The sequence below is a fragment of the Jaculus jaculus genome, chromosome 15 (assembly GCF_020740685.1).
Source record: "Jaculus jaculus isolate mJacJac1 chromosome 15, mJacJac1.mat.Y.cur, whole genome shotgun sequence".
In the NCBI taxonomy this organism is placed as follows: Eukaryota; Metazoa; Chordata; class Mammalia; order Rodentia; family Dipodidae; genus Jaculus; species Jaculus jaculus.
The window spans coordinates 73,040,155-73,163,604 of record NC_059116.1 but is presented as its reverse complement, the minus strand read 5'-3'; the positions used below and the strand labels follow the sequence as shown (position 1 = coordinate 73,163,604).

The 123,450-nt window shown below is 46.0% G+C and overlaps 1 protein-coding gene across 1 annotated transcript; it reads right to left on the bottom strand.

The window, feature by feature from the left end:
* Nucleotides 1–11,874: 11,874 nt before the first annotated feature.
* On the bottom strand, nt 11,875–90,757 carry Itih5 (inter-alpha-trypsin inhibitor heavy chain 5). Its single transcript, XM_045134959.1, has 11 exons — nt 90,742–90,757; nt 89,162–89,263; nt 67,046–67,215; nt 65,543–65,659; nt 29,555–29,723; nt 26,548–26,857; nt 22,721–23,229; nt 18,608–18,661; nt 16,637–16,753; nt 14,907–15,284; nt 11,875–12,975 (listed from the first exon to the last, which is right to left on the bottom strand). Exons 2-11 carry the CDS (start codon nt 89,205–89,207, stop codon nt 12,650–12,652), a joined length of 2,196 nt encoding a protein of 731 aa, XP_044990894.1. The 5' UTR covers nt 89,208–89,263; nt 90,742–90,757; the 3' UTR covers nt 11,875–12,649.
* Nucleotides 90,758–123,450: the final 32,693 nt, after the last annotated feature.

Sequence of the window (123,450 nt, the reverse complement as noted above, 5' to 3'; positions counted from 1 at the left end):
AGTGAAGGTTACTTGAGGACCCATGCTGGATAATTTAGGCTTAAATCACAACACAGAGACACGTGCTTTGTTTTTATTTGTTTTTTGTATGTACACGTGTGTGAGATATTTGCAAAAATGCATGTTCATCTGTGGGTGCATATGTGTGTGAGTGTGTGCACATGCGGAGGCCAGAGATCAGCATCTGGTGTCTTCCTCAATCATGCTCCACCTTCTTTTCCGAGACAGGCTCTCGGAGTGAGGCCAGAGCTCACTAATTTGGCTAGACTAGCTGGCCAGTCAGCTCTGGGGTTCTTTCTGTCTTAATCTCACCAGTGCTGGGATTACAGGTGTGCACCATCACACCTTGCATTTTTTTTATTATTACTTATTTTGAGAGAGAGGGGTGGGGGGCAGAGAGGCAGAAAGACAAAGAGAATGGGCACACCAGGGCCTTCAGCCACTGAGAACAAATTGCAGATGCATGCGCCCCCTTGTGTGCACATGTGACATTACATCTGAACTCGAGTCCTCATGTTTTTTACCCACACAGCCGTCTCCCAGCCCAGGATTTAGGTCTGACAGTGAACTTGTGCTGCCCCAGAATAAGGCAGCAAAGGACCATCTACCATGGACAGCCTCAGCAGGGGACTGAATGGTTACTGCCCTCCACTTGAAGGCCAGCCTGCGAGGAGGAAGGACACAGAGTCCTCAGACCCCACGTTTCACCAGATTCTCCGAGTGTCCAGCCCCAAAGGGAGTCAGGCCTTACGTGGTGATCTCAGTCTCCTTCAGCCCTTTGAGCCCTTCTTCCCTGGCGATGGATCAGAAGCTACATACTCCCCCATGGCTCTTCCCTTTCCACTCCAAACAGCAGGACCAAACACCCAGAGTGTCGGACTTGAACCAGGCATTGGATAGAACTCCTCTTCCAGCTAGAAGCATGGAAGAGGAGAGGACAAGTGTTCATACCTGACACCCACAGCCAAAGTCACACATGCCCTGAAGATTCTCAGATCTTGCCCAGATAGGGTGAATCCTAATGCTCTTTTGTAGGGGTCACCTGAATGGGGTCTGGTAACCCAGCGTGAACAAGGGAGACTGGGAAATAGCAAAGAGACTATTTCTTTGTGACGATTTTGCCTTGGGTTCTGTAGCACCCTCTCTAGCTCCCTCCTTCCCAGTCATTAGCAACATATTCTCATCTGTAGAGGACCCCTTCTCAAGTGCATGTTCACCTCTTTCCTTTCTGGCTCACTGAAAAACTCTGGGAGACTTTCTTATCTCCCCACGGAAACTAGGGCACACTGCGCAGCCCAGCAGAAGGGCATCTGACAGAGAGAAGGAAAGGTCCTCTTGCTTCCAGAGCTCAGCCTGGGCCCTCTCTGCCAGGTGCCGCCCAGTGCTCTCATTAATTATGTCAATAGCTGCATTGTCTAGGTCTCTCCCAAGCTGACAAGTGACATTTAAGGAGCCACTCTATAAGCTTATGATTCCGTGTCTCTGTTTCTGTGCAGCCCGCCCCCCAGCTGGCAGCTCCTGGCTGGGTTTCTATGTCCTCTCTCACACAATAATTTGTTTCAGAAAGCTATGGATTGCAAGACATTTCTGAGGATGCCTCACTAAGGACGAGGGTGAAAGAAAATCGTAGAGCAAACCTGTGCTCTGTGGGATTCCTGGGGTCTAAGGAATTGAGGTGAGCAAGTGTCAAAGCCAAGAGGCCTGGTGGCCAGAACAAGGCACCTCAACCTCGGTTTCCACAGTTTCTAAGAAGAGCCTTGTCCAACAGCAAACACTTGGAAGATGGTAATGTGCTTCCCAAGGATGCCCTATTGTGTCCAAGCATCAGAATTCCCTGCCCCCTGGGCCCAACCAGTGGCAAAAGTAACACGACACCCAGGGCAGTGAGTGCCAGTTGTAGTGGAAAGGGAAGGAGCGCCTAAGCAGGCACTAGCTGCCATCCTTCTTTGTCTTGCCAGGCCTGTCTGTGTGCGCCTGGCAGATACAGGTGGCTGCTTGGTTCCAGGTCCAGCAACCCACTGACGTCTCAATGGCAGCTTCTCTTAATTTGTCCAAAGTGCTGCATCCAACAAAGAGGAGCCCACTGCGGCCAGGCTCTGTGGCAGCCTAGAGTCTGAAGCGGTTAACCTCCTTGCACGTTTACTACTTCTAAGTGAGTCATTCCTATTATTTATAGTGCTTTGTAGTGAATAAATAAATACTGCTTAAATGCTTCCAAATACCCCCTCAAAACGTTACCAGTGCTGAAAGGTCTAGATAAACTGCCAGCTCTTCTTTGGCTCCAGCCTGAAAACAAAACAAAACAAAACAAAACAAAAAAACCCTCTACATTTTCAACCTTCGATCTGACCCTGTATTTTCTTTGATGTCTGAAGGAGTGGGCGCTGTCTGGTGTATGGATTAGATCAGACCTTCTCTCCAGGACCGGGTGGGCAAAGCAATTTACATCCTCCACACACTTAGCACTCACTAAACATTGCTCTTGAACGAGTGAAAACTTGATGAGTATGTGGTGCAGTATTTCCCCTGCTTGGCGAATTGCATGAGCAGTATAGACTGCTGGAGTCATTCAGTAAGGCGCAGGGTTCTAGGCTGTTTCCTTCGTCGCAAGTTCTCACGCTGTTCTACTTCAGTTTCCCATGAAAACAGAGGAAGAAATTAAAATGATCTGTAATTGTCTACACATTCTAGAACAGCTGTGTTTGTGAGAGAGAAGACCCAATTTCTGACAGCTCCCTGGGAATTTCAGGTTAAATAAGTTGAAAATCACATGTCCTAGGTTTCAGCTTCTAGACTATTCCAGGGCAAATACACTTCCCCTTATTTTATTTTATTTATTATTTCTTTTTTCCTGCTACACTCTTAAGCTGAGTCTTAAATGTTTCTGTCTTCCTGTGGAAAGATTCATTTCCCCTGTAACCTTCCACATGGGCCTTCAAAACTGAAACTGGACTTGTGGGAGCTTGTATTTTTAAACATACTTTTGTAGACTTTATGTTAACTTCATGCCTGAAAGACCATAGAAACGAAAGGCATTTTTTTCCAGTTGGAAATTTAACAGAACAAATATGTGTCTACCATTCAGGACTCCACTGACAATAAGACTTTTGGCTTTTTAGAGCATTGTATTTCTTATATTGCTTTTATAAGTTTCAAATAAGATTTATTTTAAAAGTAACATTAAAATATATTTACAATGAATTTTGCACTCATTGTTATCATGAAGTTATTTAATGGGCATGTCAATAAACTTAGGACATGTGATTTTCAACTTATTGAACCTGAAATTTCCAGCGAGCTGTCAGAAATTGGGTCTTCTCTCTCACAAACACAGCTGTTATTCGGAGGAAATAATACGATTTAGCAATTTTTTTAGGAATATCACTGTCAATAAAAATTGATTCAAGCTGGGCATGGTGGCTCACACCTTTAATCCCAGGACTGGGGAAGCAGAGGTAGGAGGATTGCCATGAGATCGAGGGCACCCTGAGACTCCATAGTGAATTCCAGGTCAGCCTGGGCTAGAGCAAGACCCTACCTCAAAAAAACCAAAAAAAAAAAAAAAATTGATTCAAGGCTGGCTGTTTATGAAATATACCCAACATATAAAAATTTATTTTTACTGTTATTTTCAGCATCAAAAAATAGCAAAGGAGGGCTGGAGAAATGGCTTAGTGGGTAAGCACTTACCTGTGAAGCCTAAGGACCCCGGTTCAAGGCTCACGTTAGCCAGGACCCACGTTAGCCAGATGCACAAGGGGGCGCACACGTCTCGAGTTTGTTTGCAGAGGCTGGAGGCCCTGGCGCGCCCATTCTCTCTCTCTCTCTCTCTGTTTCTTTCTCTCTCTGTATGTTGCTCTCAAATAAATTAAAAATAAAAATAAAAAATTGCAAAGGAAAGTGTTGGAACTTTTTCTTTCTTTTCTCTTAGTTCCCCAATCCTAGATTCCCACACAAGGACTTACTCTGGACATTGAAAGTTTTTGCTTTAGTTTCTGAGTTTGAGGTGAGGGTGTCTATCTATATAGGGGTATCTGTAGAGCCATAATGTAGGCGAGATTTTTTTTAAATTTTTTTGGTTTATTTTTATTTATTTATTTATTTGAGAGTGACAGACAGAGAAAGAGGCAGAGAGAGAGAGAGAGAGAGAGAGAGAGAGAGAGAATGGGCGCACCAGGGCTTCCAGCCACTGCAAACGAATTCCAGATGTGTGCGTCCTCTTGTGCATCTGGCTAACGTGGGTCCTGGGGAATCCAGCCTCAAACCGGGGTCCTTAGGCTTCACAGGCAAGCGCTTAACCGCCAAGCCATCTCTCCAGCCCCTGTAGGCGAGATTTCTAAGGGAAGAGTGTAGGGACCAAAGAGGATCTCAAGATAAGTGTATGGGGTGCTAGGGAAGAAACCAGTCAAAGGAGACTAGGAAAAAGTTAACAATTACTTAGAACAAGCCAGTGGACCCAGCACTTCAGCAAGAAGAGACCGCAAGTGCAGACGCAGACTGGAGTCGGCTATGGGGACTGCAACGTGACATGGGGACCGGGTTCCAGACATGGTAAGGGTGGGCGTGGGACCCAAGACGTAAGCAGCCAAGTACGAGATGAGAAAAGGGAGGACTCCAGTCCCGGCCCCAGAACCTTCTGATGCTGAGGTGAGGAGAAGACAGCCCTCACAGGACAGAGTTTCAGCCAAAATGCAACGGTTCCATCACGCTATGGAATGAGCACTGGTGATGAGAAAACATGAAACTCTGGAGTACTGCTATGATGAGAAATCATCTCAAAATCAAAAGACACTGGAATCGACTTGTGGTCCTGAACTTTTCAGATAAGGGATGGCCGCCTGCCCAAGTTCAAAACCAAGAGGCAACATTTAGCAGAGAGTGTAAGGGTCTGCAGGCAGTAAATGAGCCACACGCGGGGAGGGAGCAGGGAAGGGGCCCCAAACCCGAGGGCAGCCACGCCCGGAGGGAGAAGGCAGAACACAGTGGTGTGGACATATGAGCAGGGACTGCCCTCCTCAGTCTCCTCAGCAAAACTGAGCAGAGCTGCTGTATGAAGTGACAGGGCTCAAGGCCTATACGGCCAAGCAGAACAGAGGAGACACTAAGACCAATGCGCCAAAGAAAAATAGAATATTGCACTTGTGACCAACGCCAGCAGGCACCCAGCAGACTGACTGGACCTACGGGAGAGCTCTGCCACTCCCCAGGGGTTCTCTATATCCCAGAAACAGGACACAGCAAGCAGGGTGAGGCGGAGGAACTTGTGGTCCACCAGACACAGGGTGAGGAATTTGGGTTCATCAGTCACATTCTCTTTGCTGGAGTGGAACGCTGGACCAGAACCAGCTTCTGGAAGGAGAGGGTTTGCTTCCTCCTCTCAGTGGGGAGGGGACGTCTCAAGGTGGCAGGAAAAGCATGGCAGAATGGTGACCCTGGGCATCACATCTTCACAGCAGCAAGCAGGAAGTAGCAGGAGGTGGCCAGCCGGGCTGGGCACTGCGTCTCAAGACCCACTCCCAGGGACACTGTCCTGCAGCAGGTCTTCACCTACCCAAAGGCTTCACAGACAGGGCCACCACCTGGAGACTCAGTGCTCAAGCACTGGGACTGGGGGACACTTTACATTCAAACCACATTGTGGGAGCCCACCAAGCATTGCACAGAGAGGGGTCTCAGAAACCGCAGGCCCGACATCAGTGGTCTTTACGCTGAGCGTGTGAGGAGATTGCTCTGGCAGATGGTGCTCCCAGCTCTCCAGCATCACAGAAGCTATGTTCTGGAATGCTCTGCTCTCTTCCTTGTAGCTTCGCTTAATTCTCCATTCTTGCACTGGGCTTCCCGACGTGCCTCGTACTCTCACAGCTATTCTTTGCCCCTGCTCAAACACCACCCTTCAACAACATTGTTTTTTATCCTTGACCACACCACTCTCCTCCAGCCTCCCCAATCTATGTGTGTTCTAAGCTGTAGAACTCTGAGGGTGGAAACTTGGTTCTCCTGTGATTCCCTGCACTGGGCACAATGCAAATTGAAAGATATGGGGGCCACTGAATAAAGACCTTCCTATGAACCAGTCAGCAGTGGTAGGAAGTTGGTTCACCTCAAGACAGAAGATGGGCTGAGGGCATAGGTGAGCCAGAAACAGCGCTTGCCTGAAACATGCAAGGCTCTGCGTTCAATTGCCAGCACTGCAAAGGGAGAGGAGGAGGAGGAAAAATTGGAGGTGGAAGAATGCAGCAATGAAAGTGAAGGCAGAAGCAAAGATGAGAGGACTTTAGAAGTTATTTCATCAACTCCCTTCATTTTATAGCTAAAAAAGCCAAAGCTCAGGGAGGTCGATGTGACATCGGTTATTACCTTGTTTTCTCCTTAACACAGCCTATGGACAATGCCGTCCCTGTGTTCTCTGTTTTGTATTTTTTTAAATATTTTATTAGCTGGGCATGGTGGCGCACGCCTTTTATCCCAGCACTCGGGAGGCAGAGGTAGGAGGATCACCGTGAGTTCGAGGCCACCCTGAAACTACATAGTTAATTCCAGGTCAGTCTGGACCAAAGTGAGACCCTACCTCAAAAAACCAAAAAAAAAAAAAAAAAATTTTACTTGCAAGGGGACAGAGAGAGAGAATGAGAATGGACACGCCAGGGCCTCCTGCTGCTGCAAACAAATTCCAGATGCATGTGCCACTTTGTGTATCTGGCTTTACGTGGGTGCTGGGTAGTGAAACCTGGGCCATCAGGCTGTACAAACAAGTACCTTTAACCCTTGAGCCATCTTTCCAGCCCCATCTCTGTCCATTTGTGTTTTGAATCAGAATTGAACACAGTGCAATGGGAATCTAAACTAGACCAGACAGAACCACTCAGCCCACAAGCTAGAAAATGAGCCAAATTAAAGAAGTGCTAAGTAAGATGATGGGTAAAATGGGGGCAAATGAGCAACCCAATATGCAGGTAATGAACATGTGGGATGTGAGTTTTCATATAGTAAAGACACTCAGGAGCATAAGACAGTCTCGAGTATCTGACAGTTTTGTAAAAGCTTGGGAACTGTTTCTATAAGTTCTCTGAACTTCACTATAATGTATGATACTTCAATATGATCCTTCCAATGTCCATGCACACAGCTGTGTGTGGCTTAACAGAGAGACACATTCCGAGACATGTATCAGAAAGTAGCTTTGACTGTTGGGCAAACATCAGAGAATAAACACACACAAACTTACATGGTATCATTTATTACACTCCAGGGCTATATGGCATATCCTATTGCTCCTGGTATAGAAACTTGCATAGCATGTGACTCCTGAGTCCCCCAGGCACTTATAATGCAGTGGTAAGAATCTGTGCATAAGACACATCTTAAACACTTTCAATGCATCAAAAATAGTAGGCAATGACAACGTTATATAACGCCATTAATATGAGGCCCCTTGTTTACACAGAAATAATTGTGCAGCTCGTGACTGTAATGAAGATATTTCTACAAATAAGCAGTGCAGATACAACCAAGTTTGGTTCTCAGTAGCCCTGATTCCATTTTCCCTCACAAAATAAACATAACATGTTGTTTGCTTTTAGACATAATTTTCTAACAATTTCTTGCTTTAAGAAAAAGGTTTCTTGAAATGTGAACTATCCGTACCCTACTTATTATTAAAAACAAGCTAAAATAAATATTTAGAGTTGTAATTCTAAGTGTTTGGTTAGCTGTGTTATTTTATTTGCTGTTTGTTTTTGCTGGGTCATGTTCTTATGGTGCCAGGAGACTTTCAAATCTAACAACACTGCTTTTGTACATGCTGGGTAGCTTGGATAAAGGAAAAGGAATTTGTATTTTGGATGATTTAATGCCTTAGTGAGCCTGGGTTGCTCTAAGATCATAGATTGGGTGGCCTAGACAAAAATCATTTATCACTCCTAGGTCTGGAAACAGGACAGTCTAAACTCAAGGTGGCAAAAGATGCGTTTCTTGGTGCCGTTCCTGGCACATGAATGATCATCTCCACTGCGTTCTCTCGTGGCTGAAAAGAGAGATCGTGTCTCTCAACCTCTTCCCACTTTGTCTGTTTGAGTGTGTGTCTGTACATGTGTGTGTACACAGCATATGGGCATACATGCACACATATGCTCATGCGTGCAGAGGCCGGTGGCTGATGGCAGGGGTCTCCCTCAGCCACTGTCTACATTATTCTTTGAGACAGGGTCTCTCTTGCTGAATCCAATTCGGCTAGACAGACTGCCCATTAAGCCCTAGCGATTTCCAGTCTCCCCTCCCAGCACTGAGAATATGGGCATGTACCTCCACACCTGGCATTTTAGGTGGGTGCTGGGGATTTGAACTCAGACATCCCACTTGATGCACCAAGCCATCTCCCTAGCTTCCCCCCATGTCTCTTCTTACAGGGGCCCCAACCCAACCCAACCCATGAGGGCTGTGTCTCAGGACAGCTGCCTTGCCCTGGTAGAAGGTCGTGATGCTTGTCAGCCTGACGCTAGCTCGAAGTGGCAGGTAGGCCATCAACAGGTAAGATAGAGGAAGATTAAGTCCATGGCATGGTTATGTAGGGGATGTTTGGGTCTTTGTATTTGGAGAATATAAAATTTTGATGAGGGATTGGTTCAGTGATGGAGGCATTTGTCTGCAAAGCCAAATGACTTGAGCTCAGTTCCCCAGTGCCCAAGATGACGCATGCATATAAAGTTTGCTTGCATTGGTTGGAGGCTGTGGCATGCCATTCTCTTTCCCTCTCTCTCTCTCTCCCTCTCTCTCTCTCTCTCTCGCCTTTAAGCCCAGCACTCGGCAGGCAGAGGTAGGAGGATCACTGTGAGTTCGAGGCCAGCCTGTGACTACTTAGTGAATTCCAGGTCAGCCTGGGCTAGAGTGAGATCATACCTCAAACAACAACAACAAAAAAAAAAAAAACCAACTTTGATTAGAAAACCCTTGAAAATGATACATTTTGATGCCTTTCTTCATTGAAGATACAAAAGGGGACTAGAACCCAGCTACATGGCCTTGCTCAACATACCAATTATCCATTGTGATTTATTTACATTAGCTACAGGGTAGCAATGAGACCTATCTCCTCCAGTTTTGACATATTTCTCAAGCCTATTTTATTACTCATTTAGTAACCCCTCACTTTACTTCATAAAAAGTTCAAGGAAACTAAATGAATAGATAATGAAAAAGAGTTGAGGCTAACAGATGAACTCTTCACATTGAGGTCTACCCTTACTCAGAAAAAAAAAAAATCACTCAACTACATTCTGCCTCAGTTTCCCCACTTGAGAGTTCTCTCTATTACAACACCTGTGGCCAGATAAAAAGTTTAGCATTGGTGTGGGGTTTAAGTTCATAGATAATGAGTTTCCAGCTACATCAAATGTTTTACAATATTTGTATTTATTTATTGGCAAGCAGAAAGAGAGGGGGAAAGAAGAGAAACGGAGAGCATGGATACACCAGGGCCTCTAGCCGCTGCAAACAAATTCCTGATGCACGCACCACTTTGCGCAACTGGCTTAGCGTGGGTACTGGGGACTCGAACCCCACTTGTTAGACTTCGCAGGCAGCGCCTTTACCGCTGAGTGCTCTCTCTCGGCCCTGTACCAGGTATTTTAAAAGTCTTTGTGTACGCATGGGCGGTGTGTGCGTGTGTGCCACAGGACGCGTGGGGGGGCAGAGGACAACTGCGGGTGATGACCCTCCCCCCAGCTTGTTTGAAGGAGGCGCTCCTCGCCTTTGCCGCTGTGAACGCCAGGCTGGCCGGCCTGTGGCGGACCCAGGGAATTTCCTTCCTGTGCCTCGCATCTTGGCACATCTAGGCACACAGGGACACAGACGCTGCTACAGCGCCTGGCTTTGCGTGTGTTCTGGGAATCCAGAGTGAGGTCCTCGTCCTTGTATGGCATTGCCCACAGAACCATCTCCTCAGCCGGCATTATTTAGTGATAAATATTTTTGCCAAAGGAGAGAGAGGAAGAGAAATATAACCATACAAGAAAAAGAAAACTAGTATCTGTTTAAAGTGAAAATGCAAGTTTTAAAATATATATAAACTTCTTTCTCTCTGATGCATTTTTAAAAACACTTTGTTAACAGGGCTTCTAGCCACTACAAACAAATTCCAGACGCATGTGCCACCTTGTTCACCTGGCTTATGTGGGTACTGGGGAATCGAACCTGCGTCCTTAGGCTTCACCGTGTCTCTATCCCTGACACCTTTTAAGCTGATGTTTTTCTCTAGGTAGGGGTGTGGATGAGGGTGTCTCATTAGAACTTGTTTCTCTGCTTTTCGGCAAGGTACAGGAGAAGCAGTAACGATGGGCTTTGTTAATGCTGCCCTCCTCTTGGCCGTCTGAGACCTAACCCAACAACACAGCTTTGCTCTGAGTGTGATCCAGTGGACCGGCCCTCCTGGCTCCAGGGTTGTCTGTCCAGCTGGACTTTATGTAATAGGAAGGTCTCTGAAGGCTGACATGGAACAGCAGTGGCCAGCCCTGGCTTAGGTCCACCCTTTTTCTCTCAAAGATGGAAACATCTGCCAGCCACATGGGCTGCTCATCTTCGCACTTTGGGCCTGGAAGCAGCAGCTGGCTTTGGGAAGACAGGGCTGAGACACACAGCCGTGGCCTGCAGAGAAAGGAGGCTTAAAAGGAAGGGGGCCGCCCGGCCACCCAGGCCAGACTGGCTCCTGAAGCCGCTGGGTCCCACACGAACATGCAGACGCCATTTCACTGTTCCAATATTTCCCACGGGAAGGTAAATATGATAAACAATTTTCTCAGCGTTGCTTTCTCTCCAAGTACTAAGCACGTTCTCTCTTTCCATCACAAGGGACTGCCCGGGCACGGTGCCCAGTGGAATAAACCTTGTGTGAGGACAGCTCGAGGCCTTTCTCTCTGACCCACATCAACACGCTCTCTTTCCCTGACCACATTGTTTCTCTGCTGCTTGGCTCTCTGGCCCCTGTGCCCATCTGCTGCCAAGCAGGCTCCTCACGCTCCGGCCCTGCCAAGCCCAGCGCTGTGGCGGGGAGGAGGGTGGGCTGGCGGGCTCAGCGTCTCCAGCAATCTCCTGTCCCTTGGAGAAGACGGCCACGTCCGACAGAACATTTGCCCAATAAGAAAGTCACACTTGCTGCCTTCCTGAAGCCCCCTCCCAATTTTAACCTTTCCCTTAGGGGGTGTGGCTTTTCCAGGTTGTGAAGCCAAAACTCTCGCTGATTTCCTAAGGTGTGGGCAGACTTTTTGGATTCTTTTCTATGTGTGTGTGACATGCATGCATGTGCACGTATGTTTATGCATGTGTGTGAGTTTGCATGTGCACGTGCATGCTGGAGGCTGATGTCACGTAGCCTTTTCTGTTCTCTCCATCTTCTTCTTATTATTATTGTTGAGACAGCCTCTCACGGATCCCAGAGCTCACTGCTTTGACTACAGCGGCTGCCAGCCTGTCTTGGGGACCTCCACCTCTGGCTCCTGAGTTCTTGAATTCCAGGTGCGTGCCACCATATCTGGTTTTTATGTGGTTGTTGGGGATCTGAACTCGGGTCCTTATGCTTGACATCGCCTTAGCCATGCCCCTCCCCACACCACCACATTTTGGACTTTCTGAGCATGCGCATCCCTTCTGCTAAGTGTGCTTCTTGACGCTTCCTACAGGCAGGCGGACGGTTCACCCTGGGCCGGGCCTACCTCCCCCGGCAGTGCAGTGCGCACAGGACTCATCAGTTTCTAGAGGGCTGAAGGCAAAAACAATTATTGGGGTGATGAAAAAGGCTGAAGGGCTCTAAGGAAAAATGGTGTCTTAACTAGACAGCTCCCCCATCACCAAGACAGGCCAAGAAAAACCATCCACACAGGGTTGTCAAAGTTATAAAGTCACTTGCTTATTGGAATAAAGTGATTATCTATCAGCAAAGCAGAGTGCTCTTTGAAGCCTATTAGAAAGATGCCGTATCTGGCATGTAGACTTATATTTTTAACCAATTTTTAAAAATGTAAACTATTTTTTTAAAATTTTTCATGGTAGGGTCTTGCTACAGCCCAAGCTGACTTGGAATTCACTGTGTAGTCTCAGGGGAGCCGGAACTCATGCTACCCGACCTCTCCCTCTCAAGTGATGGGATTAAAGAAGTATGCCACCAGGTCCGGCTTAAAACCAACTTTTGAAGGCAAGGTTACACAGTAGAATAAATCTGCTGAGAAAAGAGTTAATGATTTACACTGATCCAGTTTAAATTCTATTTGCATGAATGGTGGTCTGACTTCAGTGGGGGATCTTTGGAGAAGAGCTTGCCCGCACACCCAGGAAACATAACTAACAGGAGGGACTCCAAGCGTGAATCTAAACGGAGAGCAGAGCACCCAACTTGGCCGTTACTACCGAGCAAACACAGTATCATAGCAACCTCGCTTTACCAGGAAGAGTCACTTTATGGAAGGCTACGAGACGGACAGGCCCCGTGCTACAAGTTCTCCTTCAGCCAGCGCCTTTCTTCTCTTGGTGCTCCCATTTTTCCTCGAGCTTCCTGCCCCTGCCCCTCACTTCAGTAGACCATGGATCTCCACTCCACCAGGGGCCAGCACCAAGCACAGCTCGTTGCGAGAGCCACAGCACGGTGGTCCCAAGTCTCTGCCCTTCAGGCATTGTGATTACAAAGGCTGCCGGTTTTGGGTCGCCTGGACTTCCCCAGGGTTTTCTCTGTGTCAAACGGGTGTGATGCCAGGTAATCTTCATACCTGCCGTCGATCAGCGCGGCGGCGTTGTTTCTGGCGAACCAGCAGTCCACCTGCTCTTCTCCATTGTAGATCTTCCTTTGCTTCCAGACCACTGGGACTCGGCGCCCTTGCACCTTTAGGATGGTCTCAGGCAACCCTTCTTCCCGAGGCAACGGAGGACTAGTGAGATTTTGGCCGAACCCTGCCGGATCCTCACTGAGTTTGGCATCCTGGTTCAGGAACTGACCTGGGAGGACACAATAAAAGCCATGGATATAAATTAGCTGCACATACAATATCCATGGTATCAGGAGCATTAGGGTTTTTCATGGACCACTGTCACAGGTTGGGATCTCCCTGGAGGTATCACACTGTCCCGCCCAGAGACGGGGCGTGGGCTCTAGAGAAGGAAAGAAGTGAGCTTCTGTTCATAGCAACGTACTGCTTCTTGAAGCTCCGCAGCTGCTAATGCCAAGACAACGCACGGAGACAAATTCAGTCTCCTACTGAATAGGTGGGGACAATCGGGGCACGGATAAAGAGGGCATATGGTCATGTTTTCCCTTTTTCCAACATGATGGGGTGGCAGAAGTAGTGAGTGCGGCCTCAGGATCCTCCAGGTCAGGCAAGGGCATGTCTGAGGCCAAAGACGCACGGATTTGGATCTGCGAGACAGAGGTCTTGCTTGGCAACTGGGCACGGTGAAACACGCTCTGCCCAAGTGCTAGGAAGTCCTGCTTTCTAAATGGAGCCCTGGCAATGACTCACTCCTTCCTTTCAGGCACGTTGAAGGAAGGCAGCCAGAGGGGCCTGGCCTGGCCCTGCTGCTCACAGCAACGCAGCACCAAGAAAAGCATCTGCCTCTCACGCTGTGCCGGGCTGGTGCTGGCCTGTGCCCGCGTCTGCTTGCCGTGTGTCTAGAAACCAGGTCTTGGAAAGGCTACTCTATCTCTGTGCCTGTGTCCTCAGAAGATAACAAGAACTGGTGTGTAAGGTCCACCCCGACTCCAGGAAGTCACCGGGAGGTAAAGAAACTAATTTTCACGTTAGCCAGTCAGCCCTGTGTCCGTGGTTCTGCAGCTGTCAGTCAGTCAATTGTGGAGTGAAAACATGTGCAAGGCTGTGGGTAAGGTGCTTGCTGCCCAAGCATGGGGACCCAAAGTTGGATCCCCAGAGCCCATGTAAAACGTGGCTGCCACGGCGTGCACCTGCAGTCCCTTCGCTAGGGGGGCACAGATGGGACCGCGGGCTCCCCAGCTGGCCAGCCTGGCAGAATCAGTGAGCTCCGAGTTCGCCGAGGGACTGTCTCAACAAGCAAGGTGCAAAGTGATTGAGGAATTCACCTGACGTCAGCCTCTGGCCTCCACATGCATACACGCACCTATGCATGTGCACTTACACGTACATGTGCCCCCACACACATACAAATACGCACAGACATACATATGCACACCTCACACACAGGTAATACGTATTGGTGGAGGGCTGGAGAGATGGCTCAGCCATTAAAGGCACTTGCTTGCAAAGCCTGATATTCCGAGTTTGGTTTCCCAGTACCCACATAAAGCCAGATACACAAAATGGCACATGCACCTGGAGTTTGTTTGCAGTGGCAAGGGGTCCTGGCATGCTCATACCCTCTCTCTATGCCTGTTTCTCTCCATCTCTCTGTCTCTCCGTCAAATAAATAACTAAAAATAAATTTTAAAATATTGGGGTACATGCATCTGTACTGAATACACAAGTGTGCTTCCTTCCTTGTGACTATTCTGTAAGGAATAAACTCTAATTATCACTTACACAGAACTGTTAGGTATAGTACATAATTCAGACGTGGTTTGAAGCACAGTTGTGTTATGCTGTGTTGGTTTTATGTGAGACATTTGAGCATTGCTTTGAGGCATCCTGTAACCACAGCTCCAGCAGATGTTGAGGTATATATATACATATATATATATATATATACATACACACATATATACACATACATATATATATATCAATCATACATACGTATATATCATTCATACATACATATATATATATATGTTTGTATGTATGTATGTATATCACATTCCTTCTGAATTTCTCAATCAAGCAAATATTACTGGCTACATGGGCTTCACAGGAGACCTGGTTCTCTCCTCTACTCCAGCATGAGGGAGGAAAGCCACCTACCCAACAGTCCGTGGCAGTTGCTGGAAAGGCCTTTGCTGTCGGAGATGTAGAAACCCAGGTGGTTCCGCTGGAAGGACGCTGGCTTCTTGTAGAGGTGGATGAGGATGACAAAAGCAATGGTGCCCTGGATGGTGACGGTGACATTGGCATTGGCAGACACGGACACCTCCAGTCCTCGGCTTCCAACTACCGCACTCTGATTGCAGGGGAGCACCAGCCTGTCTCCACCGTCCAAGATGACCCTGCTGGGTGTGATCTCCAGGTAAGATCTCTCTGGCTTGTTGATGAGGATGGTGATGGTGCCAAAGTAAGTACGCTGTTTCTTGTGGCCGTTCGGAGGGGCGGGGGCCCCGATCAACAATCCGTTCACTGTCACTCCTCGAAGGTCCCGGGGGAAGAGAACATTGGTTAGAGAAACCTTCCCACTTTCTTGCTAAAGGCATCAATTACCATTTAGGTGTAAAGAATCTCCCCAGAAGGTGCATGTTGTGGATCAAATGCAAGATGTCCCCACATGCTCCTGTTGCGCTCTGCTTGTAAAATGCCTTCCCACCCCCAAAGGCTGGCAGATTTGGACACTTGATCCCCCATTGGCAGAGCTGTTGGGCAGGTGTGGGACTTGCTGGAGGAAAGGGGGCCTGGGGAGGGGCGCAGGCCTTGAGGTTTTATAGGCTGTTTCCACTTTGTGTCTGGCCTCTCTATCGGAATGTGGTTTCAATGTGGCCAGCAGCTTCTATTCATGCCGCCACGTCTTCTCCACCAGGATGGAATGTGTGCCCTCAAAACTCCAAGCCAAAGTGAACACTGTTCTTCCTTAGGCTGACCCAGTGAGTGAAGTAACTAACACAGCTTATATAAAGGGCACTGGTGAGGACTGGAGAGATGGCTTAGCAGTTAAGGCACTTGCCTGCAAAGCCAAAGGACCCAGGTTGATTCCCTGGGACCCACATAAGCCAGATGCACAAGGTGGCACATGCATCTAGAGTTCATTTGCAGTGGCTGGAGGTCCTGGCATGCCCTCTCTCTCAGCCTCTTTCTATCTCTCAAATAAATAAAAATAAATTTTAAAAAAAGAGGGCTGGTGATATGACTTTGAGAGCTGCTGGAAATTTTAGGAAATAGGGGGCTAACTGGAGGAAATAGGTCACTGGGGTGAGTATGGTAGGGGGGAATCTTATCCCAAGCCTCTTTCTTTCTCTCTCCCTTCTTCCTGCCAGCCATGAGGTGAGAAGCCTCAGCCCCAGGCTCCCACACCCATGGTGTTCTGCGTCACCACGGCCCCAGAGTCACAGGAGCCAAGACCTATGGACTGAAACCTCCAAAACCATGAGCCAAAAAAATCCTTCTCCCTTAAGTGGTTTACGTCTGGTCTTTTGTCACAGTGACAAAAAGCCCAAAATACCTTCTAATCAGAGGCAGCAAGGGTACAGGTGGGGAGGAGAGGAAAAATTTCAGCCTGAACAGAGCCCTCTACACGCCTCTTCCCTTTGTACCTCTAGCACCGAGACGTTGGTCAGAATGACCAAAAATGCACCGAGGTTGTGAAATGAGTGTCGGACTTCAAGTCCGGGAACACCACTCACTCCCTTTAACCATTCATTGTCAGTGCCTGCTGAGCATCTCACCTCGGATGTGTCCCTTCCAGAACTCTCCATTCATCTTCAAACCAAGCAAAGACATAACCCCTCCCTGGGTTGCACCCAGGTACCACAAAAGAAGGCAGAACTTACCAGAGTCCATGTGGTCAGAGACCAGCCGTAGGATGTCCCCAGGCTCTCCATCAATGTTAAAGCAGACAGTGAGCTTGCTCAGCGGGAAGTCCACAACAAAATGGGGATCACCATCCACTGCACATATGGGGGACAGGAGAGGAAAAGACACAGTGATGAGCTAAGGACTATTTTATCCTCGTGATGTGTAATGCGCTGTTTATTTCTTCCTAATTATAATGCTGGGAGAACAGCATAAGATCTCCTAAACTCAAATATAATGCTCCTTCCATCATACCTTGGCTGAACTAAGCTTTGAAGAGTCAGAGGGTGTGGAAAGGAAGAGGTAATCCACACACCTTTACTACGACTGAGTTCAGTTTCCTATGATAATTTGTGACACCATTTGCTTTGCCCTTTAACTGCCCCTATGAAGTATGAGGACCCTTCCTTGTCTGTTATGAGAATTTCCTGGACATACTTCTTTTCCTAGGAAACCAAAGATAATCTCACAAGTATTCACAGTGCCAGCTTCATGCACCCTTGGCACAAACAGCTAAGCCCCAGGTAGGGAAGTGACAAGTAGGTCACAAAAGTCACTAGAAGGCTGAGCAGTATCGTCAGTCAGAGGCGGTAGGGGAATGTCTCTCTGTTGGACCACACTGACCCCACTGATCTTGAATTTCTGTTTACAGTTTATGGACTTCAACTGACCCATGTTTGTTGTCTCCTCTCCCCATGTTCACCTCTGCAAAAGATGAACAGCTTTGCCTCTTAGTGGATAGACCAAACATTTCCTGAGAGCCGACATCCGTTCTCTTCTCCTGCCCAGTGGGAAATTTTTGCATAAACCACAACATTATTTTGGACTTCCTCTCTGCTTTTCATATCCATGTACACGCACAAGTGTGTGTCTGAGTGCAGTGGAAGTAGGTCTGGAGGAGTCCAGTTCTTTTGAGCAGCAAGGAACCTGATGCCCTCTGTGTAACTGCTAAGGTACCCCTCTCCCCCAGCAGCCCTCGGAAAAGACCGTGACGGGATCTGGCCACTACTTGCCCTGTGCAGTGTCTCAAGCACTGTGTGAATGGCAACATATAAAGAAATACCAAGCGTCTGTCTTGACGATAGAAAGAAAATGACACCCAGGAGAGACTTCTCACGCGGATCCTTAGCCACGCCATGCATGAATAGAGCTTATCTGACAGTTAGCTGAGGGTTTCTATGCGCACCGACATCAGCCTACTCAAGGCCTCCAAAGCCCTGTACAGGGCAAGGTTCTGCGCGTTCCAAACATGTGGGGCAGAGTCATTACTGCAGGCAGCCCCCAGGAGGACGGCTTCCTTGCATCCCAGGAAGCACATGCATTCAGAGGAACGGCGTGCTCTCCATGGGGGCCTGTGCACGTGTACCCCAGGGCCAATCTCTGGATGCCCTGGCTGTACGAACTTGCACCCCCAGTTCATCATCAGGGAGGCAATAATGACAGCTTAGGAGGGAGCTGTGGAGAGTCAAACTCAACCTCTGTGTTGCTCTTCATGTAGAGCTTTGCCAGGAAGAGGGAAATTTATGACATTTTTCATCTGCTTGTCCCTTCCAAATCCAAGGATGTGAGAACAACAATAAAATCTATCTGTGCCCCTAGACATTTTTACTTTTGTCACCACATTTTATATTTGCAACACCAGAAGTTGAAAGCATGCACACTGAAGATCCCTAACAGCCGTGTCTCCCAAGCCAATCATGATCCGAATGCGGCTCCGCCCGCCGTGTCTTCTCTCGTGGCTGCCACCAGGCTGTGCCACCTCTGCAGTGTTTGTGTGATGGCTTAATGACAGTTCTGCCTTAGTGCGTGCCTCACACTGCTGAAGACATATGGGTCGAGAGACCTTGTTCTACAAGCTAATGATCTGAGAGGCTTCAAACAATCCTAGTGGCCCAATTCCAGAGCATTCCTTGCTGTCAACTCACATACCATCACCCCATTTTCTGTACCTGATGTTTTGGAGATTTTAATTCTTGCGTCATATGGTTTCTTGAGCACAGGTCCTAAAATGGACCAGAAAGAGAACACTGATGTTATTCAGTGAAAGCACAGCCAGGGAGAGTCACACAGGAGGTAGAGACAAGCGACACACCACCGCTTTCAGATATATTCACAATAACTAGAAAAATCTAAAAGCTACTTAAGATTTCACCTCTCTTAAGGGGAGTTCAGCCTCAAAAGAGGCAAGCAAAATATAAAACATGGAGGATTATTTTATTCTTTAACCTATCAGATAATATTTTTCTCTTTTGTGATCTACATATATACATAACAGGGGGAAATATTCTAACACAATTAAGATACAGTTTGGGGAGTAGGCAGAATGAGGTGTTATTATTTAAGGAGTACAAAGATTCAGAGACATAAGATGAAAGTGTTCATCTCCTTCACAATAGCATAAATACAATGAATATGACTGGACTGTGCATTTCAAAAATGGTTGTGGTAAATTGTGTTGTATAGTTTTATCATAATAATAAAAAACATGGGCTGGAGAGATGGCTTAGCGGTTAAGCGCTTGCCTGTGAAGCCTAAGGACCCCGGTTCGAGGCTTGGTTCCCCAGGTCCCACGTTAGCCAGATGCACAAGGGGGCGCACGCGTCTGGAGTTCGTTTGCAGAGGCTGGAAGCCCTGGCGCGCCCATTCTCTCTCTCTCCCTCTATCTGTCTTTCTCTCTGTGTCTGTCGCTCTCAAATAAATGAATAAAAAATGAACAAAAAATATTTTTAATAAAGTGTTTAAAAAAATAATAAAAAACATATTAAAAACAAAAGATATGGTTATAGCCCAGTGTTCATAATTATGTGTGTAAGTTTAACTCATACAGCACTTTGAAACACAAAATAGTCCAATATATCTTGAGTAAATGTTCAATTAAAAAAATAACCTAGGAGCCAGGCGTGGTGGTGCACATCCTTAATCCCAGCACTCGGGAGGCAGAGATAGGAGGATTGCCATGAGTTCAAGGTCACCCTGAGACTCCATAGTGAATTCCAGGTCAGCCTCGGCTAGAGTGAGACCCTACCTCGAAAAACAAAACAAAACAAAAATAATAATAATAATAATAATAATAATAATGTAGGAGCTGGAGAGATGGCTTAGTGGTTAAGGCACTTGCCTGCAAAGCCAAAGGACTCAGGTTTGACTCCCCAGTGCCCACATAAGCCAGATGTACAAGGGGGCACATACATCTGGAGTTTGTTTGCAGTGGTATGCCCATTCTCTCACTCTCTCTCTACCTGCCTATTTCTATCTCTCTCTCTCTCTCTCTCTGAAATAAATAAAAAATATTTTAAAAATAGCCTACAAGCTGGGCATGGTGGCATATCCCTTTAATCCCAGCACTCTGGAGACAGAGATAGGAGGATTGCCATGAGTTCAAGGCCAGCCTGAGTCTACACAGTGAATTCCAGGTCAACCTGAGCTATAGTGAGACCCTACCTTGAAAAAACAAAAACAAAAAATAACCTACAGGCTAGAAAGATGGCTTATTGGTTAAGGCACTTGCCTGCTAAGCCAAAGGACCCAGGTTCAATTCCCCAGAACCCATGTAAACTAGATATACTAGGTGGCACATGCATTTGCAGTTTGTAGTGGCCAAAGTCCCTGGTGTGCCCATTCTCTCCCTTTTTCTATCTGCCTCCCCCCGTACTCTCTCTCTCATAAATAAAATAAGTTAACTTAAAATTTAAAAAAACAATAGAGATATTCTAGGTGGCTGGGCATGGTGCCATATGCCTTTAATCACAGTACTAGAGAAGCAGAGGTAGGAAGATCGCCTTGAATTCAAGGTCACCTGAGACTACAGAGTGCATTCCAGGTCATCCTGAGCTAGAGTAAGACCCTACCTCAAAAAACAAAATAATGAGCTAGGCATGGTGGCGCATGCCGTTAATCCCAGCACTTGGGAGGCAGAGGTAGGAGGACTGCTGTGAGTTCGAGGCCACCCTGAGACTACATAGCTAATTACGGGTTAGTCTGGGCCAGAGTGTGGCCCTGCCTTGAAAAACCAAAATCATCATCATCATCATCATCATCTAGGGTTAGAGATACAGCTCAGCATGAGAGCACTTGTCTAGCATAGCTGAGGCCCTAGGTTTAATTCACAGCACCATATACACAAAAGAAAAACCTGGAAGTAATTTCTATAAACAAAAGCAACATCTTACTGCAGCTTGGCATTAGCACGATTACACTCCACTAGTTTTGGCCTCTCATAAAAATTAAGGATATAACTATGTAAATGTTGTTATGAGTTATTCCATATTCAATTTTTGTCCTTGGTCCACATGACATGGACAAAATGCAGACAGGCCAGGAGGTAATAGGAAGTACTTGGATTTAATAACCATGTGAAGGAGACAGAGACACTCAAAAAATTACTATTAGCTAGGTATACTGGCACACACCTATAATCTCAGCACTCAAGAAGCTGAGGCAAGAAAATCACCATGAATTGGAGGCTACTCTGGGCTACATAGTGAGTTCCAGTCATATGAGGTACAGAGTAAGAGCTTGTCTCAAAAAAAAAAAAAAAAAAGAGATAATAAAATTACAATTAAAATATCACCAGAGCTTGAAGAAAAAGATATTTCCTCCTCTACGTTCCTAATCCTCCGCTCTTAAATCATTTGCACCTCATCCCTCCTGAAGCTAGACATTTAGTTGAAATGACATATCATAAAGTCCTTGTTCCTAGCCATGGCATAGATCTTGCAGGGTTGAGTAATAGCCTTATGAAGCTTGCTTTCAATCAGAACAAAATTTCCCTAGCTCCACTCTTTCTGAATGGCAAGAGATTGTTTTCCACCTCTCTATAAGGACCTGAAATTCTCAATAATTTTTCAGGATGACATATCTTGTGAGAGAGTGCATCCAATAATTGTAGAGAACTCCTTCTATGCCAGAGGCACGACACATATCCAATCCTTGCAACAGCCTTTCGTGGAAGTTATTGCTATCCCCATTTAATGGGCAAAGAAATGTATTCTTCTGGAGGTCCATAAACCTGCCCCAGGCCTCACAGCTGGTCAGGAGGGTCTGAGGATCCCATCTTCACGGTCTTTGCCGTGCTCAAGTGTTTGATCAGAGTTTAGTATGAGGAATAAATGAGCAAGTAATTGTCACATGCATCATAGGACCCGGTTGACTTCAATTGCATTTCTTGAAGGTGGAAGCTTGACAGAAACCTAATAAAAAACATCACTTATACAAAGCAGACTGCTTTCTGTGAGTGGGCGTTACAGAGAAGGCAGTCCTTTGCTTTGGTTTAACTCTTTCCTTTCTTTAGTTCCTGTTCCTAGGAATTCTCCCCTCAAATGGCACAAAGATACAGGTGTTTAAAGGGTGAATTCTCAAGAGTCTACACCTTGGTTCATTTTGTTTCGTATTTGTTTTTGGTTTTGTTTTGTAGCCCAGGCTGGCCTGGAACTAGCTTTGAAACAACCCTACAGTCTCAGTTTCCCAAGGGATAGAGTTATAGGTATTGCCATCTTGGCTCATCAGAAACTTTCTCAAGAGGATAAAAGTAAATGTGTGGAGTTGGGGAGATGGCTTAGCGGTTAAGGTGCTTGCCTGCAAAGCCAATGGGCTCATGCTCAATTTCCCAGGACCCACATAAGCCAGATGCACAAAAGGGCACTCACATCTGGAGATCATTTGCAGTGCCTGGAGGCCCTGGTGTGCCCATTCTTCTCACCCCTCCCCCACTTCTCTCTCTCTCTCTCTCTCTCTCTCTCTCTCAGATGAATAAGTAAATAATAAAATATTTTTTAAAAAGGCAAATACGCATCCAAGGACGTAACTCTAAGGTGCTTAAATTTATAGAAAGAAACTGCACGGGATAATATCTCCCAGCCTTATGCCACCGGTTTTATCACTGAGCTGGAGACATTCAGCATGTAACAAGTGCAACCACGTAAGATAATCTCTGAAGCCCGGGTGCTTCCCGAAGGCCGCAGGTTGTAACAGTTACACGATGAAAATGAATGGGGCTCGCGCCCAGCTTGCCCGGGCCTTGCAAGCCTGGCGCAGGGGAGGGAGGCCCGCTGCCCCGCGGCTACCTGGCTGCGCCTCTGCCGCGGGCGGGCCCGGGGGGTCCCCGGGGGCGCGCGCGCCCGGCCCGGGCTGCGGCAGCTCCATGGAGGTGAGGGGCGTGAGGAAGCGGTGGGCCAGGGCCAGCGCCTGGGCCTTGAGCCGCAGCCGCGCCTTCTCGGGCTCGCGGTCGCTCTGCAGCCAGGAGCTCAGCAGCTCGCGCACGGTCAGGTAGCTCCAGAGGCGCTGCACGTGGTTGCGGCCCCCCGCGGGCCCGGGGGTCTCCGCGACGCCGCTCCCTGGCCCCCGCGGCCCCACGGGGACGTCCTGCTTCAGGATGACAAACTTCTTGCTGTTGCTGGCGGTGACCTGCACGGGTAACCGATCCAGCTTGCTGTCGGCCAGCTTCCCGGCGACGACAATCTCGGAGCCGTTGAAGTAGTTGGGGAAGAGGGTTTTGGTGGCGTGCTCCACTAAGCCAGGGGGGTAATCGATCCGGATGTCGGAGAGAAGGGGCGTCCTGATTTCGTCGTAGAACCTGCCGGGGGAGGACACGGAGAATCAGGACCCGGCAGACCACGAAGGGCAGGTGATGCCCAGGCGTGGGGTCTCACGCTGTCAGGGAGCTGTCTCGGCTGGGCACTGAGCACGGCATTTGGATAGCTGGTCACCCAGCAGTAGCTTGAGCCCTTCTGACTGCTTCCGAACCCCCAGAGTTTTCAAGCTCGGGCAAGGAGGATGACCCCCTGTCGACTAGAATAACAACTTCCTTTCTGAAATTTCCATCTGGTTGTTCTGGCCTGGTTTCTAGGACAAATACAGAGCAAGCCTAAGCCACCTGTGCCGTGACAGCCACCCAGATGCTGACAAACACACCTGTGCGGTTCGTGAAATCCTGTTCATCAGCTCTCTAATCCACCCCTCGGTTCATGAAATAGTCTTCATGTGATACAACTTAAAACCCCACTAACTCTTGCTGTGCGAGTGTGTGCATGGGTGCATGCATGTTCATATGTGTATATGCATACATGCATGCACCCACGCCCACATGCACGGGCATATGGAAGCTAGAGGTCTATGTCAGGTGTCATCTTGGGTTTTAATTTTTTTACTTTACACACAGAAAGAGAGAATTGGCCCTCAAGGGCCAATGCAATTGAACTCCAGAGGCTTGCGCCACCTCGTAGCACGTGCGGCCTTGCACTTGCCTCCTTTGCGCATCTGGCTAACGTGGGATCTGGAGAGTCTAAAATGCGTCCTTAGGCTCCACAGGCAAGAGCCTTAACTGCTAAGCCATCTCTCCAGCCCCATCTTCTTCTTTTTTTTTTTTTTAGTATTTTTTTATTTGAGAGCAACAGACACAGAGAGAAAGACAGATAGAGGGAGAGAGAGAGAATGGGCGCGCCAGGGCTTCCAGCCTCTGCAAACGAACTCCAGACGCGTGCGCCCCCTTGTGCATCTGGCTAACGTGGGACCTGGGGAACCGAGCCTCGAACCGAGGGCCATAGGCTTCACAGGCGAGCGCTTAACCGCTAAGCCATCTCTCCAGCCCCCCATCTTCTTTTCTGAGACGAGGTCTCACCTAAACTGTCTCCCTATATCTATCCCCTCCTTAAAAAAAAAAACAAAAAAAACCACAGTTGAGTTCTAACTTCACATATGTCCATTCACCTACAAGAGATATGCTTAGCCCCCAACGTGGCAAATTATGGCCGCAAGTCCATGCTTTCTCCAAATGGAATAAAGTGGGTAATAGGTACATCTTGTGAGACACTTGCTTATAATAAAGTGGTCCGGGATAACAACTTTCCCTTTTTTCTTTGTTGAGGCCATAATATAGAAATAACTGAATTAACTTCAACTTTACAGATAAGAATAATCCCTAAGTGGAGGGAAATGGAAGAAATCTGGACCTCTGACTGACTTTATGGGCAAAATCTAGCTATTTCCTAGAAATCTTGTGAAGGTCACATGAAACAATAAATGTAAAATTCCTGGCATGTCTTAAGTTCTCAGTAAATGTCCGGTGTCAATGGCATTATTAGTGAATTTCATTAGTTTCAATGCAGTAGCTTTTGCCTGTGAACTCCTGATTGACTCTTAATTCTGTTACATGGTACATTAGTTTCACTCTTTGAATATAGCTTTGAGTAATTTTTATAATGTAGGAAGCAGATCTGTGTTTTCACTTAAATCTTTCATTTAAAAATGTTATTAGGGCTGAAGGGATGGCTTAGCAGTTAAGGTGCTTGCCTGCAAAGCCAAAGGACCCAGGTTCAATTCCCCAGTACCCACGTAAGCCAGATGCACAAGGTGGTGCATGTGTCTAGAGTTTGTTTGCTATGGCTGGAGGCCTTGGCATGCACGTTCGTTCCCTCTCTCTCTCTCTCTCCCCCCTTGTTCTATCTCTCTATCCTCCCTCAAATAAATAAAAATATTTTCAAAACTTTTTAAATGCTGTAAGAAAAATGGTGACCAGTCCCATACCAGCCACTTTTTTTAATTGCACATCTTCGATACTTTCAGAGACTTAATGTTAAATAAATTTGGCTATGACAAGTGAATATATATGAATCTTCATAAGTATGGTTTCCCATTATACTATACACCATCCCATATGTGTACAATGCCAGGCAAGGTCTACACCGCTGAGCCTGAAGCTAGCACCTCATTCAATCGACGGCAAAGTTGCATCATGACTGGCAACAGAATAGGAAGCAAGGTACTTCTTTCTCAGAAGACCCAATTTCTTCTTTTTAAAAATATTTTATTTTTATATATTTATTTGAAAGAGGCAGAGCGAGAGAGAGTGAGAATGGGCGTGCCACTGCAAATGAACTCCAGACGTGCGTGCCCCCTTGTGCATCTGGCTAACGTGGGTCCTGGAGAATCCAACCAGGGTCCTTTGGCTTTGCAGGCAAACACCCTAACTGCTAAGCCATCCCTTAGGCTCAGAAGACCCAATTTCTAATTTCTTCTCCACCTCAAAAAAATTCAATTGTTCATCAGTTTTATTTGTTTGTTTTTTGTGGCAGGGTCTCACTGTAGCCCAGGTTTACCTGGAACTCACTATATAGTCTCAGGGTGGCCTTGAACTCATGGCAATCTTCCTACCTCTGCCTCACAAGGGCTGGAATTAAGGGCCTGTGCCACCATGTCTGGCCTCTGTTCATCAGTTTTAACTGGTAATTTAATTAAAAATTATAACAAATATTCAAAGTATTAAGAAGACAACTATAACCCTACGAGCTCACTGAATACCTACGGTGTAATCATTCCTATGCTAATACTTCATGAAAATTTCCCATTAAACTGTCAGCCAGCCCGAGACTGAAGCATGGATGGTTTTAAAAGCTGCCTAAAGTCACAAAACAGTAATGGCATTGAAACTTTGGTTTATTTGGTTTCAAAATACACAGGGAAACAGACATGCTAGCATGCCTGTAATCTTAGCTACTCAGGAAGCGGAGGCAGGAGGATCACAAGTTCAAGGCCTGTGTGGTCTGCTCAGCAAGACAGTAACAAACCAAAATTAAAAAAAAAAAAGGGTGGGGGGTTTAAGCCAGGTGTGGTGGCACATGCCTTTAATCCTACAACTTGGGAGGCAGAGATAGGAGGATTGCCATGAGTTCAAGGCCACCCTGAGACTACGTAGTGAATTCCAGCTCAGCCTGAGTCAGAGTGAGACCCTACCTCGACAAACAAAAAAGCTTTCGCTGTAGCTGAGTGCTAAAGTGCTGACTTAGCACGCTTATCACCCTGGGGAAAAACTGAAACACACTGTGACAGCGCAATGAGCGATTGCCATTTCCAGCTGTGAGGACAGACAGACAGGACAGACAGACGGAGCACCGACCCGATGAGCTGGGCCCCAGCGTTCTCCTCCTCCCGCACGCGCCGTGTGAGGCCGCAGTTCTCCAGCGACAGTTTCTCCAGCAGCTTGAAGTCCACGTCGTTGCCAATGCCAATGGTGAAGATGCAGATCTGACCTTGGGTGGCCTCCTTGGTGTTCCTGAGGATCTTGAGGGCACTGGTCTCCCCAAAGGTAGGCTTCCCATCCGTGAGGAAGATGACGAGGGAGACGCTCCGGTCCTCGATGTCGTTCTGGGCCACGTAGCTGCTGAGCAGCTTGATGGCCGTCTGCAGGGCCCCGTTGATATCCGTGCCTGCGGAGCACAACACCGGGACCTCAGCAGTTTGCCCGCCTCCCGCTCCCCAGTGCACGGCCACAGCCGCAGACAGCCCCTCCCCATGCCGCCAGCGACGGCACGCGGTGAGCCAAGTCAACTGCACCTACGGGTGACTCCAGGTCACGTGGCTATCTTATTTATTTATTTGAGAGAGAGAAAGAGGCAGAGAGCAAATGAGAGAGAATGGGCGCACCAGGGCCTCCAGCCACTGCAAACAAACTCCAGGTGCATGTGCCACCTTGTGCATCTGGCTTATGTGGGTCCTGGGGAATCAAACTAAGGTCCTTTGGCTTTGCAGGCAAATACCTTAACTGCTAAGCCCTCACTCCAGACCCAAATGACCTATCTTAAAACGTGACAAGTGTTTGCTAACTGAATGTAGTTGACATGTGGAAATCTTCACCTGAAGGTATCCGGTGACAGTGTGGCTTAGAAACCATCCCCACTGGAGTCCTTTTTAAAAATTTTTTGTTTTATGTTTATTTATTTATTTGAAAGTGACAGAAAAGAAAGAAAGAGGCAGAGAGCGAGAGAGAGAATGGGCGCTACAGGGCCTCTAGCCACTGCAATCGAACTCCAGACATGTGCACCACCTTGTGCGCATGGGCAGTCTTACACAAGTGTGTGCTTGTGGCTTACGTGGGACCTGGAGAGGTGAGCATGTGCTTGGAAGCTCAGAACTGGGGAAACACGAGGGGGAGGATCCTTGAGGCTCAGGGGTCGGCGAGTCTAGACTAACTGGTCAAGAAGAGACCCTGTCTCAAAGGATGTGTGCAGCGTTCCTGAGAGTAACACCTGAATTTGTCCTCCAGCCTCTGCATGTGCATGTGCACACATGCACCATACACACACACACACACACACACACACACACACACACACACACAGGAATGAAGAGCCTATCTGATGCTTAAGGAAGGGCTAATAGGTGGTGATGTTGGATTCAAATGCAAATATTTGAGCTTCAGGGCCGAAGCTCCTGATCCTGAAGTTAAACTTCTGAGGGCATTTTGAGTCCCCTGCTATTCTCCAGCACGGGGTGGGGGTGGTGAAGAAACAATGAAGGAAGCAGAGCTTCTCAGGTTTCTATTCCAAAAGAGCATACTGCATGTCAGCTGTTTCCTAATGGCCTGTCTGCAACTCTGCACGCGCACACAGAGACCCCATTCCTGTAGTCAGCAATGCCATTAGCATGAGTTCAGTTGAACTGAGCATGCATTACACAGTAAGAACGTGAGGGTATTAGGGACTTCAAAGAAGGACTCTGGCCTTGTCAACTTATGTCATAGACAATGTGTTCAATCTAATGTCTTATTTCTCTTATCAAACAATGAGACAGATCTAGACCGCTGTTCCAGTGACTGAGAGGAACATAAGGATGGGCCAAGCTAGATCGAGTTCCAAGAGGAGCTCATGGGGAAACCAGCTGTGCCTTGGAAGGGGAGTGATGATGAGTGTGCAAATGGAAAGTCTCCGACGGGAGAGGATGAACTGGGTGATTTATATTTCTGGGTACCAAAGGTAGAATTTACAAAGATGATAGCGCCCCAAGACAGTGTCCATGCCTTTGAGAAGGGATGCGGGGGTCTGGGGAGATGGCTCAGTCAGTTAAGTCTTGCTCCAGCACCCCTGTGAAGAGGTGGCCAGGTGCCTGCAATCCCAGTGCCTGCGCCTGCACACATGTGCACCCACACACGTGTAACAACACACACACACACACACACCATATACACAAAGGCCAAAAGATGTGTGGTGGGGGTCAGAGATCAGGGTCAGCCTTAAGTAAACACTGCAACATGATACACCTCTTGTGTGTCCACTGTGCTGGTGACGTAAAAGGCCCAGGGCTTGGTTTGAAGGAACGACATGCTAGATGCCCTCTGATTCCTTTCTGATTCTCAGAAAGGGTTATGATCTGGATTTTATATTCTACACACAGATCTTGCACCATACTCAAGACAAGAGCCCAACCCCATCACCATTCATGGTGCCAGCGCCACCCAGGCCACCTCACCACTGACAGCCATTCTTTTATTTGTGTGTGTGTATGTGTGTGTGAGTGAATGTGTCAGAGGACAACCATGGCTGTTTGTCCTTCCCACCTCAGACTCATGCTTGTATTTGTGTGTGTGTCTATATGCATGTGTGCACGCACATGTGTGTATGTGTGTGCATGCGTGCAACAGTCTGCCTAGTCTTTGGGCTTCCGGATTCTCCTATTGAACACTGGGATCACAGGTGTGTGCCACTTTGCTTCCAGCTTTATGTGGGTGCTTGGGAACCAGCCCAGGCTGGCAGGCTTGCAAGCAAGCTCCTTAAACCACGGAGCTGTCTCCGCAGGCCCACCACTGCCTACAAAAGACTGTTCCATCTAAACACGGGATCACCACTCGGCTCTAATTCTCCACCTGAGGACAATTCCCCAAAACAGCTTCACTTCCTAAGACCCAGACACCTGTTGGGTATTTCCATCCATAATATGACCAGCTTAAGTCTGAAGGCCGAAGGATGCAAATTTGCACACTCGCTGTTCAGAGAAATAGAGGCCGCTGGGCTCTCCCCTACGACCCGCTTTCCCGTCATCAGACCCAGGACGGAAATCCCTGTTTCTTGGCAGATAATGACCCCAGTGACAACATCAAACCTGACGTAAACGGCAGGACTCATTCTTACCTCCTGTGGGTGACAGATGGTAGATGTAGATCTTGCCGTCCCGGACGTTGTCAGGTGTCGCTGGTAGTAAGTGGTCCTTCCACACTTTAATCCGGTTGGAAAACCCAATAATACTGAACCGATCCTGGGGTCGGAGGTCACGGAGAATCGTGACGAGGGCTTCCCTGGTCTAGGGCAAGACCAAAACCCCAATAAGTCACATCCTGACACATAGGGCCACACGTCTCCTAACTTGACATCCGCCCCCAAGAACAGCCTCAAGGTTCAGATTCAATGTTTGCTCTCTGAAGGACACTTGACTAAATGTCCAGGACTTGTCAGCAAGATGGAGCATGAAACAATAGCTTATCATACACAAGACACGCGTGACTGCTGTATCTACAATAAGTCACATGCTGTTACCAGCCAGTTTGTCAGGTCAACATATCTTCACAATGGCCAATGGCAGTGACATGAGGACATTCTATAAAGAAAGAGGAATTTGTGCCAGACGGCAAACATTTTAGGTTCTTCTGGTCATATGGTCTTAGTCACCACTACGTAACTCTTCACTGTAGCATGAAATCATGTCCACTGACTATTTGGAAAGAAACTGTTCGGAATGTCCTGAGAAGAAAGTGTATAAAAAGACAACCATGTGGACTAGAGTCATATCTAAGGGGCATAGTTTGCCAATCCTTGAACTGTAACATACATATAACTAAAGGTCCCAAATAAATTTCCCCTACATAATTAAAGGCCAGTTCCCAAACAGACGAGAAGGAATATGACTGAAGATGTTTTGTAACTCAACAATTCTTGACTATTACTAAAAAAAGAATCTCTATTCTTTTCTATATGCTGAGATAGCATGAAACATACTAAAGTTTAGATTAAGCTCACTTCTATTTACACAATTTACTCCACAAATTATATCACCTCACAAGTTATATTTCACAAGAACTCTGCGATCTAAATTTACACTTCATGATAAATGTGAGATTATTACATAGTTGTAAACTTTTAGGAATTCTGGGGAAAATAATTAAGCATATCAATGTCAGTGTAGAAAAATCAAATGAAATTACTTAATAATATAAAGTAAAACCCCAATAAAAAAAAAGAAAAAGGAATTTGAAACAAGTGATGGTAGGAGGCCAGAGGTCTGTGAGTTCAAGGCCAGCCTGAAGCACATGATGAGATAATGCCTCAAATTGAGAGAGAGAGAGAGAGAGAGAGAGAGAGAGAGAGAGAGGGAACTATGAGGCTTAAAGAAAGGCTTAACAGAATACGAAGGGCATTGTTGAAAGAAGCAAAGAATAAACACAGCTTAACAAAGCAAGGAAGTGATACAGGTGAGTTTGGGGGACGCTAGATGGATAAAAGCTACACATTTAAGTCCGACATGCCAAGTAGATAAAGGAAGAAACTGCAAGACCATGGAAAGAGAAAAAATGTAATCACACACAGATAATATAATGAAACACTGCTATCTCTAATGAGCACTGTTGTTAGACATTTAAAGAGATTCCATACATGAAATTAGAGACTTTCACTACGTAGTTGCCCTGGCAATAGTCTCGGGCCATCATCTAGTCTCTGTGTAGCCCGAGGCGGGAAACCCCATCATGTACCTCACTGGGCCTGAGTTGACACATCAGTAAAATTAGGGTAATGGAGCCTGCTCCATCCACTTGTCCTGCAGGTTGAGTCAGCAGGCAGTCCATCCTTTATTGTGACTGCTATCATTTGCCACCTAGTGACAAGGAGAGCTCAGAGAAGTGGCGACTGTGGACTGGCGAGTCTCACAGGGATGGGTGGAGAGGAACTGTATGTATGCTCACTCTGCAAAGGCCACACAGGCTTTTCCTGGGCTGTGTGGCTGCCTGGCTTCGCCCTCTGGATTCTGACAGTGTGACAACTTCTGTCTCTCCATCCACATAAAATGACCATCACTTTTTAACTTTTTTTTCCTTCTGGATTTTTCCCTCTTCCTCACTCCCCAATTTTCTTTCAATCCTGGATGCAGCATGATCACTCTAAAATATTACTGTTCACCTCTTGGATTTCACAGAAGCCTCAAAATCCACTTTAGAAAACTACCCTGGATTTGCTACTCTTAAAACTTTACATTACATTTTTTCTGCATAATTTAGTAAACTCAAAGCTTCCAGCCCCAACAAGCATTTTCCCAACTCCTCTTGGTAATCCTTGCTAATTTACTAGTTTTCAGCTTCCCTCAATTTCTTCATTCCCAAGGTTCAAAAGGCAGTGAGGTTGGGCTGGAGGGATGGCTTACTGGTTAAGGCATTTGCCGGCAAAGCCAAAGGACCGCAGTTCAATTACCCAGTAGTCACATAAGCCAGTTGCACAAGAGGGCACATGCATCTGCAGTTCATTTGCAGTGGCTGGAAGCTCTGATGCATCCATTTTCTCTCTCTCTCTCTGTCTGTCTCTTTCTCTGTCAAATACATAAATAAATAAAGATATTTTAAAAAAAAAAGCAATGAGAAGCCGGGCATGGTGGTGCATGCCTTTAATCCCACCACTCTGGAGGCAGAGGTAGGAGGATTGCCATGAGTTTGAGACCACCCTGAGACTACATAGTTAATTCCAGGTCAGCCTGAGCCAGAGTGAGACCCTACCTCAAAAAACAAACAAAAAAAAAAAAAAGTGAGGGGCTGGAGAGATGGCTTGGCAGTTAAGTTCTTGCCTATGAAGACTGAGGACCCCAGTTCCAGGCTGGATTCCCAGGACCCACGTTAGCCAGATGCACAAGGGGGTGCACGCGTCTGGAGTTCATTTGTAGTGGCTGGAGGCCCTGGTGTGCCCCCCCCCCCGCCTCTTTCTCTCTCTGTCACTCTTAAATAAATAAACAAAAATAAATTTTAAAAGACAGTAAGGTTTAACAATATCATCAGAAACACGAAGAAGAACAGGGAGAAGAAGAAATGAACAACTAGCATTTCTGCCCACTGGGTCGCAGGGTGAACTCCAACACCTTTTCTATGTCAAGCTGACAGGCTGAATCCTCACAGCCCGCCTGAGGGAAAGTGACTTGTCAGTATTCTCACTTTACATACAAGGCAACTGAGGCACAGAGGGAGGAAGCATCAGGTCCTCTCGGAGCCTGGATTAAATCAAGGAAAGGCAGCCTGACTCGGGAGCCTGGCCGCCGGGGCATGGGCAGCTCCGGGGCTGAGAGCGAAAACGCCCAGTCACGCGGGCCGGCGCCCTCGCGGGACCCCTCCAGCTCTGCTGCCGGGCGCTGATTCTTTGTTTGTTTCTTTTATGTCGGTTTTGGCAGCAATTAATGGACTCATCTCCTATAACGCCCCTGCAGAAAGTACTGCACAGATTCCATATCCACCCAGGAAGGGAACAATGGGTGTATTTCATTAAATTCATCTTCTCATCCTACCAATCGGGGCTTCCCAGCCCCAGTTCTTCCAGGGAAAAGGAAGGACGGAGACATTTATTCTCACGCACAGGGCTAGGAATCCACCTCCACCATCTCCCCCTCTTCTGGCACGAGGCCTTTCCTCTGAGGGCTTCTCAGTTTCCGGTCCCCTCCCAGCTCTGACTCTCATCCCCAGGAAATGTTCTGTGGCGTCCTGTGGCAATAAGCAGAGTTCATGTCCGAGGAGGCTAGCTGTCTGTGGAAGACACCGGGGTATGCGTAAGATGCTCAGCCAAGAAGGTAGATTGTTCCTTCAGACTCGCTCCTTGCCTTGGCTTCTCGGCTCTTCCACGCTGCCCTCTCACCACCTTGCTAGCAGGGTCGTGGGTGGCTTGCTCAGCCAGATCCCCAGGTTGCCTCACTCCATACTTCCCCGGGAAAGTGTATCCATACCCACAGAGCCAACCATGAGCCCTCACTCTGCTTGCCTCTAGACTTGCCTCTGGAGTGTGCCTTCCTCCTTAGATCCAGGCCAGCCACTTCTCCAGACAGGTCCCAGGGCAGCTCAGACTAAATCTGTGAAAAAGTGGAAGCTTCCTCTCCTTCCCCCAGCCCGCCAAGACTCTGCTCTTTGCCATCTCCCTCCTCCTACTGTGGAATGGCATTTTTAGCCACTTTGAGGGCCAACTTGGAAACGTGGACATCATAGCTAATGCAAGTCCTTCATTACACAACTAGAATCTTTTTCCTAAATATCCTAAGGACTATAATTTTTTTTCTTTAGTTTTAACATATTTTATTTTTTTAATATTTTATTTTTATGTATTTATTTGAGAGAGAGAGATACAGAAATAGGCAGGTAGAAAGAGAGAGAGAGAGAATTGGCATGTCAGGGCCTCCAGCCACTGCAAACGAACTCCAGATGCATGTGCCCCCTTGTGCATCTGGCTTACGTGGGTCCTGGGGAATTGAACCAGGGTCTTTTTGGCTTTGTAGGCAAGTACCTTAACCACTAAGCCATCTCTCCAGCCCCCCCTTTTAAAAAATATTTTATTTTTATTTGTTTTTACATTTTATTTGGCTTTCTTTTTTAAAGTATTCTTTTGTTCATTTTTATTTATTTACTTGAGAGTGACAGAAGAGAAAGAGGCAGATAGAGAGAGAGAATGGGCATGCCAGGGCTTCCAGCCTCTGCAAATGAACTCCAGACACGTGCGCCCCCTTGTGCATCTGGCTGACATGGGTCCTGGAGAATCGAGCCTCGAACCGGGGTCCTTAGGCTTCACAGGCAAGCGCTTAACCGCTAAGCCATCTCTCCAGCCCTTATTTGGCTTTCTATCTGTGATGAGTTATCTGTGGTTGTTAACTTGACAGGATTTAGAGTCAACTTGGAAACAAATTGGTCATGTCTATGAGAGATTCTCTTGATTAGCTGAAGTGGGAGGGTACACCCTAGCTGTGGGAGCTGCCATTCCCCGGGCTGGAGCAACATGTGTCGTTCTCTGCTTTCTCATGCTAATGTGACGGTGCAACGCCAGTTTCTGCTCCCACCATTCTTTCCCCACCACCAGGGACTCTGCCCTCTGGAGCTAGAAGCTGAAATCAACCTTTTCTTCCCCAAGCTGCTTCTGGTCAGGTATTTTGTCCTGGCTCTGAGAAAGCAGCTGTCAATCTCTCTTTCTTCCTATCATCAATCTGTTGTTTCCCATCTATTCACTTATTTGATATACAGTATCACCATGTAACCCAGGATAGCCTGGAACTTGCTTTGTGGCCCAAACTGGTGTCAAGTTTAATTCTCCTGCCTCACCGTCCTAGTGCCGAGATGAAAAGCATATGCCACCATATCCGGCTTATTTTTCATTTTGAAAAGAACAGAAGAAAAACATAAAACTCATATTAGCTCACTCACCTAGAAAAAAAAAAAAAACACTGATTTTTAAAAATCTTTGTATAGGGCTAGAGATGGCTTAGTGGTGAAGGCACTTGCCTTCAAAGCCAAAAGACCCAGGTTGGATTTCCCAGGCCCCACATAAGCCAGATGCACAAGGTGGTGCATGCATCTGGAGTTCATTTGCAGTGGCTGGAGGCCCTGGAGTGCCCACTTTCTCTCTCTCTCTCTCTCTCAAAATAAATAAATGTTAAAATATTTTTTAAAAATCCTTGTATAAAAATGTTCTTCTTCGGGGCTATATCAGGCCGTTTTGATGCAAGTCTATAGTGCGCTTTAGGCATATTCCCCTTACCCCATGCCTTTCCTTTCCTGCCCCTCCCATCGTGTCACTTCTGCTGCCGTGTCACCTGCCCATAAATGGCCTGGGGTACCTGTGCAAACGCTAGGGCCACAAGTGAGAGAAATAGGCAATGTTCGTCTTTCTTCAACTCTGTTTTAAGTGCAGAAACTTTTTCATTCATTTCTTTTCTACAATTTTCATTCTCCTTCTTTTTCTAATACGTAGCTACCTGGCATATACATGATTCTTGATGAATATACTCTGAATAAGCAGTAGTAAGTAAATTGCCTATCTGTTGTACCACATGGAGAACTCCTCAAAATAGCCTTCCCTGTACCTCCTTCACCCTCTTACCACAGTGTTTTGTGCACTGTAGACACACTGCATGTCTGTTGTCAATATTCTATAGTAGTAAAATCAACAAATATCTGCACAGTGGTAAACAAATGAGAGCGACAGAGAGACAGAAGAAGAGGAAATGAAATGGAGGGAGAAAAAAGGCAGAGATGTGGCTGGGAGACACAGGAGAGAGACTAAGAGACACAGAGGCGTGTTTTTATTAGCAGCTGCCGTGCAGAGAAGAGCTGCAGGCTTGACCTTGGAACAGAAGACAGACCACACTGAAGGATGATATGCAGAGTGGCCTGAGGGACAAGCTGCAATAATAACTGATAATCCAGACCTCTGTGTTCTGCAAAGGTTTTGGGGTGGGGGCAGCACCCCCAGCCAGGAAGTTTGCAATCCTGAGTTCCTTGTCCCTGCTTCCACCCTGCAGCCCACTCAGCAGGAGCATCCACACGTGTCACTCCCCCCCACCACACACACACCCCTGAATCCTGAGAGGGTCTGCACATGCCTGGAGGAGAGCAACCCGAGCCTGAGGCTTTGCTTCCTAGAGCTCAGATCCACTGCTCTGCTAAGACCCAAGGAAGGCTGCGGTTTAGGCACCTGTGTCAGAAATGCTTGTTCAGGGCTAGAGAGATGGCTTAGCTGTTAAGGCACTTGTCTGCTAGCCTAAGGGCCCAGGTTCGACTCCCCAGAACCCTCGTAAACCAGATGCACAAAGTGATGCATATGCACAAGGTGGCATACACCTCTGGTTCGTTTGCTGTGGCTAGAGGCCCTTGTGGGCCAATTCTTTCTCCGTCCCTCCCTCTCTCTCTCCCTCTCATAAGTTACAAAAATATGGTTGTGGGCTGGGGAGATGGCTTAGCGGTTAAACGCTTGCCTGTGAAGCCTGAGGACCCCGGTTTGAGGCTCGATTCCCCAGGACCCTTGTTAGCCAGATGCACAAGGGGGCTCACGCATCTGGAGTTCGTTTGCAGTGGCTGGAGGCCCTGGCGCGCCCATTCTCTCTCTCTGTCTCACTGCCTCTTTCTCTCTCTGTCTATCTGTTGCTCTCAAAAAAATAAACCAAAAAAATCAAAAAAATATGGTTGTTTAGCTGCCGTCATCTCCGGGGACTCTCAACCAGCGTGATAAAGACCTTGGGAGGGACAGGCCTGGCTCCTCGCTGGTGTTTTCCCATGGTGATGGATATTCTACTGCAGAAGCAACTGTCCAGCCCCTCACCCTCCTCCCCTCAGCCCAGCGGCTGCCATTCCTGTGACCTTATAAGGCCTGAGCTGTGACTTATCCTCACATGCACCAAGGGAAGGCGGGCCAGCGGCCCATGGGCCTCCATTTCCAGTTGCGCTAGAGCTGCCCGGAGGGTCTTTAACAGGCTCTGCAGGTATTGCGACTGCCTGCAGCCGCGGCCCGTCCTGCTTCCTTTGAAGGACGATCAGCCCCAGAGGTATCATCTGTCTTCCCTACAAGGCTCCAGAAGGAAATGGAAGGCGAGTGCTTACCATGTGCAGTTAACGCGAGCGGGCTCACACTGATCGCTGTCCACGCACTGTTTATATGCTAACGATTAACAGAAACCGAGCCAGGCTCTGTCCAAGAGTGCAGGGTCAGCACATTCCAGAAAGATCAGAGGAAGCCCAGAGAGGCTGAGGATGTGTAATCAGAGCCTGGCTAAGGGCTCATCTGCCCCGCTGGGGAAGACACCTCACACGAGGAATGGACTGTACCTCCTTCTGGGTCCCTGAGGGACCTGGTATCGCTGATCATAACTAAGAGCTGTAGACATTCGGAGACAGGAAATGGACAAGGTGGACTGTCACCCAGCTACACACCCTTTCAAACTAACTTGAAAGATCCTCGAAATCCCAGGATGCCACAACCCCTGGTCTCCTTCTATCTTCAAATTCCCTCTGGTGGCCTACAAATTGAAGAAAGGCTAAGGAACACCGGAACATGCCACGTGGAGAAATCTTCCCTCAATTAATTTACTCATAGGTGACCACAGAAGACAAGGGAAGGATCTGCCTTGGGGATCTTGTAAAACAGGCATACACCTTGATGATGAAAGCCTGGTGTGGTGGTGCATGCCAGAAATCCAAACACCTGGATGGCTAAGACAGGAGGGTCATGAGTTCAAGACCAGTCTGGGCTTTATAGTGAGACCCTACTTCCCTGACTCCCAAAATGTTGATAGAGGGAATAGTTTCCATGTAGATGAATGGGGACACAGGCCTGATTAGTGAAAGGGCCTGAATGTCTGGCACCTAAAAGTTGCTTTTGGGGGTCTGGAGAGATGGCTCAGCAGTTAAGATGCTTGCCTGCAAAGCCTAACAACAGAGGGTTCGATTCCCCTTTACCTGTGTAAAGCTACATGCAGAGTGGTGCACGTGTCTGAAGTTTGTTTACAGCAGCTGGAGGCCCTGGCACACCCATTCTCTCTCTCTCTCTCTTTCTCTTTCTTTGCAAATAAATAAATAAAATATTTTTAAGTTGCTTTTGATTACTGGGGCTGTGATGGTTAATATCTGCTATTTGATTTGATCACGAACCAAGTCACAGACACACCTCTTGGGCAGATCTGTGCGGGCATTTCCAGGAAGGGTTAATTGAGGGAGGAGGACATCCCTTCTAGTATCAGCCCATGTATGAAAAGGTCTCAGGAAAAAAAGCAGCATTTTCTACCTGGGCGTGGTGGCGTACACCTTTAATCCCAGCCCTTGAGAGGCAGAGATAGGAGGATTGCCATAAATTCGAGCCCACCCTGAGACTCCATAGTGAATTCCAGGTCAGCCTGGACCAGAGTAAGACCCTACCTCTATAAAACCACAAAGAGGAGGGTTTCCCATGCCAGTCCTTGCTCCTGCTGGACAGTCCATCCACCCTGTTGCTGCCATCTTTCACTGACTAACTTTTTCAGCTTTCCAAAGTGGCCTGAAGGTCAGCAGCTCCTCAAGAAGCCCCCAGGCCTTCAGCGCTGGCTTGGGGTTGCTGAGGCTTCTACCCTCATGGACTAAACTGCTACTGAGTTCCCAGCCTGTCCAGCCTGCACTCAGTCCTGTTGGACTACCTAGCCGCTGCAGTCAGGTCCTCATTGGTGGTAGAAATCATCTGACCAAGAGCAGCTTGTGGGGAAAAGAGGTTTCTTTTTATATAGGCTCGAGGGGAAGCTCCATGACGGCAGGGAAAACGATGGCATGAGCAGAGGGTGGACATCACCCCCTGGCCAACATAAGGTGGACAATAGCAACAAGGGACTGTGCCAACCACTGGCTATAACACCCATAAGCCCACCCCCAACAATACACTGCCTCCAGGAGGCATTAATTCCCAAATCTCCATCAGCTGGGAACCTAGCATTCCAAACACCTGAGTTTATGGGGGACACCTGAATCAAACCACCACACCAGCCCCTATTGCTTAAGCCAGACTAATAAATCCTGCTTGTAACCTACAATCATCCCATCAGTTCTGTTCCTCTGGAGACCCCTGGCTCACACAGGGGCTATCAAAATAGCTTCTCACCATCCTCATTCATTGTTATTTTCCTTGACAGAAGGTGCACACAGATGAGAGGGAAGTTCAAGTCACTGCATGGAAACTACAGGGAAGGGCTGGAGAGGTTGCTCAGTGATTATAGGCACTTACTTGCAAAGCCTGTCAATGCTGCTTTGATCCTCAGTGCCCATGTGAAGCCAGAGGCACAAAGTGGTGTGTCTCTCCTTTCTCTGTCTCTCTCTCTCTCTCCGTCTCTCACATAAATCAATCAATTAATTAATTTCAAAAGCAACTATAGGACAATGCCTCCATGGTAATGATGAGAAAAGCCTCCGGAGGAGAGTAAGCAATTGTGAAGTGGCAAGAATATCCACTGTGTGCCTCCAGAAAGGAAAATAAAAGAGTTGAGGGCTGGAGAGATGGCTTAGCAGTTAAGGCGTTTGCCTACAAAGCCAAAGGACCCAGGTTTGATTCCCCAGGACCCACGTAAGCCTGATGCACAAGGTGACACATGCATCTGGAGGATCTGGTACATCCATTCTCTCTTCTCTCTGTATGTGTGTCTCTCTCTCTGACTCTCTGCCTCTTTATCTCTCTCTCTCAAATAAACAATAAAATAAATAAAAAATTAAAGAGTACCCTTTGGATAAGAATTTAAAGATAAATAAAGAGTTAATAAGAGACGTGCTGAGAAGGAACGGGGTTCGCGTCCATGTGCTCCTGCTGAAAGGTGAGGACGTGCTGCAAACCCGCTCAGGTGAGGCTCCGACTTCCCGACTGTGTTTGGATGAAAGGGAGAGATCAAGGCGTACAAATACGTGAGTAGATATAAAGGGGTGGATGTGTGGATACATGGTCACGGATGTATTTCTTATGTGAGTCGTGAAGACAGCACTTGGCCGGGGTGCAGGCACGAGGCCAGAGTCCTCTTAATCCTAGCTATTTGGGATCTCAAAGGATAGGGTTACACTCTGCTTAAAACTATCTGATGGTTGATGAAGTCTTCATCTTGTGTGTACTTTCCTTGGATTAAAAGAAGAAAGAAGTATTTCCCTTAATAATAAAGTCTTAGAACTTCATTCCAGCTCTGCCTTGGGTTGACGATGAAGTAAGTCTTTTAATCGCCTGCCTTCTTCCGGACGCTAGCCAGGACATAGACGGACAGACTCACTCTCTCTGCTTCAGATCCCCATCCTTTCACTTGCAGAGCAAGTGGAAGGAGCCCTCGCTCTGGGCTGGAGGGAGGAAAGTCACCTCTTCTCCGGGGTGCCTAAGGGACGCACAGCCAGGCTGCGGGCCGCGCCGGCCCACTCTTCACTCCCGGGAAGGCTGCGCCCCGCACGCAGCCCTCGCCCGCGCTCCGAGAGCTCTGCACGCAGCGACGTCCAGCAACGGAAGGAACTTTCTCTCCTTTTCCGCTCTGCCCTCCCTGTAAAGCTGTGCCCGTGCAGCTGCAGGCTCTTGGCACAGCCCTCAAAGGCATGAACATTCCGCTGCGGCAACTGGCATATCATGAATGATGATAATAGTTCCCGAGTGAGGAAACATCATCTAATAAGACCGTCAAAGAAAGAAGTCAGTGGAGCCCGGGACAAGCCCAGCTGCTGCCCAGTGTCCTCTACCGCTTCCATCGGGGGTCCACGGCAGCGGTGTTCCTCTGATGTCTGCATTGAACCGTGCCTGGCAGGAGCTAGCTGACGCAGAGGGCCTTTGTACCACAGGCCCAGGGTTGTTGGCATAACACAAAGGGAACGCGTGAAGTCTCGGGTGAATTCAAGTTCCAGGAGTGAGTTATGAGCGCCGCCGTGTTTGTAGCACAATGACGCTGCTGTTCCCCACCTAGTCCATCACTCACGTCATTCTAAAACGTTTTCCAAGGAGTTCACGTCTTTCTCTTTCACTGGTACCCATAGTCCTTGTTATGAGCCCAAGAGGAAGATCTCTTAAGACACACGGCTTAGGGCTGGAGAGTGGGCTCAGTGGTCAAGGTCCTTGCCTGCAAAGCCAAAGGAGCCAGGTCCAATTCCTCAGTACCCATGTAACCCCACATGCATAAGATGGCACATGTGTCTAGAGTTTGTTTGCAATGGCTAGAGGACCTGCAGTATACATTCTCTCTCTCTCTCTCTCTCTTTCTCTCTCTCAAATACATCAATAATAAAATATTTTAAAAAGATACACAGAGTTGGAGAGATGGCTTAGCAGTTAAGGCACCTGTCTGTGAAGTCTAAGGATGCAGGCTCAATTCCCCAGTGCCCACGTAAGCCAGATGCACATGGTGGCACATGTGTGTGGAGTTCATCTGCAGTGGCTAGAGTCCCTGGCATGACCATTCTCTCTCTCTCTCTCCTTCTCTCTCCTCTCTCTCAAATAAATAAATAAAAATTAAAAAAATATTTTTTAAAAAAAGATACACAGCTCAGGGGCTGGAGGGATGGCTCAGCACTTAAATGCTTTCTTGCAAAGCTTAACAACATGGGTTTGATTTCCCAGTACTCACGTAAAGCCAGATGCATAAAGTGGCAAATGTATCTGGAGTTCATTTGCAATGGTTAAAGACCCTGGTGTTTTTCTCTCTCTCTGTCTCTCTCTCTCTCTGTCTTTCTCTCTCTCTCTCTCCCTGTGTGTGTGTGCTTGCAAATACATAAAAATATAAAAATATTTTAAAAAATTAAAAAGATACACAGCTTGGGCCAGGAAGATGGCTCACTTGGGTAAGTGCTTGCCTTGTAAGCACGAGGACTTAAGTCTCCTTCCAAGAACCCATGTAAAAAGCTGGGCATGGCTCAACAGCTAAGGCACTTGCCTGCAAAGCCTAATGACCTGAGTTTGATTCCCCAGTACCCATGTAAAGCCAGATGCACAAGGTGGCCATACATCTGGAGTTAATTTACAATGCAGAAAGCCCTGGCATACCCATACTCACTCTCTGTTTCTGTTTCTCTCTTTACCTCTCTCTCACACACACACGCAAAATAAATAAATATTTGAGAAAAAAAGAGCTGGGCATGGTGGTGCATGCCTTTAAAATAAAAATGCTCTTTCTGAGGGAACAACAGAAGCTTCTTTATCTATGGGAATAATTAGAAATAATCATATCCTCTTGTTTTAAAGCTGTTTATTTAAGAACTAAGCAATAAGTTACATTTTACCTAGAAGTAAATGTAGAAAGCATTGTTTTCTTTGGTCACAGCATGTTAATATTCACACAATTGTGAAAAAAAAGTTTCCTAAATCACTCAAAATCAAAGTGCTATTATATTTCAAAATATGTCACTTCAAGCTATTATGTTTTCATTTACTGCTGAATTCTAACTTAAAGTTCTTTTTCACGCATTTGTGTGACTCTGATTCAAGTCACCTATTTACATATGTTTTCATTTGATCTGTGTAAAAATACAGATGACTATGTAAGAGAAAAACACCCTTTAAGGGGCTGGAGAGATGGTTTAGCAGCTAAGGTGCTTTCCTGCAGAGCCAAAGAACCCAGGTTTGATTCCCCAGGACCCACATAAGTCAAATGCACAAGGGGATGCATGCGTCTACAGTTTGTTTGCAGTGGCCAAAGGCCCTGGCATGCCCATTCTCTGTCTCTCTTTATCTACCTGTCTATTTCTCTCTCTCAAATAAATAAAAAATATTTTAAAAATTAAAAAAAACACCCTTTAAAACAAAATTTGTGATCTAGATATCAACCTCATTACAGAGCTGGTTATAAACCAGAAGGATTGTTAAAGATGAAAGTCTGGCTAAACTCATCCTTAACTTCTTTTGAGGGGCTTGAGTATGCTTAGGTACTAGAATAATTTTGTAAGATAAACCTTTTCTCACATGTTGTGTGTGCATGAGTGTCTGTGTACATGCAAGGCAAGCAGTTTACTGAACCACCCGACCCTCACACATTCTTCTACTGAGAAACAAGTCTCAGCTTAACCTCCGGGCTCATGTGAAGACTAGCTTCCAGCTTTTTGACAAATGTGTCCTTTACCTAATAAGCTCAGTACATTTTTCTAAAAAGAGCTTTGCTAATAATAATAGATATTATTTCGTTAATAAGCTCATAGTACATTTTTCTAAGGAACTTTGCTAATGACAATAAATATGATTCCTTCACTTCATCACGACATATTGGACATCTCCATTTTGCATACTTGGTGTGCAAATGACCCAAGGCTTTCCCTGTGTGGAAGGCGAACTCCAAGGACAGTGTACGCTTTTGTCAGTCCCATGCTTCTCACGCCAGCCAGGAATGTAATCTTACCATATGGCCTTGGTTACCTACCGAGACTGCAGACGTGGCACGATATAAATATGAGACGTGTCCCCCAGGATCTTGTGCTACATGCTGCATCCCCAAGCGGTGGAACTATTCTGAGAGGTTAGGCAAACGTTAGGAGGTGGGGTCTACTGGAGGAAGCACGTCACGGGGCATGCATTCGGAGGTTAGACTGACTTCTCGTGATTCCTGTTTGGTTCCAATCCATCCTTTGACTCTTACTATAAATTCCCAGGATGTGTCATGACAAATATTAAGACCACAAACACAAGAATACAGAAAGGCTGAGAAAAAGCCTTTACATGATTTCACTGGAGAACAATCATGTAAGAAGTAAGTACAGTTTACCACTTTCGGCTCCTTGTCCACCAGAAGTGATCTGTCTCCTCCGCACGTCCCGAACTGCTGTGACATTCTGCTTTCCCATACAGACCCAGAATCAATGCAGCCAAGGACTACAACTAAAATCTCTAATCGTAACTTCAAGTAAGTTTTTCCTCCTTTACATTGTTCTCTGAGGAATTCTGATCACAGTTCTGTGCAAGTAAATAATACAGGACTCCAGAGGTCATCTCTGCATCGAGCTTCCTGCTTAACAGGAAGTAAGTAGGTAGGTAATGACCAAGAAAAAGTTCACCTTAGGTGGGGGTCTCCCTGGTGGCTCGGGTCATTCACCCAGTGTTCTGCAATGCCGCCTCCCTAAAATGACGGAATGCGCAGGGATGGTGCCTGGACTAATATCATATTGCACAAGTGCGTGTCTGAGTGCAAGAACTCTGTCCCTTTCATTCTAGAGAGTTCTGGTGTTTGACTCTCTGACTGCCTTTCACCCATTAGAATGGCATGTACCCCATTCAACTTTTTCTTAAATCTGAGTTCTCATGATTCTTGTTTGGTTCCCATCCATCCTTTGACTCTTACTATAAATTCCCAGGATGTGTCATGATATTAAACCACAAACACAAGAATATGAAAAGGCTGAGAAAAAGTCATGGTAAGTGGAACACTGGAGAACAATCATGTAAGAAGTAAATACAGTTTATCAGCCAATGTAGATGGTGTATTCAAGAAAATATTGAGAAGTGGAACCTTACTCCTACCATTTTCCCATACTTTATAGTTACTGCAAAGCTGGATAGAGAAATTTCTGTTCCAGAAAAGGAAGGATTAAAGCTGGCCATGGTGTGATATGTCTTTAATTCTGGCACTCAGGAGGCAGAGGTAGGAGGATCACTGTGAGTTCGAGGCCAACCTGGGTCTCCATAGTGAATTCTAAGTCAGCCTGGGCTAGAGCAAGACTCTACCTCAAAAAAGGGGGGATGCTTATAAAACTAGATAACGTTAGTTGTTGGGGACAGGTTACCCCTTCTCGTTTTCCTGCTGCAGCTGCCTGAGAAAGTATATCACTTACTTTCTCGTCACTGTCACAAAATCCCTGACAAAAGCAACGTAAGGAAATAAAGATTCATCTTGTTCCACAGTCTGATAGCCCAGCCCATCGTGATGTGGAAGGCAGGGCAGTGAGGGCAGCTCTAGCTGTTGGCAGCAGAGGCAGCTGGTCACATTGTGCCCACGGTCAGCAAACAGAGAGAAATGAGTGATGGTGCGTTTACTCTCTCCTTTTTATTCAACCCAAGACCCAAGTCTGTGGCGTGGGAGCTTTCCTGCTCTGCTTTCCCTCTTAACTCTTCCTAAAGTAAATCTCATAATTTAGCCTTCTCTGAACAAAAAAAAAAAAAAAGAGGGTGAATAATTCTTATCTCTAACTTAATCTGAACTCTAAAACTCCATTGTTATACTTGGCCCACCAAACCTCATTCTGATTTCTTCTAGGTATTTTCTTCTAGGCTAGCAACTTCCCTAAGCCACCCCAACTCTTCCACATGCAGGAATCCTCATTCCCTGTAGCTCCTGCTGCATCCACCACATAGACAGAGCCCAGCAAACGCAAGCCAGGTTCTGGTCTGAATCTCACGCTTTGGGTCCTTGCTTTCTACCTTGTCCCACTCTTCAGAAGGTTCTGAAGCCTCCAGGTGAGTGGAATTTGGGGGGCAGAAGTCAGTCATGAGGTATGGGCCTTTGAAGAGCTAGCCACGCCTTGTGCTGGCCTGCCTGTGAACAGTCCTTGACCACCCATTTTCCCGACCCTCATAAGCTCCACCATGCCCCCCTTCCTGTGACGGACTGAACGCTGTGAAACGGGAAGCCAAAATGAACCTTTCCTTCCTTATGTTGTCTGTTACAATGACACAGCCAGGCTCTCCTCTGGAGCTCTTGTCTGCTTCCTTTGGCCTTGCAGATGGCCTGTGGCTAGGAGAGGTGGGTGAGAGTCAGCAGATTTATATTTGGTTGTCAGATTACTGGTGTGAGCTAGGAATCTGGCAGAGCCTCGGGGTATGTGATGGACTGAAGATCTGGGTGACCCTGTCCCACATTCCTGCACTGTGATTACATCCAAGAAGAAGGTAGATTTCAGAAAATCCAAGCAGCAGTGCCTACATCAGTGATGATGCGAACTCCCTCTTTCTACCCAGTTCAGAGAGGGAGTTATTGGGAGCCAAGAATGCCAAATGCCAAATGTTTATCTCAGGAATGACAGATTTGTCATCACAGAAGCAGATCTGCCTGAGCCAGACTCCAGAAACATCTTCCCAGAAACTGTAAAATCGTGACCGCACTGCTCCTGGGACGGAGGGAAACCGTCAATAAGGTAGTTCAAGAGGCAGAGCGCCGTGGCTGAGCGTCAGCTTATGTAGCAGCAGGTTTTGCTATTGTGTTGAATTCCTTCTGATAAATCCCGTGTGTGTGCGTGTGTGTAGATCTGTGTCCCAGATGGATTCCACAGAGGGGCCTCACTGCTCTTCCACTTACTTCCCGGCAAAAGGGTCTCTAATTGAACCTCACTCTTTCCCAGCTAGACTGGCTGACGAGTGAGCAATCCTCCTGTCTCTGCCCCCCGCACCACTAGGTTGAAGGTGTAAGGAGCCACACCTTGCTTTTTTAGATGGGTGCTAGGGGTGGAACTCGGCTCCTCACGCTTGTGCAGTGAGTTCTCTTGCCCTCTCAGCCACCTCCAGCCCCCAAAGCCTCTCTTCCTCCACTGTAGAATTGTTTACTGATCGCACATCACCTCTTTCCTCCTGCCTACCTACATCTATTCCTGACCTCGACTCTTGCTTTCTCATCTCTTCTCTCTCATCCTTTCTCCTCTTGTAAGGCCCAGTCTCTCCTCCCTGAAGGCATCCCACATGTTCCTCAGCTGTCTCTTTTGTTCAGCGTTTCCCTGGTCCACTTGCATTCTCTTCCAAGATTTCTTCTGGGCACTTTTACTATCCATCATGATTTCCATCTCATTCTGCTGGAAACCAATCCGTGACATTCTTTTTTTTTTTTTAAGATTTTTATTTATTTATTTGATTATTTGAGAGTGACAAAGAGAGAAAGAGGCAGATAGAGAGTGAGAGAGAGAATGGGTGCGCCAGGGCTTCCGGCCACTGCAAACGAACTCCAGACGCGAGCACCCCCTTGTGCATCTGGCTAACGTGGGACCTGGGGAACCGAGCCTCGAACCGGGGTCCATAGGCTTCACAGGCAAGCGCTTTATAACCGCTATGCCATCTCTCCAGCCCCCGTGACATTCTTAATTGCAAAGAGTTCTACGCTTATGACCATGGTTCCTAAATCGTCTTTTGTATGTGTTGTGTGCATGCATGTAGTGATGGGCGTTTGCATGTGTCTGGGAGTATGTGTATATGTGTGTGTGCATATGCAGGTGGAGGTCAAAGGTTGATGTTGGGTATCTTCCTCTGTTGCTCTATAGCTGATGTATTGGGACAGGGTCTTTTATTGAACCATGAGTTCACTGACTCAGACAGACTTGCTGGCCAGCTTGTCCCACAAATCCATCTGTCTCTACCTCCCAAACACTGGGATCACAGGCATGCACCTTCATGACTGGCATGTGCCTGGGTTGCTGAGGATCCAAAAGAGGTGGCTCTTGCATGGCAAGCATTTCCCCCACCAAGCCACCTCCTCAACCCCAGTTCTAAACTCTAGAACATCCCTTCTCTTCTCCTGCTCCCCTGTATCCAGTTGCGAAGTGTGGCTCCAGGTTATGAGTTCCTTCTGAGAAGGCTTTACCTAGGAGGACACTGTGTAGCCAGAACATAGGCCGTGTCTCTCAAGGAACTCCTCCCAAGAGCCTCTGGCCCAGGAGGCCTTTCATGTGTAAGTTATCCAAGAGTTCCTTGATTACATGACTGTATAAACTCAATCACTAGCCCACATATCTTCTGGCCTATTTTTCTTGTGTCCTGTGGTTAGAAAGAGAGTCTCCTCCCTGCAAGCCCACAGGTGGATGGTGAAAGTCCCATGTGTGGTCCCACATTAGTAGGTAGACATCTTGCATCTGTTAGGTGGTTTGGTCCTTCAAAGGAATCAGCCTTGTACAAAGATCTTGGGCTCAACTCTCTATGTTAGAGGACTCCAGAGCTCATCTGCTGTTCTCATGGGGGCACTCGAGCCTCCAGCCAAGGCCCCAGAGACTGAGGTGCTCAGCCTTGGTCCTTAGTGGTGCTGAGTGCTCCTTCCTTCCTCTCTCCCTTCTCTCATTTGATGAGACAGGGTCTCACTCTGAAACTGGCCTGCCATTCATTGTGTAGCCCAAGCTGGCCCACAACTCATCATAATCCTCCTGCCTCAGCCTCCTGAGTGCTGGGATTACAGGTGGAAGCCTCCATGCCTGGCTTTCAGTGGCTTCTTTCGTGCTGGGCTCTGATGTTCTTTGCTTGCCTATCAGCTGTGCCCTTGAATGATACTAAAGGCCTTGAGAAAAGCGGCTTACAGTTGGGTATACTCTCTTTTTAAGAATTATACTTATTTATTACAGACAGAGAAAGAGGGGTAAAGAGAGAGAGAGCACACCAGGGCCTCCACCTACTGTAAATGAAATGCAGACGCATGCACCACCTTGTGCATCTGGCTTATGTGGGTCCTGGGGAATTGAACTTGGGTCCTTATGCTCTGAAGGCAAGTGTCTTAACCACTAAGCCATCTCTCCAGCTCTGGATATACTTTCTTGAATAAACTTTTACTCTGGACTCCAGGTTTTTGCTCATGCTATCCATCTGTGTCTGCATGGGGTCTCTTCCCCACTCTCATCTCATTCATCCAACTAACTTCTAAAAGACCTTCTAGGCTCACTCAGCTATGCCCGCCCCTGAGGAGCATCCATCAACCTCTTCACCTTTCCCCTCTCAGAACTGGCCACCACCCCCACGGGGCAGGATGGAACCTTTCACGTATCTTTCATTCCATGAACACTTTGCATGGCCTCTTTGTCTGACTTCTCCAGGCTTCCTGAGTGAAAAGGCTCTCAGTTCTTCTTTTCTTCTCCATGCCTCACACCTCTCTCACAGCACATAATCCATGTTTGTTTCAGTCTCGGGGAGTCTGAAGTCTAGAGTCAAAGCCAAGATGGGAACGTGGGGAGAGTCAGGTGTCCTGAGCTCTCTGGCATGTGCGGCTCTGAGGAATGTCACCCAGTTGGAATTTCAGTGGCCCAGCCAAGACAGCACAGTCCCCAGAGTGACAAAGTGTTCTGCCACTCCGATAAGCACTTCCAGCCTTGTTATCTCATTTAATTCTCTCTAACTTACAGTGTTTATCTCTCTGTTACTTGTAGCAGTTTCCTTCCAGCCTTTATCTGGTCCTCTACAGAAAACCCTTGCCAGTCCCCATTTGAGACATGAATGCAAAATTAGGGAAGCAGAAAGACAGAAACCAAGCCTTTCTATTACTTGCTGGTGCCATGATTTCAAAAACTGACAAGGAGCCTGCAACCTGAGTGCCTGGTCCGAGAGAACCCAACGCCCTGCCTGGCTAAGTCATTCTTTGCATAATAGTCAGAGTGTCTACCCTCGGAGATACTCAGTTGTTTTTTTAATATTGCCTTATTTTGGTAAATCTTCAACACCTCAACAAACAAAAAATTTAAACAGATGACTCCACATTATTTAAAGTGATCTGTGTTATCACTGTGAGGGAACAATATCGCTTGAAACTGAAAATCCATATTCTCACTGGTAGTACGTGAGAAAAGTAGAGAGATGGCTCACAAGGGAAGCATGAGGAGCTGAGATGACTCCCCAGCACCCATGAAAAGAAACCAGGCATGGCCAGGCAGGTCTGTAACCACAGCATTGAGGGGCGTGGAGACAGCAGGAACACGGGCTCGTAGGTCAGCTAGTCTAGCTGGAAAATGGTGTAAGATTCAGGTCCACTTAGAGACTTTGTCTCAAGAAAATAAGACAGAAAAACAGCAGAGGAGCATACCCAACATCCTCCTCTGGCCTCTGCACATGTGAACTAAGCACGTGCTCCTACATATAAACCACACACACACACACACACACACACACACACACACACACACACACACACACCACTGCTCATGCTACCCACCCACAAAATATTTTATACTCTGTTCACCATTTATTACTTCATGTTTTGGACCACAGGCAAAAAAAATACCGATTTTCTCATCGTGCGCCCCATGTCCTAGATCTCGATCCTGTGATATGGTTTTGAGCCATACATCTATTCCTGGCAAGGGCAGCTTGCAGACCAGCAAACTGAAGTGCCCACTAGTCACATGTGAGTCAACCGCTGCTCTAGATAAGGGGTCAGCAAGCAGTGGCCCAGGAGAAGAATCCAGATTGCTGCATGTGTTGAAAAAATAAAGATTTTATTTTATTTTTTGGAACACAGGCACACTTCCTCCTTGACATAGTGCCTTTGGCCACACCTGCACTAAAACAGCACAGTAAAGGGGCTGGATATCTAGCTTAGGGGAGCAGCACGTGGCCAGCGTGTGTGAGGTGCCAGGTTCGATCCCAAGACCACCCAAAACAAGAAGAAAAACAAGCAAAGACGGTGCAGTTAAGCAGCTCCAACAGAAACTGCCCTATGGGAGTGCTCACCATCTGTTCCTCGTTAGGAAGTCTTCCTACCCTACTCCAGAGCAACAAACAGAGGCTTCCTACCCTAATCCAGAACACAGAACAGAGGCTTCCTACCCTACTCCAGAACACAGAACAGAGGCTTCCTACCCTACTCCAGAGCAACAAACAGAGGCTTCCTACCCTACTCCAGAACACAGAACAGAAGCTTCCTACCCTACTCCAGAGCAACAAACAGAGGCTTCCTACCCTAATCCAGAACACAGAACAAAGGCTTCCTACCCTACTCCAGAACACAGAACAGAAGCTTCCTACCCTACTCTAGAACACAGAACAGAGGCTTCCTACCCTACTCCAGAACACAGAACAGAGGCTTCCTACCCTATTCCAGAACACAGAACAGAGGCTTCCTACCCTACTCCAGAATACCAAACAGAGGCTTCCTACCCTACTCCAGAACACAGAACAGAGGCTTCCTACCCTATTCCAGAACAACAAACAGAGGCTTCCTACCCTACTCCAGAACACAGAGCAGAGGCTTCGTACCCTGTTCCAGAACACAGAGCAGAGGCTTCCTACCCTACTCCAGAACACAGAGCAGAGGCTTCCTACCCTAATCCAGAACACAGAACAGAGGCTTCCTACCCTACTCCAGAACACAGAGCAGAGGCTTCCTACCCTACTCCAGAACACAGAACAGAGGCTTCCTACCCTACTCCAGAACACAGAACAGAGGCTTCCTACCCTACTCCAGAACACAGAACAGAGGCTTCCTACCCTGCTCCAGAACACAGAACAGAGGCTTTCTACCCTGCTCCAGAACACAGACAGAGGCAGCTGGGATCTTTTGTTATTTCCTGGTGCCACGCTGACAGCTGCTTGTGCTACCGCCCAAGGTGCAGACAAGCATAGCAGGTGTGCCCAGTGCTTTATCTGGTGCATGTGTGTGAGACAGCTATTCGGTACAGGGCTTACCATCCATATTTTATGCATGTATGTGCATATGTGCGTGCTCATGTATGTGCACATGTGCAATGGGGTGCCCGTGTGTGTGTGTGCGTGAAACCTCGAGTGTCAATCCCCAAGAACCTCACCCACCTTTCTTTGAAATGGGGCCTCTCACTGGCTGGAGCTCACTGAATTTTTCTGGGACCTGAACTCAGATCATCATGCTTGCAAGGCAAGCAACTGGCTGTCTCCCTGGCCCCTCCCCATTGTTTTAGACATGATTTCATTTGTACGATGATGTCCTTCCACCTCTTCTGCGAGCCTGCACTCACTCTGGAGACTCTAGTCTCTTGAGCAGATTACAAGTCTTGCAAGGCTCTCTGGATTTGGAACCCATGTCCACCACTCTTCCCAGCTGTCCAGCGCACTTCAGAAGCCTTCCCTTCATCCCCATCACCTTAAATCTACTTCCTCCATATCCTTGTGTCATCTCGAACCTTCCTGTTCAAGACGCAGTAAGAAGACCCCCGTGCCAACACACCAGGATGTCACGAGACATCACAGTCACACTCACCACCTCACTCAGAACCTCGGCTCCTCGCCCTCAGCCTGTGCACCGGCCCATGGCAGGGGAAAAGCCTGCAGCCCTACTGATGCTTGTGTTAAATGCCAGAAAGTTGCTCAGCCACTCTGCATGGACGAGCAGAACAGTTCCAGTAACTTCTCACCCCACCCAGCCGCTCGCTGGAGCCCCGGGGCAGGGGACTTCGCTGCTCACTCACCTGAAATGCGCCACATTCTTTCTCACATCATGCGGCAACAAGAGCAGGAGGTGAAGAATCAAAGTCTGGGACAGAGTCTGAAGTGCTGGTCCATGACTAACGCTACAGCGAGGAGCGTTAAAGTGGGTCAGCCTAGGCTTGAACTCGACTTTTCCTTTCTTAACTGTGCACTTTCAGCATAGTTGTAACATATTCCTATTCATAACCCTTCCACAGATAAAAATCAAGATATCTGTAGCCTTTTTTGTTGGATGGCTAAAAGAATCGTTGAAAACAATGTATCTAAACCCCTCAGAGTGCTTGGTAAGTACTAATCATCAATTGCTATGTACTGCGTCTTTAAAATTACAAGATAAATGTATCGTTTGGGTACTGGTGGATCTTCCGCAAATATCATGCACGCAACGTGTCAGGTGTCACGTGAAGAGCTGGGAATACAAACTCCAACGAGTACAACCACGTTCGCCACCCTCCCCGCACATCTCAATCCATGGAGCTTATGGACCATTCTATTCACCTGTCAGGTTACTCAACACACCCAAGTGACCCCTGGAGGTGAGGCTTCATGGGAGTTTGATTTTAGACAGAAACGAAGAAACTGTTATGTGGGTGCCACGAAGCATGTCCACGAGCACCCGGAACGCTGTCCTCACATCTACGTACCCACCCCGTGACCTTGGCAGTGACACGTAAGAAACGTCACGCGTGTTCTGTGTCACTAGGTGTCACTGACCAGACCAACACAGCAAGGATGACCCCCTTCCAGTGCCCGCGGGGAAGGAGGCTCGGCACGGTGCGGAGAGCAGGAACCGACGGGAGAGCTCGAATACAGAACCCCTGGGAAGTGCGTCACTAGGCACTGCTTGGCAGGCAAAGAAATCCCTGAGGGTGAAAGGAGCAGGACTAATTATACAGGTGGTGGGGGAGAAAGAGACGGAAGTGCGGGTTTGGGTCACGAAAACGTGTATTTAATAGACGCGCATTATCCTTCATGTTAAGGACTTGCATGCTTACAAATGCTCTCGCCCAAGGGTGCAGCCCATCCCGTCCCCCACCTGTCTGCTGCTCTGTCAGTTCCCACTGGCAGGAGACTTACAAGTTTGCATTGAGAGACAGAAGGCTTGCCTGACCCAGCACCAGGGCCATCTCCCAACATACTTAGCTGCAAAAGAAAGCATACGGGAGAGAAATGGCCGGGCCACGTGCCAGCCACCAACGGAGGCCCTGCCACTGCTCCCGGGCTCTGAGGCCCTAGCTGCCAGGCACACGTTCCCACTAGCCTAGGACAGCAGCCAGCAACTCCAGGCGCACACAGCTTCAGGGGCGCTCTGGTCCCAATACACACCCTGAGAAAACACTCTGCGTGTATGTGTGCGCACACGTATGTGTGAGCTGCACAGAGTGAGTGTGTGGTGACAGTGTGAGCATGTGCGTGTGAAAGCCACAGGTATCCTTGGGGCGTTGTTCCTCAGGCACTGTCCTCCTTTCCTGAAACAGGGTCTCCCAGTTGGCCTGGAACTCACCAAGTAGGTTAGACTGACTGGCCAGCGAGCTCCAGAAATCTGCCTGTCTCTGTCTCCTTAACACGGGGATTACAGGCATATGCCAAGCGGCCGGATTTTTGAAGTTCTGATCTTTGAAGAACTCATGTTTGTAAGGCAGGCATTTGATGAAGTGAGCTAACTTCTCAGTCCCTGAGTACACATTTTTTTAAGGTTGAACAATCTTTACAATTCTTTGTAAAACAAGTGAGCAATTATTAAATACCAACTGCATGCCCAACCCTGTGATAAGTACAGTAAAGTCATTCAGGCCTGTCAAAGACAAGGGAAGCCAAAAGCAACCCGGATAGCAGTGAATGAGTCTTAACCGAATCCAAGTGGACCTGTGACAAATGCCACCTGTTGCCAAACCCGTTGACAAAATATGACAGCCCTGCACTTGGGGGCAATTGTCTTTTTCACCAGCAGACATAGTGTCATCTTTAAGGCTGTCCCGAGAGCTAGTTAAGCCTTTCATCCAGTGCTGTGGCCTCAGAGAAACTGAGAATCGCAAAAACTGCAGTTTTCAAAACTGTGCAAGGCAGCAAAGGGCTTTGCAAATTGCTCAGACATGTGTTTGGCTGGTCCAGGGTGGTTCTCCTGGAAACAGGCCATGCTGCCGCTTGGAAGCCAGCAGAGTGCACGCCAAGCTGTCAGTGCCTAGCAAGGAATGGGATTGTAATGTCCAGGAACGAAAGGAGGAGGCAAGACGAGCAGTGGTCCCTCATCTGTCATTGCACTGCTCTTGCATAAAGCAAGGGAGCTCGGTCTTCTGGAACGCAGCCTTCTCCATCAGGTCTCGGGTTGTGAGACCACACTGACCCTCGTCTACCTGCCCCTGTCTCGGATGCACGCCGTTGACTGTCCGGAGATGCCACTGCATAAAGCAGGCTTCAGAGGCAGGCCTGGAACTAAAGCTTGCCCTTCCATAAGCCGGCCGTGGTGTCTCATTACCCAGCTTACTTAGTTTCACCATCAGGGAACTAGGAGAGCCATGGAATGGCTGTGGAGATCAAATATCCCCCAGGGAATAATTTTTATAATATGCGTGGCATGATAAGTGGCATGTTGAAATGCCATTGTTAAGAAGTAATCAAGTTATCTTATGCTTAAAGGTAAATTTGGGATGGCGTGGTTTAGTTTATGTGTTTTCTCTGCATGATGTGGGACAGGACTTACCTTTCTGGGAATTACTTGATAAAAGATTCTTTACTTCTCCCATACTGCCCTTTTCTCTTCCTTTTTCTTTCTCCTTCTTTCCCCTTCTGCTTTTCCTTCCTTCCCTCCTCTCTTCCTTCAACAGTATCTTGCTATATAACCCCAGCTGGCCTCAAACTTAATCCTCCACCCCCACCCAGCCTTGCAGGCGGTGGACTTCCGTGAGCGCCACCATGCCCAGTGGTGAGAAGGTTCTTGATCACTGACCAGCAGAAGTGGAAGAAGACCCCTGTGCACTAGAACACACTGGGAGGAATGTCTGTCAAGCTTCTTCAGCCTTGGAGTAAAGGGCTGGTGACACACTAACCTGACCAAGCATTGCACAGCCTTGGTGTCTCCTAATACTCCATCGAGAAATAACGCAAATGCTATCATTGTGTAGGGTTCTACCAGTGCATATTATTGGATCTTCTTAAATAGTTCACAATACTTACAGTTTATAAGTATAAAGATAAAATAGTATTGTTTGCTGTGGCGGGGGGGTTGTTTTCTTTGGTTGAGACAGTCTCATGTATCGCAGCAGGCTGATCTGAAACTTACTACATAGCCAAGGTCGACCTTAAGCTTCTGATCCTCCTGTCTATAGACCTGGGTGCTGATGCTGAAGGTGTTCACCAGTATGCCCGGTGGATGCAGGCACCAAGGCTCTGTGCATGCCGGACAAGCACCCGTCTAGCTGAACCACATCCCCAGCCCCTCATTTACATGCATTTAACTGCTAATACACTTGACCTGCTGTTCATAACCTTAATGAATCTGACATTTCTTCCTTGTAAATAATGTCACATCCTTTGGTCATTTTCTTATGCAGGACTGATTTTTATTGATCTAGGATGGCTCACTGCATATTGATAATAGACACGACTTTCCTATGTGCAGCTTCCCAGTCATTTATGGTCTTTCTTTTTAATTGAAGTAGAAGTTTAAAATTTATTTTCACTAAAATAATTGGCAGTTTTTTTTTGTAATTACTTTCATCTCTATATACTTTAAAACTTTCCCTTCACTACAAAGCCTGTATTTTCGTATACATATTTGAGTGTGCAGTTACCTTTGTTTATCCCCTAGTCTAGTTTTAATGGCTTTAAATGGTCTAAATTGACACAGTCTTCATGGAAAATGGTTTGTTATATATACCACAGCCCACAAATGATCTAGTATTCTTTGACCCAGTGATTCCACCCCTAAGAATCTAACTTAAGAAAATGATTGCGCGTGTTTTCAAGAATTTCCACATGAAGATCATTGCAACAATGTTTGCAATAGCAAAGAAATGGGCATCACTTAAGCCTCTTCTGGGTGTGGCAAGTAAATGTTCTATAGCTATGCTGTCCCATGTGGTAACCTTTTGCTGTTCAGATTCAAATGTGTTAAAATAACATAAAATGTCTGGGGCCGGGGAGATGACTCAGGAAGTGAAGTGCTTGCTGCACAAGCATGGAAACCTGAGTTTGGGTTGCTAGCACTCTTAGCTAGGGGAATGGTGGTGAGCTTCCAGAATCCCAGCACTAGGAAGGGGGAGCCGGGAGGGTCTCAGGGGCTCTCTGGCTTGCTAGACTGGATGAATCATTGAGCTCTGGGGTCAGTGAGAGACCCTGTCTCAAAAAAGTAAGGTAAAGCCGGGTGTGGTGGCGCACTCCTTTAATCCCAGCACTCAGGAGGCCAAGGTAGGAGGAGCGCCGTGAGATCGAGGCCAGTCTGAGACTCCATAGTGAATTCCAGGTCAGCCTGGGCTAGAGTGAGACCCTGCCTCAAAAAAAAACACAAACAAGTACCTGGCATGGTGGTGCATGCCTTTAATCCTAGCGCTCAGAGGCAGAGGTAGGAGGATCATGGTGAGTTCCAGGCCACCCTGAGACTACACAGTAGATTCCAGGTCAGCCTGTACTAGAGTGAGAACCTACCACAAAATCAAATAAAATAAAATAGCCAAGCAGGGTGGCACAAGCCTCAGAACTCAGGAGGCAGAGGTAGGAGGATCACCATGAGTTCTAGGCCACCCTGAGACAACATAGTGAATGTCAGGTCAGCCTGGGCTAGAGTGAGACCCTATCTCAAAAAACAAAAAAATTTTAAATAAGGTAGAAAAGTGACTGAGGAACACACCCACCATTGACTTCTGCCTACGTGTATGCACTTACACACACCCAAGCATCCACATGCAGTCCCTCACACATGACCACATGCATACATACTATGTAAATATATAAGCCAAAAAAAAATCAAGTAAAATTTAAAACTTCAGCTCTTCAGTTGCAGTGGTCCCATTTCAAGAGCTCGTTAGTTATAATGTGACTATGATTGCCATATTGGCCAGCAAAAACAGAGAATGTCCCTCCTGTCCTGGAAACTTCTAGTCAGTAGTGGTGCTCTGTGACAAGTAAAATCAAGTTTTGAAGGAATACTTAATGACATAAGATAAATTCATCAACGAATAGGGAATAAACATATTATAATACAAAACATGTGGTGGAGACTTCTGGGTAAGACAGCAGCATGGCCATGTCAAAGCAGCCTGGGGAGAATGAGCAGAAAAACAGCAACATACGTTCTTCTACTGAAAAGTGAAGGGGTATAAGGAATTATCAACCATTGCAGAGAAACAGGAGAGACCCAGAACTTCCAAAAGTGGCTCTCGCTGCGGTGCTGATCTGTGCACCGCCAGCCTGGTGCAGCAGAGACGCAGGAGGAGCCGGCGGCGGGCATTCCCCGCTCGCAGCCACCTCCTCACCAGGTCAGGAGACTGAAGGGAAGACCCCGGGGCAGCCGAGCAGCTCCAGGACCACCCGAGGCGGCCTGCTCAGCCTCCCTTCTCCCGCCCGACAGGGCCACCTACTCCCGGAGAGCTCATCGCCCTCCAGCCACACAGCATCCAGCACAGCCGAGCAGAGCCCCAGATCCAGTGGCCCAGGCAGCCTAACGGAATCCACAGCACCAGAGAGGGACCGGGCGGCACTCAGCGCTGGGAGATTGGAGGCCATCCCAAAAGGTAACAGGGCTGCTCACACACAGCCAGGCACATAGCTATGCCTGCGTGGGAAGTACTAATCTCACCTTCCATGTCAGGGCAGGTGTGTGTTAGATTTGACTGATGTCTTCTTGGTGGACTTACCATGCTCAAATAAGCTGTAGTTTGGTAAGAACTATTGTTGCCTTTGGTGTTTCCTGATTTACAGGGCCTTTGTCTTTTTCTTCTGTCATTGGAGGTAGAATATCACTCTTCCCCAGGCTGACCTGGTACCCATTTCAGACCAGAAATCTCAGCCCCCGGTTGAAAGGATTAATGGTATGGGGAAATCTAAGGGACTTTGACATTATTAGATTATCTGTTAGTTTTAATCTTCACTCTTGCATAAATAGTCTGTGATGATTTTGATGGAATGTATATATTGCTCGGTTGAATTGTAGAATTTGCCAGGAATTTGCTCCACCCAGCCCACTAGAATACTTGGACAGCAGGCAAACTCAACACCTAGGCTCACCTCTGCTGGCACTCTGGGAGTACAAGAGCTACACCTGGCAACGTAAACGTCTACACTGAATATATATAAAGTCAGGTTTGCATGGCTAAGAATATTGAAGATAATTAGAAAACCCGAGCATTAAATTAACTAAAGATGCAAAAATCTCTACATTATAATACAAGATACTCAAATTATCAAGATAATACAACTCCCCCAGAAATTATAAATCATCATAAATAACTTCCAGTGAGACTGATTTAGCAGGTAAAGTGTGAGACAATGATTTAAAAAAATGATTATATCTATACTCAAAAAAAAAAGAAGAAGAAATTAAAGAAATCAAAGAAGAAAACAAACTCTTGAAGGAATCCCAAGAGAACACAGGAAATCAACTTAATGAAATAAGGAGGTCAATACAAGACATGAGTAAGGAAATAGAAATAATGAATACCAATCAGAAATGCTAGTAATGAAAATCGGAGTAAGCCAAATAGAAAACTCTGCAGAAAGCCTCACCAGTAGAATGGAGGAAGGAGAGGACAGAGTATCTAAGCTAGAAGACCAGGTGTCAGATCTAACACAGCCCAACAAAGAGCAAGACAAGCTAGTAGGAGGCATGAGTGGGAATTTCAAGACATTTGGGACACTATGAGAGATCAAACATAAGAATTCAGGGCATAGTAGGTAATTTCAACAAAATTGAAAATTTTGTGGAATTTAGAAGAAATCTAGAAGAAAATTTCTCCCAAAGAGGGAAAGTGATGCCAATACAGATACAGGAAGCCAGACAGACAAAATCAGGAAAGGACCTCTCCTCACCATATTATAATTAAACTACAAAACACACAAACAAAAGAAAATATATTAAAATCAGTTAGAGAGAAAAAGCAAGTCACAAAGGCAAGCCCATCAGGATCATAGCAGATTACTCAACACAAACCTTAAGAGCCGGAAGGGCTTGGAATGATGTATTCCAAGTTTTGAAAGTTAACAACTGTCAACCAAGATTATTTCATCCTGCAAAGCTATCCATCCAAATTGACAGAGAAATAAGGACATTCCACGAGGTGGCGCATGCATCTGGAGTTCATTTGCAGTGGCTGGAGGCCCTGGTGTGCCCATTCTCTCCCTCTCTATCTCTCTCTCTTAAATAAATAAATAAAAATTAACAAATTTTTTTTAAAAAAGGTCACTTTATATTGATTAAAATAATAATCCAACAGGAGGACATTACAATTCTAAACCTATATGCACCCAACATGGGGGCTCTCAATTTCATCCAACAAACATTATTACAATTAAGTTCACAGATAACAACAAACATAATTGTAGTGGGTGACTTTAACACCCACTCTCATCAATTTATGGGTCATCCCAGCAAAAAATAAACAGAAAAGCATCAGATTAAATGATCTCACAGAACAAATGGACCTAACAGATATCTACAGAACATTTCACCCAAATGCTGCAAAATACACGTTCTTTTCAGCAGCACATGAAACATTCTCTAAAGTAGACCATATATTAGGACACAAAGAAATCTTAACAAATAAAGGAAAATTGGAATAATCCCTTGCACTCCATCTGATCATAATGGGATTAAACTACAATCCAACAGCAAGAAAAGCTATAGAGCATACACAAAATCATGGAAACTAAACAATACACTATTTAATGATGAATGGGTCAATGAAGAAATTAAGAAGGAAATAAAAAGTTCATAAAATCAAATGATAATGAGAACATAACATAGTAAAACCTTTGGGAAACAATGAAGGCAGTTCTAAGAGGGAAATTTATAGCTTTACATGCCTGCATTAAGAAATTAGAGGGGCTGGAGAAATGGGTTAGCAGTTAAGGCATTGGCCTGCAAAGCCAAAGGATCCCAGTTCGATTCCTCAGGACCCACGTAAGCCAGATACACAAGGGGGCGCATGCATCTGGAGTTTGTTTGCAGTGGCTAGAGTCCCTGGTGTGCCCATTCTCTCTCTCTCCCTCTTTCTCTCTCTCAAATAAATAAGTAATAATAATGATAAAGAAATTAGAAAGGTTGCAAGTAAACAACTTAATGCTTCATGTTAAGGCCTTGGAAAAAGAAAAACAAGGCAAACCAAAAATCAGTAGACAGGAAGAAAATAATAAAGATTAGGGCAGAAATTAATAAAATAGAAACCAAGAGCCAGGCGTGGTGGCACACACCTTAAATCCCAGCACTTGGGAGGCAGAGGTAGGAGGATCATGGTGAGTTTGAGGCCACCTGGAAACTACATAGTGAATTCCAGGTCAGCCTGGACTAGAATGAAACCCTACCTCAAAAAAACAAAAATAAATTAATTAATTAAAGTAAAATAGAAACCAAAAACAATAGTACAAAGAATCAATAAAACAGAGTTGGCTCTTTGAAAGAATAACAATATTGATAAACCCTTAGCAAACATAACTAAGAGAAAGAGAGAAGAGACACAAATCAATAACATTAGAGGTGAAAAAGGCACTATTACAACAGATATCAAAGAAATCCAGAAAATCATAAGGACATAATTTAAGAACATACACCTCACTAAGTCTTAAAATCTGAAAAAAATGGATTATTTCCTAGATTTATATGACCTATCAAAATTAGACCAAGATGAGATAAGCCATTTAAATAGAACTATAACAAGTATGGCATTTATTTAAAAATTTATCTTAAAAATCTCCCAAGTAAAAAATGTCCAGGCCCAGATGGATTCACTGGTGAATTTTACCAGGCCTTCATGGAAGAACTAACACCAATGCTTCTCAAACTTTTCCATAAAATAGAAAAGGAAGGAATACTATCAAACTCCTTCTATGAAGTCAGCATTACCTTGATTCCAAAACCAGACAAAGACAGAACAAAAAGAAAAAAAAAAAAAAAAAGAAAATTTCAGACCAATCTCCCCCATGAATATAGATATAAAAATTCTCAACAAAATGTTGGCAAACAGAATACAAGAATATATCATAAAGATCATTCACGCCGACCAAGTAGGCTTTATCCCAGAGACGCAAGGATGGTTAACATATGCAAAACATGTGGTGGTGGGGTTGGAGAGACGGTTCAGTGGTTAAGCACTTGCCTGTGAAGCCTAACGACCCTGCCTGGTTCAAGGCTCGTATCACCAGGACCCATGTAAACCAGATGTACAAGGTGACTCATGCATCTGGAGTTTGTTTGCAGTGGCTAGAGGCCCTGGTGCAACCATTCTCTCTCTCTCTCTCTCTCTCTCTCTCTCTCTCTCTTTCTCTCTGTCTGTCTCTCTCAAATAAATAAATAAAAATAAACAAAAATTTAAGAAAAATACATGGGGGTGATAAGAATCCGGCCTGCTTGCAATAACTTTAACCACCAAGTCATGCTGTTCAGAAGAAAGTCTAAAGACACACAGGTAATAGGAACTAAATGAAAACTTGGGGAAACTTAACACCTGACACCACTCAGTAATTGGTCATTGGTTCAAAATCCAAATGAGGGTTGTGATGTTAGATTACATACATGACGTAGTTAACACGGGATTCTGTGGCCATCAGTAGTCACAAAAGAAGTCACGATTTTCCCTCTGCCAGCATCTGTTATACAGTCATGAGAGCAACTTGGCCAGCAAATAGCACTTAAGAACTAGTCGTGATAAACAAGAACTTTATAGCATACTTAAGCATGAAAAAGCTAGCAGCTTCTCAAACATGGGTAAATAACCAGCCACTATGACAGCAAACTTTACTTTGATGTGGTTAAAACTTTGGGAAAAACTTGAGAATCATAAAGGCAATTTGGATCCAACTTTCCCAGTGAGAATGACTAAAACATCCCCAAGTAAAATGCATTCTTTTAAGATATTCAAAGTTTCAAAGATCTAACAAAATAGTGATTAAAAAGGGATGTGGCATAGATGAAAACTGAGATCATGTTTTCCTAAAATAGATTTATAGTGGAGCACCTGTGAACTAACTTGAGGCTGGAATGAAGCACAGAAAAGCAGAGGCTAGGGCTGGAGCGATGGCTTAGTGATTGAGATGCTTGCCTGTGGAGCCTAAGGACCCAGGTTCCACTATCCAGGTCCCTCATAAGCCAGATACAGTGATTCAAGTACACAAAGGGGCACATGCATCTGGAATTCAATTGCAGTGGCTGGAGGTTCTAGAACTCTCTCTCTCTCTCTCTCTCTTTCTCATAAAAAAGGCCAGTTTATTGGGCTTCCCTCAAAAAAACAAAAATGAAAGAAAGGAAGAGGGAAAGGGAAGGAAAGGAAAGAAAAAGCAGGAAGTAGATGCTAGCCAGGCGTGGTGTAGTATGCCTTTAATCTCAGCACTCAGGAGGCAGAGGTAGAAGGAGTTCATATGACTACATAGTGAATTCCAAGTTAGCCTCAGCTAGAGTGAGACCCTATGTCAAACAATCAAAAAAGGGTCTAGCGAGATGGCTCACAGGTTAAGGCGCTTGCCTAAGGACCCAGACTTGAATACCTAGGACCCACAGAAAGCCAAATGCACAAGATGGTGCATGTCAGGAGTTCTCTTGCAGTGGCTAGAGGTCCTGGTGTATCCATTCTCCCTCTCTCTCTCTCTCTCTCTCTCTCTTTCTCTCTCTCTCTCTCTCTCTCTCCTTATAAATAAATTTTAAATTTTTTTAAAAGAAAAGCTGACATAAATGAAAGGAGTCTGGGGACCAGATAAAGAGGGTCCAACATCAGAATCAAATATGAAGAAATGAACTGAAGAAATTTCATAGATCATGGTAGAGAATTACCCATGCATGAAATCCATGGATCCATGAAATATGTACCTTTCAAGCAGATGAAATAAGAAGAAATCCACCCCTAAACCATCATGTTCAACTACAGCAAGCTGCAGGCACAAGGGAACATCTTCAGAACAGTCAATAATAATAATAAATCCCCTTAGAAGAACAACAGTTAAAAATGTTACTCACTTTCAACATCAACAATGGAAATCAGTAGACAATGAAAGCCTGCCTAGATGTTTACACCCAGCAAAAATATCCTCAAAGAAGGAAATAAAGCACATCACTTTTTCAACCAACTGGAAACTTCAATTCTTCTCAACACACTTGCACTTTGAAAGATCTTATCAGGAGCCAGGCATGGTGGTGCATGCCTTTAATCCCAGCGCTCAGGAAACAGAGGTAGAAGGATTGTTGTGAGACTGACCAAGGCCAGCCTGAGACTACAGAGTGAATTCCAGGTCAGCCTGGGCTACAGTGAGACCCTGCCTCAAAAAATCAATCAATAAATAAAAGAGCTTACCAGGGCTGGTCTGTAGCTCAGTATGTGTGAGTTCAATCCACAGCATTGCAAAATAAATAAATTATTATTTTTTAAATGTAACAGCATCAATTGTCGGAGTTGTGGAAAAGAAAAATAGTTGGGGCGTAGACTCAGTAGGTTAAGAGTGCTTGCTGTACAGGCACGAAGAGCTAACTTTGATCCCCACAACCACACACAAAGCTGACCATGGGTGAGCATGCCTGTAGCCTCGGTGCTTAGCATCTGTGACAGAAGGAGCACTGAGCTCACTGGAAAGCCAGTCTAACTGAAGAAAGGTGAGATCCAGGTTCAGAGAGAAAGACTGTTTAGAGAAGTAAGAAGGATGAACGGTAGGGGAGGACGCTGGGTGTCCACGTGTGCCCATAGCACATGGCACACACACACCTGCATACACATGTCATACATCTCACACACACGCACTCCTAAACACACCGCAATACACACACACACACCTCAAAAAAGTGAAGTTTAAAAAATGACTCGGTGTTGGAGAACTACCAGGATGATGATCTGCTTTCACTACTTAAAAATGACACCAGTACTTTGAAAGAAATAGCTAAGCTGTATCTTGATGTCACATTTTGAAAAACATTCCTACTATTTTGGGCTAGAAGAAACTTAAATACCATGAGGACTGCCATATTTTCCCACATCATTCCAAAATTCAAATGACCCTTTTGCAAGTGAGAATAAACACCTGCAATATTTCATTCGCGGGTACCAGGTTCAGCCCCATGTGGGGAAGACTCCCGCGTGGAGACAGGCTGGATGCAGGGCTCTACTGAGCTATGAAATACTTGTGTGCTCACTGAGCTGCCTACATGTTATTAATTGAACAGCTATCTAATAAACTTTAAAAGAAACATTAAGACACTTCAGTTTTGATGAATATAATGATACTAAGCAGCCAGTAATATCAGTTTATACTTTGTGAATATACTTAAATACTAAATTCTGACATTTTTGACACCATAATACAGGAATCACCTTTCAAATGATTTCTATGAAAAAAATGTAAACAGTTGCATTTTTAGGAATTTAGTTTCTCAGAACAGATTACATATTCCCTCATATCTCTCTAGTCTTGGGCTTTCATTTCATGGAAATTTCATTGCCCATTTGGTGAAAATATCACCCCCGCAAACGATTGAGAACTAAATTCTTTGCCCTAAGTATATATCAATTAGGGGATTATTGTTTTAAATTTGTGTGTGTATGATGTATGTATACACATGTTCGTGTGTGGGGACACAAGACTCCTGTATGCCACGGATGTGTGTGCAAAGGCCGGAGGACTCCCTCGCTTCGGTCCTCACCTTCCACCTTGGTTTGAGGCATAATCTTCTGCTCTTCACCACTGCATCTGTCAGGGTAGCTGGACCACAAGCTTCCAGGTATTCTCCTGACTCCCATCTCACCACAGATACACTGGGGTTACAGACACGCACCAGGGCTTATGTGGGTTCTGGAAACCCAGTATCTCATGCTTATGTGGCAAGTGTTACCCACTGAGCTATCTCTGCAGCCTATCAATGGGGTATTTCTAGTGATTCTGCTCCACTGGCCTCAAAGAAATCACTGATGAACAGAATTATCATTGATAATAGTACTCTTCTGTCTTATTTCATCTGTTTGGCACCAGGTCTTAAAATGCAGCCCAGGTTGGCCTAGAACTTGTCATATGACCCAGGCTGACCTTGAACTCATGGTCCTCCTGTCTCACCCTCTTGAGTATCTGAGGTGCGCACCACCATGCTCAATTGACAAGGACACTGTTGAGTGCCCTCCCAGTGCATTCCTCTCTCACTCCCATGGTCACTCTGCCAGTGCTATTTTTGCCAAGGGGTTTCTATGGCATATCCCTCTGCTCTGTTGAAAACATAGTTTCTATCAATGGTTTAAACAAATCGGCTCAAAGATGTCTCTCTGTAAGTAGGAATAACTGGGCATTAAAGTGGGCATTTGGCATCAACCAAATTTCATCCACAAGGCAGGTCATTATCCCAAGTAAAATTAGGAGGAAGCAGTGGGCACTCACCTGGCGGAGTTTGGTTCCCACCATAGAGGCACTTATGTCAAGCACAAAAACCACGTTCTTGGGTAGAGGTGGAAGGTCTTTAGGAGCAAAGTAGTGCACAAAATAACCATTTAGAACCTAGTGGAGGGAAAATAAAGTAGCCACTGTGAGACACAGAATAAAGAGAGAAGTTACCTGAAATGGATTCACTTTGGAACTTCTAGAACTCAAGACAGCATAAAACACCATAGTGCAGCATTTCAAACCCAGAGCAAAAGCATATGTAGTACTGAACTCTCGAAGAGGACTGGTTAGTACAACTAATGCAATTAGAGTAGAATCTTCTCTTTCAAATATGTTGATCTCTGGGGAATGTAACTAATGGCAGAGTGCAAATGTTTATCTCCCTTATCATCAAAAGATAATGAAAAATAATAATGACTTTACTTTTTAAGAATCCTGCTTCCTTCATTAATTAGTTTTATTTACATATTTTATTTATTTATTTGAAAGAAAGAAAGAAAGAAAGAGAGGGGCAGATAGAGCGAGAGAATGGGCACGTCAGGGCCTGCAGCCACGGCAAATAAACTCCAGATGTGTGCGCCGCCTTGTGTATCTGGCTTATGTGGGGACTGGTAATTAAACCTGGAGCCTTAGATTTCACAGGCAAGTGCCTTAACTGCTAAGCCATCTCTGAAGCCCCATTAACTAATTTTTAATCAAACAATTTTAAAAGAAGTCTTCTTAATTAGTTTATTTTGGCCTGTGTACGTGTAGAAAAATGCATGTGTGCCGACGTATTCCTATGTGTCTGGGTACACATGTGGGGAGATGGTTGTGCAGGTATATGTGGGGCAGAGATCAAATTGGGGCTCTCAGTCACTCTCCACCTCAGTCTTTGAGGCAGGGTCTCTCACTGAACCTAGAGCTCAAAGACTCAACTAGACTAGCTATCTAGTAAGCTCCAGACATCCGGTCTCCATCTCCCCGCCGTTAGGATCACAGGCGCAGGCCTCTATACCCAGCATTTATGTGAACTCCTGAGAGCTCAAGTCAGTTGCTTGCACCAATATGGCATGCATTCTGCTCCCTGAACCATCTCCCCAGCACTTATCCAGCATCTAACACATTGAGATATCAGGGTTGTCTGCATTCTGGATGCACATGAATTCATTTTAATATTCTTACCTTGTCTCGGGAACACTAAAACCTAAAGGGAAATAAGCTACAGCACAGTGTCTTTAATTAAAATTGGAGACAAGCTAAACTTCTAACCTGATCTAAAGCACCACAGGGGAAATTGCGCATTCCATTTGCCGCACAGGTTCCTGAAACAGGAAGCAGTGTCCTTGTCAACCTACAAGGAAGCATCACCAGCCTCTTTGAAGACATGCTTTTGGGTTTAACCAATTTTACTGAGAACCCGAAAAATCTTTTGCCCGTAGGTAATTACTGGAATCCACAATTCTGAATCTAACAGAAACTATCAAGCCAACAAAAGTTGAATACCACAGGACCTATTACCTGGATGTCTCCAATGCTCTGCTCCCTCTTGACATCATATCGGATGATGAAATCTCCCAAGATTCCATTCTGGGCGATCTTGGCTTGTTGAACCACACTAGGCTTAAAAACAACTTTGGCAAAAGTTTCATTTTGGTTGATAATAGTAGAAGGAGGAGGTCCAAAATCATCTACAAATAAGATATGAACATAATAAACAAATGACTTATATAAATATGTTCCTAAAAAGACAGCTTTTTGCATAGTCACAGGGCATTAGATGTGATCTTAATGCAGATTCATTGCAGATGTTCACAGAATCGTCTAAGAGCGTGCACTGTTAACACGTCACGACGTAAGAGATATGCTACCAGGTATTAGGCCTTTGTGCTCCCTTTCCACCTTTTCTTTTCTTATCCCCAGGGCTCACTGGCTAGTTAGTGTAGCTGAATTGATGATCTCTAGGTTCAGCAAGAGCAGCTGTCTCAAAGAGTAAGGTGGAGAATGACTAAGAAAGACCCCAACACAGACCTCTAGTGTCCACATATACACACGTGCATACACACACCAGCACACACATGCCTCCCCCCCCCACACGAGCATGCAAAAACTGAGTGAACACACAAAAGTACAAAAGGCAAACAAACCCTAACGTACCCATCATCTAACTTTAACCCGATCAACATTTTGAGATTGTTTGCATGTGTTTAATCTCACCTTTTTTTCTACATTATCTAAAACATGTCAGACATATTTCTTCCATAAATACTTTAGCATGTATCTCTACCTGTAAGATGTTTTTTTTCTCTCATAACCACAAAACCTTTATCACAAGCACCAAAATGACGGTACAGTGTTTTATGATCATCTAACAGTCTTTGCTCAATTTCCCTAAAAATGTCGTGGTGTGGTTAGTTGGTTTGAATCACGATGAAAACGAAGTTCCCACATCACATTTGATTGTATGTGTAAAGTCCTTCTCCACCTACGAGTGTCCCTTCTCTGTACCCTCTTTTCTAAGTGTGTGTGCGTGTGCGTGCATGCGTGTGTGTGTGTTCTAAAACACGGATTATCTGTTCAATGGGATTTTTCACATTTCACATTGTGTTCTTCAACTTCTGTCTCTCTTCTGCTCACTTCTAAGCTTGGCTGACATCGTAGCCCACAGAGGAGCCATTATGAAATCTGTAGGTACTGACGACCCAACACTCTTGTTATCAAGCTCCACCTGGTGATTTTGCCAGTTTTTGATGGGTGACATGCCCACTATTTCATTACACTTGCCAAGTGATTCCTTTGGTTTTTCATGTCTTCCATTTGTAATTATTGCATATAGAAAATCTTTCTGCATCCATCATTTAGTTCCTCTAACATACTGTTTGTCCATAGGCTTTATGACTCTTAAAAAAGACAAGTTCCCAAAGTTTTCTGCAACATTAATCTTAAAATACAAATTAGGATTGCAGAAAAGATGATCAGATAAGCAAATTGCATGTGATTGGTGAAAACCAGCACAAGGGTACATCCAGTGAACAGCGCCTCACTTTGAACTTCTTAACTTCGTTTCCTGCTATAACACAGGAAGTTATTTAGCAGGCTGCCCACCTTTAAAAATCTAAAGAACACCAATCTAGGTAGTTTGCAACAGAGATACAAAATTTTATACCTTCATCATGAAGAATACGCACACAAAAACAGTAACTCTTTTTTCAAAAAAGGTTTTACTTATTTTATTTATTTAAGAGAGACAGAGAATGAGCATGCCAGGGCTTCTAGTTGCTACAGACTCCAGATGCATGTTCCACCTTGTACATCTGGCTTATGTGGGTCCTGGAGAATCCAACCTGGGTCCTTTGGCTTTGCAGGCAAGCACCTTAACCGCTAAGCCATCTCTCCAGCCCAAGAACTCTTATCATAAGGAATAGGGAGATGGACCTGTTGGTAAAACTCTTATCGTGCAAGCATGAGGACCTGAGTTCAATCCCTGTCAGTCATGTAAAAACAATCCAGGCTTGGTAGCAGCATTCATTTGAGATACCAGCACTGAAGAGGCAGGGAAAGGAGGATCCCCAGGCCTCCCTGAGCAGCCAGGGTAGCCTAATGGGTGAATTTCAAGCCAATAAGAGATTCTGTCTCAAAAAAGGTAGACGGCAACACCTGAGGTTGTCCTCTGACTTTGACATGCACACACACACACACACACACACACGTATGCAATGCTCACATGACCTCATATACACCTGCGCATACACAGACATGCTCATGGAAACCCCAAGGAAGCCTTAGTCACAAGTATATGTGGAGGCTCTGTATCGCCATGCTGAAAATTGTTGTAAATCATCTATTTTAAATCTATTCACACAATACCATGAAGCAGGCTAATCAGTCATTGCCCATCTCTAACAGACTAAAAGGAAATGAGGCCAAACTATCTCAGTAATTTTCACTTAACAATAAGGTGCCTCGTGCTAAGAGTTTAATGGACACTGAAGTCAAAGGAAGTTTGTTTTCAAAGGCAGCAGGTGAGCTGGGCGAGGTGGCACGTGCCTTGAATCCTACTGAGACTACACAGTGAATTCCAAGTGAGCCTGAGTTAGAGTGAAACCCTACCTCAGAAAACAAACAAACATAAAAAAATAAAAAAGGCAACAGGTGACAACCAGAGCCAAGGCCTGAACGAATTATTCTGTTATTTGCAGTTAATAAGAACGAGCATCTTAGAAGTGGCAAAAAGGCTTGCAAAATTGAAAGTTTTATTTTTATTTTTTTTGTAGAAGGATGAATATAAAAAGAAAGGACATATTTCTAACAGATCTGCTCACCAAAAGAACTAGGAAAGTTGAGGTGATGTGTTGCTAAGTGGCACCATCCAGTTCACCAGCGCAGGTGAACCCTTGAAAACATTAGACAGAGCAGAAAAAGAGGGCCGGAAGTGGGCAGGTCCCTGAAGGGAGGAAACTGGCCTTCTCTGGAAACAACGAGTGCAAGTTGGTAGGGCACCGAGAGTAGCCAGGACCCAGGACCGTGAGCCATAAAGCCGCTTTTGACTGGCTGTGAGACCCGAAGCAACTCGCTCGGCCGTCTAGAAAATGGATTAACACTTGTATCAACGTCACGTTATTGAAAAGAACAGGTATGTAACGTACTTAGCACCATTCAGGCTCACAGTAAGCAGTCACGCCAAGTACTATTATTATATAACTTAGGCACACGAAGCAGAAAGGGTAATTCCATGCTGGCACTATAAAACTGCATGTACTGCATGTCAATAAAAATGAAAAGAATTAAGGCGGGCGTGGTGGCGCACGCCTTTAATCCCAGCACTCGGGAGGCAGAGGTAGGAGAATCGCTGTGAGTTCGAGGCCACCCTGAGACTAACTACATAGTGAATTCCAGGTCAGCCTGAGCTGAGCTAGAGTGAGACCCTACCTCAAAAAAGAAAGAAAGAAAAGGAAAGAATCACTATGACAACTTACAACACGGCTGAATCTCACTGTCACATTGAGTGAAAGCTTCAGATGCACGAGTAACTTTCTATCGTTCACGTAAGCACAACTGCAATGGTAACGGAAGTACAGCAATGCTCTCGGAGGTGGGGTCCCTTACCTAAGTGAATGCACTGTAACTCCTCACCAAGCTTCACGCCTAAGCTTTTCATGCTTGGTTCTATGTATACCCTATTCTTTTTATGCAAACAAGGGAGTTGCAGAGCAGAATGGACTGAACAGGCACTTGGTAGCTCGGGACAAAACAATCCCTCTCTGGCTTTTTCCTTGGGGAGAACGTGTTTGTGCAGCACTTACATGAGGTGGCCCCAGAGTGGCCAGAGCCGGGGTACGGAGGCGCTCTGCAGCGCTCTACCACAGCCTTGACCACTCACCTCCTCTGGGGCGACGGCTCAGTGGATGAGGACCCCAGCTCCGGTCCCCAGCCCCTGCGTAACCGCTGGGCGAGCAGGAGGCCCTACCTGTAGTCCAGGTGCTTGGCAGGTGGAGAAGCAGATCCGCAGGGTCATGCATGCAGACGTGCATTCACACACATCAGGACACCACACACACACACATGTTTGAGCAAACCCTGAACAGTAGCCTGTAGGGATGGTGTACGGTGAGTCTCACAGAGTAGCTTGAACCTGCAGCACCAGCAAGACCCGGGAGCTTTCTAGAAATGCCAGTTCTCAAGACTGCCCCAGAAACTCTGGGATGAGGACTTGACGGGGGACTTGACAATTTGAATTTTAACAAGTCCTGTAGGCAACTTTTTTTCTTCCCAGGGAAGAGAAGAGAGAGCCTTACACATAGTCCTTGTGCCTTGCGTACAGAAAATAGCCAAAACCATCTGCGGTCATCATTAGTACTTAGATTATTCCGAATATCCTTCAATAATTAGATTAGACTCTCTCTGAGCCGCCAGCATGTGCCTACTTTATCGTGCTTCAAATCTCTCATAAAAATGCTTTTTTTTATAATCGCCCTGAATTAATACATTCATGACTGAATGAAAGCCTTAGGGATTAAAAAGTATAATTTCTTTCTTCATAATTTATTTGACTAGGTTCTTTGATGCAGACCATGAGAGAGGATGTGCATTATTATTTTGCTCGCCTATTGACCTCGGGTGATGGTTCGGTCATGATGAAAATGCATGAGGTTTATTTAAATGGGTTATTTCATGTACCCAGAGAGTGGGTTGATTCTCAGTTTATTTCCTCACCAAGAACCCTAGCTCCCAATGCTGGCTTGTAACCCGTTAAGCATCAGAGAGCAAATGTGGCCCAGTGAATTTTCTACCACTTGCTCAAATCTAAGCTGAAGCCATGAGGCATGATTCCAGAAGAGTATCTCTAGAAACTAGCATCCTCTCTTTATTCAGAGAGGGGGCTGCTAGCTGTCTGTGTACAGCGTTTCCTAGCTACTCCCTGAAACCCCAAGGCGGGTACCACCGCTCGGTTTTCCCTCTGTGAACAAGGGCTCGCCCACTCCGCAGAGCACGTCCTAAACGCAGGGAGTCCGCAGCGGGGGACAGTGTCCACTGCCAGGAAGAGGGTGGCGGGGTGGCTGGAGACTGGAAGCAACTGACCCACAGTTCTTTTCCATCTTGTCCACTTGCTTGAGGGGAAGGGGACGGTGGCCGGTGCTCTGATCTGACTAGGAGAGGCTGAGTCTAGAAGCTTCCCCCTTCATTCACTGACTCCTGCTTCTCACGTCACCTGCCATCCTGGGAGGTTCTCTTCCTGTCTACAGCTCAGACTTCTCAAGCAAGAAACTAGGGGTGTTAGCTGTGGAAGGCACAAGAGGCAAAGAGAGTGGGCAGTAGAGTCTGACAGACCCAAAAATAAAAATACTAGTTCAGTGTTTCAGAGCTTTTGTTCTGTGTCTGTCAAGCCAGAGTAGTTCTCAGCCATAGTCAGGATAGAGCTCATAGGGAAGGTTCTGTTCAGGGTGACTAGCACATAATCATTATTATGTGCTCCATAGTATTAGTCCTTCTATTATTGTTTTGTTTTTTTGTTTTTTTTTTTTTTGGTTTTTTGAGGTAGGGTCTCACTCTGGTCCAGGCTGACCTGGAATTAACTCTGTAGTCTCAGGGTGGCCTTGAACTCATGGCGATTCTCCTACCTCTGCCTCCCAAGTGCTGGGATTAAAGGCATGCGCCACCACGCCCGGCTATTATTGTTATTATTATTTTGGGTTTTTGAGGTAGGGTCTTGCTCTAGCCCAGGCTGATCTGGAATTCACTATGTAGTCTCAGGGTGGCCTTAAACTCAGTGATTCTCCTACCTCTGCCTCCTGAGTGCTGGGATTAAAGGCGTGCGCCACCACACCCAGGTATATTATTACTTCTCCTGTAGCTATGACAAACTATTTGATAAATAACTAAAGGAAAGACGGGTTTATTTTATGTCACATTTGTAGTGCACAGTCCATCGTGATGGGGAGGCGTGGTGGCGGGGACAGAGACAGACAGCTGGTCACATTGCACCTGTCGTCAGGAAGCACAGAAAGATAAAACGCTGGTTCTCAGCTAATGTCCTTCTTTCCATTCAGTCCAGGATCCCAGCCCATAGCGCGGTGCCTTCCACAGTCAGGATGAGGCTCCCTCCTCCGCTAACCCTCCCTGGAAGCTCCTCACAGAGGTGTGACTCCTGGAGGATTCCAAATCTAGTCAGGTTGACAATGGAAATTCACCGAAGTTACTTCCTGTGCTGTATCCACTGTGAAAGATAACCCACCCACGGTGCTGGGCACGTGACTCGGGGGTAAGTGTGCTTGCGGCACAGCCATGAGGACCTAAGCTCGTCTCCAGCTTCCACGAAACAATTCGCGTGTGGCCGTGCACGTCTGTAACCCCACCGCCGAAGGGGGCGGAGACGAGGAGGTCTCTGGGGCTGACAGCCAGCCAGCCTGGCAACACACAAACAAATACAAAAGCTCCAGTTTCCTCCTTGAGGAGGTGAGGTTGAAGAATATTAGGGGAGGGTGCTGACGCCGTCCTCCGGCCCCCACACACGTGCTCATGGGCGTGCACACACGGTGCACACTCATACACACGACACATGCTACACACATACCAAGAAGGGCAATGCTTTTTTGGGGGAAAAAAGTCCTTTATAACCAGTTTTCATTTGTCATCACAGTTTTCTCTCTCCAACTGAGCTCTTCGTAGGGACAATGGTTGTAAAAGCTCAGCACATCCTGGTGAGCACTCGTCGCTGGGCGATCAGGAATGCACACAGAAACCACCAGCCTGGTAAAATACAGCGGGGTCAGGTTCTGCCCATGAGCTCCATGAAGAACTTCACATGTCAAGCATGTGTACACGTCTTCTTTTTCTAAATAGGGCATCCACAGCCTCCTCCAAGGAGCCTGAGGAAAAATAAGAACCTTGCCTATAAGTGGTTGATATTACGTGTTAATTGATCTCATTGTATCTTGTAATAACAAAATGTGTGAGAGAGAGACAGAGAGAGTTGGGCAAGAACTGTAGGAAGCAAGCTCATGTCCTCAGTTTTGTGCGCCAGCATGGATGTTACACACAAACAAGAATTCTCCTAGACAAGCCCACAGGCCGGGAAAGCAGCCAGTGGCTACGCAAGGTGTCTAACGGTGAAAACATATCAAGCAAAGGACCCTGCTCCAGGACACTGGCTGGAAGCTCCAGCCCTGTGGGCTGAAGGGCAGAAGGATTTCCTGGCCTTTTTCCTGTGAGCTTTTGGTTTGGCTAAAGTCCTCCCCAAAGCTGCCAGCACCTGGACTGTCACAAAAGGATTTCCAAACAAACGCTGCCTGCTCATTTCCCCATGGCAAAGAGGCTCAGTGCGCTGGGCTTGTTTATGTAACCGGATCAGCTGGGATCCAATGGCAAGCTTCGTTAAATTTAGGGCAGTCAAAAATACTGTGAATAATTGGGCAGCTACCCTATGGTGGTCCCAATAAAGACCAAGTTCAAGCAAATAAGCTAGTGAAAGACAGTCTAAAAAATCTGCAGCAATGAGGAGAGGGACTTTCACTTGCTTGCCTCTCAATGTATACAATTTTCTTATTGGGAAAGATTTCTGTCTCCTCTACTGATGTTAGATTTTTATTTTTATTATTATTTTATTCTATTTAGTTGAGAAAGAGAAGGAGAGAAAGGCGAGAGAGAATGACTGTGAGACAGTATGAGGCTCTTGCTTCTGCGGACAGACTCCAGACACATGTGCCCCTTTGTGCATCTGGCTTTATGTGGGACCTGGGGAATGGAACCCAGGCCATCAGGCTTCGCAAGCAATAGCCTTTAACAGCTGAGCCATCTTCCCAGCCCTCATGTTTAACTTCTAAATCTTTTTGGGTAAATGGCATCCTATTGTTATTGACAGCAACATACAGCTTAGAAGAATAATGAAAATTTATGACTGAAGAGGTTGTGATTCTACTCTACTATTTGATAAAGAATATTTACTCTAATTTCGTACCAAGTTGGCTTTCTTCCCTGCCTATTCAGTATTCTTTCTCAGTAAGATAATACTTTATTATCGGGGGTGGCTTGATACAGGTGTCCCCCATAAACTTAGGTGTTCTGCTGGGTTCCCAGCTGACGGAGACTTGGGAATTAACACTTTCTGGAGGTGGTGTATTGCTGGGGGCAGGCTTATCGGTGTTATAGCCAGTGTCCCCTTGCCAGTGTTTGGCACACTATCCTGTTCCTATTGTCCATCTGATGTTGACCAGGGGATGATGTCCACCCTCTGCTCATGCCATCGTTTTCCCTGCCATCATGGAGCTTCCCCCCCTCAAGCTTGTAAGCCAAAATAAACCTCGTCTTTTTCCCCTAGCTGCTCTTGGTTGGGTGATTTCTACCAGCCATGCGAACCTGGCGGCGACACTACCGGTACTCCATATTTGATGGCGTGTGGGGAGAGCGGATCGTCACAGTCACGAAGGAATGGGCCGGCAGATAAAGCAGTCTTAGGGTCTGCTTGGTGGTGCACACCCTTAAAACCAGCACATGGGAGGCAGAGGAAGGAGGACTGCTGTGAGGTCGAGGCCAGCCTCTGATTTCAGCCACAGGTATAGCAGACCGTGTCATACGCATGACAACAGCCACTTCATACACCAGATCAAGACAGCCGGAGGGGAGCGCTGTGGAAGGCTGTCTTCCTGAGGACACACAGGCATTGCGCCCATGAGTCATAGCTGTGGGTTCCTGCCTGACATCAACTTTCTATCATGGATGAGGGATCCCACTCTTCCCAGAGGAACTACTGGAAAGTAATAGTTGCTGGCGGGGGCAGGGGGGGCTGGAGAGATGGCCTAGCAGTTAGGGTGCTTGCCTGCAAAACCAAAGGATGGAGGTGCAATTGCCCAGGACCCACTTAAGCACAAGGGGGCGCAAGCATCTGGAGTTCATTTGCAGGGGCCAAAGAGCCTGGCACGTCCATTCTCTCTCTCTCTCTCATAAATAAAAATAAAATAATTTTTTAAAAAACTAGCTGCTGGGGGAGGTGGGTTCGTGTTCTCCAGTGGTGTAGTCAATAGTAAGTCACCTATACTCCAGTAAATAGCGCCACCTCACCCATGCTCACGCAAGCACCCTTATTTCAACTCAGTGGAGATAGTTCAGTAGTTAAAGGTGCTTGCTTCCAAAACCTGTTGACTCAGCTTTGATTCCGTAGTATCCACATAAAGCTAGATGCATAAAGGGGTGCATATGTCTAGAGTTTGTTTGCAGAAGCAGGGGTCCCTGGTGCAGGCCCTCTCTCTCTCTCTCTCTCTCTCTCTCTCTCTCTCTCTCTCTCTCTCTTAAAATAAATAAAATATTTTTAAAAGACATGAAAGAACAAGGATTGTTGGGAAGAAATGGGGCTTTTGGGAGTAGAAAGGGGGTGAGAGAGGCTAATGGGGGATGAGTATGGTCAAATACATTACATAGATGTGTGAAATTGTCAAAAGTAAAATAAAAGGGAGGAACAATGGGTGGTTCCCACCATCAGATTAAATAGAGAAGACTGGACTGCGTTAACGTTCTCACATCTCACCATCCTTTCCACTGTGGGCTGGACCCAGCTATAGTTGATGTCAGCAAGGTAGCACGGACACAGAAACCAACCAGTGTCCAGATGACTCACACATGAAACATTCCTGTGCCGACAATGTTGGAACCTCACGCAACAACAAGATTGTGTCCTGGCAAATGTCTTGAGGTTTCACCAAGCCAAGCAGGGCCGTGCCCTTCCAGCTGCTCAGAGGCCACCGGATCCGGGGAAAGAACACAGAACTTGGGGCTTAGTGATGAGTCACACTTTAAATAAAGGGCAGTTGCTAGATTTAAACAATCGGAATACAGGATGTCCAGTTATGCTTGGTTTTCAGATAAATAACAGAAGAATTTCAGATCTCCCAAAAGCTGCACAGCTCACATGGCTCATTCAAAAATGCTTATGCAACAGGACATGCTGAATTGCCCCCAGTAACTCTAGTAAAGTGGAATTTATCTAGACTTGGTTTTTGGAACCAAAGTCTTCTAGAACCTAAGAGGCATTATTAATTCTGCTTTGTAATCTCTCCATCATAATGAGAAACAGGCCCATGATTTGGTGAAAATTACGTGACAAAAGTGTTAAATGTGTTGAAAACCTAACAACATTTTGACTGCCAACAACTATTCTTTCTTCTTTAATCCACTGAATAAAACTTAATAAGGACCCATTCTAAGCACTACCCCAGGGGCCCAAGAATATGACCCAAGATCCTTCATAGCAAAAGGCAGAGGTTTTGAAGTTTAGGAATTAATGGGAAAAAAGCAGGTCAATTTTTAAATTAGTTTTAATCAAACCCTTATTAAGTGTCTACTAAAACATAAGACCAATTCAAAACTACTGGACCTTGTGTGGTGTGTGGCTGGTCACTAATCTCTCCTCGAGGCAGCTGTGGTGTCCATAGTCTTGTCGTCCAGGGGCTGGGGACATGGCTCATCAGATAAAGGTACTTGTGTGCAAAGCCTGATGACCCAGGTTCAATTCCCCAGTACCAACATCAAACCAGATACACAAATGATATATGTATAGGGAGTTCTTTTGCAGAGGCAAAAGGCCTGGAATGCCCATACTCACTCTCTTTGTCTGTCCTCTCCCTCTCTCTCTCTCTCAAATAAATGTAAATGTTTTTTAAAAGTCTAGTTTTCCAATGTGAAGGGGGAATAAAGCTGTATGTTGAAGGGTTCTCTTCTCTCGAATTAAGCTTCCTTGGTTCTTAAGATCATTTAAAAGACAAAACTTCGCGGGAAGCATTCATGGGGTGATATGGTTAAAACACAAGCCACATGTTGAGTTCCAACTACTCAGATACATCATCTCCCTTCGCCATCTCAAGTTGCTATGGTGATGAACCAAAACTGGAGATGCATGAGTGTGTACATGCGTGCATGCATGTCAGCACACGTTGGGTGGGTGCAGAGGCCAGGGGTTGATATCAGGTATCTTTCTTGATTGTTCTCTGCTTTAATTTACTGAGGTAACGTCTCTCACTTAAGCCCAAGTCTCACCAGCATGGCTACTCTATCCATCTAGCTTGCCTCAGGAATTCACTGTTTCTACCTCCCTCCTGCTGGAATTACAAGGGGTCACCACATCTCCTGAGATTTACATGGGCTCTCAGGATCCAAACTCTACTCCTTCCCCAAGTGCTTTATCCATTAAGCCATTTCTCTAGCCCTAGGAAGAAGTTTTTTTCTATGAGGTATGTGAATAATTCTATGCTACCCTGAATCCAATAGTGAAAAACTTACTGGTGAAAAACTACCAATAAGGATCTACAGTCAGAGTGTTTTAAAGGGTCCCATGAGAGTAATGAATGAATCCGTTTCATTTAAAAGGGGCTTCGCTTGGTTGAAATTCCGACACAGTTGAGGTTCCTACACTATGCTGGAAAGCCCAAAATAATCATTTGCTCACCTTTGCTGAGCGTGAGAAGGCTAGATAGGGTGCTTCTGATAAGATAGTTATCCAGTGTAAATGGCAGGGCGGGGACTCCTGGGTGCCTGGGGCTGGGGTGGTGTAGGAGGCAGCTACATGTTGCTTCCAGACCAGGCACAGTTATGGGAGGAAGGGATTCACTAACACAGGGGAGGTTCCATAATGGAAGGAGAAGCTGGCCCGTTTTCACAGGTCCAAGCAGAGAGGAAAACCACCACCAAAAAGCAACCAAGCACACTTCAGGAACTCCGGGCAAAGCTCTGACACCTTGCATTTCTTTCGACTGGAATTCCAAATCCACTTCATGCCTTAGGGCTGGACCCTAGGATCCACCCACAGCAACACCTCCTCCAGACTGGTGGCTGCAGAGCTAAATTACAAACTTTAATAAAAATCCTGAATATGAATATATTGGGGGATATCCATTAAATCTACGAGAGGTGATACTGGAGTAACATCATGTGAATACGAAGATCTTTCTGGAGTGACGTGAATATCTTAAAATTGGATTATGGTGATGGCTGTATCACTCCGCAAACATGAAAAAGCATTGAGTTTCACCCTTGAAATGGGTAAATTTTATCCATATACTATAAATTAAAATTCAACAAAAGAGTTTCTTAAGCAGGGCATGGTGATACACACCTATATTCGCAGCACTAGGGAAATTGACAAAGGAGAATAGTGATTGTCAAGAAAGCCTTGATTACACAAAGCAATCTCAAGAAAACAAAAACAGGAAAGGAGAAAATGAGGGAAGAATCGCAGTAAAAGCAATAATTTACATGCTATGAGTTGGACAGACGTGTCAATGATGTCTGGTTATGAGATACATTGTAAGCCTGGTGTATAAGTAACTTTCCCCACTGTTGTGGCAAAATGTTTGACAAAAGTAACTGAAGGAAAACTGACTCACAGTTGGACGGGATATCATTGGATGGGGGGTAAATGGGTGGCAGGAGAAACAACAGGCGGCTGGCTGCACCCACAGTCAGGAAGCAGAGAGACACGCACATGCTCAGCTTGCTGGCTTGGCTCTTTTTGGTTCCGTCCAGGACCCCAGCCCGTGGGATGATGCCTCTTACCTTCACGATGTGTCTTTCCCTCCTCTGTTAAAGCTTTCTGTACAAACTCTTATAGATATACCCGGAAGTGTCTTTCCATGGTGATTCTAAATTCAGCTAAGTTAACAATGAAGATTGATTATCACACATGGAGAAGGGAATAGACAGCTTTGAACCAATAGCTTATATGTGTGCTTCTGAAAATCACATGGCCCAGCGATGTCCTGGGAAAATTTTCATTTCAAACATAGTTATGCATTGCATAATAACATTCAGGCCAGTGATGGACCATAAAGATGACAAAAGAGCTCAAAATTCCTATTACCTAGTGATAACATTGTCATTCTAAGGTTCTAGTATGATTCTTACTCACGTGCTTGTGATGACGCTGAGAGACACACACCTACCACACTTCCAGGTGTACAAAGAAATCCTACAGGACATGCAATTATGTATAATAATAATTAACAACTTTGTTACTGGTTGACATATTTATTATTTGTCTATAATTTACTTAGAGTACTCTCCTACTTGTAAAAACTGTCCATGGCAAAACACTGTGTTATGTTACACTAACTGCAGCATTTTTTCTGAATGGTCTCTTCCTGGATCAAGATGCTATGTTGAGCGATTTACCTGCACCAATGCACTGGGGAAAGGACACTCAATAATGTTTGAATAATAACAAAACTGTCCGACCTACAGATCTCAAGATGTGTCCCAATAGTTAAATGACACCTATTCTGTTTTTCCAAGTTCACATAACATCAGAATATTTAAGGGAAGAACTGAGAGTGGACAGCGCAGATAGATGAGAATGTTGCTTTTACTGTATATCAGTATGCAAACCTTTAGAAACTGAAACGTGTGCATGTGCTATTTGAACAATCCGAAAATTACAATGCCATGAAGAAACCGTTACTTTGTGTGCTAACCTAAAAAACTTTTAAAAAAAGATAAGATAAAAGATGAAATGCAGCCAGTGGTCAGACATCTGGGTGCTTAGCCACAGCAAGATCTACCAGAAGACCGGATGGCCTTGGGCTGCTCCTCGGTTTCAGCTCTCGTTCTGGTACAAGCTCAAGTCTAGTTTGATTTCTATGTTGGATTTCTGTTGAAAACACACAGTTTGGTCTAGACCAAAACAACACAACCAAAAAAAAAAAAAAAATCACGACATCCTATGCTTGTCACTGCTGAGGCCACCATTTTGCAGGAACAATAACATCCGAGCTGGGAAAGGTGGGAAAGCCTGTCACCCGACTTGAGGAGATGGCGTAGAAGCTTCCCGCTCCGGAAGGCAGAGGCATGTCTGCACTGCCTCAAAGGGCTCGGAGAACAATCTGCTTGAAAACAAGCATGCCCAGAGAGACCAGGGGTCTGGAAAAAGTGCTCAGAGACACTAATCAGCCATGAATGGGAACATTTAGCGGCTCTTCGGCCAACGGTCATTATTCATACCCTGTCCAAGTGTATGCACAACACGCACGCTGCTCTGCTGGGAACTGCCGGGACCCACAGTGAGAAATTCGCAAACACCTGTCTCAGCTGCCCTCAGAAGTGCCAGGGGGCATTCACGGGCTCTGCGTGTTCCTCCAGATTCCCCGAGCAGACACTGCAGGAGCTCTCTGCTGCAAGTCATCGTCCACTGAGCACCGTTTTCACAGGTACACACTCAAAAATCCCCTCTAAAGTCTGAATACAGAGAAATTCAATTTGAAAATATTCTTCATGATTTGTATGTGTTTGGTCTTATTGTCTCATTTGAAGACACTGCTTAAAAGGCCAGGCTTGATGATGCAAGCCTTTAGTCCCAGCTCTCAGGAGGCTGTTGTAGAAGGATTGCCATGAGTTCAAGGCCAGCCTGGGACTACAGAGTGATTTCCAGGTTGAACTATGGTAGAGTGAGATCCTAACTCTAAATAAATAAATAAATAAATAAATAAATAAATGCTGTTGGATTATATCCCAAAGGTTAATCAGACACAGAGCCACTTTCATAGGCACTTAAGATTCCAGAGAAAATGCCATGAGACCTTGAGCTGGGATCCTCAGAATCCACATAAAATGCCAGGCGTGATGGCATGTGCTTACAATCCCAGAGCTGAGGAGGTACAGACAAAAGGATTGCCAGGGCCTGCTGGCGAGAAACCAAATGCTAACCGAATCAGTGAGTTCTGGGTTCAGTGAGAGACACTGCCTCAAAGAATAAAAGTGGAGAGCCATTGAAGAAGACACTCAGTGTCTACCTCTGGCTTTCACACACGTGCACACACCCCTGCACACACATCTAAATGCACATGCACACATGCAAAACAGAGTAAGTACATGGATATCCTAGTAACAATGACAACCACCAGTAAGCGTGTGGTAGTTTGAATGGATGTCCCCCGATATATTTTGGACTTTATTTGTAATTTAGACCCGCAGCCAGCTGGCTGAAGGAGGTGTCACTGTGCAGGGATCTTGGGGTCCAGCCCTAAGGTGAGGGGTGGGTTTGGAATTCCAGTCTAAAGATGTGCAGACAGCCTGAGCTTGGCCTGGATTTTGAGGTGTGTGCTTGCCTATGGTGGTGGCTTGTAGCTTTTTCTCTCTCTCTGCTTGGACCTGTTGGACTTCTTCTGCCATTACGGAACTTCTGTTGGATCTATCAGCTTCAATAAATTCCCTTCCTCCATAACTGTGTCTGGTCTGGAGGTTCCTCCCAGCGACTTGAGGCTGACTGCTACAAAACTCCTACTCTGAGCCAAGTATTTTCCATTCTACATACACTACTGTTTCATGATCACCCTATGAAGAAGGTAGCAACCCAGTTTTATAGACATAAAAACTAGCTTGCTGGTTTTCAATAGTTTTCTTCAAGGTTATAGCAATAATTGAACTAAAATCTATGAGTGACACAACTTCCACATACAAGACAGGAGAATGGCTTGTAGGATATCTGACGCCATTTCTGGGCGTCAGGCACTTTGAGAACCACTTTACTTTGGTTTACAAGAGTCAGACTCAGTTTGTGAGTTTGTAACAAAGGGCCCGAGTTTCTCCAAAGCCGGGGAGCACACAGTCGTTGAAGGTGACTGAGAACTTATGTACCATTCACTAACCTGTATGCTGCAGCGAGAAGAATGATTTCCACAGTGTTTGCTCGTCTGCATGCCAAGCCCAGGCCCTAAGTAGTTTAGCATCACGTTGCATACACACTTCTTATTCCAGTTGTCCAGTCACCTCCCTCCTCTCCCTCCTGCCCAAGAAACTATCCTGGCCTGTTCTGGACTCTCCTCGCGGCCCTGAGCCCTAAAGTCCCACGCAGCTCGCTGACCTGCTCACTTGTCATGACCATCTCCTGCGCCTGAGAGCACAACTCTCTGACACAGTGTCCCTGAGTTCGATTCTGGCCCCATGTTTGCATATGGCTGTCTTCCTCTCAGTGGAACATTCTGCCTTACTGCTATGTTAAATACGGGGAACAGCGCAAACATTGAATATAAACTAGAACAGAATTAACAGTGATTAAATTTGCATGAATCATTTTGATAAGTGGAATTCTGCTTTTCAAAAGGGAAGTAGAGAAAAACCTAAGCTGAAAGATTCTGCCAATGAACCAAAATGTCAGTATCTTACATCAAATTACAGAATAGAACACATTTTTATTCTTTTCTTTTCTTGTTTTTCAGTACTGAAGATTGATCTAGGGCCTCACTCAGGCAAGGAAAGGATTCGACCACTGAGCTATATTCCTAGCCTTATTTTCTTTAAAGTTTTCATTGAGACAGAGCCTCACTAAGGTGCTCAGGCTAGTCTTGAACTTCCTATCCCCCTGCCTCAGCTGTCCGAATAGCTGGGATTGCAGGCATGTACTATCAGGTCTGGCTCAGAACATATTTTTCATTATTTAATTTTAGAATATTTTTAAACAGATTTTTAGAGCTGGGGAAGTCTACCTCAATGGTAGGGTTCTTGACTAACATGCTGAAGGTTCTGGGCTCTAATCCCCATACTACAAAACAAAACACACACACAGAAAAAGTTTTAAAAACCAACCTCATAATGCTATATCCCTGATATAAAAGCATCATTTTATATAGCTCTCTAGTTTATGTCAATTCAACATTTAACTTAGTTAAAATATTTTGTGTTATCATGCACAATTTTGTTCTTTCCTTTTATCCCATGATAAATTATTTTTCTCATTTACTAATTACTTCCACTCCATTCAATATATATATATTATCATTAAATACTTTGCTACAATAAGTATTATAAGACAGCTTCCTGAATGTAATATTCTCAATATTTTAGATATTTTACCTGGGGAGGATTGCTATTCGAGGCCAGCCTGAGACTACATAGTGAATTCCAGATCAGCCTGGGCTAGAGTGAGACCTTACATTGAAAAAAAAAAAAACCCATACACACATACATAGATATTTTACCTGGAATCAATTCCTCAGAGTGAGATTATTATGTCAAAAACTGCTTTGTGTGGTGGGGAACGCCTTTAATCCCAGCACTTGGGAGGCAGAGGTAGGAGGATTGCCATGAGTTCAAGGCCACCCTGAGACTACAGAGTGAATTCCAGGTCAGCCTGAGCTAGAGTGAGACCCTACCTCGAAAACCCAAACAAACAAACAAGCAAAACCTCTATCTCCTGATAGAGCTTGCCCCTTTAAATATACAGATAGGTAAATCAGTATCTTGTGGCAATCTTCCAATTCACATAAAAATTCAAAGCCTTTGTGAAAGGGGTACCGTGTGTGTGTGTGTGTGTGTGTGTGTGTGTGTGTGTGTGTGTGTGTGTGTACATGTGGAAGGCAGAGAATAACCTTGAATGTTGTTTATCAGGAACTGTCCACATTTTTTTGACCCAGAGTCTCTTGCTGGCCCGGAGCCTGCCACACAGGCCAGTGAGCTTCAGGGATCCTCTTGTCTCCGCCTCCCACTCTGGGATTAGAGGCTCACGAGCACTCCCTGCATCTTTACGTGGCCTCTGGGGATGGAATCAGGCCTTTACGCATGCAAGGGAAGTATTTCATCCAACAGAGCTATTTGCCCGGACTTTGCGCGTCCTTCCCCCCACCCCCACCCCCACCCCAGATTTCTCCGAAGCCCAGAAGCAGCCCGAGCGCTCCCGCAGCTCACCGGGCAGGCGGTACTCACCCTCGGCCTTCCCGCTGCCCTTCTGCCGGCCGCGGCGAAGGGGCGGCACCTCGAGGGACGCGAGCCCCGACCTCTCCAGCACGCTCACGTCCACCGCCAGCCTCCCGGCCAGCTGCCGCGGCCGCACGCTGACCGCGTGCTCGTACTTGCCCCGCCGCCGCCGCAGGAGCTCCTCGTAGCTCAGGACGAAGTCGGCCTTGGCCCTGCCGGGCAGCACGGCGGCCGCGCGGAACGCGCCCGGGCCCTCCTCCCTGCCGGACACGACGGGCCGCGGCCAGCGCTCAGGGCGGAGGGGCTGCTGCCCGCGGGCGCTGGCCGTCTTGGGGTGTAAAGACGCCCGGAGGAGGGCGCTCGTCGCAGGCCTGCGCGGGCCGGGCCAGCGCCTGCTTCCAGCCACGCTCTCCCCACGCCCCGCCTGCTGCCGCCCAGGAGGACTGCGCAGCCCCCACCCAGGCCCTGCCCACCTTCTCCGGGACTGGCACCCGCTGAAACACCTGCCCAACAAGCCTCTCTTCCTCCCTCCAGTTGCCTCTGCCAGGTACGTTGGCACCATGATGGCAAATGTCACTAACACAGTAACCAAGGGCCAAAAGAAAAAAAAATATATACAAAAAGTGCTGGTCTCCCCACCTCCTCTTGAGACAGACCCGAGGGGACAGTGGGAAGGGCACATTGAAGGAGGTGAACTGGGCTGGAGAGATGGCTTAGCAGTTAAGCACTTGCCTGTGAAGCCTAAGGACCCTGGTTCGAGGCTCAGTTCCCCAGGACCCACGTTAGCCAGATGCACAAGTGGGCGCATGCGTCTGGAGTTCGTTTGCAGTGGCTGGAAGCCCTGGCGTGCCCATTCTCTCTCTCTCTCTCTCTCTCTCTCTCTCTCTCTCTCTCTCTCTCTGCCTCTTTCTCTGTCTGTCACTTTCAAATAAATAAACATAAAACAAAAAAAATTTTTTTTAAAGCAGGTGAACTGCTAGAAGCAAGAGCCTGGAAGTCAAGGTGTCAACTACATTCTCCCTATTACACAGATAACCACGGAAATGTTGGCATCATGTATATTCTAAAATTGTCCACACATGAAATGAGTTTTATACCATGGTAGATGTGTTTAGGAAGAAATAAATGGCCACAACAAGCTATTATGAATGCTTTCACTGTTTGGAGTGCGGGTTCTTTGACTTGGAATGGCAGAATGACCACCAACAATGTGTGTGACATTTCAGAACACTTCTAGAAGACAGAGTAATCCCCTAAGACAGGACAGCTATAGCTCAGAACATGCTAGAAAAATCTGCGGCAAGAAAAAAGCAAGCCAGCCAGAAGATCTGAGCTCAGGGTTCGGGAGGACAACACAGGACAGAGTAACAAAGGGAGCTAAATAAAGAGAAAATCATGCCGAGCCCACGTATAAATGAAGATTAAGCTTGCTGAACTCCTTCTTCCTAGAACTGGACAAAAACTCAAGTAACGAGATGGAAACCTTCACTGAGCACTGGACAGACAGCCTGGAAAAGGGCGGGCAGTAGGGCGTGGTGACACACCTTTAATCCCAGCGCTCAGGTGGTGGAGGTAGAAGGATCACTGGGAGTTCAAGGCCAGCCTAAGACTACATAGTGAATTCCAGATCAGCTTCGCCTAGAGTGAGGTCCTACCTTGGAAAAAAAAGGGGGGATGGGGAAGACTGACAGATCAACCTGTTAAGGCAAAACTTCAGAACATCAGATGAAGGAAATATGAAAAGAACAGAATGCACTAGATTCTTGTGACACTAGATGCTTGCTTCGTAATACTCAGGTGTAACAAGACACTAGAAGTATTGAGCTCAAATTTCAACAGGAAAATTATCTTGACCTTAAATTCCATACACAGCCAAAACATTAATTCAGTCTCAGCAAGTTTATCCCTCACCCACCTATTCCGGGGCAGTCACCTCCAGCAAAGTAAAGTGGAAAATCATGAAGAGAGAACTAGGGAATAAAATCAAGAGCAAAATCAAACGAAGAAAATGAGGAGAGATTCCAGGGTAAAAGTTTTACAGCAAAGCTACCAAGTACTGAGAATATGTTTCATGGACCTGGATGCATCCTCATTTTGATAGAATATTCCAACATATCTGAACTCAGAATGTATCCTGACCTTTCATTTCTATTTAATTTAATGTCGTCCAAGCAACAGGGCTAAGGGTGCTAGCAGAAACCTTGCTTATAGCTGTTCATTTTGTTGTCACTTCAAAATAATTATGTGGGCTGGAGAGATGGCTTAGTTATAGTGTTTGCCTGTGAAGCCTAAGGACCCTGGTTTGATTCCCTAGGACCCAAGTTAGCCAGATGCACAAGGTGGCACATGTGTCTGGAGTTCGTTTGCAGTGGCTGGAGGCCCTGGCACACCCATGTTCTCTCTTTCAAATAAATAAAAAATAAAAGTATGTAGGATTTATTCAAAAACAGAATTATGTGTCTAAGTACATATTAAAAGTGACAAAACTAAACTCTATCTCATAAAAAAGGCAATTAGAGGGCTGGAGAGATGGCTTAGCAGTTAAGGCACTGGCCTGCAAAGCCAAAGGATCCCAGTTCGATTCTGCAGGATGCACGTAAGCCAAATGCACAAGGGAGCACGTGCATCTGGAGTTCGTTTGCAGTGGCTGGAGGCCCTGGAGCGCCCATGGTCCAACTAAACGAATTGTGGCATAATCCTGGACAATTCTGATAAAGGCAATTTGGGACACGGCTGTAGTTCAACAAAGTGAAGTTTGAAGGACTTGCTGCACAAGAGAGACTATATACCAGAGGCACTTGCCAAACAGAGAGATGGGGAAGCAGGGTGGGCGAAGGGCAGAGTATAGGCAAAACTTCAATGAGGGTGGTGGTGCATGCCTTTAATCCCAGCACTCAAGAGGCAGAGGTAGAGGATCACTGTGAGTTCGAGGCCACCCTGAGAATACAGAGTGAATTCCAGGACAGCCTGGCCTAGAGTGAGACCGTACATCAAAAAACAAAACAAAACAAAAAACCACTTCAATGAAGCAGTATTTGAACAGCTCAAAGCTGTGTGCAAAGCCATCTACGCCAGCCTACACTGAGAAGACCCCAGGTTCAGCGTGCTTGGGAACTGTAGCGTTGAGATACATATGGATCCCTTATCTGAAACTCAGAACCCCACTTGCTTTTCTGTATCAAAGTGAACCTATGGCTCAGGTCTTCTAGACAAGAGTTAGATGTTCCAATGTCACTTAGAGGACTTCTGAGTGCAAAGTGTTTGACTATGAGTTACCAAAACTGGCTTTGCCAAAACTCTGAGGGTTTGGAGAAGAGGACAGAATCAGGTTTATAAGTTCATATTCTCTTGTCCGGAAACTAACATCACAGGTCTGCACAAGGAAAAGAAACTTTCATGTTGGGTTTGTACAGGGGAAGGAAGACTGCGTACTAGATCAATGTCCCTGTCCCCACAGCCAACAGCCATTCAAAAGCAAATGCTGTTTCCTGTTTTTCTATCTTTAGCTTATACGTAAAAGAAAAAATACAATTATCATTTCGGACAAGAGTCTTGTGTGGATGTATGTTCCTCTGTTCATTCTTGTGTGTTTGCGTGCATGTGTGTGCTGGTGCACATTCATGTGCAGACCAGAAGACAACCTTGGTGCCGTTCCTCAGGATACTGCCCACTTCTGTTCCAAGGCAGTCTCTCATTGGCCTGGTGCCCACTAAGTAGGTTAGACTGGCTGACCAGTGGTGCCCCACCTCTCCCCCAGGGCCATGTCATTAGTGTGCGGCACCATGGCTGGTACTTTTTAGGTGGGTTCTGGGGAAGTGACTCAGGGTACAAGATTTAACTGGGTACAAGATAAGGAAAGGTAGTGTGAAAGGTAGGAGAAGGAATATGACTATTTAAGATGGCAGAGATGACCATCTGCTAGCAGAAGAAGAAATGGTATTGCAAAGATGGAGCCAGGCGCGGCGGCGCATGCCTGTAGTCCCAGCACTTGGGAAATGGAAGCAGGAGGGGTCAGAAATTCATCAAGGCCATCTTTGGCCACATAGCAAGTTTGAGCCCAGCCTGACCTGCATAAGACTATGTCTCAAGAAAATGACACTGAAAAAAGTAATATTATTGCATATTTCCTAAATCTGTTTATCTTCACAGCAGAGATTCAACAGATGTCTTATTTTTCTTAAAATCAAAAAAAAAAAATCAACACTATCATATAACTTAGATTTAGCTAACTAACCACAAAGAAAATTGTGTATAGAAATTTTAGGAACAGATGTTTCTAGAAAGGACTGAGGAATGGGCATAAAACCTTTATGGTTATAAATGCTTGTCTGCTACATTTTTAATCATGTATATTTATTATTTTGCTCAAAAAGAAAAATGTTTGAAGATAGGGAAGAAATATGTGGGCAAAGGGTTAGAAAATGTGACACTTTGCCTAATTGGATCTCAGCTGCTTAATTAAATAATACTTACTCATGTTCTTCTGTGGTCTGGTTCCTTCTCCCTTTGACCCTGTCATTATTTTTCTTCTCTTTCCCTGTAATTTCACCCTGATACACTTTGTCTCCAATAAGCCTGAAACACAAGACACAGCTGTGTTACCAACTTGCAGTTCCAAGATATGTGCAAGCATGAATATCAGAACCATGACAACCCCAGAAAATATTTTTACTTGCCCCTTGGGTATGCAGATAGAGTGCATTCCAGACTAGGGCATCAGTTCTGAACCATTCACTGCATTCAAGTGCAATTTTCAACAGGTCCAAAGGGTGACACCCAGCCCAGAGGATCTCCATGATTCTCCAGGAGAAAAATCACAGGGTCTGCTCAAACAAATGAGAGCTTACCAGCTTAAAACCTGCCCAGACCAAAAAATTAAAACCCCTCTCTAACCCTGTTTGTACTTCTTCATATCTTGGGTCAGAAAAAATAAGAACTGAGGCTAGGGAGACAGACCAGTGGATAATGTGAGGACCTGAGTTCAGATCCCAGCCCCCAGCTACATGCTAGGCCAGCACGGTGGTCCACATGTAATCCCAGAATTCAGGAGTTGGAGATAGGGGATACCCAAGCAAGAAGCAAGCTAGCTTGCTAGACTAGCAGAATTCATGAGCTCTGGGTTCAAAGTGAGAGACACTGTCTCAATAAATAAGGTGGAGAACAATCCAGAATGACACCCAACCTCAACCTCTGTCCTCCACATGCACACACGTGCCCCCAGACATACAAACATGCAAAAACCATGTGCACACACACACACACATACTGGCTAAGAAAGAAAAAGAAAAATCTGTCTACTCTAATGTATCAGTAATTTCATGCAATGTGATTTTCCGGAGGCATGGACCCCTCTAAGCTACTTCCCTTAGATTCCTTCCTCAAGGAGTCCTCACCAGGCATGTAATGCACATGTGATGCACATGCCTGTAATCCCAGCGCCCCGAAGGCTGGGGCAGGAGGGATGGTGCGTTCAAGTCCACAGTGGACTACGGAGTAAGACTGTCCCAAAGGAGGAAACAGAAGCAAACCCCCTCAGCCCTACTTGGCACGTTTATACCACAGCACTCCCTACTGTCCACAGTGATTTAATTTACTAATGCATTTATTCAGGTATCGACTACTTCTTCCCAGCTGAATTTCTGGATCAGAGAAGTAATCTTTTTCTTGTAGAAATGTGCCAATCTCCTTGGACAGTGCCTGTCCTGTGATGGACCATGAAAGAAGGAGAGAAGGAAAGAGGAAAAGAAGAAGGAAGGAAGGAAGGGGAAAGAAGACTTGAATGGAGCAAAAGAAGTGAATAGGAGAGAGAGGGAGAGAGAGAGACGGGAATTGAGTGAGGGAAGAAGGCAAAGTAGAAGGAAGGAAGGGAGGGAGGGAGGGAGGGAGGAGGAAGGGAAAGAAAAAGAAAGGGAGGGAGGGAGGAAGGCAGTGGCTCATATAGTGTCTACAGGGTATAAATTCTTACAGTTATCGGCACATGGGCCCCACATCGTCTCAGGCTCACCCCGGTCACCCACATAGAAATCCCCGTCCCTGACAAGCACATCACCTACACAGTGAAGTTGGTGATAAAAGCTGCAGCTGGAATCTGCATCTGGAATTCAACATCCTGGTCCTCAGAAGCTCGGTTGAGCATTTTGCAGGAAACCGTAGTGAAGGCATAACGAGAAATGATGGTAGACTTCACCGAGAACTCTGTCATCAAAGGCTTGGTTTTCTGCAGGAATTAAAGTGCATGCTATTCTCTGGGGTGCCTGACAGCAAGACTCAAACATCTGGGGTAGGTATGAGTCATTTTCCCACATAGGAAATAATCCTCAACTTGAAAACGCTGGCATGTGCCTCCCATGCCCTTCTGGGTCTTATCCTTATTTATCATTTCCAATGAAAATTTGCAAGTCCATTTGTAAAAACAAACTTTATGAACAAACAATTCATGACATGGAAGCAACTTTTAAACTAAATTTAACAAGACAACATAGGGAAGGCTTCCAGATTACCCCAGAAGACACACTCATTTAATGGTCCTGTGCACTGCAGAGATTTCACAAGTAGAGTACATAACATATATAATCTTTTTGTTACCAACTTTTGGTTCACATGTACACGATCATTGAATTGATCACAACACCAGAACATTCCCAGAGAAATCCTCCCATGTTCAAATGTGCATCGACACAAGGACTTACCCTTCTGGAGTACAACACCATCATCACGAAGCAGAAAATAGAAATAGACTTAAAAAGCCGTGAGGAGAATTAGAACCCAGAACAAAGGCAAACCCAGCCTGTGTTAATCAAACCTACTGCAAAAGCTTCAGATAAAGGCTGTCACTGATGATGCCACTTTAAGAGCCCAGTAAAGCTGCCCAGTACAGCCTGTGATGACCACTGTGGCCCAAGCTAGAAGAAGGGAGGAGGCCTCACGGGCGAGGTAGTGCCAGCAACGATTCTCTAACCCACACTTGTGGCAATTTGAAGTTGTAACCCTGTTCATATGAGACTTGACAGTGTGATGAGAAGTGACTTCAATTTGCAGTAAAGCTAAAATTTCCTTGGTTCAGTTGACTTACTTTAAGATTTTTTTTAATTCTTTTTTTTTTTTTAATTTATTTATTTGAGAGTGACAGACACAGAGAGAAAGACAGATAGAGGGAGAGAGAGAATGGGCACGCCAGGGCTTCCAGCCTCTGCAAACAAACTCCAGACGCGTGCGCCCCCTTCTGCATCTGGCTAACGTGGGACCCGGGGAACCGAGCCTCGAACCAGGGTCCTTAGGCTTCACAGGCAAGCGCTTAACCGCTAAGCCATCTCTGTAGCCCTTTAAATTCTTTTTGTTGTTCATTTTTATTTATTTATTTGAGTGTGACAGAGAAAGAGACACAGAGAGAGAGAGAGAGAGAATGGGCGTGCCAGGGCCTCCAGCCACTGCTAACATACTCCAGATGCCTGCACCCCCTTGTGCATCTGGCTAACATGGGTCCTGGGGAATCAAGCCTTGAACCAGGGTCCTTAGGCTTCACAGGCAAGCACTTAACCGCTAAGCCATCTCTCCAGCCCTACTTTAAGCTTTGATTCCCACTTACTGTTCCGATTTCTGTAGAAACTAGAACAGAACTGTGTGCAATAGTAGTTTTTAGACTTCACAGATTCACAAGAGCAAGCTGTGAATCACTTTTTATACATTGGCTCAGATTTTGAGATAAAACCATATATTTAATCAGGTGTCATTTAGTAAGAAAACCTGTTTCCAGAAATAACATAGATCAAAGTCTCCACTTCTCAGTTCGTGGTTTAATTCACCTTTGGTTCTTGCTTTGAAAATGATGAAACTGAAATTTTACTTTTCAAAACCAGACAGGTTATTATGCCGTTAAGACCATTATCAACACCATCCCCTGACCTAATCATCATTGTCTTTACTGAAATGTATTAAATGTTTTCAATGAGATCATTTAACAAAAGTATGTGACTAAACTACATCTGGAATTTTTTTAAATACAAATCACTTCTGGGAAAGAAATAGACTTTGTCCTAAAGAAACCAAACTTTCATAAAAGAATATTGCACAATCCAATTACTTCTGAATTTGGAAGTAATTTCCTAACCCACAACATGGTATTCCTTACTTACTGTGGCTTTGTTCTGCAACTGTGGGCCTCAGAGGGACATGCAACGGTACTGTTTCATTCAAGCCCTCTTAATGTACAGATGAAAAAAGGATGCCTTGCTAAGCTACTTTAAAATAGTGGTTTCTGGGCTGGAGAGATGGCTTATCGGCTAAGGTGATTGCCTGTGAAGCCCAAGGACCCATGTTCAACTCCCCAGATCCCACATAAGCCAGACACACAAAGGCTTGAGGTACGCACAAGGTCACACATGCCCACCAGGTGGTGCAAGCATCTGGAGTTTAATTGCTGTGGCTGAGGGCCTGACATGCTAATTCTCTCTCCCCTTCTGTCTCTCTCCCTCTCCCTCACTTGTTCTCTCTAAAATAAATAAAATTTTAAAAATTAAAAAAATTAGTGGGTCTCAAACTTGAGCCTCTGTCAGAATCACTCAGACATCTTGGTGGAATGCGGATGGCTCCGACTTTCTGATGCTGCCGGGCAGGGATGAAGACTGGTAAGTTGCTTGTCTCGTGGTTCTAGGTGATGCTGGTGGCCCAAGGGCCACAGGCAGCTTTGGAACCGCTGTTGCAGAACAGCCTCCTCAGACCAGTGGAGGGTTCCTTTTCTACTTCCAGGTGGAAAACTTTCAAATGCCTTCATCTTCTTAATTGATTACCAAACTGAACTCCACATCACTGACGTTGATCTTTTCCACCTGACAGACACACATGCTATCTTTAAGTCGTTGCCCTTCTGTTTGTTTTTGAGCCTGCAGGCCTGGAAGTTCTGCCACAAACCATCCCAAAGACGGGTGCCGCTGCCACCTTTGCTCAGGGCACCGCCAGCTTCCTGCCCCTGCCCTTATGCCCGCCCTGGTCCTTGCGGCTCGCCTTCCTGCGGGTGTCTGAGTAGGCGTTAGGCTTTGAATTTTTATTCACTTCTCTAGCCCATCATGCAACACGTCTCCTGGATTTGCCATTCTTTGCTCTCATGAACACAATTTGAGTCAGTGGTTAAGAGTGTCTTAAACAGAAGAACCACCAAGAAAACCTTGGAAAGCAGGTTTGTAATCACCTTCTATGTCACAGGAGCCTTGGCATCAGTGGGTCATACCCCTACGTGTGTTTGGAAGACAAGCCTGAGCTCGTATATGAACGAAGCTGGGAGGGCTGAATTGCCCACGGACTGGTCAAGTCACACTGCAGCTGCGCTGCAAACGCAAACGCCACAGACACCGGGCAGATGTGCCTGTTTTCTACTGTTGCATACAAACTTTCTAAAAAGCACAGTGGCTTAAAGCCACGCATGTCTATTCTACGACCTGAGGGAGGGGCAGGAAGTTGGGCAGAGACCACGTCGTAATGTGGATGGAGGCCACTCAGCGGTATTCAGCCCACAGATGGACTGACCTGGAGATTCCAGAGCCATTCCCCACCCCATGCAGACTTGACAGGAATGATCGGGCTGCTACCGCGGGCTGCGATGCCTGTGTGTGGCCTGAGTGGAATTTCACCATATTTTACCAGTTACTTCAAACTCTACATCGTTTCCCACTTATAGGCATTTTATTTGTTATGTTTTATAAACTAGACATCTGCAGATCAAAACTGCCCTTGAAATCTTTCTGGAGGAGGTTAATGGTTCAAACTTGAAGACAAAGTATAAAGTATAAAGGGCAAGAGACTCTCAAGCAGGACGCCTCTCTTTGCTAATGCGACCAGTCATTTTCCTGTGGCTTTACCAGGCCACACAGATAGGAGGTAGTAACTCCAAGACCATAGGCAAATGCCCCTGATTTCCAACAATGCCTCAAGTTCCCTATAAAGATTCCAGGCCCCTCCTCTGCCCACGAATTTCACAATGACACTTGTTAGATGGGCAATAAAACACAGACGTCTGCATGATAAGCATGATAAGTATAAGTTGGTTTTTGTAGCTGACCCAAAAGTTGCTTGTTAGCTTTACTGGCCATCCATTGAGCTGTAAGCGTTGACAAGGCATTCAATGTACTCTGAACTTCCAACATTTGCTAAAAGTTCTCATCATCTTGTGTCTTAAGTCTGAGGGATATGCAGGGGAGGGCTTGTTAAACTGTTAAATTTACCTTTGAGATATGTGGAAATCTATAGCTCCCCAAATAAAATTTAGTTCCTCCAGCAGTACTTGCCCAGTACTGCTTTTTAAATTATTGAAAACATTCTTCTTTTATTACACTTATTTTGATAGCATGTTCATTAATTTTTTATGAGATAAGAAATATTTTGGTGGATTTAAAATGTAAACCTCAGAAGACACCTAATGAAGTATTAAGTTTATTTCAGGGTCATATACCTTAACTTAAAGTTATGGCTGCAAGCTGGGCATGTTGGCTCACGCCTTTAATCCCAGCATATGGAAGGCAGAGGTAGGAGGATCACCGTGAGTTCAAGGCCACCCTGAGAATTCCAGGTCAGCCTGGGCTAGAGTGAAACGCTACCACAAAACAAAAACAAAAACAAAAGTTGGGCTGGAGAGATGGCGTAGCGGTTAAGTGCTTGCCTGTGAAGCCTAAGGACCCCGGTTCGAGGCTCGGTTCCCCAGGTCCCACGTTAGCCAGATGCACAAGGGGGCGCACGCGTCTGGAGTTCGTTTGCAGAGGCTGGAAGCCCTGGCGCGCCCATTCTCTCTCTCTCCCTCTATGTGCCTTTCTCTCTGTGTCTGTCGCTCTCAAATAAATAAATAAAAATTAAAAAAAAAAGTTATGGTTGTGGGTTGGAGAAATGGCTTAGTAGTTAAGCGCTTGCCTGTGAAGCCTAAGGACCCTGGTTCGAGGCTCAATTCCCCAGGACCCACGTTAGCCAGATACCCAAGGAGGTGCACGCGTCTGGAGTTCCTTTGCAGTGGCTGGAGGCCCTGGCGCGCCCATTCTCTCTCTCTCCCTCTATCTGCCTTTCTCTCTGTGTCTGTCGCTCTCAAATAAATAAATAAAAATTAAAAAAAAAAAGTTATGGTTGTGGGTTGGAGAAATGGCTTAGTAGTTAAGCGCTTGCCTGTGAAGCCTAAGGACCCTGGTTCGAGGCTCAATTCCCCAGGACCCACGTTAGCCAGATACCCAAGGAGGTGCACGCGTCTGGAGTTCCTTTGCAGTGGCTGGAGGCCCTGGCGTGCCCATTCTCTCTATCTGCCTCTTTTTCTATCTGTCTGTCGCTCTTAAATAAATAAATAAAAATAAAAAAATTTAAAAACATTATGGTTGCAGTAGAATTTCCCACCATATTACATCAGGACTATGAACCACAGTTTATGGACCCAAGAGACAAGCTGGAGAGTTTCAAGAAACTATTTTGGTATTACAGCTTCTGCCCAGTTACTGTTTCCCCAGCAATCCTAGCAATTAATTACATGCCGCAGCCTTGCCCTCTTGCTACAGGGCTCTCTGTCTGTCTAGAAACTACGCCACTCAGCCGGCCACAAGCTTAACACCTCCACCTGCCAATCCTGACCCCTGCTCATGCTGTACCGTAAACAGAAAACAAGACCCCAACTACGATGACTCCCTTCCTTCTTTCCTCCTTTCTATCCTTTATTCCACAGGTCTCAGCATGGAAAACAATCAAAAAAACTATTTTTTGGAACTAAATGAATCTTGGGGATCTTGCCAATTAAAAGAAATATATACCCACCAAAAATAAAATGTAGTAAACTAACATATGTTAACCACTATTTTATGTTTTGTTTTGTTTTGGTTTGTTTGTGGCAGGGTCTCGTTCTATCTGAGGTTGACCTGGAACTCATGAAATTTAGTGTATAGAGTGCTTAAGAGAACCTAAATCCCACTACCTGGGAAGCAGAGGTAGGAGGATTGCTGTGAGTTCAAGGCCAGCCTGAGACTACATGCTGAATGCCAGGTCAGCCTAGGCTAGAGCAAGACTCTACCTCAAAAAAGAAAACAGGCTGCATCCTGAAATCCAGACTTTGGGATGCAGACCTGGTGCACCAGTTTCTGTCTTTTTCTTTTTCTTTTCTGTCTTTTTTACCCAATAAAACTTTGCCTCACATTCTGTGAGTCGATGGTCTTGCTTGTGTGACACTGGACCCCATAATGTCTTGGGGGCTCGCCCTGCATCCACAACTTAAGACCTCCATCCCTGACTCTGGGGTGACTGAACCTGGGAAGGACCCCTAATCCAGGCCTGAGAACCAGATCTCCATCCTTCTGCATGTGCCTGTTTCTGAAGTTGGTAGCAAGCCACTGATAGGACTTCTGCACCCGCCCCTCCCCCAGTTGGGTAAGAAACCTCTGGAGGTGCTTTTTCCACTCTTCTTTTTGTTTTTCTGTCTTTTCTGGTTTTGCATGCTTTTCTGGGCCCAAGAGAGAAGCTGGACGCAGCATTAATTCCCCTGGACGAGGGAGCAAGGGGCCACCCTTGGCCCTCCTTGGCTCCATTGGGAGATTTGGAATGGAGGTCTGTTCTGGTTCAGTTTTGGTTTGACAGGCAAGAGCCTATTGCCAGCATGTTTGTTTGGTGTTGTGTTCGTTTGTCTTGTCCTTGTTTTTAAAGATAAGGGTCAAAATCATTCTGCTGAAAAATCTCCTTTAAAACTGGTTAAAAAAACACTTAAAATATCTTCAGGGAAAAAAAAAAAAAAAAAACAAAGATAAACAGTAAAATGAGCCAGGCCTCTTATCCTAGCTAGTTGGGAAGCTGAGACAGGAGGATATTCAAGGCTCCAATGTAATAGCCCGACTCCACATATTAAGCCATGTGATTTTTAAGTTGCTTGATTAAAAATAAGTACATGATTTTAATTTGAACTGTGCCTGATGTTTCCTCTTTTGTTTGGGTTTTAAACAAATAAGACATTGTTTATAGATACCTTTTGGTTTCTTTATTAATCCAAATAGTCCAACAGGACTCTCCTAAGGTTTTTGTTGGCATTTGATTTATTTCAGGATTTTTTGGTTTTTGTCTTTAAAAGTCAGATTTAACTAAAGCCTATGGTAAGCTAAAATTTTATGTAAACAAAGCCATATTTCATTACATGGTCTCGTAAATATAATTACTGAGTTTATGTTCCAGGTCAACTTCAACTTACATAGACGATTATTAAAAACAACAAAGTTGGGCTGGAGAGATGGCTTAGTGGTTAAGCGCTTGCCTGTGAAGCCTAAGGACCCCAGTTCAAGACTCGGTTCCCCAGGTCCCACGTTAGCCAGATGCACAAGGGGGCGCACGCGTCTGGAGTTCGTTTGCAGAGGCTGGAAGCCCTGGCACGCCCATTCTCTCTCTTTCCCTCTGTGTCTGTCGCTCTCAAATAAATAAATAAATAATTAAAAAAAAAACAACAACAAAGTTCTCTCTGAGGGGGAGACTCATAATTTGCCAGGTATTTGAAAAGAATGTAATGTCCTGTTATTTAAAAGGAGGAGGCAACTGGCCTGACTTCTAGGCCAGCCTGCCTCAAAATAGAAACAAAAAGTTGCCTTAGTTACTCCTAATAAAAGCATTTCCAAATGTGTTAGAGGTATTGAGAAAGATTATCCCAAAGTGGCTGTCATGTTTTGCCTGTATTCATAGAAAGTATATTTCATGGAGTTTATTAATAGGAGGTATCTCAAATCAATGGGTTATATAAAATCTGCAGGTATGTATACTGGTATTATAAAGCAAATCTGGTTGTCAAGTAGAGATTTTTTTGGTGACCTAAATACTAAGGAAGGCTTTTTCCCTACAAATTTCCAATAGTAAAATGGCTAACTCTTTGAAACCAGACTACTTGCTTCTTTGTCAGTGGGTAATAAGATTAATCAATTTGGTGTAGTTTCTCGTAATAGTCTTATAATAAAAATGGTTAGTTATGCATTGAGGTGAGATGATTGAAGGAACTGGGAAGGTATTTTTCAATGCTGGACATGGAATGCTTTTAAAAATGCTTTTTTTGAGTGGAACTTAGATCAGAATGTTAAAGTATGTGGATGCAGATGTGCATATGTAGAAAGGATGTAAAAGGTCTGAAAAGACCAAATTTTGCCTTAAATTAGTTTCCTTTTAGAAAGAACAGAAAGCTAATTTTCAGGATAAACCTAAGCACCATGCCTAAAGTTAAAGATTTTCATCTGTTTGCAGACTATTAAGGATGTTCTAAGGTTTTATACAGGGACATAGACTTAATGTACATTCAGCTTACAGTAGACACAGGTGATGTCCTATGCTAGGTGGGTCCCAAAGTCATAAGCACAGACGTAATTCATATTCTTTGGAGGTCTAACCAGGTTATACATAGACAAGACCCAATCACCTTATTTATTACAAAAGGGTAAAATAAATTTCCTAGGTAAAAACAACTTCAGAGGAGACAAGGAACGTCAGGACGCTTAGCTCTCCGCTCTGTCATTTCCTCTTGCCCTTGTTACTGTTATATGCTATTTAAAGTCATAACAAGCTGGACTCTGGAAAAAGAAATAATGCCCCCTTTATCTCAGACCCCATGCAAGATTAAGCCAAGTGTCCTCCTGGCCCTGTCCAGACACAAAATGGCCAATTATCTCTGACAAGGAAAAGGGAATGACAAATGGCATCTAACTTTGTTTCTCTTCATAGTTTTCCTCTTCTGAACACCTAAAGTCACATCTGTTAGATGAAACTTCTCAGTAGAAAAAAGTTAAATAGGTAAACTGAGTCAAAGTACTTGATCAAGTTACAAACTCCTTACATAAGGCAAACATCAGACTTACCTAAAATGTCTATCAGGATATAAACAGATGATCTTATAAAAGGGGGGGGGAGGTCAGGCATGGTGGCACAGCCTTTTAATCCCAGCACTTAGGAGGCGGAGGTAGGAGGATTACCATGAGTTTGAGGCCACCCTGAGACTATAGAGTGAATCCCAGGTCAGCCTGAGCTAGAGTGAGATCCTACCTCAAAAAAAAAAAAAAGAGGCATCAAGTAAATGATGGCTTAACAGTTAAGGTACTTATCTGGAAAACCTAAAGACCTAGGTTTGATGCCCCAGCACCCCCATCTTATTGCTCAGCCTAAATCAGGTTCTCTGATATCTCTTCTTGAGACAGTCTTCTATACCCAACAGCCCGCATGGGAGGACTGTCAGCAGCCCAAGAAGGGAAGCCAAGAAACTAGTGTTGGGAGCCAATGGCTGCCTCACAGAGAACCCTAATGTTACTGACGAGGTCTTCCCTTCCACATGACAGGACTGGGATCCCCAAACCACTGAAGGTAGGGCATCCCTTAGCCTCTTTCGCTGGACTCTGACGGGTGGTCTCCAGGCAGCTGCTCGCTCGGCATGTGTCTGGGAATTATTTGCAGTGACTAGAGGCCCTGGTGTGCCTGTTTTCTCTCCCTCCCTCTCTCTCTCTCTCCCTCTCTCTCTCTCTCTCTCTCCCTCTCTCAAATAAATAAATAAATAAAATATTTAAAAAAGAAAGGCCCTGCCTTTAAATTAAAAAAGAAATGTGGGTTGGAGAGATGGCTTAGTGGTTAAGCACTTGCCTGTGAAGCCTAAGGACCGCGGTTCGAGGCTCGGTTCCCCAGGTCCCACGTTAGCCAGATGCACAAAGGGGTGCACGTGTCTGGAGTTCGTTTGCAGAGGCTGGAAGCCCTGGCGCGCCCATTCTCTCTCTCCCTCTATCTGTCTTTCTCTCTGTGTCTGTCGCTCTCAAATAAATAAATTTTAAAAAAAATTAAAAAAAAAGAAAAGAAAAGTATATTGGACAAGTAGAAGTCAGTACATGACACCAAAGCAAATATAACCTTTGAATGACAGATTTCATGAGTTTGTCACAGAAGGAAGGATGAAAGAGTTGATTCAAATTTTCCAGGTCCACAGTTCTTTGAAATTCAACATAACTTCCATATTTCTTTATAAGGAATTATTTTGTTTGGGGATGTCACCTATAAAATAAAGGCCAAAAATAATATTCCTGTGACATAACTTCTTCATTATATTTTCCTAAAAAAAGCAAAACAGATGGAAAAGTAGTTTGAGGCAGGGAGTGTCTTAATTAGCTGCCTAAGGGACCAAAGGTTTTGGTATGACTCATGTGAGCGATTTAAAATCAAGCCACCCAGAGGATGTCCTGAATTGTCCAAGTTGCCATCTGGAAATGTAACTGAGTAATGTTGGGGACAGCACTTGCCAAAATCTGGGCCCCCGTGCCTCTTCCTAGAAGATTAACCTTTTGTTGCTTGGTTTTGGCCTAACTATTCTTTAGAGTCCATTTAGAAATATTTGTTGGGAGGTTCTCAATCTCTCTAGAAATTAGTTCACGCCACTCCCTTGTGCAGAGAAAAAGGCTGGAGTGTGACAAGTGACTGACTGTGGCTCAAACATCGTTACAATAAGTCCTCTAGAGAAATGCAAACCATAAATCCTCTCATTTTAGAGAAAAACAATATAGTACATACTGTTACTATGGGAACCCTCAGATTCTGTATTTACCACCTAGGGAATATTATTTCATACTTCTGCACATGGAACATGGTGTCAGGTCTGAGATGTCTGCATGCATAAATACAGTCTACACATTTCCTTATTTTTAGAGAAGAGAAGAAACAGGAAATGTACTACCATCTCTGCACAGGGGCACTCCCTCTGTTCATCTGCAGAAAAGGGCAGAGTTGGCCGTAGAGTTGGGCACGGGAGAGGGACACAGATACAGGCCGTCACAAGGATGCCCGGCACCGTCCACCTGACTGTGTGGTTTTCAGGTTCCTCTGCGCGTGCGTGCATGCTTGTGCGGGACAACCCCAGGTGTCATTCCTAAGGCACTTTCCACCTTTTTTGAGACAGGGCCTCTCATTGGTCGGGGCGCACCAAGCAGGCTACACTGATTGGTCAGTGACCCCAGGGATCTATCTGCCTGTCTCTGCATCCCCAGCTCTGGCATTTCAAGAACACGCCTGTTTGTGTTTTTGGGGTTTTTTTTAACATAGGTTCTGGTGATCAAACTCAGGTCCTCATGCTTACAAGGCAAGCACTTTACTGAGGTATCTCCCCCACCCCAGTGTCTGTGTTCTTGATGTCCTGGAATTTGAGGCTTGGCTCTTGAAGAGATTGTTCCCACTCTCCGGGAGCTCATATGCAGAGATGGCAGGTGATTGCCCACCTTCCACCCACAAACTAACAATCTAAAGACCACCTCTTCCATCAAACTCACGCATCCAGCCGGTGCTTCCCTTTCCTTACTCCCCCGCCCCCGCCAGAGCCAGGTAGTGGAATACTAGGGACAACTACTAAGGTGCAGAGCCTACCAAAATTATCCCAACTATCATTCCCTAAACTCACTCAGCATCCCCACTCCCTCTCTCCCATGAAAATCCTAGCCCGTGCTCTGCCCCACGCCCCGCGTCCTGATTGTCCCTGTGTGCGCCCTTCCTTGTGGATTACAGATCCCTAGGGGACTGTGAATATAAACTTCACGATGGCCAGCTCAGTGTCTGTATCCCAACCACATCTGAATAAAATAATTCCTGGGTACACACTTTAGAATATCTGCTGCCAAAGGACTCCCACTTCCAAAAGGTTAGATGGCAGCAGCAAACTCTTTCAGAGAAACGAGACTACTGTTCTTAAGCATGGAGGAAACTCAGATCCAAAAATACCCCTGCTTTTCAAATTGTAAATCTCTCTCTCCTTCTCTCCCTCCCTCTCTCTCCCTCCCTCTCTCTCTCTCCCTCTCCCTCTCCCTCTCTCTCTCTCTCTCTCATGTCTGTCACCAGGGGGACCCATAACAAGTGTATCTAATTAATCCTGAATATGATCAAGCACATCCCTGTAGCTCTCCCAACAGTGGGTGGGGAAATCCCTGCTATGGCCCTCCACCATCCCTTCACTAACTGAAGTGCGGCAAATTCTGAGCACTACGGTTGCAGGAAGACGTATGAAGTGAAGAGTGTAAGGAGAGACTCCAGCTGCAGGACGAAGCCAGGTCAGGCAGGATCTCTTTGTCTCCAGACTTTATCCCACAGATAATATGGAGTCACCGAAGACATGCACAAAAAGCGTGATGTGCCAGGTCTACTGCTGGAAAGATCATTCTAGTCTCTGTTGGATAGATTAAGTTCATGTTAAAATTTGGACCAGAGAGATGACTCAGTGGTTAAGGCACTTGCTTGCAAAGCCAAAGTACCCAGGTTTGATTCCCTGGGACCCACGTAAGGCAGATGCGCAAGGTGGTGCATGCGTCTGGAGTTTGTTTGTGGAGGCTCAAAGCCCTGGTGTACTCATTCCCTCTCTATCTGCCTCTTTCTCTGTCTCTCTCAAATATATAAATAAAATAAAATATTAAAAATTTATGTCATATTTAAAAGTAAGCCTTGGAAATTTTAAGAGGTTTCCAAGAAAATATAAGAGATCAAATGAGCAATCTAAGCAGTGGAGTTAAGCAAATCTTTGCAACCCCCGAGTATAATGGGACACGCCTACAACTCCAGCACTTGGAAGACACACATAGGAAGATTAGGAATTTAAGGTAGTCTTGGATACATAGTAAGTTTGAAGCCAACCTGGGCTACATGAGAACCTGTCTCAAAAAAAAAAAAAATTGTCTTGTACCAGGCATGGTGGAGCATACCTTTAATCCTAGCACTAGGGAGGCAGAGGTAGGAGAATTGCCATGAGTTCAAGGCCAGCCTGAAACTACATAGTGAATTACAGGTCAGCCTGGGCTAGAGTGAGACCCTACTTCCAAAAACAAAGAAAAAGAAAAAAAAAATTGTAACCAAGAAAGAAAATGTATACACTATAAAAGGAAAGATAAACTTATTTATTGTTCCTGTGTTTACAATCTTTATGTGACAAATATATCATAAAGAAGATGAGGAAACAGCTCGTGTATTTTGGGGGAAAATCTTCCACTTCAGAAAGCAAAAGACAGCTATAGCATAAAAATCTCTGGTATGTTGATAATTAGGGCCATAGAAAAATGGTTTAAAAAAAGGACTCAATAATAGCAATTTGGAGATAGGTAAATTAACTGTGTGGCTAACCACATCAGTGAGTTCTGGCTTCAGTGAGAGATCCTGTCTCAATAAAGGAGGGAGGAGTGGAGTGGATGCACCTGGTGTTGACCTCTGACCTCTACATACATTCCCACTATGTGTACATGCACCGGCATCCACGCAGGCTTACTCAGACACGTGAACACACACACATGCTCACACACACACATGCTCACACACACACATGCTCACACACACACATGAACACACACACATGCTCACACAGACACATGGACACACATACATGCTCACACACACACATGCTCACACACACACATGAACACACACACACATGCTCACACACACACATGAACACACACACACATGCTCACACACACACATGAACACACACACATGCTCACACAGACATATGAACACACACACATGCTCACACACACACATGAACACACACACGCTCACACAGATGTATCACACACACACATGCTCACATATACATGTTCACACAGACATATGAACACACACACACATGCATCACACATCACACACACATATACATGCCAAAAGTGAATAGAACTGTACACAGATAAAACACTGATAAGAAAAACTAAGCAACGGAAAGATAGGTATAACTGGGAGGAAAGCCTGGTGTATTCCTTCAGAGCACAGCCTCAGAAGCTTCCAGATTCCTGTCTCAGTCCTGGCTCGCCCACCTCTTACCAAGTTCCTCATCCTCCCTGAATCTGTTTGCTCGTCTGCGGGACGTGACAGAGAAGCCCGCTGGGCTACAGAGAGCCGCAGGAAGCCCTCGGGCATCATCACTGGTCCTAAGTCCTCGCTGCTTAAAGCAGCGACACATCTGTCTGTGCGCAGACACGTGGAAGGCTCCCAGTGTCCCGTGACTGAACACGGGGCCACCATGCCCGGCTCCCTTCCGTTTTGGTGGTTGTTTTCTTTTTTAATGCAAGAGTAAGAACGTGAGAGAGAGAGAGGGAACTGGCACACCAGGCACCACGACCGCCAGCCACTGCAGTTGGACTCCAGATGCGTGCGCCCCCTTGTGCGCACGTGGGACCTTGTGCGCACGTGGGACCTTGTGCGCACGTGCGACCTTGTGCACACGTGCGACCTTGCATGCTTGTGGCACTGTGCGTCTGGCTCATGTGGGACCCGGAGAGTGGAACGTGAGACCTTAGGCTTCGGCAGGCAAGCACCTTAACCGCTAAGCCATCTCTCCAGCCCTCCCCTCAGTTTGCTATGGCAGGTATTGCCATGCCCACGAGAAGCTTGGCAAGCACAGCCTCCACCATGCCTTGGCAGCCCACCCAACTCCCATCAGGGTGCCTTGGTCCTGTGTGGATTCTGCTAAGCTGTTTACTTCACGACAGAGCACCTGGGTCCCCAGCAAGGACGCTACAGAGCAACGCATGAACTTTAGACTCAGGGTTGTGTTTCTAATGCAGGGCTCCGAGACGTCTGTGCCGCCTTCATAGCCTTCCTACAATAACCAAGTCCCTTCCTTTTCCGTTTGGGTGTGCTCACACCTATGTGCACATGCATGCAGAGATCCGACGACACCCTGGGCTGTTGTTCCTCAGATCATCCACCTTTTAGGGTTGCTTTTCTTAAAAAAAAAAAAAATTACCTATTTATTATTTATTTGACAGAGAAAGAGGGAGAGAGGGAGAGAATGGGGGCGCCAGGGCCTCCAGCCACTGCAAACGAACTCTAGCCGCGTGCGCCCCCTTGTGCATCTGGCTAACGTGGGTCCTGGGGAATCAAACCTGGGTCCTTTGGCCTTGCAGGCAAATGCCTTAACCGTCAAGCCATCCCTCCAGCCCTAGGGTTGCTTTTTAAATTATTATTATTTTGAGCTGTGTTACTCATTGGCCTGGCCAGATAGCCCTGTCTGTCTCCCTCTCCCCAGAAATGGGATCGCAAACCACAATACCATGCTCAGCCTTTTCTTTTTTATTATTGATAACTTCCATAGTTATAGACAATAAACCATGATAATTCCCTCCTACCCTCACTTTCCCCTTTGCAACTCCATTCTCCATCGTATCCCCTCCCACCTCAATCAGTCTCTTTTATTTTGATGTCATCATCTTTTCCTCCTATTATGATGGTCTTGTGTAGGTAGTGTCAGGCACTGTGAGGTCAAGGATTTCCAGGCTATTTTGTATCTGGGGGAGCACGTTGTAAAGAGTCCTACCCTTCCTTTGACTTCAACTTTTTTTTAATGTAGTTTCTGGGGATCAAACTCTGGTCCTCACGGTTACACATTACGGACTGAGCAACCTCTCTAGGCCCAAGCATCTTCCAAGAAAGATAAACCCCCTTCAGGAACCATGAACAGCTCAGCTCAGCGGCACTGCTCTGTGTGAGCCTCGGCCGAGCAGGGACGTCATGCGCTCGGGGGAGTCTGCATGGGAAGTGGATGCCTGGTTCAAAAGCAACAGCAGAACGAGGGAAGTGACTTCTGAAATAGACCAGGAATGTACCTACCAGCCTCTGTAACAGCCGCAGTTGCCTCGGGAGCCTGAGAGTGACCTGTAAGAGAAGAGATGGAGACAGGACAGTCAGGGCATTCCCGTGAGTGATGCCAGGGGAGGCTGCTCTCATCTGCTCAGATTCACCCAGAGGAATTCCTATCTTGGAAAGTTCTTCTGACTTCTCACCAGAGAGTGTTTCTCCAGGCGAGAACTAGAATCTATCCCTGATTATCCATGAGGTCACACAACCCTGTCATTGACGGTGCCTGAATTTGTATTAGGAGTACAGATGAAATGTCAAGAGCAGAGACATCATTCGAACTTTTATGTTCTGTTTCCCTTGATGTCTGGCTGGCCACTAAACTGCTACTGTGAGTGTCACCATGAATAAAGGACCCAGGCTTCTCCCATTAGTCAGTGTAAAACTTCAGGAAAGTCGGGATACAAAACTGAAGTTAGCTGGAACTTTTAAAATTTTTTTGTTGTTGTTTTGTTTTGTTTTAGTAGGGTCTCACGCTAGCCCAGGCTGACCTGGAATTCACTATGTAGTCTCAGGGTGGCCTCAAATAGTGATCCTCCGACCTCTGCCTCCCAAGTGCTGGGATTAAAGGCTTGTGCCACCATGCCCAGTTTTTTTTTTTTTTTTTTTTTTTTTTTTTTTTTTTTTTTTTGAGAGCGACAGACACAGAGAAAAAGACAGATAGAGGGAGAGAGAGAGAATGGGCGCGCCAGGGCTTCCAGCCTCTGCAAACGAACTCCAGACGCGTGCGCCCCCTTGTGCATCTGGCTAACGTGGGACCTGGGGAACCGAGCCTCGAACCGGGGTCCTTAGGCTTCACAGGCAAGCGCTTAACCGCTAAGCCATCTCTCCAGCCCATGCCCAGTTTTTTAAGTGTTTTGAGGATAACTTTTCTTTGTATTGTTCTCACTTGCAGGTGAGGGACATGAGAATGTAATAAAATCATTTTTAAACTCATAGCATCAGTTCAACAGAGTGAATTCCAAGTAAGCCTGGGCTAGAATGAGATCCTATCTCAAAAAACAAACAAAAACCAAAAAGGAGGCTATGGAGATGGCTCCATGACTACAGTGCTTGCCACACAAGCGTGAGGACCGAGTTTGGGCCCCAGCACCCACAGAAGAAGCCATCCACAGCAGCGCTGACACCCCGTGCTGGCGGTGTGTAGCAGTGATGTTTCTGGAGCTCGCTGGCTAGCTCGTCTGCCCTAATTGTAAGCTCTAGGTTCAGGAAGAGACTCTGTCTCAAACGGGAAGGTGCTGAGCGACTGAGGGAAACACCCAATATTGGTCACTGTCCTCTACATTCATGTGAAATGTACATGCACACACACACACATGCAAATACTCATATATACCACACACATGTACACACAAAAAAGAAAATTGTAGTAATCACCAACCAGTCTCTCTGAAGTGATTTAAACGTTTCAGCTACTTTTTGAACTTCACTCATGACAAATCTCTGTTTAAAGACTAGAAAGACAAGTGGTTCTTGCCGTGTATAATATCGTTTCCTCTCTGGCAATGGAGCAATGTTGATCAGGCACTTGAAAAACTAATCACAGACTTTGGACATTTTAAAGCAGTTTGATGGGGTATAATTTATCTATCATAAAATTCATTTTGTGCACAGGTAAATGTTTCTTTGTGCTCAGTATGCAACCATCATACAATCAACTGGAGTAGTTTTGTTATCCTAAAAAGAAATCCTGGAGCCGGGGAGATGACTCTGTGGGTGACATGCTTGTCTTGTAAGCATAAAGGCCCGAGTTCGATGCCCAGAGCCATAAAAATGTCAGGCCTGGGGCTCTCTACCCAACCAACCCAGCCTGCTTTGTTAACTTAGGCCAATGAAAGGCCTTGTCTCAAAATACGTGTATGTCACCTTAGGATAAACATTCACAGTTGTCCTCGGGCCTCCACACACAAGAATACATGTGCATGTGAGCCCACATGTACGCATGCGCACGCAACAAACACACACACACACACACACACACACACACACACACGCAAGAAAACATCACCTCTCAATTTCCCTTCGGCCCCCAGCCCTTGGCCATCACTAAACGACTTTAGTTTTGTGCATTACATCATTTTGTTTTCACTTAGCATATTTCACTTAGCACAATATTTTGAAGGTTCATTCATCCTGTAGCAATTAGTATTTTGTTTCTTTTTATTCTGAATAATGTCCCATTGTGTGGATACACTGCACCTTAGATGTTTCTACCTATTGGCCAGTATGAATAATTCAGAAGTTAAATGAAAAATGAACTATCATTCTCAGGCAATCCTTTGTATTACAGATACATTTTTATTTTTCCTGTGAGTGGAATTTCTCTATCATATGGTAAATTTAACTTTTTTCAAAACTATAAAATTTTTCCAAAATAATTGTATATTTTATATTCCTATCTGGAATACATATATTTCAAATTAAAACTTCTACTTACAAGACAATGTCTTGCTACTTTAGAAACAATTGTTTATAAGTAGAAGTAGCCTAATATATCCTCAAAAGTTGATTTGGGGCTGGAGAAATGGCTTAACGGTTAAGGCACTTGCCTGCAAAGCCGAAGAACCCAGGTTCAATTCTCCAGGGCCCACATAAGCCAGATGCACAAAGTGTTGCTCTTGTCTGAAGTTTGTTTGCAACAGCTGGAGGCCCTGGCATACCACATTCTCTCTCTTTGCCTCTCCCTCCCAAATAAATAAAAAACATTTAAAAAAAATTAAAAATAAATTTGAAAAGAAGTTGATCTGGTTTAAATATGTCATGGTATATTAATTCACTATAATACTGATGTTGAAAGTAATGATGTAGGTGGATATTTACTGACCAACAAATACATTACTGGGCTTAATTCTGTTCATTATTTCGCTCGCAACTCTGCCCAGAAGGATTACCTGCTGTGGGCTACCCGACTAGCTCTGGCCAAGCAGCATTCCTCACTTCTGGACCAAGTGCCAAACTGCGGATGTGTGACACTCCCGAGCTTCCTTCTTCTGCCTCTGGCTCCTTAGCCCATCAGCATAGGAGCTGTCCTATCAAGCCCCAGTCCACGAGGGATCGCAACGCGCAGAACGGACAAGTTATGTAAACCAGAGCTGAATGTTTATTAAAGACAGCTTAGGGGCTCGAGAGATTTCCCAGTGGTTAAAGGTGCTTGTTTGCAGAGCCTAATGGCCCAGGTTCAACTCCCCAGGATTCCTGTAAAGCCAGACGCACAACGAGAGTCTGTCTGCAATAGCAACAGGTCCTGGTGCACACACTCTACCACCCCCCAATAAATAAATATTTTTAAATATTTTATTATTATTTATTTGACAGAGAAAGAAGGAGCCAGAGAAAGAGAGAGAGAGAGTCCAGCCACTGCAAACGAACTCCAGATGCATGTGCCCTCTTGCACATCTGGCTAACATGGGTCCTGGGGAATTGAACCTGGGTCCTTTGGCTTTGCAGGCAAGTGCCTTAATTGCTAAGCCATCTCTCCAGCCCAATAAGTAAAATTTTTAAAAAGACATTAGATTTGGTGGTTGTTTGTTACCAACCAAAACCTCCCTTATATATGATATAATGCATTGTGTGTCATAATACATTACTAAGTATTAATTTAAACAACAAAACAATACATCTGGAGCTGGAGATCTGGCTCAGTGGTTAAAAGTGTTCACTGCACAAGCATAACCAACAGAGTCAGGATCCCCAAAGCCCATATCCATTTGGACACAAGTAGTGCATGTACCTGGAATTCCAAACGTGCGTGTGGCGATGGGAGGCAGAGGCAGGAGAAGCCCCAAGTTCGCAGGCCATTGTGTTTACAATGGAGAAAACAAAACCAAGAGAGAACCTTTCTCAAAGTGGAAGACTGGACCAACACCACAAGGTTGTCCTCTGACCTCCGTGTGCATGCCAAGCTGCGCATGTGCCTATACACGCACACACACACCATATATATACATATATATATATATATATATATATATATATATATACACGCACATATATATTTATATGTATATATATACATGTAAAATTTCTGTAAGTGCACACACACATTATATATATATATATAATTTCTGTAAGTGTACACACACATTTTATATATATATATATAATTTCTGTAAGTGCACACACACTATATATGATTTCTGTAAATGCACACACACACACTATACATACATATATATATAAAATTTCTGTAAGTACAAGTGCTTTGGGTGTAAAACACACATTAAAACAGCTATTGTTTATGGATGGCTGGATTCTTTCTGTTTATATTTTCTGCATTTCTTCAGTTCTGACAAATAAGCATATAGTATTTCCCTGGTAGAAAAATAATAAAGATGCTACCATTTTGAAAACTGAAAGCATGATAGAAAAGTCTTTGTCCCTATCCTCTCTTTTTCCTTGAACAATACATGTCATCATTTGCATTTATATAAGGTCTGTTCAACATAACCTGAATAGAGAGAAACGGGGCAAGATTTAGGTTACCGCCCACCGTCCACCCTGACTCCAAATGGAAACCAGGGGAACACTGGTTGCTGATTTCTACAATGAAGTGAGATGCATGTGGGACCAAAGGAAGACCCCAGTCAGGAACCTGGGCAAGTTCTTCACAACTGCACCTCAGGCCTTTCCCTCCCTAAAATTGTTGAATAGGCTGGACCACTTAAAGCCACTACTGCCAAACTGTAAGCCCAGCCCCTCTTGGGTATTAGGTTCTCTGCTTAACCTGTCTTTTCTTTGAAGTTTCCTCCTTTGTAAAAAAAAAAAAAAAAAAAAAAAAAAATTTTTCAACAAAATAAGCAAGCTGTAAGCAGAGCAAAAGAAGTGGCTCCTTCATCTCTGAGATGATTATCTGGCATCTCAGGGGGTCACTGTGGCTAGACTTCAGTCCACACTCGGACTCAGACTGACCCAGACCCAAAACTTCCTGGGGCAGGCGAATTCCTGGTGCCAAGCATGATTGGAAGTGGAAGTCACACCAATGTCATCGGCATTGTTTTCAGGTAGGAAATCCTAGTCCCTTTTGTCTTTTAAGCAATTTCCCATCATCTTCAAAGAATCTGTAGGTGGACAAAAAAGTGACCTCGACCTTCACAACAAGGACGATAGAAACAGCGCAGACTACAGCAATTTCTACGCAACCCCAAATCGAAGACTGAAATGGCTCCAGCTAGCTGGTCCCATTCTTCACAGCCCTGAAATCAAGATCCAGAACCAAGGAGCCATGGCCTACACAACCATTACACAGTCTGGAACAAAATCAAGGCTTGGCATAGGAAAATCGCTTGATGTCATTTATCTCTGGGCTGGATACAGTGTGTCTGGGAGCAGCCCCCTCCGGATCACTTTATGTAATCTGAGCAAATTGCTATTCCTTTCCAGTAATGTTGCTACAAGTTGTTCACCTTGGCAACCACTTAGCAACCACGTGGGCTTTGGGGTGCCAATTACATCAGTAATGAAAGAAGAAGCTTCAGAGTTGGGCTAAAATGCCAAACAATTTCTAGACAGAGTTGAAAGCAAGAACATTAGGTGGACTAAAGGAAGTCCCCTTCTTTGTTTTCTGTACTTTGAGAAAGTGAGAGAATGGGCCTCGCTCATAGGAAAACAAGGATAAAATAATGAGGGCTACGACAGTTATCCTCTGGCCTGAAGCTTTCTAAACTGGGTTCTGTGAGGTGGGGAGACTTACCCTACGGTAGGTGGCACCATTCCATGGGCCTGGCTCCTGGAGGAAGGAGCCGGGTGTGGTGGGGCGCATCTTTCATCCTAGCATGTGGGAAGCAGAGGTAGGTGGACTGCAGGGAGTTCGAGGCCACCCTGAGACTACGCGGGGCATTCCAGGTCAGCCCGGGCTAGAGTGAGACCCTACCTCGGAAACCAGAGGAGGAGGAGGTCCTCTGCCTCTTCCCTGTGGCTGCAAAGTGGCAGCTCTGCTCCCCTGCTGTGAGGGCCTGGAACTGTGAAGCGAAGCTGGAATGAACCCTTCCTTCCGCAAGTGACTTCTGGTGAAGTGTTTGCTCACGACAAGAAGAAGTAATGAATACAAGGGCACATCCCCCCATCCCCACCCCTTCACCCCTGAAAGCTCAGGTCTTCATCCCATGGGGTCATTTTCCTAAACATACTTTGCTGTCTGCGGTCCCCGAGATGCAGAAGCTTTGCCGGCTGCTGTTCCGACAGCACATTAGACCAGAGCTCTTAGCGCCCACAGCTTTACGAAACAACTCCTTGGGAGCACATAGTCGCAGACAGCTCACAACCCAGTTGCAAGACGTCGCGCTTTTTCTCCCCATCCCCCAAGACACGAGATCTGGCTGGTTTGGGCGTGAGCGCATCTCTGGAATGTCTCCCAAGCCCCCTCCTTCCCCACCCAGCTCTACAGCAACATCCCTGCACATAAGGGAGGCATTATGAAGTGGCCTGCAGCTTGCAAAATCTCATGCTGCCTTTATTTCCTAAACAGTTAAAAGGAATAATTGTCTAAGCTGAAATGTGAAGATATGCTGATGGATGAAGAGTTTGTGAGGTTAAAGATTCAGAAAGTTTCTAGTTAGAGCATCAGACATGTGCGCCTGCCATAGATGTTTCTGCCCAGCATGTGTGGAACATCATCGATGTCAGGAATTACAAATGAAAAGAAAAAACATTTTACACCCATTAAATGAAACCATTAGCATGAAAGTGGCCTGCTATTTGGAAGATTTGTGGACAGCTCTAGCCTTGGTGGTCAGCATACCTGGGCTTCTGATTTGGGGTCTGCATCATTCAGCCCAAGTGTCATCGCACCCGGGGGAGGGAGGACATCCCTGGCTGTCCTCTGCATAGCAGACGTACTGAGGTCACGCCATGCTACTCGGAGCTTTAACTAGACTGTCCATGCGCACGAAAAGCAGCTAATGTCACCTTGCTGCTTACTCCACGCAAACCTTTGCCTGAATTAGCTCAATCTTCACAAAAATCACAGGAGTGTAGAATGAGTGAGAGTGGTAGTACTTTTTAAAATATGGCGTTACTGTTATTATTGGCTGGGGATATGGCTTAGTTAGTAAAAAGCTTGCCTCATGAGCATGCGGATCTGAGTGTGGCTCCCCGAACCCACGTGAAAATGCCAGGAATGGGGCTCTGCATGCTTGCACTCCCAGCACTGCGGAGGGAGACACAGGGGTCCCTGGAGCTTACTGGCCAGGCAATCCAGCCCATGAGAGACCCTGTGTCAAAAAAGATAGACGGTGGGCTGGAGGAATGGCTTAGCGGTTAAGGCACTTGCCTGCAAAGCCAAAAGACCCAGGTTCAATACCCCAGGACCCACATTAGCCAGAGTCACAGGGCACACGCATGTCTGGAGTCAGTTTGCAGTGGCTGGAGGCCCTGGTGTGCCCATTCTCTCTCTCTGTCTCCCTCCATCCCTCTTTCTCTGTCAAATAAATGAATAAATAAAAATTTTAATTTTAATTTAAGAACAGGTAGATGGCGTTGCTGATGAACGACACCAGGCTGCCCTCTGGCCTCCACATTCACATGAGCTCACGCATCACACTCAGACACATGCACCTTCACACGCATGAACATGCATGCCTGCGTAAAAGTTATGATACCATTATTTTATTGTGCTGAATACTGAACACAGAGTATTGTACAAATGAGGCAAGCATTGTTTAATATTCTATTGTTCTTGAGAAGCTAATAGAATGTTAGTTTGAAGACTCTTACAGGCCCCTGCAAATAAAACAGATGGCATTTGTGGTGTTTGATAGATTGAAAAGTGTGTGACTTGCTCTGCTTTGTCATAAATAAATGGTCACATTAGCAACGAATTTGTGGTCATAATTCATATTCTTTCTCCTAAGGAAGGCCCTGAAAATTAACTTTTCTCTCCTAACCTATACCCACCTCTGTCTATGAGGTAGAAACTATTAACAACTCTATCTTGCCAGAAAGGTTAAGTGACTTACCCAAATGCACACAGCCAGGAAGTGGTGTAGCCTTGATTTAAACCCAAATAATCTGTCCCTATTTGGAGTACATTGAACCATAATACTTCACTGCTTCTTTTTCTTTTAAACAAAACCCCTAGCAAGCTCTCAGGGATATGGGGTACATTAACTAGCTGGTGTCTATTATTCTTTTTTTTTTTTTACTTAAAACTGTCTATGTAATAACTTTAACTTTATTTAAGGAAACCATTCAAATTTAAAATTTATAAAATGGATAAAACAGGGGTTGAGGAGATAGAGACAGGCAGTGCCCTGGGGCTTGAAGGCTAACTAGCTCAGCTTACTTGGCAAAACCCAGACCAATGAAAGACCCTGTATCAAGAAATATGGACATCATTCCTCTGGAACACTACCCAAGACTGTCCTCTGGTCTGCAAACACATGTATGCATACCTAGACATGCACAAACCCCTGAACACACACACACACACACACACACACACACACTAACAGGTAAGTTAACAGATGGGAATAAACTAGTTTTATATGAGTTTTTTAAAGACTATTTTTCTGAAACATTTTTAGAAGATAGTATTATTCAAAGTGTGGTCCTGGGATCATCTGTCCCAAGGATGTAAGAGATCTACATTGATAGGAGCACCACAAGTCTGGTCTTTAATGGACTCCCCAAGTAGCTCTTTTGCACACAGAGGGCTGGATCCTACTGCTTGCCATAATCACTCCATGATGGATAATGTAGGTCACAGATCAGTGGAGGGAGGGAGTGGGGAAAGGAACTCAAGGTGGGAGGCTGGGGTAGGAGGACCCCTTTGAGGTGGAGGTCAGCCTTTAAGGTCTTACTTATCTCTCTCTCTCTCTCTCTCTCTCTCTCTCTCTCTCTCTCTCTCTCACACACACACACACACACACACACACACACACACACAAAATAGATTTTTGACAATATAGGAAATGGGGCTAGAGAGATGGCTCAGCAGTTAAGGGCCTTGCCTGCAAAGCCTAACCACCCAGGTTTGATTTCTCAGAACCTACATAAAGCCAGATGCACAAAGTGGCACATGTATCTGCAGTTTGTTTGCAATGTCAGAAGGCCCTGGTATGCTCACTCGCTCACTAGCTCTCCCCCCCCTCTCTCTCTCTGTCTCTTTCTCTTCTCTCTCTCTCCTTGAAAATAAATAAATAAAAATACATTTAAAAATATATAAAGTGATGACAAAAGGTAAAGTTTTAATTCTCATAGAATTTTATACCTTGGAGAAGTTTGTTTTTTTTTTTTTTTGTTCTTTCTGACTTAGTCATTTTCAGGATAAGTATTGCCGTGGATGGAGTGGAGGACAGCCCACAGTTACCAAGATGGGCCACGTCCATGTTTTTGTGAGGAGAACTTGGAATGCTAGACTGACTTGCAGCTGTGGACAGCAGGCTTGAATCGGCCCTTAGTTTATAAGCACAGTCTTTGTTTCAGCCCTTCCCACACTCTCTTCTTCCCCTCACCCCTCTCTCAAAAGTTTCAAGATCTTTACCCTAAATTCCTTCACTCAGTACTTCCATGCAAGCTGCCAGCAACAGCTGATATTAAGGTGCCAACCCTGTTTTGAGCACCTTAGGTTATTTTAACTCATTTAATTGTCACAACCATACAGTTTTTTCCCCAAAATTTACAAACAGAAAATTGAGGCATGGAGCAAACTTAGCCAAGGTGACAGGGCTGGTGGTGGACAAGGGTGTTAATCACTACCTGGAAGGTCTTCCAGGAACAGAGCGCTGTCTTTACGTCAGCAGGTCTTTAACACAAGCTAGGGGAAGCCCTGACCCGACAGGGGTGCTCAAAAGGAATGGCCAGGCAGGGGTGGTGGTGCACCTGTCCTCCTGACACGCAGGAGACTGAGGCAGGAAGGTTGTGGTTTGAGGCTAACCTGAGCTACTCAGCAAGTCTTAGGTTAGCCCTGGCTACATGGAAGACCCTGTCTTGAGGGGGAGAGAAGAAAATTACATTCCCTGCTGTAGCTAAGGAAGGCTTAAGCCGGGCATGGTGGCGCACGCCTTTAATCTCAGCACTTGGGAGGCAGAGGTAGGAGGATCGCCTTGAGTTCAAGGCCACCCTGAGACTACATTGTGAATTCCAGGTCAGCCTGAGCTAGAGTGAGACCCTACCTCGGAAAAGGAGGAGGAGGAGGAGGAGGAGGAGGGGGAGGAAAGGCTTCAAGTTAAACCTAAACAGCTTATCTTTTTTTTTACTATTTCTTTTGTTATTTGTATTTACTTATTTGCACATGTGTGTATGGGTATGTGCGTGCATGTGTGTGATGTATGGGCGTGCCGGGGTCTTGGCCCTGCAAAGAGACCCCAAGTTCGTGTTGCACGTTTCCTGCCTGGCTTTATGTAGAAGCGGGGACTGAACCCAGGGGCAGAAGCCCCCACGTTCCATCCTTTCAAAGGAAAAACAGCTCTGCCCACTTCCGCTGCTGCGGCGGTCACTTCTACCGGTCTACCCAGTGAAACCGGTGTCTTACGGGTGGGTGTCACTCAGCGAGCCCAGATCTCCCCTCTGCAGGGTGCATCCACGTGCGAGGCTTCGCGGGCGGAAGGACAAACTGACAGGCAGGCTGGGGTCTGCACCGCTCTGCCCCCGGGCCGGCCTGAGCGCGAGCCACCGCTGCCCCGAGCGCTCCCGGCCTCGGCGCGGGCAGCACGCGGTCCCTCGCCAGCAGCCAGGGGCGGAACTCCGCTCCGAAGTGACCGGGGCGAGCAGACACCCGGCAGCTAACAGGAGCCCAGAACCCTCGGCCCTGCCAGGCGCTGGCGTGCAGGGGACCCCGGGGCCGTGCGCGCGCGCCGAAGTGACCCACGAGTGACCAGCAGCTGGGCACGCGCCGGGGCAAGGCAAGGGGCCGGGGGCGGGAGCGAGCGAGCGCAAGCGGCGAGAGGCGACGCGCGGAGCGTGCGTGCCCGGGTCCCGCGCGGCCCCGGCGCGGTCCGCAGCGGCACTTACGTGCTCCGAAGCGTCCGGCGGGCGCGCGGCGAGGGGCAGCGCCAGGCACAGCGCCAGCAGCCGGAGCATGGCGGGCGCGGGACGGCACCGCTCGCGGACTCGCGGAGCTCGGGCTGCGGCCGCGGCGGGACGCGCAGCTCCCGGGGTGCCGCCCCCCGCGCCCGGCCAGGCCCGCCCCTCCCGGGCCCTCCTCCCCAGGCCACGCCTCCTGCCAGCCTCCGCCTCCCCGCCCCGGAGTCTAAGCCAGGTGCCCCCCCCCCCCCCCCCCCCGGTGCCAAGAAGGAAAGAGAAGGCCCTCCTTGCCTGGTGCCCAGAGAACTCACTCTTGGCAACTGGCGCTGACAATTGCAAGTCAGGATTCGGGGGTGCTGAGTGGTCGTCTGGGGTGCACAAGCTTTCACGCTGTCCTGACAGTAGGGGATGGAAAAGCAAAAGAAAAAGCAATGCTTACCTGGCAGGGGAGATGCCATGGTCACGAAGAGAAAAGAGCAGCGTTGGCACCATATATACGGTACAGCTCCAAGTCTGGGTTACTAGCTAGAAAACGGACGTCCGGCTCTAAGCTGCGCCCGGTGCCACTGCCTAAAGACGTGTTCGGTGTCTCCGTGGCAATCCCATCTGAGTACCTAAGGTGGCCGCAGGAATATTCAGCAGTCGCAAAATGATAGCCACGAGACCGGCAGACAAGTGGGCAGTGCTCATCGCGCGATCCGGAGGGAAAATACCAGAGTGCCAGGGCCAGGGAGGCGGCTCAACCGGGCAAAGCCCTGGCCGAACGAGTGCCAGGGCCTGAGTTCAAGCCGCCAGCACCCACGTAAGCCTGGGCATGGCGGTGTGCGCCTGTAAACCCAGGGCTGTGGAGGAGGACGCAGGCGGATCCCTAACACTCGCTGGCGAGGTTGTCTGGCCAAATCTGTGAGTCGTGGGTTCAGTGACAAACTGTTTCAAACACAGAAGTGAACACTCTGACAGCATGTGTACCCAGTGCAACAGAGGCACACGGCCTTCGTGTGTAAACACTCAGTGTAAAGGAACCCACATCTGGAAGTGGGAACCAGATCAGAATCCTGTGGAGACAAAGATATGTTCTCCAGTGTCAAGCTCTCTAGTCTTTGGCTAAAAGAAGAGTTACATACATCAAATTCTCCCTGAATTAATAATGCTTATCCTATTTAAACTATGCTGACGTCACTCTCCATTGGAGAATCTGTTCTTTATCAGAAAGTAGTGAGACTGGAGGAGACAAACTACCCCTAGCACTTCAGCCAAGCCACAGCTGAATCCACAGAGGAATTGGGGAGATGAGCAAGAGCGCTGCTTCCACGCTGTTCCTGACAATCAGCGCCAGGGTGAAGGAGACGGATCCTGAGGACACTCAACACGTCCCAAAGCAGAGATCCAGAGGCTCCTAAGAGCTCATCACTGAAGTAGATTTAAAACTCGCCCACCACAGCTCAGGGAATTTTGTGGAACTGTGGGCGGAAAGATCTTAAGAGCCACAGGTTGAGATATCATGCCCAGAGACATTCCCTCCCCCCAAGCAATAACTGACTGCTGCTCCCACAATGCATAACCCACAACCCCATGGAGAATACCTGCAACCCCACTGAGGAGAGTCCCAGGGGAATGGGGGCAGGGATGAGGGAAGAAAGAGTACCAACATATGATGTATCTATATGAAATATGTTGTTAATAATAATAACAATTAGCTGGGCGTGGTGGCACACGCCTTTTATCCCAGCACTCAGGAGGCAGGGGTAGGAGGATCGCCTAGAGTTCAAGGCCACCCTGAGACTACATAGTGAATTCCAGGTCAGCCTGAGCCAGACTGAGACCCTACCTCAAAAACAAACAAACAATAATAATAATAATAATAATAATAATAGTAACAATAAACATTTAAAAATAAAGTGGAGAGCAATTAAGACATCAGGACACATGTGTGTACACATACACATAAAAACAAATATACACACACGTGCATGTAACACACACGTATGCACAAACAGAAATTAGATCAGAAATTGTATCACCAGTATGATGATAATAAGGGAAAGCACACATAACTATGAAAGTAAAATATGGCAGCAATCGGTATACTGATTTGAGTTGATAGCTTAAAACATTTGTCTACTCTTGTTGAAGTGTTATTTGTTCAACAAAGAAATTCAGAGAAGCCGGACGTGGTGGCACACACCTTTAATCCCCGCACTCAGAAGGCAGAGGTAGGAGAATCACTGTGAGTTTGAGGCCACCCTGAGACTGCAGAGTGAATTCCAGGTCAGCCTGGGCTAGAGCGAGACCCTAACTCAAAAGAAGGAAGGAAAGAAAGAAAGAAGGAGGGAAAGAAAGGGAGAGAGAGAGAGAAAGGAAAGGAAGAAAGGAAGGAAAATGGAGGGAGGGAGGGAAGAAGGAAGGAAAGAAGGAAAAGAAATCCAGAGAAGTTAACACAAAGTTGTTGCTCCTGTGAAATAAAGTAAAGGGAGTCTTCATGGCTTGCATTAATCACGTAGTGGCCTTACAACTATGCACCGGTGCTGTGAAGGCAGCTTACTGTCTAAAGCTCTTGCCTTACAAGCGTGAGTACCCAAGTTCAAATCCCCAGAACCCATGCAAAAGCCAGATGCTGTAGTGGGAACATCTGTAATCCCAGGGCACCTAGAGCGAGAAGGGAGGTGAAGACGGGAGAAACTTGCCAGCCAGTCTGGTGTGTTCAGTGAGAGAGCCTTCCTCAGCCAAGAGGATGGCGAGGCTTGAAGTTGTCCTCTGAGCTCCACACACGCACCATGGCACATGTGTGCATGCAATTATGTGTGAACATGTGAACAAGCACACACATCTTTCTCTCTCTCTCCCTCATGCACATATTCCAAAAAAAAAAGAGAAAAAAATAAACACAACCAGCAAAAATACAGCAGCCAGAGCCGAGTGTGGTGGCGCACACCTTTAATCCCAGCACTTGGGAGGCAGACGTAGGAGGATCACCATGAGTTCGAGGCCACCCTGAGACTATATAGTGAATTCCAGGTCAGCCCGGGCTAGAGTGAGACCCTACCTCAAAAGAAAAAATAAGTAAGTAAATAAGTAAATAAATAAATAAATAACGGCAGCCAATCCAGCGATTTCTACACCAAAGCCTTCACGGACACCTCGTAGCAGCCACGCTGTTTACGCCCGCCATCTTCGCTTCTCATTAGGGAAGATGAGCTCAAATCTTCTGCAGACAGTTGGGCCATTTTCTCGTTGAGAGAAAAATGGCTTCTTGTGAACCGAGTGCTGCAGTCAACTCATGTCCGGGGCTCCATCTTCTCCCCATAGTTCTTCCCTTGGTCCTGCAATGCCAGGAGGTGGCAGACCCTAATTTTTTTCTTTGTGTCAGCTTTTTCCAAATGTGCACTAGCTGAGGGTCACAGAGGTGGCATTACAAAGTGTGGGATTCAGAGGCTGGGGGCATGGCTCACTGGGAAAAGCACCCGCACTTCAAGCCTGAGTACCCAAGTTTGGATGGGGGGGGTCCCACAGAAAAGCCGAGGTCGGCTTCTGTAATCTGGGAATGCTGCTGGTGAGACGGGCGGTGGAGACACATTCCAGAAGCTTTTGGAATGCCACAGTGAACAACAGCGATGAGGTGAGAGAAAGAGAGAATGAATGAGAAGCCCCTCCTCAAAATGAGTTGAAAAGAAAGTCAGAAAATCATCGTCTGTCCTACACACACACACACACACACACACACACACACACACACACAGCGTGCATCTTCTTGCTGTCTTTAGCTTGAAGGTCTCTGCCTCTTCCCTGGGCCTGAGAGCCAATGCATTTTTACTTTTAAATCATTTTTTCAATGGAATCAGACATTCCTTAAGAACAAGCATCTTTTACAACTTTTAGCACTGTGCCAAACACATGGTTAGTGTGGAACAACCTTTTGGGGGTGCACTCGTAGGTAGAAGATAAGAGGAGAAGCTGGGGTGGGGGCCAGGACTGGGGGTAACCCATATTTGACCAGGACTTGACAAACTGACGGGCTGCAGTTTCTGAACTTTCTGTTGCACATGCACAATCCCTGACTTACCTTTTCGATTTCAGTGTTGCAGAGACAGCACACATTTGGTAGAAGCTACCCTTGGAGCCTTGAGCTCAGCCTTTTCCCAGGCCAGTAGTATTTGTTGCTATACTTTACTGCGGCGCAGGCCCTCCACCGCCATCTGCGGCTTTGTCAACCACGTGGTCACGGAAGCACGGCTAATGCCCTTGTCGGCATTCTTTGGATGCTGTGTTTCGTGTTTTTACACCCCATAAGAAGGACTGCAAAATACTCATCTATGTGTGTGCAAAAGATATTTGACACTTATTTTCTATTTTAGAGAGAGAGAGAAAGGAGAGAGATAGAGAATAGGCTCGCCGCATCCTCAGCCACCACAATCGAACTCCAGATGCTTGCGCCACCTAGTGGGCATTGCACTTGCCTCACCTTTGTGCATCTGGCTAACATGGGATCTGGAGAGTGGAACATGGGTCCTTAGGCTTCGCGGGCAATCGCCTTAACCACTAAGCCCTGGCATGTATTAATAAACTCTGGGTTAGATGGTTTTCCCTAACTATGGGCTAATGTAAGGATGTTTATGGCAGGCTATGCTAAGCTGTGAGGTTCATTTTAATTTTTATTTATTTATTTATTTGAGAGCAACAGACACAGAGAGAAAGACAGATAGAGGGAGAGAGAGAGAATGGGCGCACCAGGGCTTCTAGCCACTGCGAACGAACTCCAGACGCGTGCGCCCCCTTTGTGCATCTGGCTAACGTGGGTCCTGGGGAATCAAGCCTCGAAACGGGGTCCTTAGGCTTCACTGGCAAGTGCTTAACCGCTACGCCATCTCTCCAGCCCGTGAGGTTCATTTTAAATGCACTTTCAGACTAAGGAGATGTTCAAGTTGCGATAGGTATAAGTGAAGAAGCGTCCACATTTGGAATATTATCTGCTTCTCTGAGGTACCTGGGCTTCTGGCCAGAGTTCTCTAAACTTTAGGCTTTAAAGCACACCAGGAAGATGGCTCAGTGGTTAAAAGAGCTTGCTGTGAATACCTGATGACTGGAGTTCAGATGCCCCAGAGCTCCTTTAAAGTCCAACCAATGGAGCGCTTATGTCTGTAACCCCATTGCTCCCGTGGCAACGGGAGGCAGAGTCAGGAAGCTCCCGGAGGTCACAGACCAAGTAAGTTCCCTAAAGTACACCTTGTGCAAGTCTGACTTTTCTAAGGCAACATCCCAAAGGGCTCACGCAGAGCAGGGCACCCATAAGTGACAAGCTCGAGGCTACTTCTCTCTGATGTTCTCTGCAGAACCGAAACCCAGCGCTCAGCAATGGGGGGGGTCAGAGACTGATGCCGCAAATTGGAGCTGCTGATGTGTCCCAGGTGTTCCTGGAAAGCACCACCCGAGCAACAATGCAGGAAAATTAATGGTTTCTGGGGTCCTACTTGACACCACCATCTGATAGGCCCAAATATGGCCAACCTAGCCAATACTGACACTAAGGAGTTGAAAGCAGATTGTGTTCTTTTTGTTTGTTTGTTTTTGCTTTTGTTTTTGGAGATAGAGTTTCGCTCCAGTCCAGGCTGACCTAGAATTCACTATGGAGTCTCAGGCTGGCCCTGAACTCATAGTGATCTCCTACCTGTGCCTCCCAAGTGTTGGATTAAAGGCGTGCGCACCATGCCCGGCCAGCTTGGTGTTCCTTTCTTCCACCTTGGATATACACACTGTTATCCCCTAGGGCCTGTATTTGACTATAGCAAGCGTTAATGGCTTGAGTCTGGTTTTAAATGTCTCCTCAAGTTCATGGCGTGGAAGTTTGGTTGTCACCTGATAAGCTTTTGGGAAGTGATTGGATGGCGAGGCCCTGACTTAATCAATGGATTGATTCATTTCATAATTGAATGGACTATTGTGAGGTGTCAGAAGCTGGGGAAGACAGGGCTGGTGGGTCAGTGCAGGGCGTGCCTGTGAAGAAGACATCTAGCCCTTGACCCCCAGCACTCCCCGAGCCCCCAGCCTCTCCCTCCTTTCCAGCACCCACTCTTCCCACCACACCTCGGGGTTCTGAGTCTCTTCAAGTCCAGAACAACGGAGCCAGCTGACTGAAACTGCTGACACCGTGAGCCAACATCCATCTTTCCTGCCTTAAGTTGCTTTCTGAGGAATTCTGAGAGAGGGAC

Coding starts and splice junctions, on each gene's coding strand:
- Itih5 (XM_045134959.1), bottom strand. CDS start 89,207: ATGACAGGGTCAAAGGGAGAAGGAACCAGACCACAGAAGAACATGA. Junction 67,216..89,161: donor CAGACCACAGAAGAACATGA/GTAAGTATTATT, acceptor TCTTATTTGTAG/ATGATTTTGGACCTCCTCCT. Junction 16,754..18,607: donor TAAAATCTCCAAAACATCAG/GTACAGAAAATG, acceptor CCATATGTGCAG/TGGATGGTGATCCCCATTTT.